This window comes from Pelodiscus sinensis, chromosome 19, assembly GCF_049634645.1.
Source record: "Pelodiscus sinensis isolate JC-2024 chromosome 19, ASM4963464v1, whole genome shotgun sequence".
NCBI classification, from domain to species: Eukaryota; Metazoa; Chordata; order Testudines; family Trionychidae; genus Pelodiscus; species Pelodiscus sinensis.
The window spans coordinates 21,075,959-21,196,277 of NC_134729.1; the positions used below are offsets into that span (position 1 = coordinate 21,075,959).

General features: G+C 50.7%; 3 protein-coding genes across 4 annotated transcripts; 2 read left to right on the forward strand and 1 right to left on the reverse strand.

The window, feature by feature from the left end:
• The first annotated feature begins 14,573 nt into the window (after positions 1 to 14,573).
• Positions 14,574 to 64,653, forward strand: LOC102456648 (excitatory amino acid transporter 1-like). Of its 2 annotated transcripts, none has more exons than XM_075902979.1 (12): positions 14,574 to 14,824; positions 30,958 to 31,123; positions 37,457 to 37,555; positions 44,097 to 44,357; positions 46,689 to 46,826; positions 47,726 to 47,930; positions 50,756 to 50,798; positions 52,088 to 52,431; positions 53,481 to 53,714; positions 55,422 to 55,616; positions 57,778 to 57,912; positions 60,115 to 64,653. In XM_075902979.1, the coding sequence occupies exons 4-12, from the start codon at positions 44,138 to 44,140 to the stop codon at positions 60,308 to 60,310; spliced, it is 1,710 nt and encodes a 569-aa protein (XP_075759094.1). In that variant the 5' UTR covers positions 14,574 to 14,824; positions 30,958 to 31,123; positions 37,457 to 37,555; positions 44,097 to 44,137; the 3' UTR covers positions 60,311 to 64,653. The 2 variants fall into 2 exon arrangements, with proteins under 2 accessions (XP_075759094.1, XP_075759095.1); XM_075902980.1 differs by lacking the exon at positions 14,574 to 14,824 and adding an exon at positions 14,843 to 15,098.
• Positions 64,654 to 74,432: 9,779 nt separating this feature from the next.
• LONP1 (lon peptidase 1, mitochondrial) lies at positions 74,433 to 109,077 on the forward strand. Its single transcript, XM_075902981.1, has 18 exons — positions 74,433 to 74,865; positions 78,311 to 78,399; positions 86,165 to 86,284; positions 88,253 to 88,487; positions 89,089 to 89,150; positions 89,924 to 90,053; positions 90,827 to 90,910; positions 92,128 to 92,348; positions 96,713 to 96,851; positions 97,825 to 98,003; positions 100,558 to 100,645; positions 101,644 to 101,766; positions 102,382 to 102,498; positions 102,822 to 102,962; positions 103,045 to 103,210; positions 104,892 to 105,100; positions 107,407 to 107,571; positions 108,682 to 109,077. Exons 1-18 carry the CDS (start codon positions 74,470 to 74,472, stop codon positions 108,844 to 108,846), a joined length of 2,829 nt encoding a protein of 942 aa, XP_075759096.1. The 5' UTR covers positions 74,433 to 74,469; the 3' UTR covers positions 108,847 to 109,077.
• Positions 109,078 to 112,556: 3,479 nt separating this feature from the next.
• On the reverse strand, positions 112,557 to 119,206 carry RPL36 (ribosomal protein L36). Its single transcript, XM_006126805.3, has 4 exons — positions 119,070 to 119,206; positions 117,572 to 117,666; positions 113,985 to 114,119; positions 112,557 to 112,688 (listed from the first exon to the last, which is right to left on the reverse strand). The coding sequence occupies exons 2-4, from the start codon at positions 117,662 to 117,664 to the stop codon at positions 112,599 to 112,601; spliced, it is 318 nt and encodes a 105-aa protein (XP_006126867.1). The 5' UTR covers positions 117,665 to 117,666; positions 119,070 to 119,206; the 3' UTR covers positions 112,557 to 112,598.
• Positions 119,207 to 120,319: the final 1,113 nt, after the last annotated feature.

The window sequence follows — 120,319 nt, forward strand, 5'->3', positions numbered from 1 at the left end:
CTCCACAGCCCCCTTCCCGCCCCCTCAGTCCTTCACCCCCACCCTCCTCCACAGCCCCCTTCCCGCCGCCTCAGCCCTTCACCGCCACCCTCCTCCACAGCCCCCTTCCCGCCGCCTCAGTCCTTCACCGCCACCCTCCTCCACAGCCCCCTTCCCGCCGCCTCAGTCCATCACCGACACCCTCCTCCACAGCCCCCTTCCCGCCGCCTCAGTCCATCACCGCCACCCTCCTCCACAGCCCCCTTCCCGCCGCCTCAGTCCATCACCGCCACCCTCCTCCACAGCCCCCTTTCCGCCGCCTCAGTCCTTGAATTCCTTGAAAGTAGGAATAAGGGATATCCCGGAAAAGGGCTTATTTTCCGGAAAATCGCGTCTACACTGGCGCTTTTCTCCGGCAAAAACCCCGCGGATTTGCAATTCCGAAGTGTCTCATTAGCATCCCTTTTCTGGAAAGGGATGCCAGTGTAGACACAGCCGTAGAGTCTGCCAAATGCTATTATTGTGCTTCATTAACAATAATCCTGGCCTATGTTCCAATTGTCTGTACAGAGCTGAGATGGCACACAGAGGGAACACACACACACATAGCCAAATATCTATCCCCCCCAAGGTTCACTGAACTCAGCAGTACGGGGATGAGATTTCAGGAGGTCACGTTTCAAGGAATTAAATATCCTTGGTACAAACTTTGATGTCCTTGTTGAAACAGTGCTTCTGTTACAGCTAGTGGAAGGTTTGAACTAGACAGAAGTTTGTCTTCTCCATAAAAGGGGTGAGCAACAGCCATAGAGACTGTTCCAACTCTTTGAATGAGTAACTACAAAGCTACTGGTCAGACCAGTGGCCTGAAAAGGAGGCTTTCTCTCCCATTTGTCCTCTGATCATCCCTATCCCACAACAGAGGTATCAGGTTAGGAGCTGGGAAGATTATTTGGTTCTAAATTCACACAAAATTTAACTACAGTAAAACTCCAGTGGTCCAGCATCCAATGGTCCCACACTCCTGATGGTCTGGCACCATCTGGAACCCAGAAGTGCTCAGGGCAGCCGGACAATTGGAGCTGCTCTGCCCCCGGCTTCCCTGATTCAGCCGCTGCTGAAATTGACCAGCGGCTGACTCCAGGAAGCCGGAGGCAGAGCAGCTCTACCCCAGGCTTCCCGGAGTCAGCTGCTGGTCAGTTTCAGCAGCATCTGACTTGGGGACGCCGGGGGCAGAGCAGCTGGGGTGCTGCCGGGTTGGTCCCCTAGCACCACCCCTCGGCGCTGCGGGACCAACCCGGCAGTACCCCAGCTGCTCTGCCCCGGGCTTCCTCGAGTCAGTCACTGGTCAGTTTCAGCAGCGGCTGACTTGGGGACACCTGGGGCAGAGCAGCTGGGGTGCTGCTGGGTTGGTCCTGCAGCGCCGAGGGGCACATCCCCCACACTCCGCCCCAGACCCCTTATGCCCCCCCCCCCTTCTGATAGTCCAGCATATTTGATAATCCGGCACCCCTTGGGTCCTAAAGGTGCCAGATTATTGGAAGTTTACTGTATTATAGGGGTTGGGGAAGCTGACACTTTCCATTATGAAGAATTTTTGTGATCTGTTCTTCACTTCCATTGTTTGCAGCAGGTATTTGGCAGGGAGAACAAATATCAGGTATTGCTGAGATACACAATGAAATCACCATTTTCTTTCCCTCCTGTTCCTCAGGGAAATTTGTCAGCCTGTCAAAATAGCAGCTAAGCACACATTCTAGGCCAGACTCACACCACTATTAGACTAATAGCAACAGGAGCCACTACAGTGGGAATACATGGGTACTCCCAGAGCAGTGGTAGGATGAACAGAAGGAGAATGGGCTTTCTGATGGGGCACACTAACCTCTTGTGAGCACCCCCTGTTGGATGGATGTGAACCCTCACTATTTCTGTGCTCAAAGTATCCTCTATTATAGGGCTCTTCATGTGGCCCACAGCCTGTGGCTACGTCTAGACTACATCCCTTTTTCGGAAAAGGGATGTAAATTAGACGTATTGCAATTGCTAATGAAGCGGGGATTTAACATGTGGCCCGCGGGTGGGAGCCAAAACAAGAAAGTAGGCAATATAATGGTCTTCTGTTGATATGTGTTTTAGTAGTTTAATGAGCAATGACAGTCCAGGAATTTAAAATACTGTCATTAGAGTTGCCAGGTGTCCGGTATTGATCCAGACAGTCTGGTATTTTCACCTCCTGTCCGGTAAAAAAATTCAGAAAATACCAAACACCTAAAAAAACATTTCCCTGCCAGGAGGCGAAAATACCGGACACCTGGCAACTCACTCAGCAATTGGGCCCAGCCCCCCGCCTCCCTTCTGCCAGGCTCCCCCACTTACCTGGTTCTGCAGGGGCTTGTCTTGTGCCTGGCAGAAAAACAAAATGGCCACCGGCAAAAAAGCCTCTTCTTAAATGGGCCATGCTGATTTTTATTTTTTAATAACTGCTGTCCTTTTATTTTCTCAACAGAATTTTTTTCCCGGTGTTTTTTTGGGGGAGAGCGGGGGTCTGTATTTTTGGTTAAACCATCTGGCAACCCTAGCTGTCATATGGATGGAAATCGGGTAAATATTGCATTTTATTAATATCAGCAGAACTGACTTAAATGGGGCCTGTGTTTTGTGCAATCTTGCCTTGACCTTTGTATTCATGCCTGTCAATGCGAAATATGCAACCACACTTAAGTTGCGGCCTTCGGCATGTTCTGTGAGTATCATTGTGACCCTTGGAGCTTCCAAAGTTGAGTAGCCCTGCTCTATCAGTTGTTGCCCTCATCAGGTGAATCTTCAGGGGCTCTTTCCTTTGGCTGACACACATAGTCTAAAATGGATGACTCCCTTCCAGAGTAGCAAAGGTTCAACAACGCCTATCATAATGCCCTTGTTGGAACTGTTATTCTACCCTGGGTTAGGTTCTTAGCCCCTTCTGGACTGGCTTTAAATCTATCCCTACCACATTATAAACCAGCACACTCAGGACTTCCTCCCTGGAGATCTTAGCCTTTAGCTGTTCTCTGGTGTCCCTTAAATACTTTCACTTGAGCCTCTAATCAAGCTTTATCTTCTCCTCAGGACATAGGCCACTTCACCACGCCTGTGAGGGAATCCAGACACACCCACTACTCCCAACCCAGGGACTCTACAAGTAGAAATCACATCTTGCTTCCTTTAATAGTTGCTTCTTGTTGCTATTCCCTGGGCCACATCCCATGTAGCCTCTTCCTCTTCACCCTCACTTCAGGGCTGACGTTCTCAACTTTTCTTCTTCCTCATGAAATGCCAGTGTCACTAGAGCCCGTCTCCTGGCTCTCCCCTGAGCATCAGCAAGGAGCACCCTTCCTTATACTTCTGGTCCGAGACAGAAAGTGACTAGCTCAATCATCTGATCACTTTTTAACTGAGTCTGCTGCACTTTGATTAGCTGGTTCCCTGCAGCCTTTCTCAGCAGACCTGGAAGACTCGCCTTTACTGCTCCTTTTCTGGTATGGCATGTGGTAGGTCTGCAAGGCCACCAGCAGAGGGTTTCAAGGGACCTGACATCCCTTATGCCAGGCTTCTTTGCTTCAGGCCTGGCACATGGATCCAGAGTAGTCCATGCTGAACAAATGGTCCATCTCACCCAACCTCACCCCTTTAGGAAACAGCATTTATCTGACAGCAGCTGAAGTAGTTGGCACTGTAGCTAGGGTTGCCAGGTGTCCAGTATTGGCCTGGACAGTGCAGTATTTGCAGCCTGTTTTTCTCAGACAGAAGGCCACTTTTTTGTGAAAGTATCTGGCAGCTCAAGTGGTATTTGCCTACCTGTAGCTCAAGTGGTATTTGCCTGTGCTGAACATTCAGATTTTAAATCCTGCTGATGGTACAGGGTATAGTGGTTAATATACAAAATAGGATTTTTCTCCTTTAAACTACATAGGAAATCACATTAAAATCCTACATTCAGAGAAAGTTATTTTGGTTACAAAGTCAAACACTTTAAAGTTAGAAAATGCCAGAATTATGACTGCCCATGAAATTTTAATTTGTTCTCCTTGCACCAGGATGAACCATGATGTACCATGATGAAATCTATAGTTATACAATCACATGCTTGCTATTTTTGACAGGACCCCTGCCTTTTTCAGGGTGGATGGCACTTAGAGAATGAATCAGATTTGTGGGGTGAAGAAGACGGGTGCAACCTCAACATTCTTTTAATGCAGTTTGTGACGCAATGTAATTTTTTTGGTTTTTGAAAAAGCAAACTGAAATCACATAAATTCTATCATTTGAAAACATACTGACATCAACAGGGCTGGAACTTTTAGATTCACAGCACTCCTCTGCCATTTGAGTAACTGATAGCAGTAGTAGTTTGTCATCCTCTACATGGAACAGAAAGAGAGATGAGGCACACACTTTGTCTGTGAGTTTCATAGCCCTGGTCTACACTAGAGAGTTATTTCAAAATAACCCTGCTTATGTTGAAAGAATATAATTATTTTGATATAATGGGCTGGTTATTTCAAAATCTGTACTCCTGCTTTCTTCAGGGAATAATGCTAATTTCAAAATAGTTATTTTGAAATAGTGTTATTGTGGATGCCCTGCTGCTGCTATTTTGAAATAACTATTCCCCAGAGTAAGTTGAAGTAATTGCTCCCCAGTGCTTCCTGGGGCTCTAAGTTGAGATAGCACGTCCACATTAATGGAGCCTGCCTCGGACTAATTTCAAGGCTTCCCCATAATGGGGACACGCTATTCAATGCTGTTATTTCAGGAGTTATTAAATCAATTTTTATTATTTCTAAATAGTTTCCTAGTGTAGACATGCCCATAGATATTTGCTGAATGTGAAGAAATGGTGATAGTTAGAAATCCCAGTGTATATTCCAGGTTCTTAGGGGAGTGTTTTCTAATAGTTACAAACCCTTTGACCCAGCCCCTCCAAACAGACACTTTCCAACTTTGGTCCATCTAGCCTACTCTTGTCCCCTGTTAATTTCAGGCCACTGCCAATTGTTCTTCTTAGGTCCTGTTTCCAGCCATTTTGGCACCTGAGGCAGGGAGCTCAAATGATGCCCTCATGCCACCTTTTCTCCTGCCTGCCTGTTATGTCTCTTGTGCCCTCCTTCCTCCAGCACAGCACTCCACCATCGCTGTGCACTAGAGCAGAGAGAATAGATATGCACCAGCAGCAGACACAATTTTCTACATTCTGGGTACGTCTAGACTACATGCCTCTGTCGCCAGAGGCATGTAGATTAGGCTACCCGACATAGTAAAATGAAGCGGCGATTTAAATAATCGCCACCTCATTTAAATTTACATGGCTGCCGCGCTGAGCCGACAAACAGCTGATTAGCTGTTTGTCGGCTCAGCGCGATAGTCTGGACGCGCAGGTGTCGACATCAAAGGATGAGGTTTACCTGGGTGGTTGACAAATACCTTTGATGTCGACACCCGCGCATCCAGACTATCGCGCTGAGCCGACAAACAGCTGATCAGCTGTTTGTCGGCTCAGCGCTGCAGCCATGTAAATTTAAATGAAGCGGCGATTATTTAAATCGCCGCTTCATTTTACTATGTCGGGTAGCCTAATCTACATGCCTCTGGCGACAGTCCTAGTGATGTCTCGTCCCCCCCAGTTTGGCACCTGAGGCGTCCGCCTCAGTTCACCTCATGGTAAGGCCAACCCTGCCTGTCTCCTCTGCTGTCCCGTTTGCTTATTGTCCAACTCTCCCTCACCCCTGCCCCTTTGTTCCAATCACCCACCAAATCTTGCTCCTTTCCCCCCACATTCTAATTAGGCTGCTTTATTCTTCTTCCTCCTTATTGCCTAGGTGCCAGCAGCAGGAACACTCAGGACACAGAGGAGACAGCTTCCTTGCTCTCTGTTTCTGGGTCCCTGTAGCCTTGGACAGGATCATGTTCAGTGCAAATAGAATCTTCAGAGAATTTAGTTGCCAAACTCTAACAAGGCTCTAATGGGCATGTGCTAAAAGATTTTCAGAGATATATATCATACCTTAGCCAAATGTGGTCAGATTTGCAGTGGAACAGTAAAAGGCACATCCTAGAAGTGGGCTGTGCCCAAGAAAGCTCATAATACCAGCTACCATTTTTATTAGGCTATGGCTACACTACAGGAGTTTTCTGGGATACCTCTGGTATCCCAGAAAAACTCTGCCATGTCCAGGGGATGAGTCTGCTCTTCCACTTTTTTTTTTTTGCGGAAGAGCAGACATGCTCTTTCGGAAGCCCTGTCTTCCTCCTCCCACAAGGAAGAAGGGCTCTTCCAAAAGAGGAAGGTTTTCCGAAATTTAGCCCAATGTAGACGGGCTGAATTATGGAAAAGCCTCTTCCAAAAAAACTATCAGAAAAAGGTACGCAAATTGTGTAGCGCAATTTGTGTACCTTTTTCTGATAGATCACTGTAGTGTAGACATAGCCTTAGTCTCTAAGGTGCTGCAGGACTAATCGCTGTTTTTTAATTTTTTTTCAGTTACAGACTAACACAGCTACCCCTCTGAAACACTCGAACAAATAGTCTGTCTGATTTTAAGGCCATGCTCCAGACCATAAAGGCTCTAGAGCTCCTCTACAGATGATTTGTAATTTTTTTAACTTGGGCAAAGCAACGTTTTCCTTGTTCCCATTCTCTGAAATGGCAGCACTCTTTTTGCTGACGTTTTCTAAGTAAACCCTCACAGTCAGAGGCTGACACACAGCATGGGAAAACTTCAGCACGAATGCTTACAGTTTGGCAAAATTATAAATATCTCAAAACAAGGTCTCCTCATGGAAAATGTATCACCTTAAGCACAGGCATTGATGTCTGTGCCACCTGTAATGTGTGAAAACATTCTAATGTATGATGTGACCTGATTAGGAATATAGCATTTGAATCATATTTTTCCCTTTTTATAATGAAAGAATAATTTGGGTTGCGCTTAACAGCTGCAAGGACACTATGCCAGGACATTGTTAGCTATAATTTGGAGATTGGGCCTGAGGAAAAGATTTACCTCTTAAAGTTTGCAATCACTAGGCTCTGAACCCAGCATGCTGGACTGTGTTATCTCATCTTGCTCTACTTATATCCTAAACTTCACTGACATCATTCAGATTAGAGGGATGTTTTCACTTTCTGTCCCAGCAAAGGTCTGAGGCCTGGTTCTGACCTAATTTACCCTGAGTAATTCCATGGATGTAAACTGAGTTATTCTTTTTAGAGCAGGGTAAATGGGTCCTGGAATTGTACAATTTCCATACAGAATGACCTCCCCCTATCTTCACAACAAGGCACCTTCCCTGTGACCTCCAGAAATTAATTACAAAAGACAGCTGTGTGCCACAAGAATGGTATGTCCCTGGTGTCAAAAGTCTATTTAGAGAACATGCTATTAAGATACTATTAATGCCCCACTTTCTGATTAGAAGTATTCTGTTAGGAGGTCAGCATTTCTAGGAGGATATAGCCTAGAAGTTATTGTGACTTTGACAAATTAAATCATTTCCCACAGGGAAGCTCTTAAGAAACCCTAATTTTTCAGACTTTTTACTGATCAAAGTTTGCAGTTCTGAGTTGATCAGTCCTTGAAAGCTTTTGTATAGTACGGTGCTTGTCATTGTGGTAGGCTATGTCTACACAGCAGCGTTATTTCAGAATAACTAACTTTATTCCAAAATAACATAGTCTGCGTCTACACACAAGCAGTTATTTCGACATAATGTTGAAATAACATCCAGCCAGAAGTCTTCTTACTCCGACTCCTGTAACTCTCATTTGACAAGGATTAAGGGAAGTGGGAGGAAGAGTGCTCTTTCTTGGACTGCCTGCTAGGCAGATAGCACCAAAAGTCAAAATAAGCTATTTCGACTTAAGCTACGCAATTGACGTAGCTCAAGTTTCGTAGCTTATTTCAGATTTAGCCCTGCTGTGTGGATGTGCCCATGGTAACAATAATAATACTTGTTTTCAGTATTGTTATAACTGTGTTGGTCCCATGATATTAAATGGACAAGCTGGGTGAGGTAATATCTTTTACTGAACCAACTTCTGTTGGTGGGAGTCAAGCTTTCCAGCTACACAGAACTCTTCAGCTGTGTCTAGACTGCATCCCTTTTTCGTAAAAGGGATGCAAATTAGACATATCGCAATTGCAAATGAAGCGGGGATTTAAATCTCCCCTGCTTCATTAGCATAAAAATGGCTGCTGCTTTTTACCGGCTTGGAGCTTTGCCGGAAAAAAGCGCCAGTCTAGACGCGGATCTTTCGGAAAATAAAGCCTTTTCCGAAAGATCCCTTATCCCTCTTATTTTGCAGACCTCTTAAAATAAGGGATAAAGGATATTCCGGAAAAGTCTTTATTCCAGAGAGTTTGTAGTCTCCATTCCAAAGAGTTTGTAGTCTCCATTTGAAGAGAGGAGCCAGGCTGTTGCTGAGTAGCCTTTTCCAGTCCAGGAGCTGTTGTGTTGCAGCTAGAGCCTGTTACTGAGAGCCTGCCAGGGCTTGGATCTAGCAAGCTGCTTCAGGGGCTGTTGATTGTCCCTAGAGACACTGGCTGTGCCTGTGGCAGAGAGGGGCCTACATAAACCTGCACAGGAGGTAACTTTTGGAAAGTGCTGCCTGGGACACAACACAAAGAAGAGACAGATTTTGGGTCCAAAGAGAGGCAGAGTGACCAGCCCACTAAACCAGAGCTACTGGCATTTGGTGGGGCCTGCTACAGTGGCAGAGGGATTTTGCAGCTGGTTGCCATGTATACAACCTGCCTGGTGCTGTCTCCACTCCAGCTGCAGACCTTCAAGCCCGCCCATGCAAGCATCTGGGACTGTGAATGCAGAGGAATGCACGCTCTGGGGTGGGATAAATGGTGGCAGTGTAAATGCCAGATAGATACGTTTCCTTTCTTTCTGTGTACTTTGTTAATTGATTTTATTCACTTTTTTAATCCTGTTAAACCCTGTTTCTTTAAGTGGTTATGTAAAGGTGTGTTCTAATTTAATCAATTAGATGTATATTATTTATAATTGTTGTTTTGGAGTTAGATCCAGACTATCACTGGAATAATTTTATTCCTGGTGGCTCCCAAGGCACACCATTAAGTGTGTACAGGGCTAGCTAGATGGAGGTACTGTATATTCTTTAAGCAGCAAGGGGGTGGTTAGCGAATCCCCAGCTACACAACATCACCACTGGGGTACTCGGGATCTCCTTCTATGTTAAAAACATCAGGTGCCCAAGCACACACGTGAGTGTGACCTGCTCCCAAGTAACCCAGGGAGGAAAAAGGGGTTATATATTATTTGTCAACTAGAAGGCTTATCCAGCATTGCTCAGATCCTTCAGGGTGGGGGGCTGGCAGTGTGGAGGTTGTAGGAGTCAGGGCAGAGGCTTCGGGATGTGGAAAGCTCAGGGCAGGGGGCTGGAGAGGTGGGGGTACAGGAGTCAGGGTAGGGGGGCAAGGAGGGGCTCAGGGCGGGAGGTGGAGGGTGCAGTACTCAGCGTGGGGGCCAGAAGTTAGAGCAGGGGTTGAGGAAGGGCTCAGGGCAGGGGGTCAGGGTAGAGAAGTCAGGGCAGGGAGGTGGCAGGAGAGAGGCTCAGGGGAAGGGGCTGGAGCTTGGGTGGAGAAAAATGAATCCAGTTTCCATAAACAGACTTTTATTCCAAACCCAGGCAAACAGACATATTTATAACTGAATGAAACTTTAGAAATACAGGGAAAAGAACCTCCTGCAGGGAAAAGAACCAAACGTACACCAACTGTGTCTCTCACAGGTCAGTCAGTATATGTATGGCTGCAGTTTCTGGGGGTGGAGCGGTCAAGTTGGTGTAACAAGCAAAAGCCCAGAAACGACATGGAATGAGGGGGGAGGGCGTAGGGAGGTCCTGGAATGCAGTTTTTATGGGCTGCAGAAGGAGATGAGCATTTCCTGCTACATGTCCCTCTCCTTCTCCAGTGCCTTCCTCCTCTCCCCCGTATCCTTCTCCGTTCTGTCTGTGATGATGATCTTCAAAGCACAGTGCTTGTTTTTTGAAGCACCACAGGCCTGTAGGCTCTCTTAGCATGTGTTGTCCCACATCCTCTTCCTTCTTTTCCTTATCCAGCCAACTTACTCTGAGGCTGTGGATGGACAGACCACCCAGGCCATTTCTCTAGCTGCAAAAGATGCAATAAATAGAAGTACTATGGTGCCTGCATTATTAAGATAAATGGAAAATGTGGTATACTGAACTTACTCCCCTTGATCCACACGAGCACTAGAGTCTCACTTTTACTTGGGACTCATAGAGCATGTCATCAGAGTTGGAACAAAAAGCCAGGGGTTGATCATGGGTATAGTATATGTGGCTAGGACAAATGAACTGAATACTGGACCTATTTTCCACAGGCGGTAGTGATTTTGATCAATAGTCCCGCTAATTTTTTATCTGTGTGTAATAAATTTTGTTATATGCACTGAGGCATGTGCACCACCACTATAAACACATGCTGGTGGCTGTGGGTGCACTGTTAATCAACAGGATGGCATTTGAATCTCTCCTGGGTGGCCCCCAAGTGCTCAGCTTTCAGGGAATGCTGAATATGACTGATATCTCACGTGTGAGGGTACAGATACTGATTGGGATCTGTATGCTGCAGCCTGTGTGCTGCAAAGGCACCATCTGTAGTCCTTGCTGAGTGACATGGGACAGCACCCCACATGGTGGAAGAAATAAGGTAGCCCTCCATAGAAACCTGCAGCAGCAGATTCCAGAGAATTTCGTCAAGATCTCTATATAGGGTTCATGCGACATCACAGTATTGCTCTGCGGGCCCATCTGCCAAGCTGTACCAGCAAAGGAGAAGCAGAGAGTGACTCCTACTGGTTATTTCATTAACTCTGCCAACATGATCGTAAATGGGCAAATGAATAGACGTGTCCCTGCAATATCAACGCAAAAAGCAGGCTTATTAGACGTTCCTTCCCCTGCATCAGGCTCACCCAAGCGGGACTCTAGGGCCTGGCTTGACTGTGTTGGAGTAAAAAACAGGCTTGCTGTGCCACTGGATCCCCTGGTTGCCTATCCCCTATACTCCTTTTCCTGCTCTTTCTCCTCCTCGCTGTTCATTCCACAGACCTGTGACTTGGACTCCTCCAAAGTATCCATGGGGCTCTTGCAGGTGGTGATGAGGTGATGATGGAGTCTCCACCAAGGATACCATGCAGCTCTTTGTAATAGCAGCATGTCTGCCCCATACCCTCGTTTCTGCCACACCTCCTGGGCTTGCCGACATCACTACTAAGGCACCCTCTTGTAGCCCTTCTCCCTCCTGCCCAGGTGTTCCACAGTTAGGTGTCTACATGTCTACCTGCATAACCTCTTCTCACCACAGAACCAAGGGATTCTGTGCCTCCTCTATACTCGAGGCAGAAGTGCATCTGCAGCATGTAGTATGGTCAAGATGGGCAGTTGCTGGGTCAGCTCTCCATGCACACTTAGCAACTGCCCAGGAAATGGCATTTAAAAATGTGCAGGGATTTAGAGAGGAAAGGTGTACATGTATACCTATGTACTGGGCTGCTAGGCAGCAGAGTTCAAAATGGTGATTAGTGCAGCCATAGAGGGTGGGACACCTCCTGAGGAATGTTCCCTCTAGTCTAATCTTTTCCATCCATGTGCAGATTTTTTCCATCCATGTGTGGACTAAGTTTTGCTATGTGCACCATGGCATGTGCAAATGTGCACCAGCAGGAGAAACACAAACCTAGCTATATCAGCTGGATGGCATTGGAATCTCTCCCGAGCGGCTGCACAAGCACACAGCTTACAGGAAACACTGCTCCTAAGGGCCACTAATGTTGGTATAAATAATGCAGTTGTCTATACTGGCATTGCATTGATCTATACTAGCATTGCATTGATCTGAGTACATTGACGTAAATGCTATGCCGCTCACAGAGGCGGAATTATTAACACTGGGTACATCTACACTGCAACACAATTTCGAAATAACTAGCGCTATTCTGAAATAACTTAGTCCACATCTACACGGCAGACTATTTCAAAATAGTGTCAAAATACTGTCAAGCTGGAGGACTTCTTACTCCGACTTTTGTAACCCTCATTGTACAAGGAATAAGGGAAGTTGGAAGAAGAGTGCTCTATTTCGAAATAAGTGCTGTGTAGACGCTCCCTATTTCGAAATAAGCTATTTCAAAATAAGACGTGCAATTGACGTAGCTCAATTTGTGTAGCTTATTTTGAGTGAAGCCCTGCAGTGTAGACACACCCATATTGTAACAGATGATGAACAACAGAGTGGGAATCATTAGTGACTAATCTTTTGTGACTATACCTTCTTTGTCCATTAACCCAAGCAATGTACTTCTGGTCTACATTACAAAGTTAGGCTGATGTAAGCCATCTTGTAGGTCAACCTAATTGTGCATGTGTCTATACTTACATTTCTTTCCCACTGAGGGAAGAGCCCTGATACACTAACATAGTAACACCAGCCCCCTGATTGATCTATGTAGTAGGACAATAAGTGCAACTGCAGATACTGTATTACCTATGCCAAACCTAACAGTTCTCTCACTGCTCTCCTACAATGCCCAATACTGATGGTTCTGATAACGCTGCTGACCAGGTGTCATGGAGATTGGAAACACCCTATCTCCTTTGAAATCCTCACAAATCTCTGAAATACCTTTTCCTGATTATCCGGTTAAGCGAGCACATTTAGTAGCTCTCCATTGCTGTGTGCAACCACCCAGCTGACCATGCCAGATCCACCCCATCTTCTCTAAGACAAACCAAACCAAACACAAAAGTCTCAGAGGGGTTGCCGTGTTAGTCTGTAACTTTAAAAACAAAAAATAGTTCTGTAGTACCTTAGAGACTAACAAAAATATAAAGTATTGTGAACTTTCATGAGTAAAACCCACTCTCCTGCACCCGACCTCTGTCCCAGACCTGCAACCCCTCCACAGAAAAGTGTGGCCCTCGACCACTTACCAAAATCTTGGTGTGCCCCCTCTTCAAAAATTATTTCCCACCCCGGTGTAATGTTTGCTGGACCAGGAAATTGTGTGGAGAATGCACTGCAGGCTTATTATGCCCTTGGCTTAAAAGTGCTGCTGTTTGATCTTGCATGGTACAGAGCACGAGAAGCAAAGTGTGTTAGTCAGACTCAGGCCTATGTATTTATTATTTAATGGAGTCAATGGTAGTTCTACAGCCAGTGCAGGAAGATGCTTTGGCTTAGCGGTAGCAGCACAGTGACCTTCTCTATAGATGGACATTTATAAACATGAGTAGAACCAGTTAAAAAGAGCTGCACCTGAAGATCAACTCACAGCTCCTTGCTGGAACACTGCCATCAAATAGCCCCAGGGGGTTTTGTCTAGGGAAAAAGAAACTTGCTGCCCAATTGTTACACCAAACCTTGCTGGACCAGGAAGCTGCAGTCACCATTACGGCCTTTGGAGCAAATGTTATCATTAGATATGGGCCCTTGCTTGAATCCCAAATGCAGACATTCCTGAGGACAGGAAGGCACAGGAATCTGGCCTGGAATCTGGGTCCAAATCTTGCAGCTCAGGCTCTTCTTGCATTGTTAAAAGCAACATGAACCAGCATGCCACCTCTCTCCAGCAGGAAGGCCTGGAAAGAGAGATGTGGCTGCGCTTCTGGGCAGGGATCCATCTAACGCTCTGGAAAATGCCAGATGGTGCCCTGAATACCAAGTTGAACTAAACCTGACTCTAGGGCAGGAGTGGGGACCTGTGGCCTTCAGTTTGCCTGAGGCTTGGGGCTCCTCCCTTCCCAGCACTGGGGAGCCTCTGCTGGCACTCCAGTCCCCCTGCTACTCCACTGTCGGGCTGGAGCACACAAAATGTACTTGCCTGGGGTCAGCGGTCCCTGACTCAAAAAAGATTCCCACCCCTGCTCAAGGGCCTGGTCTCGCTGAACCCAGAAGGGCTCTGAGAACTTGCAATAACCCTTCCCATGGATGGAAAGCGAAGGGCCCCAGTGGGAAGGGACAGATACACCGAGAAGAAACATGGTAATTTCTCTTAAGAACGGTCATACTGGGTCAGACCAGAGGTCCATCTAGCCCAGTATCCTGTCTGCCAACAGTGGCCGATGCCAGATGGCCCGGAGGGAATGAACAGAACAGGGAATCATCAAGTAATCCCTCCCCTGTCACCAATTCCCAGAGGCTAGGGACACCATTCCAACCCATCCTGGCGAATAGCCATTGATGGACCTGACCTCCATGAATGTATCTAGTTCTTTTTTGAACCCTGTTAAAGTCCTGGTCTTCACAACCTCCTGTGGCAAGGAGTTCCACAGGTGTGTTGTGTGAAGAAAATCTTCCTTTGGTTTGTTTTTAAAGCTGCTACCCACTAATTTCATTTGGTGACCCCTCCTTTTTGTGTTGTGGGACATTGCTCTTCCCACTCCTGCTGTAGGAGAGGGAGCTCCCCTGGGGCTTCCAGACACAGCCAGAAGATGCAAGGAACAAAACGAATGGCCCCCAGCGTCCAAGGAAGGGGCTTGGGCACCAGGGCTACTGACATGCCCGGACAAAGGCCGGGGGGAGGCAGCTCTACTTAGTGGGGGACAGCGAGGCTGCCCATTTCAGCAGTTTGTTCGCACCAGGCGGGTCCAGACAGCGGGGAGCAGCTCCCGCCAGGTTGCTGCCTGCAGCCAGCCAGGTCCCGCCGCGCAAGGGTTACGAGCAGCGGGGCCCAGCCAATGGAAGCGCGGGGCGGGCACCTGGTACCGCGATCGCTGAATGCCCGGGGCCACTGGAGCCCTCGCCGCTCAGTAAGTACCGCGGGGAGCTCGGCGTGCGGGGTTCGCACGTGCAGAGTCCGGGGCGCTGAGCGTGGCCAGCTCAGGCCCGGCTCGCGGCAGGCGCGTCGGGATCCGGGCTGGGACTCTGCAGGCTCGCTGCTCCAGCGGCAGAGCCGGGGTACGGGGCGCTGCAGCTCGCGGGCTGGAGCCCAGCACGGCACCGCTGCGCTTCGGGCCAGCCCCGGGCTCGGACTGTCCCGGGTACCGGCCAATCCGTGCTCGCCCCATGAAATGCACCAGCAAGGTGGGTGCAGGGGCGCGGGATTGGATCCTTTTTGGTGGTGCCCAGGACGGGTGCAAGGCCTGCCCCCACCCTCTCTGCCCGCACACCTGTCTAGGGCTCTGGGGGTGGAAGCAGGATTTGGAGTGCAGAGGACAGGATGCCCTGAGGACACCGCGCTCCCCATTCCTCTGCCCATCGGCACCAACGTGACTGAGTTACCATAGAGTCAGATGAGGGGTGGCTGCAGGCGTCAGCCTAAAATCATAAATTCTGAACAGCTGCAAAACTGGCTTCAGTGTGTACAGAGCAGGAAATACTCTGTAGGGGGAGTGTGTGGAGACCCAGGCTTGGTCACAAGGCAGCTCTGTGTGCATAGAACCAAAAATATGAGGACTGCATCCCAAGCTTTCCATGTGTTCTTTAGGGAAAAGATTGCCTTTAGGGGCCTCCAGCATTTTTCTCCTGAACTCTCACATTGTAAGGAAAGAGGCTGAATCTTTAACCAAGGTTTTCTTTTCCCCAAGGGTTCAGTAGGCACTGGAGTTAAATAGGCATTAACAAACCCAGCCAAAAGCAATCCCTATAAATAATGTGACAAAAACTCCCTCTGTTCTTAATTACTCAGCGTTCATTGGGGGCATGTCAGTGCACAACGTGGAGCTGAAACAACTCAGTCAAGGGTCCATCAGACCATTAGTTATTTTGGTGGATGTTTCTGTGTGAACAGTCTTATTTTGGATCCAGTTGCAATGTCACTTTTGTCAGGTTCAAGGTAAATCAACATAGGATGTGCTTAATCCAGCATTGAAGGGCAGTCACACAGATTTGCACCCCAATTGCTAACAGTGTGAATTGTGCTGATGTAGTTATTTCAGTTGCAAGTTGTGTGTTGCGAAGCCCCCCATTCTCCAAGGCTCAGGCAGAATTACATGGTGGAGAAGACCTGGATTCTTCATGTAAACTAAAGGTCCATCTAGCCCAGCATCTCACAAAATTGCATCTGATGAAGTGGTTTCCAGCCCACACAAGCTTATGCCCAAATGAATGGTTTAATCTTTAAGGTGCCAGAAGACTATTAACTGTTTTTGTTGAAACACAATAATACAGCAACTCCTCTGAAACTTGTCTGCAAATGGTGGTCAATGCTGGATGCTTCAGAGGGAATGAACAGAACAGGTAAACATGAAGTGATCCACTCCAGTTGCTCATTTCCAGCATCTGGCTAACAAAGGGTAAGGCACACCATCCCTGCTTAGTTGAATTAATATGCTCCATGAATTTATCTCGTTATTTTTTTGAACCTTGTTATAATCTTGGCTTTTACAACATCCTGTGGCAAGGAGTTCCACAGGTGGATTGTACATTGCGAAATCCTTTTGTTTGTTTTAAACCTACTGCCTATTAATTTCATTTGGTGATTCCTAGATCTTGTGTTATTAGAAGGATTAAATAACTCTTCCTTATTTGCTTTCTCCAAATCGGTCATGATTTCATAGACTTCCATCATATTCCCCCTTAGTCATCTCTTTTCCAAGCTGAGAAGTCCCAGTCTTCTTAATCTCTCCTCATACAAAAGCTGTTCCATACCCCTAATCATTTTTGTTGCCCTTTTCTTAACTTTTTCCAATTGTAATCTATCTTTTTTTGAGAGAGGGTGGCTGCATGCAGCATTCAAGATGTGGGCATGCTATAGATTTATATAGAGGCAATATGATATTTTCTGTTTTATTATGTATTCATTTCCTAGTGATTCGCCAACTTTTAATTATTTTGACTGCTGCTGAACACTGGGTGGATGTTTTCAGAAAACTATCCACAGTGACTCCAAGATCACGCTCTTGAGTGGTAACAGCTAATATGGACCTATCACGTTTCACGTAGCATTTGGATTATGTGCAGTTCTGCTGAGCAAAATGGTTTTGTGGGTTTTGTCTCAGTAGCCATGGCCATTTGATTTATAAATAAAAAGATGCTTTCTCGAGCTGCAAGCTGAGTTTGGGCTCGGACAGTCAAGCTCGGTTCGTGCCTGTTCTTGAGTCATCAGTAACTACAGGTGCATCTACCCTGCAGTGGGAGGTGTAATTGCCAACTCGTTGCTTACACACAAGCCCATCCAAGATGCTATGTATGTGCTTGGGCAGCTAGGCTGGGCAGCTAGCCTATTCAGCTGCCCTCACTGCCATGGCTACACTGCAATTTTAATGCACTAGCTTGATCAGACACGTGTCCATCTACTCAAGCTGCAAATTACACTTTCATCTTGTGGGTAGATGTACCATAAAGGGCTGGAAGTGTTATTGGGTCAGTACTGCAGTGCTTCTGATGAAGATGCTCAAGGCTGACAGGAAAGAGCTCTCCTATAGGCACAATAAAACCACCTCCACTAAAGAGTGTCTCCCACCAACATAACACTGTTCACACTAGGAGTGCAAAAGGGTAACCGGTAAGCCTCCCTCTTAAGGGGTGAGGCTTACCGGTTCCGGTTAACCGGTAGGGGCTGGAGCTGCCCACCCTGGGGAGGCGGCTGTTCCAGTCCTGAAAGGCCCACCACAGGCAGAGCCCAAAGAAGAGTCTACCCGGGAGTGAGGCCGGCAGAGGTTGGAGGCCCTGCTTCCGGGGGAGGCTTCGCTGCCGGCTGAGCTTTATACTGCAGAACCCACAGAGCGTGTGACCGTGAATCCACTAAGATATTTAGTGGGTACATGGCAACCTTTTTAATAAACTTTTTACATCCCTTGTCCACACCAGCGCTTAGGTCAGTGTAACTTAGGTCGCTTGGACAGCGGTTCATTCACATCCCTGAGTGATGTAAGTTACGCCCATATAAGCAGTACTGGAGACAGCCTAAATGCTGGCCAAATCCCATGCAATGAGGGTTACTGAGCCCGCTGTGCTGCCGGAATGTAGAGAGGGAGGCTATGAACGAGGATTAGATCAGGGGCCAGGAGGGTGGCCAAGACAAAAGACTTGCTTCCCAGAGCTTTGTTGCTGAGCTGAATGAGGTGAGCCCAGCTTAGCTTTCCACGCCCTGCTGAAGCTGTGGGCTGGAATGTTTCTAGAGTTGGAAGAGCTGCAGGATGTTGTAATATTCTCTGAAATTCGCTCCCTCCTTTACATACCTGATAAGACTTGTGCTCAGGGTTCTGTCTCTCTTAGGAGTGTTAATGGGTAACCAGTTAACCTGTACCTGGGGAGCAGCCCCCCACCCGTGGCCCACCTCTTTCTCTCTGCTCTGTGCTGGGTACGCAGCAGGGATCCCATGGAGTGAGCAGGATAGAAGGTGGGAGCTGACTTGGGCCAGAGCAGGGAACGGAGGACATTGACCCCTCCCTGGTTAGGCGTTGTCCCTGCCCTGACGAGTGGCCTGCCAGAGCTTCCTCTGTCCATGTCTGGCACTGCTAGGTCTGGGGCGTGGGGCTCGGGCTTGCTTGGCCCCCGTGGTAACCCCTGTGCACGCATCCTGGAGTATTGGAGAACCAGAGTTCACCGTGTGCCAGGTGCCACTCTGGTCCCCAAGTGCAGCTGCAGCAGGAGGGGAGCTGGGCACCAGGCCCCACCAGTCCTCGCATCAGTGCTGGACTCCGTGGGGTTCAGCCCCTTAGCTGGACAGAGCGAGCCGTGCCCCTTGTGCTTGCCTTTGCTGCTGCGCTGCGTGGGGGCCCCTCGGCTTGGCCTGGGGCCACAGTCTAGCACAGTGGGCAAATGCTTGGCCCAGCTGGTGTCCCAGAGTCAGCGCGCCTGGCCACAAAGCCTGCCTTGACTACCAGTGATGGCAATAGATGAAGTGCCCCCTGGGGCTTCCCTGCCCCCACCAGCCTGATGTGCCGCTGCCCAGCTCAGCTGCTGGCACCAGGGGTCGCCCACAGCACATGCTGGTGTGAAGTCAGCCCCGCTCCCTGGCTGCGCGCTTCTGCAGCCCCCGCTGTAAGGGACAGAAGTTGGGGGAAGACAGGACCCGATTCTGAGCCGTTCATTGCTGTGTGTAAATGTTTCCTTTGCACGGAGCAACTCCAAAGGGGCTAGCCTGCGTCAGTGCACCGTGGCCAGCGTTCTGAAATCCAGGGTCACCGAGTCCAGGCCGGCTCCAGCCCTAATGTCTCATCATGCTTAGGCCCCTGATGTTCTTTTGGTGCCAAAGCCCAACGACAGGGGAAAACCTCCATTGGTTCCTCTCTGTGAGCTTGCACTGCAGCCTTTCCTCCAAGGTGTTCAGCCAGGCAGAGCTCCCTGCGGGGCTGGTCTTCCCCTGCTCTGCTTTGGGTGTTGCTCCCTCAGATCCATTTCTTAGGAGCCCTGAGGCTGTGCAGCATTTCCTTCTTCTTGGTGTGCAGAAGGACCAAGCATTGCTTCTTGCAGCAATAACTTCCCCGGGGATGCACCAGTGGAAATCTGCCCAGTCCAACCAAGAATAGCTGCACATCCTCAGGCAGGACTGGCCTTACCATGAGGTGAACTGAGGCGGCTGCCTCAGGTGCCAGACTGTGAGGGGCACCACTAGGACCCAGAGTGTAGAAAATTGTCTGCTGCTGATGCAGATGTATTCTCTCTACTCTAGATGCACAGAGATGGAGGAGTGCTGTGCTGGAGGAAGGAGGGCACAAGAGACATGGCAGGCAGGAGAAAAGGTGGCAAGGGGGTATCATTTGAGCTCCCCGCCTCAGGTGCCAAAATGTTGTGGGCCAGCCCTGGCCTCAGGGCTCTTAAGAGAGAGATCTGGAGGAGCAACACCCAAAACAGAGCAGGGGAAGACCAGCCCCTGTCCCTCATCTGTGCAGCTCAAGCTTCTGTTGACGTGGAGAATATCTTTTAGAAACACCGCAAATGGCAAGTCTCTTAAAGAGTCAATAAGTTGAGTCCTTGGATACAAAGGTATAAGTCACTTCTATGGCACTTTCATTCTCTACTTTGCTCTTCAAGGCTTATGTGATTGCTCTCTAGCTGTAGGAATATCAGACTGTCCCTTTTAGAAAGAAACATCCAAACTTGATTTAAAGATTTCAAAGTTAGAGAGAATCCATCTCATCCTTAGGTAAGTCAGGTATCTTCACTGTTAAAATTTTGCCCCTTATTTATGGGTTGACTTTATCTAGCTTCAGCTGATACCCACCAAATCATGTTTTGCCTTTACAAGAGTAGGGATCCCTCCACTATCAGAAATCTTCTCCCCATATAGTTACTTCTCTATTATGATTGTTACCTCTAGTCTTTTCTTCAATAAATTGAATAGACTGGGCTTCTCCGTACGGCATTTTATTCCCGTCATTGATTATCTGTTGTAGCTTTTTTCTGAACCTTCACCAATTTTTCATTGTCCTGTTTGATTTGCATATACTAGACCTGAACAGTTAGGCTTGCGATCTTGCGCAAAAGCGGCTGCTCTTGCACAAAAACTTGCTGCCTGTCTACACTGGCAGCGTGTTCTTGTGCAAGTAAACTGACGTTCTAATGTATGAAATCAGGGCTTCTTGCACTAGAACTCTGGTGCTCCCACTCAGGAATAAGCCCTTTTGTGCATCTGTTCTTGTGCAAGAGGCCAGTGTAGACAGGCAACATGAATTTCTTGTGCAAGAAAGCCCTATGGTTAAAATGGCCATCAGAGCTTTCTTGCACAAGAGAGCGTCTACACTGGCATGGATGCTCTTGCGCAAAAGCACATCTCTTGCGCAAAAGCACATGCACATGCCAGTGTAAACGCTCTCTTCTGGAAGAGATTTTGCACAAGAACTCTTCCGCAAAAGAGTCCTTGCGCAAGAAGCTGTCAGTGTAGACATAGCCTTAGTGTCCAATTGATCTGCGCTAATCCTGGTCCAGTGTCACTTCAGACTCATCCTTCGTTTCACTAGGGGTAGGAGCTTTGCTATAAAGGCTCCCTACTGGGGCTTTGTTTCACACTCGGTGAGAGTTTTCTCAGTCTCATGATTATTTCTGAAGTCTAGGCAGTGTTTTGTACAATGGTTTGTGATCCATTTGTGCCTTCGCCATTTTCCTCCTGTCACAGATGTGCCTACTGTATCCTGTAGTCCACAGCAAAAGGCAAATGGCAAATCTCTTAGGCTACGTGTACACTGGCATGATTTTCCGGAAATGTTTTTAACGGAAAAGTTTTCCGTTAAAAGCATTTTCAGAAAAGCGTGTCTAGATTGGCAGAACGCTTTTCTGGAAAAGCACTTTTTCCAGAAAAGCATCCGTGGCCAATCTAGGCGCACTTTTCCACAAAAAAGCCCCGATCGTCATTTTCCCGATCGGGGCTTTTTTGCGGGAAACACTACTGTGCTGTCTACACTGGCCCTTTTCCGGAACAGTTTTCCAGAAAAAGACTTGCCCGAACGGGAGCAGCATAGTTTTTCTGGAAAAGCACTGATGATTTTACATTAGATTGTCAGTGCTTTTCTGGAAATTCATGCGGCCAGTGTAGACAGCTGGCAAGTTTTTCCGGAAAAGCGGCTGATTTTCCAGAATAACTTGCCAGTGTAGACACAGCCTTAGGGTACATCTACACTGCACAGCTATTTCGGGACAACGGAAGTATCCTGACATAGCTACCCCACATTTCCACAAGCCACCTAATATTTTGAAATATTTTTCAAAATAACAGGCGCGCTATTTTGCTATCCCGGTAAACCTCGTTGCATGAGGGTTAAGGGATGGCTTGAAATAGCACGTTATTTCGAAATCTGGTGCTGTGTAGACGTGCCAAACTTCAAAATAAGCTATTTTGAAATAGATTCAAAATAAGTTACGCAATTTGCATAGCACAAATTGCGTATCTTATTTCGAGTTTAGGGTGCTGTGTAGAAGCCTCCTTAAAGCGTAAATAAGTTGAGTCCTTATATATTTGTATCTGAGTCACTTGTATGGCACTTCCACACTGTGCATTGCTCTGTAAGGCTTATGTGATTACTCTCTAGCTGTAGGAATGTCAGCTACTGTTGCTTTGCTTCCCCTTTGGCATTATCCACAGTTTGATGTCGTCACCCCTAGCCAGACACCATAGCAATCCTTTCTGCAACTCTCCTGCCGAGCAATGCCCACTGATGCCGCAGCTGTCACCGCTCAATACCCAAAAGCCAATTAACTGTGGCTGGATTTTGCCAGCAAGCCGCTCGGACTGTGTCTGTATCCATTGGTAAATGGTCCAGTGTTTCGTGCTGTGCCAGGTCAGGATCAAAGTTGAAATTGCTGAGATCAGGTGGCTCACCAGCACAATACATGCTGGCCCTGCTGCGCTGCCCAGATTGAAAACCAGCATCTCCCACAAGAAGAGAAGGGTGGTGGATTAATGGTCCCCATGCCCAAGGCCAGCAAACAATTGCCAGCTCAAAAAGGAACAAGCAAGCCGTCTCGGTTCCAGTGATTTTTATGGGCTTGTTGGTTTTTGCAGCTTTACAAATAATCATTTTCATGTGAAAAAGTCTAGTTTCTGGCCTTTTTTGCACTGCTGTTTGTTTGTACCCTTTTTCGTGGTCCCTTCTGTACAATTCAGCTTCCCCCTAGCTTTGTCTGTGTAACTGATTTGGCCTGTCCCCTCTCTCACATCAGTGGAGCTGCTCTATGGACAAGTCCCTGGGGTATTCTCTTCCCCACCAAGGCACTGTGGGACAGCTGCTCGGCTTTGCCCAGTTGACACTGACACATTCAGGCACCCTAGTAGCTGCATAAATGTTGCTTTGTGGTTCACATATGGCCGGGTGGTGAAAAAAGTTTCTACATAGACACACCTCAATTGTATTTGCTGTTACTGGCAAGAGGAGCGTATTAGGAGCTGGCTTTCCTGGTAGCATAGATCCGAGCTCAGGACATAGCCAAACCCAGAACCATTGGCTGAAATGAAATCCTGATATGGACATGACGGAGCCTGGATCTTTCTTGGAAAATCTGGGGCTTCAGGGACAGGTTCCCAATTAGGTTTCCCTGTCCAGTGCCTCTTATGGAAGATGACAAAGCTGCCTTCTGATCTGTTGTACCATGAACTCCCAGGCAGATTCTGGTCCCCCTGGCCCTGTTGGTATCGAGGAGTGCATGTTGAGCCCAGCCTTGCCAACAAGGCCCCAAACAGGCACATGGCCGTAGAGCAACTCACAATGGCAGTGGCTGTGGGCTGTCAAGAGGGGCAGCTCACCCTGGCTCCTAGCTCATTCGAGAAAGTGAGCCAGAGGGGAGGTCTGTTGCCAGCATTAGTGCTATCAGGCCACCTCCGCTGTGAGCTCTCTGATCTACTTTCAGTGATTGCTCCTGACCTAGAAGCAGTTAGAAGCGGCCCCTAAGGAATCTCACAGCTCATGGCCTGGAGCTCTTGGAGCCCAGTAAGCAGCCGCGCTAGGGATCCAGGTGTGTGTCAGACTCAGAATCTGCCCAGGCAGCTGGAAAATTCCACTGCTCTTCTCAAGAGTGAGTTTGCATTGGGCCGGGAGCTCTTGAGAAGGGGACCTTGAAAGCTGCCCCAGCTCTGTAAACTGTCACATTTGCCCCCTGACCCTTCCTCCCAAGCAAGCTGCTCCCTTTGGTGTCTCCTGTCTCCCTTTGGTTTTGGCTGACCCGGAGGAAGGAGTCCTCTGCTAACAGTTCCTCTCAATGCCAGTCTAGCGTAAGGGTGAGGAACCTTTTTTGGGTGGGGTGGGGGGGAGGAAGGGGATGCTGACCCACAGAAAAATCAGTTGAGGGCTGCACAAAGGTCAGAAGGGGAAAAAAACCAAAACCCCAAAACTCACTGAAGTGGCCCTTAACTGAGAAGGAGAAAGACTCCTCACAGTCCACACCAGAGCCTACAAGGGCCCAAGCTCGTAGACTTTTGGGGGCCCTTTAGACTCTGGGGTGGGACCAAAAATGAGGGGTTCACTGTGTAGAAGGAGGTTGCTGGGAAGCAGCCTGAAGTGTGAGGTCTGAGCGGGAGAAGAGTGCAGGAACAGACTAGAAGGGGAGCCCCTAACCTTAGGGGCTGGATCCAGGCATGGTGGGGGGCCACATGCAGCCCCTGGGCCTTAGGTTCTTCATCCCTACTCTAGTGACTCAGGTGTGTTCAGGCACGATGGCAACTTTGCCCTCTCAGTTGAGCCGTTTGTGAGGTGGCCTCCGTCCCACTAGGAGCTGGGCTCAGACCCATAGATTCATTTTAAATTGGTCCCCAAAAAGCAGTGCTTAAGAACACGGAGCTGGATTCTGTGTCTTCATTCCAGACCCACGAGTTCTCACACCTCATCTCCGAGAACACAGCAGCCACGTGACAGTGGAGAAGGTGTTAAGGGAGGAGCAGTCACCCTAGCGAGGAGAGGAGCAGCTGCGTCAGCTGGAGCTGCGCAGCCCCAGGGTGGGGGAGGCTGCCAAGTTACAAAGTACATGAAGAGTTAAAGCTCCCCCAACCTGTCCCATCCCCTACCCAACCCTTGGATGGTTATGGGGTGAGTCCTGGAGCGTGCAGGGTACACACACGTTTCAATGGCTAAGCACAAGGATGATGTCTCGAATTCCAGGTTTCAGACATGCAGGTTCCCCCTGCACTGATGTTCAGGGCAGGGTCTGAGACTCCTCATGTCCCATCTTCAACCCACTGACCCCCTGCCAAGGTGGAGGAGCTAATGGAAGAGGATGCAGGTGCTGACTCCTGGGGGTGCATGAGGAAAGGGGGTTCCATTGCTGATCTGTGATTTGGTGCATGAGCCATGGAAATCCCAACTGTGCTGAGACCATGTGGCTAATGAGCCTTTGAGTGTAAAAAACCTAGCCAAATGGATGAAGTGTCACTGCTGACGCCACCTTGCCTCTGTGAGTTCATCCACCTTTCAGGTCTCTGGCCTCGAGCCAGCATCTGTCTGGAGCTGGGATCATGTGTTCTCCCCTCTGTTAGCTATGAGTTTCATAGCTGGCCTACCGTAGTTCAGCTCCTCTGGAGCAATGACAGTGATAGGCAGTGACAAGACAGCCACCTGAAAGGAAAATATTGCTTTACTCAGAACCAAAGTATTTTGGAGAAGACCGATCTTAACCCAGCCTGTCTATGTGTCTTTTTGTTTCTAAGGGATACCATTCCCTGGTTGCTGGAAGGCCAGCAAAGTCCTTCAAGCTGTCTTGTCTCTTCTCTACACTGGCACGTTTTGTCACCAAAAAACCCTGCCTTTTGGTGACAAAACTATGCTAGTATTTACGCTGCAATGTGACTTTTGTCGGGAAAAATGCACAGTTTTGGCAACAAAAAACTTCCACCCCTGCAAGAGATTTTTGTCTTTTCCCTTTATTGTCAATAAAGAGCTAGTGTGTACTCTGCTGTTTGTTTTGTCAAGAGAATTGGCTTCCTCCAGTATACTACAATGCCTGCCTCAGTGTTTTGCAATCTATGCTACCCTGCAGGCATGTGCCCGCCCCCTTCAAAGCTCAGGAAGTATCTGACAGCTGAGTGAGCTGCTCCCTTTGGGGAACAAAGAACAAATCATTGGATTGCTCCTTCCTGTTCTGCCCTGAGCTAGGAACACAGCGGCAGGCAGGCTGCTGCTGCAAGGGAGAGCTGGGAGAGACAGCTGTGCTGCTTTAAACTCATCAGCATGGAGAGTTCATAGAGCAGTTCTGCCTTCCCACAACACCTCCTTGTGGGATGTTCACTCACATTGCTTTGCTCTATCTGCCAACAGGATGTTAGCCATGTGGCCATGAAATGTTAACAGTGGGAGGCAGAAAAACGGCTTTGACCGGTTTTCACTTTTGGCGACTTTTGCATGTCTACAGCACTTTTGTCACCAACCTTTCCCGGTGTAAACGTAGCCTCTGTCTCTTCTACAGGGAGCAGCTCACTCACACTCCACCACAAGAGTCTTTTTAACTGGTCAGTGTCCCTTTCATCTCTAGGTTCCCAGCTTTGGCAAACAGTTGAATGGCTGGAGCATGGAAGTACCATCTTCATGGCTAATAGCTCAGCCATTGTCTTGGAATTGCCCCAAAGTGTGTGTTGATAAGTTGCTTATCTAGGGTCAATTGCATTGCTTTTCTGCTTGGTTTTTCCCTACAGGCCAGACACGCTTCCCTGAATGAATCTAATAGCCAGGGCTCGCCGAACCGCGGCGAGCCCCGCTACCAGCCCCGCTACCAGCATGCGCAGAATGCCCGAACCCAGCTCTTCCGGGTTGCAATCTACTCGCCACGGGAGAGTAGATTGCGTTATTTGTCGAGCCCTGCTAATAGCCAAATATAACTATGCAGTAATCTGTACCTTTCTGATCAATTCATATCCAATATTCATACAGTAACCCATTTAAAGATTTTATTAAAGCTAATGTTTGAAATCAGTTTCACACTACACACGTTAAAAAGGAAGGCATTGTATGTCTGTGGTCGAGCTTGTGTCATGAGAAATTACAGGTGTCGGTTACAACGTTCACAAGACCCATTGAGTACATAACCAGCATTGACCCAGATTGAGGGTATGAGAGTTTTCAAAGGAGCAGAGAATAAATTCTGGGGGGCACCACCTATAAAGTGTACAGAGGCAGAGGCAGTGGTGGTAAAGTGGTGTCCCTCGGTCCATTGGTGTCTGGTAGATATCAATGTCTCGTGTTGTGATTCTAACGTGAACTAATGTCACTGTAAATTCCATTTCCTTAGAATCAAGAATCAGAGGGGTAGCCGTGTTAGTTTGAATCTGCATAAACAACGAGAAGTCCTGTGGCACCTTATAGACTAACAGATTTATTGGGGGATTAGCTTTCATGGGAAAAGACCCACTTCGTCAGATGCATGTAGTAGAAATTCCAGAGGCAGGTATAAATAAACAGGCACATGAAAAGAAAGGAGTACCAATCAAGAGGAAGGCCAGAGATAATGAGGTCAATTCAGTCAGGGAGGATGTGGCCCACTTTTAGCAGTTGATGTAGAGGTGTGAACACCAAGAGAGGGGAAATTGCTTTTGTAGTTTGTGAATGGTTAGCAGATTCTGACCTCCCGAATCCTCCCCTCTGGTTACTGGTATTTTTTTTTAAACCATCTGGCAACCCTACGGGCGAGCCTGGCGGTTGCCCAGGGCCGCCAATTGGTTAGGACTGGCCCTGGGTACTACACAAAGCTTTGAAAACAAATCAGTGCAGATATAGCTGAATGGCATATTATATGCTATTGTCATCATCTTGATGACGCCTGTGCTTTTCTCTTGGTCTTGTGTAGGCTTCTTTAGCTATATTTGTGTGTCTGCTGCTATTAGCTTCCTTAGTCTGACAGTTACTGTCTTTCTGCTCATATTCTGCTTTTTCCTGTACATTCTTATCTGACATGAGAACTACTGTTTGTTGCTGTGGCTCTCAGGACTTGGTTTTCTCTATTGGTTTGAATGATTCCTGGCCAATTTCTTCGTTATAGCTACAAGCTTTTGCTTGTTTTGTAAGGTGTTGCCAGGTTTTCTGTGGGTGAAGATCTTCCTACGGTTTAGATGATAAAATGTTAGATAAATCCTTGGTGTTTTTATATTGCATAATGGCAACACCTTTTTTAATCTCTGTGGCTCTTAAAAGAATCTTCCGTGATTCCATGTCAGTTCTGTGTAAGGATCCTCCACATCACATAACATACATGTGTTTTTAGACCTTTGCGTTGTTCGTGGATGCCTTTTTTGAATTGGTTTCTATTGTTCATTGAGGAATCACAATCTCATCCCAGTGAAATCAGAAGCCAGCTGAGGGGGAAAAAATTCGTAAGAACCTTATTGTATACAACAACAACCTGAAAGCTGATTTTTAAATTGAAAAATAGCTATTTTAATCCCTGCAGAATCAAAATATTTTTTCATGGGAGGCATGACCCTCTGTTGTTGGTTGCCATGGCAACAGTTATGCAAATGAGACTGTTTAATTTGACTAAAAATCATTATTTTTATGAGAAAGTAATCATCTAAAATTGGGTGAAGATGTTTAGTCAAAGTATGGTTTAACGCGTTGCCTACCTTCACATGTATGGTTTCCATGGAAACAGGCCTAACTCTACTATGCAGAATGGGACACCACATATTTTTGTAATGTGTATTCATGGACCTAAAATATTGTCTGGCTGATGGTTTATCTGTCTCTTTCTTCACCACCCTCCTCCAGAAAGTCTATCCTAGATCTATGAGAAACTTCCTTGATACCTGTTTTGCCAAAACCAATGCATTCTCAGGAAAAGTTTCAGCAAATTCTCCTGCAGCACACTGCAGATGTGAAACACTGCAAACTGCTGGCCAGGGTGGATAAAAATATAAGTTTTGTTTTTTTTTTAAATTGGATTTTTTTTAAATTTAAATTGGATTTTTTTAATTTAAAAAAATTACCAATAAAGTATTATATTTCTCATTTAAAAATAATAGCGACAATGACATTTCATCACAAACATGCTAAACGTACACTCACCAGCTCATAAAAACGAATTAATGGCTCTAGTTTACAATTTCTGTTTCTCAGCAGACTAAAACGTAATTTGTGCAAATACAGACACAGGTTGGAGAGGATTGTTTGTGTTAGGTGCTTCTGTGGTGGTGTACCTGGGCCAAGCATGGCGGAGGAGTTAGTTAAGACATTGTCTTGAAGACAGAGACACAATCTAGAGGAAAAGGTGGAGGCAGCATAGAAAGGAACAATGGAACAGACTGGGAAAAAAAAGGGGAGACATTATTCAGTGCACACATGGATTTCTATATTCTCCCACACTTTTGCCACAGAAAAACTCCTGGCTTCTGGGTATAAAAGAGACCCAATCTGGAAATATTTTGAAGAAATTTGTTCCCTGGGTACAAAAGGAAAATGTGTCAAGTGTAGGCAGTGCAAGAAGATGATGCAGGGCCTTGTTGCAAGAATGAAACATCATAAAGAAAACTGCTTGTTAGGAGCAAATGATGTGAATTAAGATATGGATCTGGTTGAGTGGCTCCACTTAAATAATTCACTTTGCAATGTGTCATTGTTCAAGACTCTGCCTTTTTCTAGAAGGGTGATTTGACAAGTAAATTCTCAAGCTGTTCACTGTGTAGGGTTGCTAGATGGTTTCAACAAAAATACCGGACACGCCTTGACATTACATCACAATTGACATTACATCTTATTTAGAAAATACTGGACATTTATATTTTCTCATTTATATCTTCTCAATTTGTTTCCTGAACAAAAAGCTCAAATACTGGACTGTCCGGTTCAAAACCGGACACCTGGAAACTCTATCACTGTGTTGGATGTGGCTAAAAAAAAAAAAAAGTTAAGCTGAGCTAATCCTTATGGCTTGTTTAATTGGTTAACTAGCTTTAGAATGTGTCACTCAAGTATACAATACAGAAAGCTGCAGTACAAGAAATCTAGAGGTGCCAATTGCCATTGAGTATCATTTTCTTACTGTATACAGCCGGTCCCCGAGTTGCGAACGGTCGACTTACAACCGTTCGCAGTTAGGACCAAAACTGTTGTAAATGGCGGATCCTGAGTTATCAACGCGATCCGCGCTTACGAAAAGCACAGTTGCGTGTAAATCTATGGGGTCCGACTTACAAACAAACTGAGTTACGACCAATTGCTTGGTCCGTAACTGGTTCATAAGTCGGAGAGAGGCTGTATTGCGTAATAAACGTCCCTTATTTTGTAACATCTTGGCCACAGACCATAATGGTGATGACACAAGTCTAGACCCTATTTTACTTCAGCATAACTCAGCTTTTCCAAGGGAACCCCATTCTCAAAAACCAGAAGTGCCTGTAAGTTCAGTGGGGCTTACTCCACAATTAAGTGTACTCTCAGCAGAGCCAGAGTGCACTCTCAGCAGAGCCAGGCTTAGCTTTTGTATCTTGATTTAAATCAGTTATTTAAATCAATCCACTCTGCTGCTGGCAACGGCCTTCCAACCCCTGGGAGATATGGTTCACCCTGTGCCCCTTTGCAGGAGCTGAGAGTGGTTAGATCGTGCTTCCTCTTGTCCCCTACACTGTATACTTGAGGTAGTGTTTAGAGCAGTGTTTCTGAACCTTTTTTATAAAGTACCCCTTTTTCAAAAAAACAAACAAAAAAAAGCACCCCCAGTACCTACAGTTTTCAGACACACCATTTTTTCCCACCATTACATCACATTTGTTTAAACAACTTAATCGTAGCCGGCCGGGCGATGAAATTTTTGGGCGTAAAAAATACAAAAATAATACAGCGCTGTAAAACTTAAAACAAAAATTCAGTTTTCTCTAAGTTTCAGTTGTGTTGAAATGTACGCGTATCACTGGTTGAGAAACACTGGTTTGGAGTGCCCAGCTGCCATGGGAAAGGGAGTTCTAGGAATCGGTATTGAATAAAGCCCTGATGAAAGCCAGTGGGAGCTATGCCTGTTTCCCTGCAGGTGGTTTTGGCCCACTGCTGACATGTATTTGTATGGCATCTGGCTAGACATAGCGGATGCACGCTATTGCAGATCCCACATGTGTGGACGCGGGGAGAGCAGTCACATTTTCAGTTCCCTGGGCTAAGCTGTGCAGGCAGCCCTTGGAGGTCCTGTTTGCATAGATCAGGCTGATGGGAGAAGAAAATCGGGGGATTCTGACCCGGTTACTCCCCAGCTGTGGGATCCAAGTGGCTTTCTGAATTGCAAGGCAGCCTTCAGGAAAGCAGCAGCATGAAGAAATGGGCTGGGAGGGAAGCTGGAGTCTCCTGGGGATGCCTTGCATTGTTCTTGCCCAGCTCTCGTCACTGTCACTAACTCTGTTCTGTGGCGTGTGCGGGAAGGCAGAGGAGCTCGGCCAAGCCTTGTCAGTGTTAATTGCAGGGTGGCATCGACGGAGCATCTTGGTGACAGGTGCCTGGAGTCCCCAGCTCCCCCACAATCCGTTCAGATCTTCGCAGTCTCCTCCTCCCTGCTACCTCCACCCCCACGGCCGGCGGAATAATACAGCCATCCTTTCTCCTTTCAGAGTAGGCTGCTGAGAGCTCCGTGCTCGCTCTGGACCTTCCCAAGACCATTTCGCCGCCTTCCGTGGGGCGGGAGGAGCAAAGAAGAAAAGAACAAACGGACTCAGAATAATCCCCCAAGAGCACAGACACGTTTTCAGACCATAGTCCTGCTGATTCCTGCTTCAGGTGAGTTGGCTTGCCAGGGAAGCTGTGATTTCCCCCACGTGCTTGGGGGGACCAGGCAGATGTCTGTGGGGATGTGTGGACGCAATAAGGGAGGGTGAGGGCTTCCCCAGGCATGTGGGTGAGGGAACTCTGCTGTCTTGTGCTTTCTAAAGGGGGCTACCCAGAGGGGGTGACTGGGAAAAGCACTCTGCCCCAGCTGTGGAGCGATTGTGTTATGGGGCTATGTTTTGTGGGGCCAGAGACTGGTGTGAAGCAGATTGCATTGGGGTACCAGTCTGCAGCGGGGAGATTATTTCTTGCCTTCTGGGAACTGGACAGACTTTGGATCAGAGCGGTGCAGTGCCCTACACAGTCATCTGGAGTGGAACCTAACTCCCTAATCCATCCAGTCCCCTGGGGAATTTGTTCCTGGCTCTGCCACTGCCTTGCATGGCCTTGGGCAGGTCCCTTAGCCTCTCTCTGCCCCAGCTTCCCTGCTTGCAGGGGACCAGAGCTACTCAGGCCGTGTGTGCTGGGGAAGGCCTGGGGAGAGTGACTGCACAGTATTGGCAAACAGAAGGGGTGATTTTTGATGAAGAGAAGAAAGAATAAACAGGGGAAAGGAGGTTTTTTCCTAGAGCTTCGCAGGCAGCCCAGCATGCCCAGTCCAGAGCCAGCTCAGCTCCCCCACCATTGTGCATGCAAAGGGGCTGCTCCATTCATCCCACACAAAGGACACTGCTCTTCCCAGTGACCCTTGAACCTGACCCCGGGGAGCCCTCAGGACAAGAGTGGGCAGGCACTGGCTCCGGCATGGCCCAGCCATGCCTTTCTGCCTCTTTCCTGGCACTCCCATGAAGGGCAGTTAGGGCCACAGGGTAGGAATTGCTTGTTGCTCACACCAGTTTCCAGGCAACTGAGGAGAGCTCCAAGGCTAGCTATCTAGCCAGGGCTGGAGCCCGGTCCAACCAGCGTCTCCCTGGAGGGACCTCAACACTCCTTCCCTTCTGCCTTCCCAGCAGCTCTGGAGAACTCCCCACCTTCTGTCCTGGCCCTGGAGAACTCCCCTTCTACCCTCTGCCCCCAGCTCTGGAGAACTCCCCTCTGCCCATGGTACTGGAGAACTTCCCCCTTTTGCCCTCTGACCCCAGCCTTGGAGAACTCCCCTGTGCCCTCTGCCCATGGTGCTGGAGAACCCCCCTCTCCTCTGAACCTAGCCCCGGAGAACTCCCCTCTGCTCTGTCCAGAGCGCTGGAGAACTCCCATCTCCCCAAAGGAGCTGACTCCCCTCCCCAGGGAGCAGCCAACACACCACCTCTCTGTAACCGCCTGCTCCATGCTGGGGAGTCTCTCTCTCGTTCCCCTTACTGGTCATTATCTGCCTAACATCTGCCACCTCCATTAGCCTCCTGGGTCCTGTGTTGCTCCTCTTCCACTCCTGCAGGGTGCCTCATTGGTGCGACCTGCGAGGGGTTTCCTGGCTGCCCCCACGGAATACACTGTTCTTGCATGGGGCACAATAACAGCATTCCCAGGAGATGGGAGAAGGGGGCTCAAATGTGTTGATTGGTCCCAAGGCCTCTGGCTTCTTCCGAGCTGCGAGGAAAGCCTGAGGAGTGGGGAGGAGACTGGGAGGCGCTGTCTGTTGGTGAGGTGAGGTGGGGTCAGGGCCACCCTTGCAATGCTGGGCTCTGTACAGCCCAGCACCGGCACCTTCCCCTGTCGGGGGAGCGGTTGCTCCATGGGAGGAAGAAGCTGAGGGATGGAGGTAGAAGTCTGTCAACTCTCCCTAGCCAGCTGGAGCAGTCTGGGAGAGATGGCAACCCTGGAGCAGAGCAGGGAAGGAGGCTCACCTGCCGGGCCAGGAGAGCAGGTGGGAGGCGTGAGTGCGGGTCCGAGGACTCGGGAGGAGCAGAGGGCGGCTGTGCAGCCGGCCAGAGGGAAGCGGCACTTTCAAGGGGGAACAGCTGCCTCGCTCCAGCCGCCAATTGTGCAGCCTCCCCCTGCTCCTCCAGAGTTCTCCGATCCACACTTGCACTGCTCGCTGCCACCTGGCCAGCTGGGGCTGGACGCATAGATGCTGGAACTAAGAGTGCCTTCCTGTTTTGAAGTGGTTTCCATTCTATACAGGATTTACACTTGTGCTCACTGGTTCACAGACAGGCTGGGGGGTGCCGGGGCCCCATGCACAGCACACGGCTGCCTAGGGCACCATGGAATTTGGGGCAATTTGGTGCCCCACGTTTGTGCTGCTCCATGTGGCTGCATGTTTTGTGTGTGGGTAGGAACAGCCCAGGGTGGGATTGGTGGCCCCACTGGGTGCTGGAATCTCTTCCCAGGGGCAGACCAGGCAGAGAGCGGGAGAGGGGATTCCTTTCAGTAGAGAGCACTGGTTTCCCTGCGAGACTTACACGGATTCGATTAAAGGATGCTGAGCCATTTCCTTTCATTGAATCCACCTGCTCTGATTATTATGAATGAGCCTTTGCAATGGGCATTGCTAACTGGGCTGGCTCTGGTAAGTCTTGGGAAGAGCCTGAGTGGTCTGCTAATATGAGTGATGCCCAACACTCAGGATTCTCCCCTTGGTGCTAGTCAGTGTTCCCTCTCATTTGTTTCCATTGGTGTGCGGAATACATTTTGTTACGTGCGCTGAGGCAGGTGTAGATGTGCACCGTGAGTAGAAACACACGCTGCCCTTGTGGGCAACTGTGGGCACTCTGCCAATCAGCTGGGCGGCACCCGAAACTCTCCTGGGCAGCCGCCTAAGCGCTCAGGTTACAGGGAATACAGGTGCTAGTAGGAATAGGAGGGCAAGGATATATCAGCCACCGGGATTTTCGCCACCGTAGAGCCAGGAGCAGGGGCTGCTTTGCACTAGCATTCCCACCCTGGTGCTAAAGCTCACCAGTGAAAAGGTCCAGAACACACAGGGTGCCCACCCTGGATTCCTGGGTTCTAATTTTGGCATTACTACAGACTCCGTGGAGACCATGCTCAAGACAACTTCCTCCCTTGGTGCCTCCGCCTCCCCTCCCCCCCCCCCCCCGTGAAATGGAAATGGTGCACGCCTGCCCTTGTACAGCGCTTGGAGATGTAAATGCAACGTGGCATTGATCCGTACAAGCCCATCTCACTAATTCTGCCATGTTGGTGAAGGGAAAGTCTCTGCCCTAGGAGCCAGTCCAGCACTTAGTTCAGTGCGTCATACGGAGTCCGAAGCTCTCAGTAATCCCCTCGCCCTGGTCAAAATGATGAGGTGGGCCAGTTGGGCCCCTGTCCTTGGCTTCCATTTGGATGAGGCCATGGACAGGGATTTCTTGCGGGAGTCTGTTGCTGGCTTCCTTTAGGGCCCTGTTTGTTTCAGATAGTTGATCCCAGAGCGGCTTTCTGGGCTGAATCCCATTCTGATTGATTGATTGAATTACTGCCGTTTGCTCAAGTTGTTTGGCAGCAGGTCCCTTCTCGGAGGTGCAGGGGAGTGGGTCTGTGTTTGTACCTGTGCCACAGCCTTGCTTTGGGCTTGGCATGCAGCCTTGCTGCTGAGATGGGTGTTGGTGATTGTGCAGCGCAAAGCCCTCTCCAGTAAGTGCCTCACTGGGTGAGTTACGAGCAAATGAAGTGTGATTCAGCGAGTTACCCCAATGAGCGTACTGTGGGGGGGGGGGCAGGGAGAGAAACAGATCCTTCACATTTGCATTTCATGGCCCCTTAAAAGGGGAAATGCCCCCCCTGGGATTGCGGTGCTCTCCCAGGGCACCGAGAACTGTAAATTACTGGATTACCTCTCTGCCTCAGCAAGAGAAAGCTTTGCTGGAGTGCACAGTTGTCTGCGTCACCAGCAAACTCCTTGAGAATCTGCCAGTCTAAACCTTCCCTTGCAAGCAACATTCAGGGAGTCTCGGGGCCACATCTGCTCCCTCTCGCTGGACGCACAGAAATGACCAAGTGCACTGCCTCTTAAGTGCACTGCATCCAAAGAGGCAGTGCACACTCCCGCCTGTTAGCTTGGCACTTTGCTAGATAGCACTGAGACAGATAATAGTCAACCTAAGCATCAGTTTATTAATAAAGAGCGTGGATTTCAGTGACACAAAGCTAGCGTCATAGAGGTAGAAATGGTTGCAGATAAAACAGAAGTAGAAGCAAGCCCCGTAGAGTCTAAAATGTAACCGATGACAATCCTATAGTTAGTTCTCACTGTCTTCAACCCACATGGCTGAAGGATCTGCCTTTCACAGATTCCAAAAGCGCTGGTTCCTTTTGTCCCTTAAGGGAGGGATAACCAACGGGTTCTCACCCCTTCTTTTTATAGTCCAGTAAACCTCTGATAGGGATTCTTTTTAAGGGTGTTCCCAGATCGGGGTTTCTGCCCATGCTGCTTGTGCTCAAGGAAGCTGACGCAGTGCTGTCTTCCTCGTCCTTTGGACAATCTGCTTTGTCAGTTGGTTTAATCGCTGTGTTTACCTTGGGTGTCAATGTATTTTCATTCTCCGTGGCATCCCCTTGCTCAGTTTACAACAGAGATGGAGGCAAATGGACAAAACAATATTCCTCTGTCTAGGACAGACTTGTTTATCAGCTCTTCTTGGATTGTGCTTGGTCTGAACCAGCGGTGGGCAGTAACTGGCCAATGGCTGGACACTGTTTGCCTGGGTTAGCCCCTGGCAGGTCACTGCTGCCGTATTTACCTGCTTCTCGGCAGGTATGGGCACTCTAGCTCCCATTGGCCATGGATCGTCATTCCCAGCAGCTGCAGGAAGTGGTGTGCACTGGGACACCATTTCCCGCAGCTCCTATTAGCTGGGAATGGCAGTCCCCTTGCCGATGGGAGTTGCAAGGGCCTGTACCTGTGAAGGCCTAGGCAAATGATGTGGTGGTGGCCCTCCAGGGGCTCACCCTGGCAAACAGCTGCTGTTGCCCACCCCTGATCCAAACACATTTTAGTAACTTATTTTCCTCCTTCGTACATAGTTCTTTATGCACAATTGTACATACATCATGCGATGATATTCATGGCCTGCGTGTTAGTATCTTGCAGGGTAGCCTATAAGAACTATTTGGATGAATATTAGAACAGCAACATGTTACATGTAGTGAGTGTGTTAGGCCTGCTGTAGTTACAGTCCGTGAACTCTTTGCCAAAGGGCAGTGAGACTTCCTGTTGTGTTGGTCGGTCTGGGATTATGCTCACCCATGAGCAGTCTCTCTCTTTTTTTAAGGCGAAGCAACTTGGGCCACAGGGATTTGCTTTTCTGGCTGCCCCTTCACCACCAGGACTAGTTTTTAAGCCGCAATGCCCTGCACCCCAGGGACTGCTTTCTAGACTTTGGCTATTAGATCACGCTGTCCTGTAATCCAGGGGCTACTCTATAAACTATAGCCATTAGGTGCCACAGCCTGTTCCATAGACTGCGACCATTAGGCCGTGCTGCCCAGTAATCCAGGGGCCACTTTGGCCATTAGATTGTGCAGCCCTGTTACGTAGGGGCTATTTCATAGACTTTGGCCATTAGGCCGTGCTGTCCTTCATCCAAGGGATTGCTGTAGGGACTCTGGCCATTAGGCCATGCTGCCCTGCAAGCAAGGGCTGCTCCATAGACTTTAGCCATTAGGCTGTGCTTCCCTGCAGTGACAGACTGCCTTGGGTCAATGACAGATGGGGAGCAGAAATAGCGGTGTCCAAACACCCCTGTGATCCCCACCTCCTTGGGACAGAGAGTGCATACACTGCCCCACCCATGAAAGCTTATGCCCAAATAAGGGTGTTAGTCTTTAAGGTGCCAGAGGACGACTCCTCGTTTTTGTAGATACAGACTAACCTGGCTTCAGAAGCATGCTCGTTCCTCCAGCAGGGACTCGCCCACCTTGCTGCTGCGTCAGATATAATTGGCTTGCTCTGGGTGTTGCTGGATTTGGATCTCAGCTAATACAGAAACTTGCTCAGTCCTTTTTTTTAAAGAATCAGATCTCTGTAAGCTCCCCTCTGACGATTTGGTTCCTGAGATTGTGCTCCTGAAACTACAAGAGCGTTCGAGAGGCTGCCCAGCGAGATGTTATCTGTTTAGCTTTTACCACAGAGCTCGAAGGCTGCCCGAGACGCTGAACTGGAAGTGTAGGTGTCACTCAGAACTGTTCTCAGTCAGTCGCGCGTTATAACTGGAGTCATTTTGAGACCAATGGGAAACAGGCCAGCTCAGCGAAATGAAACCCCCGTTTGTGAAATGGGTTTCGTAACAGGCCTGTCTCCTTGCATCATCTGTATAGCACTTGGCCCTTCAGCTCCTTCTAGGTTTGGGAGCATGTTCATGCTGCTCAGGGTGTTTATAGTGTTATGCTTGGCTTGCATTTCAGCTCCCAACCTGGTCTGCGGGGAACCCAGGCCACGTCACAGCCTGTACATTGCAGCTGCCGTATTCTGAGAGGAATTGCTGGCCCCTTTCATTACAACAGGTATGTTGGAGACATGAGAGGCATTTCAGTGCTAGCAACTGGACTTATTTCTGAGGGAGACGCTGTGTCTGTGTGGGGTGACTTCTGGAACAGGCTCCTCGCCAGTGGGGATGGCAAAGCTTTAGAGATTTCCTCACTGTATAGACCACTGTAAATTGTGCCTCCAAAGTCATTCATGCTTTGGTGTGGATTTTTTCCTTTTGGCCGAATAGATCTACCCTAGGAATGAACCTGGAGAAGTAATGTGGCTGGTGCACTACGTGGGCTTCGCAGAGTTCCGTTTGCTTCTGATTTTGACCATGAAGATAGATGGTTACAATGAAAAACTTTAAGAAGGAAATTGAATAAGGAAAAGTTATTTACTTGTTCCCCTAACAAAAGAACTAGGGGTCACCAAATGAAGTGAATAGGTTGCAGGTTTAAAACAAACAAAAGGAAGTTTTTCTTCATGCAGTCAACCTGTGGAACTCCTTGCCAGTGGATGTTGTGAAGACCAGGACTTTAACAGTGTTCAAAAAAGAACAAGCTAAATTCATGGAGGAAAAGGTCCATCAATATTTATTAGCCAGGATGGGTAGGAATGGTGTCCCTAGCCTCTGTCAGGGACTAGAAATGGATGACAGGAGAGGGATCACTTGATGATTACCTGTTTCTGTTCACTTCCTCTGGGGCATTTGGCATTGGCCACTGTCAGAAGACAGGATACTGAGCTAGATGGACCTTTGGTCTGACCCAGTGTGGCCGTTCTTATGTTCTTAAGATAACAGTTTTTATTGTACAGTGGCTGGAAATTAGGGAGTAGGGATGTAAAATCTCATTTAATTGATTAACCAGTTACATTTTATGTTTAACTGGTTAACTGATTAAAAAGAGGTGGGCAGGGGAAACCTCCCCCCTGCCATGGCTGTTCCAACTGGTCCTGTCTTTGGGTAGCCATGTTAATGTGTACCCATGCCCAGGCTCATTGGTTAACCCGCATGGTTACTCGGACTCCACTTCCCACGCTGCTGCCTCTGATCAGAGGCAGCAGCGCGGAGGGTGGGGCAGGTGGCACCCTGCACATACTGGCTCCTGTGCAGCTGACTTCCCCTTCCCGGCCCCTGTGCTGCTGCCTCTGCTGTAGGCCCGAGAAGCTGTTACCCATCTCACTGATGGGGTAGAGGTTTGTGCTTGTAACAGGTTGGGACTCGCTGCCATGGCACCTCAGTCAGTGTCTCGCCCACTGTTATCTGTGTTTTCCCTCTTCACTACCACATTGTCAGGCCCCACATCCCTCCAGCACATGGTGCCCCTTCCCTTGGGTACTGCCCCATGGCAGTGCCCATGGTCTGGGGTCCTCTCCTTTTGGGCACCCCATTACTCCTAAGCCACCACTTGCTTCGCTCTCTAGCCCCTTACTTCAGGGACAAACTGCAGTCTGAACTGGCCCCTTTATCATTGGCAAGGAGGGTCGGACCAGCTGCCTATTCCTGACCTGACGGCTCTGCAGCCCTTGTACCTCCCTGGGCCCCTATTGCTGGGCCTCAGCCTGGAGTATATTTAGGCCTCAGCTCCCCTGGCTCCACCCTGCCTAACCCCAGCATTGCTCTGTCCAAGGCACCTCTGCTAGACGGCAGCTAGGTCCTTCTCCCTCCTTTCACGAGGAGTAACGGTAGTTCGGAATAGGAAGCCTAGTTCGAACTACCTAGTTCGTGCCCCGTGTAGCCGCGCTGCACGGGGTTCGAACCAGCGGGGTTTTAAAAATGGCGGCTCCCCGCTTGTGCAAATGAAGCCTGGGAAATTCAAATCCCGGGCTTCATTTGCAAGTGCGGTATGCCTACATTACCCTCCTAGTTCGAACTAGGAGGGTAGTGTAGACATACCCTCTGAGTGCTACTGTTACATTTGGGTAGATGGGAAGCGCAGCATAGCCAGCAGTCCCTCTTGTGACCGTACAGTCTAACCCAGGAGTTCTCTGCTTGGTGTCCCCTTCCGCTTCCCTTGTTTGAAACCTTTGACCTGCACCCCGTCCCCTGTTTTTCATCATTTGTCCCCCATATTCAGTTGAATTCTGGGTCTAGTCCCTCCTGCAAGTCTGGGGGAGAGGCCTTTAGATTGCGTCCGTCCATCCCCCCCACCCATAATCAGGGCCTGCCCGAGCCCTTTTGGGCTTTTTGTATCCAATTTCAGGTGAGGTGGGGAGGGTCTTCTCATTGCTTATCTGGATACAATTTGGTAGTATAAATAGGCCTCTCCATTCACCCCAAATTTCCCTTTGCTCCATGTCACAAGGCTGTCGTCCACTAGCATCCCCCTAGGCCAACCAGTCTCAAATCTGACCCACGGCCCTTTCCTTGGTGGCTGTTAGAATGATCATGTGAGAAAGCACATTTGATCATTTGCCAGTGGGAAGGGGTAATATGAAGTTGTCCACTTAACAAAAGAGCTTGAAAAACCACTGCTGTAAATACCTGGTCAGGGACAAACTGCAGCTACTTCAGAAGCTCAGTTCAGCAATTGATCCAAATCTCTGTTCTGCAGAATCCTACTAGAAATTTCGTAACGAGATTCGTGATGCTTCCTCTCTAGTCAGAAATAGTGCAAGAACAGTTTGTCTCCCACTATTGTGTCATTTCTGGTACTAGTTGCAGGCACTGCCTGGAGCTCAGAGGAAAAGAAATATGCAAAACAAACAGAAAAGTGTCATTTTTAAACATCAGCGGAGATCGGTAGCAGTAGAGATGGGCAAAAGAGTGATTTTTTTGTGGGGAGGGTTTGTGGCCAAAACCAAAACAATTTCAATACAGGCCCAGTGCAAGGAAACTATTTATTGTTGTTTTGGGTGTTTTGTTTTATTTATTTATTTTTAAATCTCACTAAATTTCTCATCAGAACATCATTTTAGAATAAAAACCCCTGAGGGTCCCTTTCCACGTCCGAATGCTGCCTCCCACCCTTGCTGCTTGTCTCCGTCCCATTCTAGTCACCACTTTCCACTCCTCAGGCTTCTCATCCCAGTCCCAGTGTCCTTCCTGTCCCAGTTTCTGCCTCCTCTGACCTGCCTCTTTCCGTCTCCTGGCCTGAAGTCACTTCCCATCTTGCCATATTTCCCATCCCCACTGACTCCGAGTCCCACGCTCCCTAGCCAGTCTCAGCTTCGTCCCTCCCGCCATTCTGTGCCCCTGTCTCTTTGCTCAGCTGGTCCCAGTTCTGATTCATCATCAGATCCGTCTCCCTTCCCTCTGTTTGCTTCCACCACCGACTACAGCAGGGTGCTTCCACCACCCACTTTGGCAGTCCCGGGGGCTACATTGATCCTCACAGCCCATGCTGAGGGCCGCAACTTAAATGCAAATATATAGCAAAGAGCTTATTTCACACTGACGGGCAGGAATACGAAGATTAAGGCAAGACGACACAACACACAGGCCCCATTTAAGTCATTTCTGCTGATGTTAATCAAATGCAATGTTTACCCGATTTCCACCTATATGACAGTACTTTTAATAAGCAATGACAGTCCAGGAATTATCAACAGAAGACCATTCTATTGACTTGCCGTTGTGGAGCATGTTCCCAGTGGAGGCCATATTCAAAGGATCCCACCTGCAGGCCGCATGTTGAGCCCTGTGTAAACCCAAACCCCACTGTGCACCACAAACAAACGGGCCCCGGGCCGCATGTGGCCCATCGGCCGCGTGTTGAGTAGCCATGCACTGGATCCTAGTCCCAGTCCTCTTCTCCAGCCAATCCCAGTCTCCCCTCACCTCCCAGGCTAAGTTTTCTCTCCCTCTCCAGCAGCCTCCAGGTCCACTCTACCCTTCTCACAAACTCCTGGCCTCAGTCCACTCCATTCACTACCCCTTGTCCTCAGAGGTCCAGCTCTTATCCCTGCTGCATTTGAATCAGGTCGCTTCCTCGTCCATGTGGCCTGGGTCCAGCAAGGATGTCACAGAGCGCACAGGAGAAATAAGTCCCCTGCTCTCCGTTCCTGCGCATAGGCCTGAACCCAGCCCCAGCCCACAGCTGCCAAGAGCTGCAATTGCAGGAAAAGTCCAGGTCAGCCTCAGTCTAGAGCAGGGCTGGGCAATAATGTTTGTGGGGTCAGAACTGGTCAAGGGGTTGCACTCTTCTATGTTAAAGGAGGAAGTGTGGGATCTGAGATGGAGGTGGGCTGCAGAAGGGAGCTCGGGGCAGGGGATTGGGGTGCAGGAAAGGGTGTGGGGTATGGGGGGAGTTTGTGACCTGGGGAAGGCGTGTAGGGCCTGGGAGGAGTTGTGACCTGGGAAGGAATGTAGCAGGGGGTGCAGGGTAGAGGGGGGAGTTGTGACCTGTGGAAGGCGTGTGGGAGGGGGTGCAGGACCTGGGAGGAGTTGTGACCTGGGGAAGAAGTGTAGCAGAGGGTGCAGAGTTGAGGAGAGAGTTGTGACCTGGGGAAGGAGTGTAAGAGGGGGTGCAGGGTCTGGGAGGGGGTTATGACCAGGGGATTGCGACCAGAGTTTGGTTGTGACTTAGGGCAGAGAGTTTGCGGGGAGGGAAAGAGTGGGGTGCCAGGCTCTGCTGGGAGGCACTGACTGTAGGCAGCTCCCAACCATCAAGCCAGGGGAACCATCAGGCTGACTCCTTGCCTGCAGCACCCCCCCCACACACACCGCTCAAAGCGCCCAGCTGCGGGAGCCCAGCTGCGTCTCTGCGCTGCACGTGCCACGGGGGAAGGGACTTTGTGTGCTGCACATGCCTGCAAGCACAGCCTAGGCAGCTCTCATTGGCTTAAAACCAGCCAGCGGGAGCTGCGAGATTGTGCGGGAAGTGGGGGCAGCATGTGGAGACCCTCCTCCCCATGGGGCATGCCACACAGAGAGACATGCTGGCCCCAGCAGATGGCCGCTTTGAGCCGTGTGGGGGGTGCAGCAGGCAGGGAACCTGCCTGAGGGTCCCAGGCCCCTCGCTAGTCCTCCTGGCCAGCTCTGCATGTCAGCTGCTGGCCCCTTGCCCTTTTCCCCATGTGACCCTTCATCCCCCCGCCCCCCTCCCATCCCCCACCACACACATGTTGCTCCTGGTGAGCTTCAGGGTGGCTCAGAGTTGGGTTGGCCCTGTGTGCTGGGAGTAGGGGACTTCAGGATGGCTCCACCCAGGAGGCAGGGAAGGCTCAGGCCAGCACCATATGTAGATGGGTGAGGGGGGCTGGGGGCCATGGGCCGGCCTTGTGGCATGTCCCTTTGGGGCAACGTTGTCACCCTAGGAAGAAGCAATGAAGATGGTTCTGACGTGCTCCTTTAAAGCTGTGCAATGGAAGGAAAATGTACAGCTCCCAGAGGAAAAAACCCCACAGCTTCCCCACTCTGTGACAGTCACCGAGGGGGTTTGCTGCTCAGGGCCGGTCTTAACCAATTGGTGGCCCTGAGTGACCACCCGGCTCGCCCGTAGGGTTGCCACATGGTTTCAAAAAAAATACCAGACAAAATTTTGTCAAAAAAAAAACCTGGGGAAAATTTCTCCCCAGGTCACAACCCAAACCCTTTACCATCTCCTGCACTCCTGCCCCTTGTCACAACTCCCTCCCAGACCCTAAGACCAGCTCTGTTGCTGCTTTCCTCTGTGTCCATGAAAATAACAGGGGCTGTTTTTCTTTCTGTGGAACTGTGCTTGGGAAGTTTGGCTGGGGCTTCCCTGGAGCCATTGGATGGTACGTTTAAGAACAGTGTCATCTGGATGGAGAAGGAGAACTCTCCTTGCTGTTCAGCCTGCAAATTCTCTTGCAAACCAGGGAGAATGGCACTCCAGGCCCATCCATGCCCGGGCCTGCGTTCCCCTCCGAGGGGCTGCCCTTCCGCTGCTTGGGAGAAATGATAGCACTGTCGCTTTGAAACTACCCCCTGGCAGCCCCCGAAGGGCAACAGCCTGTTTCTGATTAGGCCTGGGGCTTTCCAGGCCGGCTTCCCGAGCAGCCTGAGCAAGTCTCTCTGGAGGGCCGCTGTCGAGGTTAGGGCGGTGGCTTTCAAACTACGGGTTGCGACCCAGGACTGGGGGGGTAGAACGTCAGGTGCTGGCTCTCGTTGCTGCAGGGGGATCAGTGGGAGGGGCTAAGGCAGCTCCCTGCCTGTCTTGGCACCGCAGGCTGCGCTGCACCCCAGAAGCAGCCGACAACAGGCCTGGCTCCTAGGTTAGGAGGGGGAGCGCGCAGGTCGCCGCGCACTGCCTCTACCGTGAGCGCTAGCTTTGCACTCCCATTGGCTGGGGACCTGCTGCTGGCTGCTTCTGGGGCAGCCTGGTCTGCGGTGCTAGGAGAGGCAGAAGCTGCTGCACCGCTGACTGGGATCTGCTCATGGTAAGCCCCTCCTGCCCCAGCCCGGTCCACCCACAAAGCCAATGCCCCTCCCTATGCCCCAAAGCTTCCATCCTCAGCCCCACCCCGGAGCCCACACACTAGTCACGTTATGTTGGGTCGCGGCTCAACAATTTTCTTTAAGTGGGTTGTGAGAAAAAAAGCTTGCAAACCAGTGGGCTCGGGCGAGGACAGGCTGCCTTCTCTTTCTCCGCTCTGCGTCTCCCCTGCTAGGTTCCCACGGGCCGTGTCTCCAGGACCGGGGGCTCGATCTGATGATGAGTGAGCAGCAGGGCCACGTGAACAGCCTCTTCCTGAAGCAGGGGTCAACCAAGCGGTTCAGCTCCAACAGCCGCCTGCAGCGCTTCCGACTGGCCCTGCAGGTGCGGGCGGCCCGGGCCAAGAAGCAGATGTACAGCATCACCAAAGACAGCGTCAAGGGGTTCCTCCGGAGAAATGCCTTTGTGCTCTTCACCATCACGGCTGTGCTGCTGGGTAGGGAGCCTGGGGCTTGCAGGGCGGGGCTGTGCACAAAGGAGGATTAAGGAAGCGTGCTGGGAGGAGGGGTGGGGAAATCAGGGTTCTGCCACAAGCACACTCTGTGCCCTTGGGCATGTCCCTTCATCTCTCAATGCCTCCATTACCAGTTACATTGCGAAAGCCTCTACAGACCCCTGTGAGGAATCAGGGCCCACCTGGAAGGGAAAGCCAGGCTTTGCCTCCCAGAGCTGGTGTTCTCCGCCAGCTCTGCTCTAGGCATGTTTGCAGGGGTGCGCACGTTGGGCAGGCGTGATTCTCTGCCCCGGGGTGGGGAGCCTAGGGCTTGGGAGCTAGATGCAGTCCCCAGCTTGCCTGGATCCAGCCCTTGAAGCTCAGGGATCCCCCTCCCAGCATTCCATCCTTCCCACAATGACGCTTCAGCCTCCCTCCCCCCCCCCCCCCCCCCCCGATGCTTCCCCAAGTAGGACTGGAGCACCCAAAATCTACCAATCTGGGCCACATGGTGTGTGGGAGGGTCTGTCTCCTCAGGCGGGGGCCATGTCAGTGAGGATTTGTGGGCTCTTCCCCCCCACACACACACACACTTCTCACTTGTGTGCAGCCCCTGGCTGATTTTTCTGAGTCCACCACCCCCGATCCCAAAAAGATCCACCCCCCCCACACACACCCCCTGCTCGATGTTGTTATGTAGAGGCCAAAAATGCTCTGTTCGATCCAGCTGTTCCTGCAAAGAAGGCCTTTTGTGGGCACTGATCATTTTGCTGGGGAAATGTTCAACTTTACCAGCTGTGCTGCTCTATGCCTCCTCTCTGCTAAGTGGGCTTTGCTGTCCCTCGGAAGGTGAGGGTGAAGTTCGCATCGCAGGTGCAAGGCCAAGCAGCCAGGTTTCAGCTTGTAACAGCCAGCTCAGACGGGAACCCGAACCCTTCTCTTCTATGTATCCCCATTGTCCAAAGAGGAAACTGAGGCAGGGAGAGGTCTGGTAACTCACTGTAGGCCAGCCACTTGCATTCCTTGACTCAAGACTGAACATCTTTTTCTAAAAGACTTGGCTCCAGCTCAGCCACTGTAATGCTGGCGCTTAGACGGCCCTGTCTAGCTTTTGAAGTGCTTGGATGGGTGAGCTGCATGGCTGGACACACAATCCAGGCGTGCAGTGGGGGAGTTTGGAGCAGGGCTGTTTCCCCCTTGCTGAGGGCTGGCTCCTGCTCCCTCGTGATGTGGGTACTGTTGCCCAGGGAGGGTCCCAGGAATCCTTATTGCTGGGAAAGAGCCATTGTCCAGGCCTGGCCCAGGCCTTCTTCCTGAGGCCTCTCGAGAGGCTGTGTTTACCCCTGTGTGCACAGGTTCACCCTCTCCTCAGTCAGCGTCTCACCTCAGCCTTCAATTTAGATGGGGTGGCTCCCCAGAATCTGACCCCCATCCCGGTGGCTCGGCGCTCCCAGCACCGGCCCCAGAGGAAGAGCTGTGCCTGCCCACAAGCTAGAGGACGGGGAGAGGGAGGTGCCTCCTGTTGCCATAGCACGGCCCCGGGGCCTGCTGTCAGAAGGTGCACCCCCATGCTGACAGGCAGCACCGCTGAGGAAACAGGCTGCCACCGGGGATGAGGGGGGAGGGAATAATGGAGGAAATTGGGCTGAAGGGGGAGCCTGTTGTTTATTCTGAACTCTCCTGGGGAAGGCTCCTTGGGTTGGGCACCCCAGCACAACCAGGATGCAGGGCCCATCGTGCTGAGGGACACGGTTGCGTTGCCACGTCTCCAGAGGGCGCTCAGCGCTCGTGACACTAAGGACCAAATGACCTTTTTGTGCATTGCACTGGGTGGGGGGGGTGTAGCCGGGTGGGGGAAGATCCTAAGCTCTGTGTGCACGATGGGGGGTGGGCGCAGGAGGGAGGATGAGTAGCCTGCTCCTGGCCTCCTACACAGGGGAGGGGGCAGCCGTGAGCAGGGGAGGGCCTGTCGTAGGTCCGTGCACGTTGCGTGTCTGCGAGGGCAGGGGCAGCACAGGGACGCCCGCCCTGCCCTATGATCCGGGGTCTCCAGGAATCAGAGTTCAATCTTCCATTAAAAACTAGGTCATGTGGTGTCACCTTAGTCCCGGAATAGGTCCAACCAAAGTTGGCAGCCCTGGGGCAGCAAGGAAGGGCCCTGTGCCTGCCACGGGGCTTCGGTGCAGTGTGTGGGTGAGCAGCAGGGTTGGGTGGGTCGGCGTGCACGGGCAAGACAGTGGGGTAGGATCCAGGCCCCACACTATAGGCGCCGTTGCTCTAGGTAGGATTTGGAGGTATGGCTGGAGCAAACCTTCCTTGTCCCTTGTTTCTCAGGGGTCATTTTGGGCTTTGCCCTCCGTCCCTACAAGATGACCTATCGCCAGATCAAGTATTTCTCCTTCCCGGGAGAGCTGCTGATGCGGATGCTGCAGATGCTGGTTCTTCCCCTCATTGTCTCCAGCTTGGTCACGGGTGAGGAACCTTCCTAGCACATGCAGCTGTCTGCATCCCCTCCCCCCCTCCACCCCCAGCCATGGCAGCACCCTGCCAAGGTGCTGCTAGCCACTGACCCAGCTCTTGCTGTAGGCCCCCACTGACCGTGTCCAGACTGGGGCTGTGGCCAGCGGGACTGGCTCGCCTATTCCTTGGCTGCCTTGGGGTGGAGGTCAGGGAAGCAGGAGGTCTCATGCCTTGCTGGGAAGGGTGAAGAGGAAGCATGATGGCCCTGGTACTCTTGTACCATGATCCAGGCCTTAAAGATACACGGGGGGGGGGGGGGGGGGGCAAGGCTGGGGGTATTAATTTGCCTTCAGGTGCTTTGTGGAAGAAGTGCCCACCCCCAAAATGTGTGAGAGCAGTGCAGGGCCACAGTGCATCTGAGATAACTGGGCAAACTATGGGTTGTTGAGGGGCTGCTTAGAGGGGCTCACTTTCCTGTTACTAACCCAGCAGCCTTTCCAGCCCCTTCCAGGCTCCCCATCTTCCTGTACCCCAAACCCTCCCTGTACCCCAGTACCCGTCTCCCCCATGTCTCCCTTCACCCCCAAAGCCTGCCTCCCATCCCAACATCTCCCTACACCCCAAACTCTGTCGTATCCCCATATTCTCTACACCCCAAACTCTGTGTCGTATCCCCATATCTCCCTGCTTCTCAGAATCTGCCTTCCCCTCTCCCCCCGCACATCTCCACAGTCAACTACTTCCGGCTTCCGGCAGTATTCCTCTGTGCTCCCACAGCCTTCGTCCTCATCCCCCATCCCCGTAGAGCCCCCAAAGTCTGCTTCCTGCATCCCACATTCCTTTGCACCTTCCTTCAGCTCCCCCCTCCCCAGTTTAAGAGCTCTAACCTTGTGCTGTATGCGCCTGCCCAGGCATGGCCTCGCTGGATGGCAAAGCCTCTGGGAAGATGGGGATGCGGGCCGTAGTCTACTACATGGTGACCACCATCATCGCGGTCTTCATCGGCATCCTCATGGTGATCATCATCCATCCGGGCAAAGGGTCCAAGGACAAACTGCACCGGGAGGGCAAGATAGAGCAGGTGCAGACAACGGATGCCTTCATGGACCTGGTCAGGTGAGCGAACTTAGTTCGTGTGCAGTAAGAACGTGCCCCTGTAATCAGGCGACCCTTGTGTGCATTAATTACACTGGTTATTTAAGAATTCGTGATTTACACGTTTAGCCTTCTAGAACACACTCAGCCTTCTAGAACACACTCTAGTGTTCTAGAGTCTATGAAACAAACTTTATGGGACCACAGGAAACTTGACCACTGAAATCATGCTGGACCATGGAGGTGGCCCGACCAGAGGTTCAACCTGTATGGCGAATTCAAAATGCCTTTCCTGAATGTCAGCGTTGGAACCATGGCAGGGTTCCCAACTTCCCAGTAATTTTAATGGAAGCTTCAGGGGGCAGCCAAGTTAGTCTGTACAGGATAAACTTAAAAAACAATAAATGGTCTGGTAGCACTTTATAGACTAACAAAACATGTAGATGGTATCACAAGCTTTCGTGGGCACAGCCTACTTCTTCTGATGACCAGGGTTTTTCTTCAGTTCATCAGTCTGAGACAGTCCTTTTCCCTCCCAGAGACACAGGGACACCTGGGAAGCATAAGCTGCTGAGAAGAACTAGTTCTTACTCTCCCCCGCTCTGCACCTTGGGCAAGGTAGAATCATAGGATTCAAAGGGATCTCGAAGTCATTTATTCCAGTCCCCTGCACTCTCAGTAACACTAAGTACACTAATTCCTCATTTCACATGATAGATGCATTTCTGAAAATGTTCATGCTCAGCAAAAATGTGCTATGTGGGGTCAATTTTCCCATTAAAAATGATGGAAAAGGTGGGGGTTGCATTTCAGGTGGTGGTAGCGAAGTCAATTTTTTTGTTAGGGCTGGGTCGTCAACATCAGCACAAGATATCTAGCAACACAAGTTGCCGCAGTTTGTTAAAACACGAAGATAAACACGTGAGTGAGTGGAGGAGCATTGTGACCACATGTATTCATCCGCTCATGCGTATTACCACTGTTTTCACCAACTTATATCGCCGCCGCACAAAGTAATGCGCCACTTGATTGTGTTTGTGTTATTTCGGGGATGGTTGTGTTATTCAAAAAACGTTCCCCCCCAAAAAATCGTGCTATTGCAAAAACATGTTAAACGAATAATTACTGTATCATCTAGACCATCCCTGACAGGTCTAACCTGCTCTTAACTATCTCCAATGATGGGGATTCTACAACTTCCCTAGGCAATTTATTCCAGTGCTTAAACACCCTGGCTATGTCTACACTGCACCCCTTTTCCGGAAAAGGGATGCAGATTAGACACTTTGGAATAGCAAAATCCGCGGGGGATTTAAATATACCAGCAGTCTAGACGTGATTCTCCGGAAAATAAACCCTTTTCCTACTTGAACCCTACTTGAAAGTAGGAATAAAAGATCCTCCGGAAAAGGGTTTATTTTCCGGAGAATCACATCTAGACTGCCACTTTTCTCCGGCTTATCCCCAAGCTGGAAAAAAGCGGCAGCCATGTTAATGCAAATACCGCGGGGGATATTTAAATCCCCCGCGGATTTTGCTATTCCAAAGTGTCTAATCTGCATCCCTTTTCCGGAAAAGGGGTGCAGTGTAGACACAGCCCCTGAGAGTTAGGAAGTTTTTCCTAATGGCCAACCTAAACTTTCCTTGCTTCAATTAAAGCCCCTTGCTTCTTACCCTAGCCTCAGAAGTTCAGCAGAACAATTTTTAGTAGGTCTAAAGTCCTGCTATTCAGATGTGGTAGTAATTTACACCCACTTCACACTCACTCTGCCCTAGTGAGAGCTGAATGGCTATCCAAGGTGCAGGCCTCTCAAGAAACCAGGTAAGAGGGCTCAAGGCAGACAGTGAATTAGACATGAATTTGCACTAAGACATGGCTGTGGAAAGCCCAGGGCATTTTGATGCTATTACATCTAGGGGCATGGTGTCTCTGCTGGGAAATCCTAGTGCCTTTCTTGATAGCTTTGTGGTGGTGCACCTGAAATTTTGCTATTAACTCTGTACACCCTGCTCCCAGATGGGCAGGGATGAAATGGACAGGAGTTCGAGTGAGATGGTCAGAACTCCAAATTCCCATTCTGCAGGAAATTCCAACATTTTTGAAAAGCGTGTTCCCCATTGGTACAAAAACTCACAATTCGGACCTTTTCCACGGAGCAGGAGGAACCCAGAATTTTTGCTTTTAAAAAAGTTGAAATGACGTTCTGTGCCAACTTTCTTTTTTTCTCCCCCCTCCCGCCCCTATTCAAAATGAATGGGACTTTTTAAATTGCCCGGAGCTCTGGCTGCCTGCTGGGGAGGAGGACGAGAAGCCTGGAGCTTGCAAGCACTCATAGCCCTGGAAGAGTGATGGATATGGGAGAGAGGCCCCATTTGGACTGAACACTGGAGCAGGACAGTGAGATGTAACAGGCAGGGGAATGCCTCTTGCAGGAAGTTGCTTGGCTCGGAGCACTTAAAATTGGACTGTGCCAGAGAACAGGCCTTGGGGAATAATCCTGCTCTGGCCGCAGGGAGATGAAGGGGATGGTCTAATAGGTCTCCCTTTCTCTTACTGGGATGCATAAAACCTCACTCTCACAGACCAGTCTCCCAAGGCCACATGCTGCCCCCTGGGAGCATGGCCACGTTTACCTGTATCAAGCCAAGAGGGGAGGGCAATCTCTCACTGGGAGGTGTCTGGAAAGCTGCTGAATAACCTGAAAGGAGACTCAGTGCTCTCGGCATTGAGCTTTCACAAAACTTGACTCGAGCCAGCGCTTAACCACAAGCATCAGGCTGTGGGCCTGCTGGCCTGGCTCTCAGGCAGAGGGCAGCGTAACCTTCTCCTGTTTTATCTGCTGCAGGAACATGTTCCCGCCGAACCTCGTGGAAGCCTGCTTCAAACAGGTAGGGACACCAGTTCCCTTGGCCTGCTCCTTTCTGCCCAATGCTCTGTGTTGTATTTTAGGCCTCTGCAGAAGAGGTTGCTCTCTGAACTGCTCCCTTTCCCCCTCGGAGATGCAGCCCAGGGGATGGCGTGAAGCCATCTTTGCACCTCCCAGAATGCACTGCTCCAGTGACCACTGCAGCCACCAATATAAATTAGAGCAGCTCTCAGGCAGCCGTATCTATGGATTGGTCGGCAGCCCGGAATTGCTAGAGTACAGACTTCTCTGGCTACTATCCCTCCTGCTGGGGGCAGTGTGGGGCCTTGTATGCCAGCCCTGTGCTGCCTGTGAGGTAGGGGTAGGGTTGCCAGGTATCCGGTATTTTCTCCTCCTGTCTGGTTAAAAAAAAAAAAAAAAAAAAAATCAGAAAATACTGACACCTAAAATGTCTGATCTTTCCCCCCCCCCCCCCCCCCCCCGGTCAGGAGGCGAAAATCCCAGGCTGTCCAGATCAATACGGAGGCAGCCTGGAAACCCTCGTGCTTACGGGGTTCCACAGGGGAGCTGTCTGGCCTGGTGCAGGGAGGCAAGATGGTGGTGGTGTTTTTTTGTTGTTGGGTATTTTTTTCTCAGTGACTCAGACAAGCACTTAGGAATCTAAGTGGGCAAGCAACAGAACGCAACCTGGTGCGATGCTGTGACAGGGAAGACTAATGCAACTCTTGGATGGATAAAGAGGGGTGCAGTCGATAGAAGCAGGGGGATGTTTCTACCTGTGTTCCCAGGAGTGGGGAGACAGCCCCGGAACAGGACGCAGCCTTCCAGGTCCCCGCATTTTAAAAAAGGATGTTTTAAAAATTAAGAGGGTGCAGAAAACCCCCCCACACCAATCATTTCAGGTCCAGAGAAAATGCCTGACCGTGAGAGACTTAAAGTTTGAGCAACTATCTGGAGGGGGTGGATTCTCCTTTTTGAGGTTTTCATATCCAGAGAAGATGCTTTCTGGAAAGTCTATGTTGGGTAAATCCAAGTTTTTGGGCTTAACACAGGGGAAACTGGGTGAATGTAAGGGCCTGTGCTAGACAATGATCTCAGGGTCCCTTCTAGCTTTACGGTCTAGATTCTAGACATCTGAATCCGTGCACTGAGCCAGGGAATTAGACAGGCCCAAACAATTGTCAGCCTGGGGGTTCAGGTGTCTTTGCCTCTTTCTAGCTCTGGCTTTTGATGCTTCTCAGCAGCTGTGAATCATAGAACAGTAGAACTGGAAGGGACCTGGAGACAGCAGATAATTGTATATCGTTTCAGTACAAGACCCAGTACGGCACCCGGGTCTTCACCAGAACCATCCTCCGCAGCAGCAACGTCACAGCAGGGACCCTGGCCAACTGGCAGGCTTCCGGTCCCGAGAACGTCACTGATACCCCGGAGAACGTCACAGGCAGTCTTGGAAGCCTTCAGGAAGTGCTGAGCTTTGAGGAAACCATTCCCATCCCCGGCTCGGCCAATGGGGTGAACGCACTGGGCCTGGTGGTTTTCTCCGTGTGCTTTGGCCTGGTAGTTGGCAGCATGAAGCAGAAGGGCCGGGCCTTGCAGGAGTTCTTCAACAGCCTCAACGAAGCCATCATGAGGCTGGTGGCCATTATCATCTGGTGAGGAGCAGGGTGGGTGGGGTAAGGTTCTCAGGAGAGATGGGGGGCGTTTGAAAGGTGACACGCACAGGGGAGACGAATGGGTATGGGCCTCGGTTTGCTCCTTAGTGCTGGGGGGGAGAAGCCTGGATGAGATTGTTACTCCCAAGTGTGTATTGGCTCTGTCAGGGAGGTCAGGACATGCTTGTCTTGATGCTGCTTGAAGTATCCTTGGAGGACCAGAGAGCTGGAGTGGGGGGAAGGTGGGGTCACTTAGCTGCTGCAGGTGTGGAACACACACAGCTTTCCCCGCACCACTCTTCCAGGCGCTTCAGTTAGTGTTGAATGGTGTTGGGCCAAGTACCTGTGGAACCCCTCTAGAAACATCCCCATGTCATGAATCCCCGCTGACAGCTACTCTTTGAGATTGCTCATTAGCCATTTTTTAATCTGTTGAACATGTGCTCTGTTGTTATTTTATGGAGCAGCAGGCCTCAAAGCAGGAAGAGGATGTAAGGGCTGAGGCAAAGAGAGTTCAGACAAAATGTTTCCTGACCAGCGCCTCCTCTTGCCTCTGCTCGGCCCCGTGTGCAGCGTCTGTAGCCCCACTGGCACCGCTGGGTCCCATGGATCTTTCAAGCAGCGTTTACATACAAATGTCTGTGCAGCCAGTGCTTGCTCAGTTCTTTTGCCAGGGCCTCACCTGAGCTCCTGCTGCCCTCAGGGGGGCGGGCCCAGGCCCTAGTAGGCCTGGCTGGGGACAAAGAGGGGGAGCCCACGCTGCTGAAATTAGTGCCCCCACAGAGGGTGGATTTCAGTTGAGGGAGAACCTCACTCCGGGCTCCTCCCTGTGTAGTCACATGGGAACTGAGGCCACTGGCCGACAAACAGACCTTGCTGGATCATTTGAAGCCCCTTCCAGGAAGGCGCAGCCATAGTCGCATCAGGTGACCCCACGAGTGGCCGGTGTCGTCGGATGTCCCGGGCTCGTGTGACTTTGTCCAGCGAAGGGGAGCGCCGGGGGCATTCCGAAGCCAGTTCTAAGCCCCTGTCCCTGTGTCCTGTGCCAGGTACGCGCCCGTCGGGATCCTGTTCTTAATCGCCGGCAAGATCCTGGAGATGGACGACCTCGCCGTGATGGGAGGCCAGCTGGGGATGTACACGCTCACCGTCATTGTGGGGCTGCTCATCCACTCCCTGTGTGTCCTGCCACTGCTGTACTTCATCGTCACCCACAAGAACCCGTGGGTGTTCATCGGAGGCCTTCTGCAGGCCCTCATCACTGCGCTGGGCACCTCCTCCAGGTACGCCCGGCTGCCCTGGGCGGGGCATGGCAGCCGTGGGAGCGGGCTGGGGAGCTAATGAGACATCATGGGCCTCATGCTCCAGTTCCCTTGAGTCTCAGTGGGGTGCTGGTCTCTTACCACCACTAGGCCTCGGTGTGGGAGTCCCGGCTCCTTGCCCTGCAATCCAGCCCTGAGCCCAGCAAAGTCCCATGGCCTTCCTTGGGCTGTGGCTTGGGCACCACGGCCAACAGCCACACAAGCCCAGGGGCAAGGTGTGTGTGTGTGGGGGGGGGGGGTTGGTCCTGCTTTGGGCCGGGTGGTTGAACTCAATGACCTCCTGGGGTCTCTTCTAATGCTATGATTTGAAGAAGGGGTGGAGCCTCGGGTGGAAGGGGCGGGGCCAAGGACAGTCAGTCCTTAGCATCTCTTGGAGCGTGGTGCTGGGCCCTCCCCTCATAGCTATCGGAGCCATGCGGAGCGATGGTCCCCTGGTAATTCAAAGGGGCCTGGTGCTCTGGCCACCATAGCTGCTGCGGTAGCCGCATCGGAGGCCAAGAGCTCTGGGCCCCTTTGAAATGCTGGGCCCCTGTTCAATTCCGCCCTACACCCCCGTCGGCAGCCCTAGACCTGGGGCTGCGATCATGAGGGCAGGATGCTTCCCTCTGCGAGGGTTAGTTGTACCAGCCGTCCAAGGGGCCTTACATACCTGGCTGGGAAGGAGAGTGGTGGGGACTCCGCCACCAGCCCTGGATGGCGCACCTGAGCTCAGGGCCCAAACTCATACCACTGGCCTGGCCTGGGGGAGCCTGCCACCCCCCACAAATGCGCTCTCTCGCTCACTCACTCACACATACCCCCTCTGCTCTTGCGTCTCTGCCCTCACACACCCCTGCTGTCATACGCATACTCTCCAACACAAGCTCTCGTGCATTTACACGCTCACGTGAACACACATGCTCTCACACGCCCACACCCCTGTGTTCTCTCTTTCCCTCGCTCACACATGAATTCACAGAAGCACCACGTGCGCTCACATGCATACCCGCGCTCACACACGAACCCACACAGACGCACCCTGACATGTTTTCACACGTGCTGTCCCACAGGCATGTACACACACTCACACATGGGCCCTCAAGCATGCTCTCACATGCCTTCCCACGCTGTGCTCATGCACTCTTTCATACCTCCTCACACAGTCACGTATGAACACCCTGGGTAGGTCTAGACTACAGGCTTTTGTCAACAGAAGTTTTGTCGACAGATACTGTGGACAAAGCTGTCGACAAAGAGCGTCCAAACTACATCCAGTTCTGTCGACAAAGCAAGCCGCTTTGTCGACATGGCAGTGTAGACATAAAGGACAGTGTAGATGCAATAACACCTTCTGTCGACAGAACTCTGTCCACAAAAGGCGTTATTCCTCCTAGGATGAGGTTTACAGCCGTCGACAAAACTGCTGAGTTCTGTCCATGTTATGTCAACAGAACTCAGCAGCAGTGTAGACGCAGGTATAGTTTTGTTGACAAAACCCTGTAGTCTAGACACACCCACTGGCGCGAGCTCACACTCATACACACTCTGTTGTGCTCACCCCGATGCTCATGGCGCTCATCTCTGCCCCACTCACCTGTCTAGTCTCAGAGCCCTCTGGGCCTTGTGCTGAGGAGAAATGCTCTTGTACAGAGGCTGGCCTCTTTCATAGTGTTTGGGGTTTCCTTCCAGCTCAGCCACGCTCCCCATTACATTCCGGTGCTTGGAAGGGAACATCGGGGTGGACCGGCGCATCACCCGGTTCGTTCTGCCCGTGGGTGCGACCATTAACATGGACGGCACGGCTCTGTACGAGGCCCTGGCGGCCATCTTCATCGCACAAGTCAACAACTATGAGCTCGATTTCGGGCAAATCATCACAATCAGGTAGGTGGGCCCGAAAACCTGTGCTACGGAGAGGGAGTCCAGCCTTGAGGCGACTGGGAGGGCTTGAAGGCCTGGCTCCAAAGGGATCTGGTGCCTGTTCTGCTTGGGAAAGGGATTGAGAAAAGCGGGGAAATGACAAATTCAGTCCAGAGGGGGCCCCATTTGTGCCAGCCATGTGCTGGCGGGGAGTTCTGCTCCAGGCCGGAGGTCAGGCTGGGCTTCTCAGACTGGGGAACAGGAAGGTTCTCCTTGGGGTGAGCAGAATGAGTCCTTCTGAGAGCCAAGTGGCAGCGGCTGGGGGGTGGGACTGATTTCCAGGGCTCCCTGACAGTGACCTGCAGAAAGAATGTTTGAGCGGTGGTGGAGCCATACTGGTCCCTGGCTAGTTGATGGACAAAGTAGGGTGGGAAGATCTTTCCCTGAACCAACTACTGTTGGAGAATCATAGAACTGGAAGGGACCTCAAGAGGTCAAGTCCAGTCCCCTGCCCTCACGGCAGGACCAGGCACCATCTAGATCATCCCTGAGAGATGTCTATCTAACCTGCTCTTAAATGTCTCCAGTGATGGAGATTCCTCAATCTCCCCGGGCAATTTATTTCAATGTTTAACCACCCTGACAGGCAGGAAGCTTTTCCTAATGTCCAGCCTAAACCTCCCTTGCTGCAATTTAAGCCACTTGCTTCTTGTTCTATCACCAGAGGTCAAGGAGAACAGTTTTTCTCCCTCCTCCTTGTAACAAACACCCTTTTAGGTACTTGAAAGCTGCTGTCATGTCCCCCCTCGGTCTTCTGTTTTCTAAACTAAACAAGCCCAGTTCCTCCAGTCTTCCCTCATAGCTCATGTTTCCTAGACCTTTCATCATTTTTGTCGTTCTTCTCTGGACCCTCTCCAATTTGTCCACATCTTTCCTGAAAGGTGATACCCAGAACTGGACATGATACTCCAGTTAAGCTGGACGCCTGCTAACTCAAGTGACAGAGAATCTCCCCCACAGAGATCACACCCACCTTGCCCTTTTCCCCATTCTGTCCTCAGCAGACAGACAGTGCAGGGCTTGGATGGCGGCAGTAAATGAGGCAGAGGCTACATGCTGTGTGAGGAATAGTGACCCAGGTGCCTCCGTCCCTGAGGCATCATCCATCTCTGGCACTGGATGAGGTGCGGTCCTGGGGAAGACCTCGCATATGGCTGTTAGGGATGTAATAGTGTAGTCCAGCGGTGCACAATCCCCCAAGGCTGTCTTCCGGGGGTGGGGAGCAACATTTAAAGGGGTCGCACTCTTTTTTTTTTTCCTTTAAAAAAAAAAAAAAAAAGCAAAAGCTTATTGGTTAATGCTATAGACTACACATATTCCCCCTCCCAGTACATTTTTTTTTAGCAGGCTTGGCTCAGTCCTGCTGCGGCTCTGCATTTAAAATGTATTAGGAGCTAGACAGGCAGGCAGCCTGGCTCAGTCCTGGCTCGTGCCGAGTCTGGGAACTCAGACCACGCCTGGATACGTGCTGCTGCCACCCCGCACTGCTGCCTCTGTATTAGAGGCAGCAGTGCGGGGCAACAGGCAGCTAGTCTATGAAGGGAGCTGGCTTTTAAATCGTCTCCCCTCGCAGACCAGCTCCCACCTGGCCCCCTGCACTGCTGCCTTTGTATCGGAGGCAGCAGTGCAGAGTGGCAAGGGGCTCTTTGGGAGTGGGGTCGGAGTGCACTGGCTGCCGGCCCCACCCCCGGGGACTATAGAATAGTTGAGCAACCGATAAGAATTCATGAGGTTACTTGACTATTCAGTTAACCGATATTTAACATCCCTGGGCTATGTAATTGAAGAATGCCTCATGATGCCTCGACACAAAGGGGCAGAGCTAAGGTTGAATGGGCCGCCCGAGATCTGGCATTTCCTGCCTTTTCAGCGTATCCCTTTCCAACCTTAATGTCTGAATGTAGGGGTTTTTTTTATGCAATTCAAACAGAAAATAAAAGTAACCGTGGAACCAAGTTTGGGGCTTGAGCCTGCTCCGTTGACACCAAAGGCAGTGAGCTTGCTGGGCTGAGGGCGGCAGGCAGGGGTACTGATTCAATGCAGACCTGCCACTGAGTCAGGGCATGGCCCACGCCTTTCTTTTTCCTACTGCTAACTCTGCTTTCCTGCCCCCCTTCCTTCCCAGCATCACTGCCACTGCAGCCAGCATTGGCGCGGCGGGCATCCCCCAGGCGGGCCTGGTGACCATGATGATCGTGCTGACGTCAGTGGGGCTGCCGACCGAGGATATCACGCTCATCATTGCGGTGGACTGGTTTCTGTAAGTTCCCTATTCAAGGGTGTGCCAGTGTCTTCTGTACTCAGCTTTCATTCTAGGAAGCTCAGTGAAGGCTCTAGAGCAGGAGTGGGCAAGATAAGGCTCACAGGTTGGCCACCACGCCATTGGATCCAGCCTGCAGGCCACCTGATCCAGCCCGCGGGCCTCCCTACCGTGACCGTTAGACACAGAGCAGCCCCATGCTGCTTTAAGCAGCTGGCTGCTCCCTGTGGCTCTCTGCTCCAGGCGCCTAGGAAAGGAGGAGGCTTCATGGGCTGTACCCGCCCTCCAGAAAAATCTCTCAGCTCCCATTGGCTAGATGGGAGGCAGAGGCAGCATGTGGAGCCTCGCCTTCTCCCCAGAGCAGAGAGCCACAGAAAGAAGCCAGGCATTTTGAGCAGCCTGGGGCTGCAGCAAGTAGGGAGCCTGCTTCAGGTTCCTGCAAGACTGTTGGCTGGAAGCCGCCTAGGTAAGAGCCTTCTGGCCATAGCCTGCCTCTGGCCCCTCCCACCCCCCAACTCCCTTCCTCAGTTCACCACCCCCTCCTGCCCTAGGTCATCACCCAAACCCTTTGCACCCTCCCACCCCAGGTCACAGCTCCCTCCCAGACCCTGCACCCCTTCCTAGGGTGTGTCTAGACTACAGGGTTTTGTTGACAAAAGTGGACTTTTGTCGACAAAACTATACCTGCATCTACACTACCGCCAAGTTCTGTCGACGTAATGTCGACAGAACTCGGCAGTTTTGTCGACGGCAGTAAACCTCATTCTACGAGGAATAACGCCTTTTGTGGACAGAGTTCTGTCAACAGAAGGCGTTATTGCATCTACACTGTCATGTCGACAAAGCGGCTTGCTTTGTCGACAGAACTGGATGTAGTCTAGACGCTCTTTGTCGACAGAGGCCTTAAGTAACCAGAAACCTACCATAAATTGGATTACATGACATACTAAAAGGACCTAATGTAAATAATATGGGTTAACATACCAAAGGCATGATACAGAGCTTAACATAAATTGTAACTAAGGATATGTCTACACTACCCTCCTAATTCGAAATAGGAGGATAATGTAGTCATACCGCAATTGAAAATGAAGCCCGGGATTTGAATTTCCCGGGCTTCATTTGCATAAAGCCGGCCGGCGCCATTTTTAAATGCCGGCAGTTCGAACCCCGTGCCGCGTGGCTACACGCGGCACGGAGTAGCTAGTTCGGATTGTACTTCCACGAGGAGTACAGCTAGTTCGGATTAGAAGCCTAATCCGAACTAGCTACTCCGTGCCGCGTGTAGCCGCGCGGCACGGGGTTCGAACTGCCGGCATTTAAAAATGGTGCCGGCCGGCTTTATGCAAATGAAGCCCGGGAAATTCAAATCCCGGGCTTCATTTGCAATTGCGGTATGACTACATTACCCTCCTATTTCGAATTAGGAGGGTAGTGTAGACATACCCTAAGAGAGGTGGGGTCAAGGGGAAAGGGGAAAGCAGAGGAGTATGTCCAGTCAGCTGGACGCCAGTAGAGGGGGGGGGGGTCGTGTCCGACTGGTTACAACAGAGAGCCTGATTTCCCTCTCACGCCAGTCGTAAACTGAGAGTGCCTCTTTTGAAGTGAGGGGAGTTCTACCGATGTAAGTCAAAGGAAGGAGCAGGGTAATTGAGTGAAAAGAAACCCAGTGGCGTAGCGGGGAAGAGGGGGGAGTTGCTCCTGGGCGCTACGCTAGGGGGGCGCCAATTTAGCCCTCTCCATTCCCCCTGTCATCCCTCGGCTTGCCTGCTCCTCTGCCTGCTGCCGCTGGCTGGATCCTCCTCCCCACCTCTATGCCCCCAGCCCGACCTTCAACCATCTCCGCCGGCAGGTTAGTGCGTGTGGGGGCCCGGCCCCAAACTGGAGGGGGTGGGGGAAGATGCGGTACAAGCTCCCCCGCCCTCCTCCCAAGGTCGGGCTCAGCTGTGCAGCAGTGGCGGAGGGGGGGGCACAAATTGGGCCTTTGTCCCCAGGTGCATAACACTCTCGCTACGCCTCTGAAGAAACTATTTAAAAATCACGTCTCTGAGCCAAACTGAACTTCAGGTGTCCCAAGTCAGAGACATGTTTGTCCTTGGTGCAAAGCACTAGGCCTGCCCCCTGATGTTTTTCAGCCTGCCTTGGTCCCCAAAAGGCATTTCCCTCCAAGTTTCATGGTCACTCTCCTCTGCCTTTTTCCAGGGACCGTCTGAGAACCACCACCAACGTGCTGGGGGACTCCCTGGGAGCTGGGATAGTGGAGCACCTGTCCCGGCATGAGCTGGAGGCACAAGACTGCGAGCTTGGGAATTCGGTGATTGAGGAGAACGAGAAGCCCTACCACCTCATCTACCAGGCAAACGAGGCTCACAAGCACCGCAGCGAGACAATCATGTGACGCCAAGGAGCAGGGTTCAGACTGAGCCTCTGAAAAGGTCAAGGCTGGAAATCAAACCTCTCAGAAGTGGGGGATGGAGGAAGAGCAACACAGAAGCAAACTCTCCTTCCCTCCCTCCCCATGCAGCCTTCCTGCCCTGTCCCTTTAAACCCAAGCTAAAGAGAAAATGACTTAACCCTTTCCTTGCCTAGAGAGTTGGATATTCTTTGTGACCCCCTTTCACCCCCATTAGAGAAACAAGACTGAGAGATCCTGGCTTTGTGGCCCACTGCCCCACCCTGGACTAGCATAGGAGCGGGCAGAGGATCACGTTTAGATTAGTAACTGTTCCTCCTCCACACTTTGAGGCAGAAAGCTGGCGCCGCACCTGTCTCACGTTTCTAAACATTGCCCGAGACACTGTGTGTTTCATTAGCATCTGTCTTCAGATTTGTATCTGCCTTTGTTGCATGCTTGGCATGTGAAGGGTTAAGGACTGAGACGATAGGCAGCTCCCTAGAATTGGTATTTTGCAGGTGCTGGTTGTTTCCGTGATATGTCCCTGTTTCTTGTGAAGGGCTGGCTTTCCAGTGTTTATTGGGATCCAGGAATCAGGCCTGAGTATGTTCCATTGAAAGGCAGAGAGGGCCTAGAAACTCCCCTGATTCTTAGCTAATGCGAAACCAATAACTGGGGCTAGATCAGTGATTTGATTCTCACTGTGGCTACATAGAAGCCTTGTAACAATACTTGTAATGGCTTGTCCTCCTGCAGAGATGCAGAGCCAAACGTGGTCCAGGCTTTACAGGTCAGAGGATCACTACTGGGGAGCTGGTTTATGTTTGCAAGGGGCACATAAGGAATCAGCGGGGAGCCCCCAGAAGAACTCCCTGAGTTCTCAAGTGGCAATTATGTTTATATTCTAATAGCCACTGTGACATCATCACAGCCCCTGGTTCCTGAGGGTCTGTCTCGTTGTAACAGGCGGTTCTTGAGGTTACAGGGGCTGGGAGACTGGGGAGAATATGGACAGCCTGGCTTCTCTTTTATTCTTTAGTTGGGAACAAAAATAGCATCACATGGCACTGCAAATATGGGCAGAACCTGGAAAGGGATCCAATGACTTCTATTTATGTGAGAAGCTGCTAGAGGGGGGCGCACGAGCACAGACAAAGAACTGATTGGAGCCTTCGTTCCAGACTCCCCCTGCCCTCCACACGCTTTCCCCTTCACTGAGCTTTGCCAAATATTGAGGAATTTTTCATGCCTGTCTTCACTAGTTGAAACTTGAAATGGGAGAAGCGAGAGAGAAGCTATTCCAGCCGCAGTCCCGACGCATCAAAAATCTGGGAGTTGTTTTGCAGTTCTGAGAGAGCTTGTTCTTCTTAGATTTTCATTGGTTGCAGACTGAAAGGGTTCAGAAGGGCTCAGGTGCTAAACTGCTGGATGCTTTATCGGAAGTGAAGGAAACTTTGTAACCCATTGAGATTTGACCATCCGTAGAAGCAGCCATTTTGCCCAATGGCATCCTGGCCCTGGAGGGATAGAATTAAAGATCATCCAAGATTTCTTTGAACTTTTCAGTGGATTATTACTGAAGAACAGACTGACAAAGGTAAAACGCAGGAGCTCAGGAAATTGGTGGTGGGAGGGAAGTTGGGGTATTGACTCAGCAAAAATGAATTACAGAGGCAATCTATGATGGTTTTCCCCGAAGAATGCTGGTTATTACAGGAGAACAAAGTGACAGCAGAAAACTTGTCCAGCTTGCAGCCCTGGGTGTAGAGCACCCCCACCCAAGGGCATGTTCCCCCCCATACAGACACTGGGGAGCCCTTGCCTCAAGTGTCTGTGAGGGGAGGGGGAAGCTGACCTGGAGTTAGCCCCTGGTTCAGCGGGGACTAAATCGGATTAAGAGGAGTCTACGTGATTACATGCGTTGGGAATGTCAGTCTGGGCTTTTACACATCTTAAAGTCACATATTTAAAAAAATAGTTTTTCAGTTGTGGGGGAAAGGGGATCTTTGTCCTGAACTTGAAAAATAGGTTTGTTTGTTTGAAAGAAGGATGACCAGTTATTTGTCCTAAAGTTTTCCAGCCACTGCATTGGTAGCTACGATAATTCTATCAACTGTCCAGTTCACCAAGCCCCTAGGGAGCCAATGACATGTCAGGAGAATTGCAACTTTGAGGCAAGCACAGTGGATGCTTCTGCAACTAGCCTGGTGGGCATTAGCCCTGGTGGGTGTGAGCAACTGGGATGTGGCAGTCGTGCCTAGTGGATGGAGCAGGATTCAAGTCTAGTGGTTAGGACAGGAATCAGTAGTCAGCACTTACAGTCCAGGGTCAGAGCCGGAGGCAGAAGCCAGATGCCAGAGCACGGATCAGAGCTGAAGTGACACATTAGGAACTAGAACCAAGGGTCAGGACAGGTTGCTTGGAGTGAGGCAAGGCAGGAACAGGGTTGGAGCAGGCCTGAGAACAGCCGGTGCAGCAGCTATTGCAGCTGTAGGCAAATGCCTTGGGCAGCCACTGAACTGCTGCTGCTGGACTTAAGAGCCACTTAGCTGAATCTTCCAACCAGTCAGGTGGTGCAGCCCATTAGGTGGCCAACTACAGGCCAACTGCACTCATTAGGTTGCCTGGAGACGGGTTCAATTGCAGGCCCTGCTTCCTGTATCCTCTTAAAGGCACTTCCTTGGCTTGGTTTCTCGCAGGAGGGCTGGGGTGTGGGTGTTCTTACTGCATCCCAAGACCTTACCTAATCCTTGATGTAAATTCATGGGCGTGGCTATCGCAGGTTCCTCAAGACCAGATTCCAAGTGTTGACTTGATCAGAGTGGCCTGCAAGCGCTGGATGGTGCATCTGGAACATCAATACCTTTGACCAGAAGAGGCCATTTAGTGGCTGAAATTCAGAGTCGGCTTGGGGGGCACATGGGCACAGTATGTGGGCAGAAGATGTCCGACTCCTGCCTATAGACAAAGATAGGGACATCTAGAGGATGCTGACAATTGACTCTTCGCCAGATTCGAGATACTTCTCTTGGCTTGTTCATGAGAGGTCCCATCAAAAATCAGTGAGGGAAGAAGAAGGACCAGTAGCTCTGGCATTGGTTAAGGCCTTTAGCCGTCTGTCGGTACTCCAGGTTCCTGTGGTTCATTAGGACTTGGATGGGAACTCAGGCTCTCTGGAGGGCAGGGGTGGGAAGCCTTTTTTGGGTTGGGGGCTACACACAAGAGAAAAGTAAAGCAAAGAGCTCCTGACTGAGGAGGAGAAAGATGCTCTCCCCTTCCCTTTGCACACAAGAACCGGGGGGGCAGGCTAGTAGATTTTTGTATGTTTCAGCCCTGCAGGTTTGGTAGCGGGGGGCTGGAGCACTAGCACAGTTTCCCCAATGCTGAGCCTCAGGGACCAGATCCAGGAAAACCAGGGGCCACATCTGGCCTCGGGCCTGAGGTTCCCCACCCTTGCTGTAGGGGATGGTGACACTCCTTGAAATTTTCCTGGAGAGCCAGTAGCAACTTGTCTTGAATATCATCGTTTTTGCCAGCCAGGGTTCGCATCTGAGAATAAAAGGCACAAGGGTAGAGTAGGGATGGGGAGGCGTGTTGAGATAATACAGCAGACTTCCGATAATCCGGCACCTTTGGGACCCAGGGGGTGCTGGATTATCGGATATGCCGGAGTATCAGGACGTACTCCGGCAGGGGAACTGTGAGGGGTCGGGTGGGGAACGGCGTGGTGTGGGGCGAACCAGGTGCTGGTGAGGGGCAGCACTGTGGGACCAACCCGGCAGCACCCCAGCTGCTCTGCTCCAGGGCTTCCCCAAGTCCGCTGCTGGTTGTTTCAGCAGTGGTGGACTTGCGGAAGCCGTGGGGCAGAACAGAACAGACTGCTGCCGGGCACCGAGCAGGGGGGTGAGGGGCGGCGCTGAGGGACCAACCTGGCAGCACCCCAGCTGCTCTGCTCCTCACCGCTTCCATAGTTCCGCAGCTGGTCAGTTTCAGCAGCGGCAGCAGCAGACTTGAGGAAGCGGCGCAGAGCAGTTCCAATTGTCCGGCTGGCCGGAGCACTTCCGGGTTCCAGTTGGTGCCGGACTATTGGGAGTGCCGGACCACTGGATGCCAGACAATTGGAATTTTACTGTACTGAACATATGGCAAAGTTTGAGGTGTGGGTCTTGATTGTAAGTGGTTTAATAGGTGCTGGCTGGATCAGGATGAGTGCTGAGGTGAACTCCTTGTGACCAACGGCTGACTGAGCCTCTGTGGAGCAGACAAAGTAGGATCCAGTTTGCAGGACCACCATTAGCCATGCAGCCAGGCTAGAGAATCCTTTAATAAATTGCCCGTGAGCCGCAGGATTTGCTGCACGTTGCTACCTCCTTGGGCACTGCCCAGTTGGATGAGACTGCCACCTGACACAGGTCCATGCTGAGTTCCTCGGGCCAGATGATACAGCCCAAGAATTCCATTGTGTCTTTATGGAACTCGATTGTTCTCCGCGTTGGAGAGGAGGGCCAGACCCAATCAGCTGGCATGGGTTTGGGCAATGGAGGAAGGACAAGTGAATGGGGCTGGAGCAAGCCAGGCTGGGAAGCCCACCCTTTTTCTTGGCAGCACTTAATCATGCAGTCATAGTCCATAGATCGACTAACACATCCAGATAGGACAGGGATCCTACCCAGGCCTGCTCGTCTTTAATACCTTCATGCAGGCTGGGCTGGAAATAACACTGGGCAACCTCATCCCACTCAGGGTATGTCTAGACTGCATCCCTCTGTCGGCAGAGGGATGCAGATTAGGCAGGTTGACGTTGCAAATGAGGCAGGGATTTAAATATCCCGCGCCTAATTTGCATCAAAATGGCTGTCACGTTTTGCCGACTCAGCATTTTGTCGGCAGAAAGCAGCCGTCTAGAGGGGGATCTGTCGACAAAGAAAGCCTTTTTCGACAGATCCTGTAAACCTCCTTGCAGGAGGCATAAGGGATCTGTCGAAAAAGGCTTTCTTTGTCGACAGATCCCCCTCTAGACTGCTGCTTTTTGCTGACAAAGTGCTGAGTCGGCAAAACGCGGTGGCCATTTTTATGCAAATTAGGCGTGGGATATTTAAATCCCTGCCTCCATTTGCAATGTTGACCTGTTTAATCTGCATCCCTCTGCCGACAGAGGGATGCAGTCTAGACATACCCTCAGGGACTCCAGCAACTGGCCGGCAGTCCTGTTAGCACCCGAACTGCAGCTTCGGCCACACGTGGCTTGAACGCAGCCCGGAGTGGCTCCAGGAATGGAAGCGCCGAGCCAGGACCTCGCCAGCAAGCAGGCTGGATACTCAGGCTCACTCAGGATTAGTGAGCTTTCAGCAGCTTGGGATCAGAACCGGGTTCCCTGGAGTGAGATAAGGCCGGGGCCAAGTCAGGAGCAGGACAGGAAACAGAGCTATGGAAGGCAAATGTTTTGAGCAGCCTGCTGCTACTGGGTGCAAGAATCCGCCTATTACCTTCCCCGCCAATCCAGTGCCGCAGACAGACTGGCAACCCACTACAGGCCACCTGCCCAGAGATTGAGGGCGCCATTTCAGGAGAGCAGAGGGGCAGCAGCTTGCTTTTCTTCTCCTCCCTGGACAATCAGGGAGCGAGGGGAAAGTACTTGGATTCTGTGAATTACTCCTCTGCCTCCTCCCTTCACCAGCCAGAAGTGAGAGGCAGGCACAGAATCCAAGTACTTTCCCCTTGCTCCCTGACGGAGCCATGTAGATGGCATAGGAAATATTTAAATAATCGCCGCTTCATTTACATCAAAATGGCTGCCGCGCTGTGCCGATCAGCTGTTTGGTAGCACAGCGCGGTAGCATGGACGCGCAGTGCTGCTTTCACGAGGCATAACGGAGATGCTGTTTTGAAATGGCTGCGCTGTGCCATTTCACGAGGTATAACGGAGCGGTCGACAAGGGCTTCCCTTGTCGACCGCGGCGTGTCCAGACTACCGCGCTGTGCTGCCAAACAGCTGATCGGCACAGCGTGGCGGCCATTTTGATGTAAATGAAGCGGCGATTATTTAAATCGCCGCTTCATTTTCCTATGTCTAGTAAACTCATCTACATGGCTCCGTCGACGGAGCCATGTAGTCTAGACATACCCTGATTGTCCATGGAATGGGAAGAAGAGCAAGCTGCGTCCTGATATGCATGGCAGCTGCCCCGTAGAACATTTTAAAATGGGCAGGAAGGAGTAATGCACTCTGGTGAGGATGGCTTTCAGGTGGTATTGAGGGTGACTAAGGCAGTGCATGTGCTTTCTTCATTAGAGGTACCCCAATGGGTCCTTTAATCCAGAGCATATAAAATATTCTTCTCATTTTCCCAAAGATAGTTTTGCTTGAGAGGCAAAAGCCACTGTGGCTCTCATTTGCCCAATTGTTTTTACAGGTACTTAAATGTATGGAGTGGTAGCTAACTGGCTGCCTACCTGTGTAAACCTGACTCGCAAGGGGAATTTCAAAAATCATGCTGACAAAAGAGCCTTTTTGCTACCACATTCACATTTTTTTTCAGGTTGCCTGCTAATTAAATGGTTAAGATTCATGGTCTTTAGGTTTACAAAGGGTAAAAGATTGTCAGATATGCGTGTATATTTGTCTCTTACACAAGCACACTCTCATGTTTTCTTGCTGTTTCTTGCAGAAGGAAGGGAGGTATAGATTCGCAAAGATACAGGCAGTCCCCGGGTTACGTACAAGATAGGGACTGTAGGTTTGTTCTTAAGTTGAATTTGTATGTAAGTCGGAACTGGTACATATTGTAGGGGAAACTCTAGCCAAACATTTCTCCAGAGCTCAGTTTTATTCTCCCACACCTCACTTCCCTCAGTCCTTTATTTTCAAGCTGAGGTGTCTGCTGAGAAAAGCCGCTCCTCATCTCCCTGGTCTGCTGGGCGGGGGGGAGGGCGCTAGCTTCGCGTCTCCCTGGTCTACTGGGGGGAAGCAGCTAGTGCGGGGTTGTCTCACCCCATTTGTAAGTAGGGATCCGATGTAAGTTGGATCCATGTAACCCAGGGACTGCCTGTACTTAAGTGTTTGATGTTGATCGGATCGGGTCCCACGTTTAAGTAATGTGTCTGAGGATTAGGCAGTAGGTAGGCACCTGAGCACCTAGAAGGAGGTAGCAATGCACAATACTCTGAGGCACAAACACAGGCACCAATGGAACTTTTCACTGCAAAACTCAGGTGCCAAGTGAATTTGGGCATCCATGGAGTTCAGCGGGAGTTTTGCAAATTGCAGTGAAGCCTGAGAATGGAATAGAGGCACCTAAATCCAGCCTTAGCCACTTAAGGGCCTTTGAGAATTTAGGCTGGAAATACAGAGTTCCCTCTTTGTAAGCCTGCACACTCCATTCGGATGCTCAACTCAGTTAACCAGCTAACTGCCTCCTTAAAAATATGTAATTCTGACACTGGGACTCACAAACCAGCCTTGCTAGGAAGGAGCACCGCACCTAAATTCAATCTGTGTCATGTCAGCTGGTGGCATCACTTGACTTTTGCAATGTATGGAGAGGATGGAGCATAGTTCGTTACTGGGAGTTGGCTTGCCCATGTATATCCCACACTCCTGTTTTGCTTGTCTTTGTTACATGGAATGGGATAGATCTCCAGCCAAGAAAACAAAGGACTCAACTCCCTCCAACCTTAAAGATCTAACTTTGCCCCAATCCTTGAAAATTTGGTATTAACTGTGTAAATGCCTATTGTCAATAGGTACTGGAGGGTATTCTGACTGGTTTGTCTCTCTGTTGCCTATGTGATGCTTCTTTCTATAGAGGCCTTCCAGTTATTTTTGTACTTTAAACAAGTCACATGACTGTATCCATGTGATTGAACTGCAGTATTGTTTCACTGTTGGGTGTGGGACTGAACAAGGGGCTGCTTTAAATATATAAAGAACTGGTTGGCCAACACACATCTTGTTAAAATGGAGAGACATGGAATTTCCGGGACACAGGCAATATTTTTGCAGCATGAAAGCAAATTTACACACAGGAGCAAATACGTGAAATAGGCAGTTTGTTCCAGGAGCCAACATTTTGCCCAGTGGATCCACTTCTGGAACAATGGCCTGTCCGCCCATGGCTGCACACAGAGACAGAGGAAATTGGCAACTGGAAACCATTGCTTGATCGTACATTCATAGTGTGCTCACAAGTTGGCTGTGTATATGTTTGAGAGCTGCTGCTTCTTCATGCTTTGAGTTTGAGATTTTAATAGTGAAGAGTTTATGTATTTGAAAAATAAAAGGAAACATTTTCCATGAGTCCCGACTTGGAAGCATGACTTGACAAGGTTCAGTGCCTGAGATGAGAGGGAATGCCTCTGGCATCATTCATTACAGCTCCTAATGTTCACTGGCCCGTGTCTGGGGACCAGCACCGGAAGTAAATTCTCACCAGCAATCCTCTTCCCTGAAGCTTTCACCTGAACTCTGGCCCTTACCACGTTCCTCATTGCAAGCAGTCACAAATTGTCTTTCTTGCAGCCAGGTGTCAATTCTATTCTTTATATCTCTGCAAACCTTGTCCTATATATATATTTGTTAGTCTCTGAGGCTATGTTTACACTGCATACTTATTTCAAAATAATTGAAGCTTGTCAAAATAATTTTGAAATAACAGGCTTCTTACTCCGACTTCCTCATTTCACAAGGGCTGTGTCTAGACTGGCAAGTTTTTCTGCAAAATCAGATGATTTTGCGGAAAAACTTGCCAGCTGTCTACACTGGCTGCTTGAATTTCCGGAAAAGCACCGACGATCTAATGTAAAATCATCAGTGCTTTTCCAGAAAAACTATGCTGCTCCCGTTCGGGCAAAAGTCTTTTTCCGAAAGACTTTTGCGCAAAAGGGTCAGTGTAGAGAGCATAGTACTGTTTTCCGCAAAAAAGCCCCGATTGCGAAAAAGGCGATCGGGGCTTTTTTGCGGAAAACCGCGTCTAGATTGGCCATGGACGCTTTTCCACAAAAAGTGCTTTTGCGGAAAAGCATCCTGGCAATCTACACGTGCTTTTCCGAAAATGCTTTTAACGGAAAACTTTTCCGTTAAAAGCATTTCCGGAAAATCATGCCAGTGTAGATGTAGCCAAGGAGTAAAGGAAGTCGAAGGAAGAGTGTTCTTCCTTTGACTTTCTGCTGTATAGACGGCACCTAAAGCCGACTTAAGTTACTTCAACTTCAGCTACGCAATTAACATAGCTGAAGTTTGGAAGCTTCAGGGAGTAGTCGAGTTAATCTGTACAGGACAAACTTAAACAACAAATAGTTTGGTAGCACTTTATAGACTGACAAAATGCGTAGATGGTATCATGAGCTTTCGTGGGCACAGCCCACTTCTTCAGACAACCGGTCATCTGAAGAAGGAAGCTGAAGTTGCGTATCCTAATTCGACTTTAGCCTGCAGTGTAGACATACCCTGAGATGCTGCAGCACTGCTCGTCTTTAAAGTTACAGACTAAGACGGCTACCCCTCTGACACTTGTCCAAGTGGTAACAGCTCGTGTTTAGCTCTGCTTACTGGCTGGAGGATGAAAGTGTTTGGAGGGAAGATCTGTTTAGTGTTCACCTACTATGAAAAGACACATCTCATATAGAGTAATACACAAGGCTGGATTTATAATGCCTATGCACAGATTCCCCCGCCCCCCCCCCCCTCGGTGGCCAGATGATACCATCCCTATTACACTAGGACAGCCCTTCAAGTTATGCTGCATTATCATGACTGCTGCCAGCTTGTTACAAATCCTCTGGCAAGAAAAGTCGATTCTGCTTCTCTGCTTGCCCGACCTCCATAGCTGAGTGCAGAAAGGAGGGTCCCCATATCACATGGGGAGCTGGGGCAACTTACCGTAAGCAAGCTCCACAAGTCAACAGAGGTACCCTAACACGGTGCAGATAGCTGGAGGGTGCAGAGCTGAATGAGAGAATGCAATTCTGTGGGACACGTCACAGCACATACTGTCATTCTTCACATCTGCTCATTTTGCAGCAGCTCTCTCAACCATATTTACAGGATATTGACTGCTCCAGGGCCACAGTTAAAATGGTGGCACAGAGAAGGTGTGTACCTTAGAGCTGGAGTTCCCGATTTCCAGTTGTTTGTCATTTTTAGAGGTTTATATATGTGCTGGTGCTGCTCTAGAAGGGCAGGAGGCAGTGCCATGCAAACTCAATCCTGCATTAATGAAGTTTTTTGAGCAGTGACTAGCCAGCTAATACTAGAAGGCCAATACTTGGGGATTTGGGTGTCCAGAGTGTGGTTCATCTTGCTGCAGAATGGGACTGTGTTCTATCTTTAGGTGCATGTCCGAATTGTGGCCCATCCTCACACCAGCTCCAACCCCGATCATCTTCCCCTCTTCCCTCAGCTCAACCCTCCTCATCTTCAAGAGAAAGGCTAGGGAGAGAAGATTGGGTTGCACCAAATGCAGTGAAATGAGAAACTGCTGAAAGAGATGATATGGGTACACTGAACACACATGCAAACACTGTGTTCCCTTAAGTGAGCTGATGCAAGATATAGGAATAGAAATGCGTCTGTTTCACTGCAAAACAACATTGTTAGTGCAGAGTAGCACCCCATCCTGTGACCACTTATGCTGGGTCAGGCGAGGCCTGAGAGCACTATGGAGTGGGGCACCATTTCAGATTGGTGGGGAGCAACTTTAACCATGATGGGTTTTGTCCACAAAAGCTCATGATCCTCACTCTATATATTTGTTTTTAATCTCTAAGGGGCCACGAGACTACTCGTGATTCCATAGGCTATTTAGAAATTAGCTGACAGGATTCCTATATAGGTTGAACCTCTCTAGTCTGGCGCACACTGGTTCTAGCAACATCTATGGTGCAGCATGATTATTGTTATCCGGATGTCCACTTATCATGGGTGTGGCCAAGTTTCCCACAGTCCCATAAAGTTTGTTTACAGCCACCAGTCCTGGCTCTCAGTGTTCTTTGCTGTTATTTAGCTCTAATTTACCCCTCAGTGTCTTCTAAGTGCCCAGTAAGCCGTGGAAGTGTTTAGTGTTGCTAGACAATATTGATCTCCTGTGGTTTGGCAAATTCTCTGGTTCGGTACCTGTCATGTCTCAAGGATGCTGGACTAGAGAGGTTCAACCTGTGTTAAAAAAGAGAAATAAATATTACACCCACTAAGCTTTAACATTCCTATATCTTGCGTCAGCTCACTTAAGGGACGCTGGTTAGGTTTAAAATGTTAGCGTATATTCGGACTTTGTTACTAACTCTTGAATGCAACAATTGAAACAACTGTAGAAAAATCTAGATGACTTTTAACCCTTTTTGTGGTTCACCAAGTGTGGAACAGATCATTTAACTTTGGGAAACATTCTACTAGGGCAAGGCCCTGTGGATTTATACTACACCTGCCTCAGGCTGTAACACAGTTATCCCATTGTAAATAATCAACCAGAAACTGACCTTAAAATGGAGTGAAACTGACACTTTTAAGTCACTTCAATATTGCCAGCCCCAAATGTTCAAAAACCATGAATCAGGCCCAACAAAAATGATGAGATTATGGAAAAATAATGTATTTTATGGGGGTTTTTTTTGCCTTCTGCTTTTTGTGCCTTTACAGTGCATAGGGGTCTCATTTTGAAGCTTTCTCCACAGCCACAAGGACTAGAAACTTCATTTTTGTTTAAAAATAAAGGCTGATCGACTTCATTACATAGCCACTTGACTCCAGGAGTTGGGGCTTTAAGGAAAACAATGATGGTATAATAATGATATAATCAGATTCATGATAAAACCATGAGAGATGGTAAGTTACTTTCCAGAAGGCACTTAAAAACTTCAGTGACTGAGATGCAGTTCTCAGGGGAGAATATTTAAAACCAAACACCATTTGAAAGTTGAGGGGAAAAAATTGAGACTTCTGAGGTATCTCAAGGTACTGTAAGCAGGAAAGGAAAATAAATAGGCGTGGAGCTCTGGGCAGCTCTTTGTCTTGAAAGAAAGTTGGAGGGTCAATTTCTAGTTCTTAATCAAGTAAAACTTCTATAGCCATTGGCACCTCCACTTGTGTGCTCAATAACTATACATTTCATACTTAAATATTGAGAAGTAGGCTAGATATTGTGAGACACTCAGACACTATCGTGATGGGCAGGACTTGACAAGTGGCGGCGAGCCCTGCTCGCCAGCTGTGCCATTTGGCACGCTGCGCATGTGCAGACCACGCTGCACATGCGCTGATTGCGCTGCGGCGCTGTCGTGCCAGGCTAAAATCTACTCGCCACTGGTGAGTAGATTGCCCTAATTGTCGAGCCCTGGCGATGGGACCACGTAAGTACCCTAGGTAGAGTAGGAACCTCTCTCCACCATAGCTAGCCCTTTCCTGGGTTATGGCCCCTTCTTTTCACCTATGCTCCCAAATATCCCTCTTTTCTGAATGTAACTTGGGGCTTTTCTACACTGCCACTTTACTATGCTATAACTTTCTTGCTTAGACAAAAAACAGGACTATGTAGCACTTTAAAGACTAACAAGATGGTATATTGCTAAGGAGTGTGACCCCTCCTCCCGCCTCCCAGTGCAGCAAGGTACAGCCTGTAAAGTGCCAGTGTAAACAGTCCCTTCTGGATGTGGTTTACCTGTATCACTAGGAGGGCTCTCTCCCATGGGTAGTGTTGTGACCACAAAGCCACATTAAAACACTGTGCTTTAAATTTACAAGAATAGACAAAGCTCTAGTTGGCTGAGAGGGAGGGCGTGGCTGTATTCTGACTCCCCTGCATTCTCTTTTCAACACCTCATCATCCCCTGTAGAGGAATCCCTGTTTTACATCTGATTACCAGCCCTTTCTTAAGCACCCTGCCTCCATTTGTAAACAAAATACCTGCCCCAGGAGTACCTCTCCTCTGGCAGACTCATATGCCCAAGCTAACCCCCAGGCTGCAGTTACAAGCTTTGCTTGGGAGCAGGGCAGTTCCTACCAATAGGCAAAATATGCAGCCATGCAGGGCACCATGAAATGTGGGGAACCAAATCGCCCCACACTCTGTGGTACCCTAGGCAGCTGGGTATGACAGGCTTCAGTGGGTAGCCCTGGCTACCATCTACCTCCAGTGGGGTGCACTCAGCAGGGCTGTTCCTTGGGAGGGTGCAGGACCGAGGACCCTCTCCCAATTCCACCCTTTCCCCAGGGCACTTGCAGGGAGTGGGGTTGGGTTGGTGCCTTCAACAGGGGTCACCTCCTCCCCCTATACTCACCAGAAATGGTGTGGGGGAGGAGGGGAGGAGTGACTTAGCTCCAGCCCACTCTGCTCCACCAGTTCTCAGCTGTGGCTGCTCCACTTCCTACCACCAGTGAATGTGGGGGACATTCCACTCCATACCCCAAACCTCTTCCCCACAAGGGACACTACACTGCTGAGAGCCAGAGGAGGGGGGAGAGAACAGTGGGCTGGGGTGTCACTCCACTTTGGGGGGCATCTCTGCTACCTCCCTGCTCCTGTCTCTCACAGCCCTGAGCAGCCCTTCCCCTTGCAGGGCTCCATAGGAAAGTGGTTCCCAACTGCTGGTCCACGGACCAGTGCAGGGCCACACACCGCTGGTCCACTGCCAGGCCACACCCATGGTGCTGGGCTATACCCTGGGCACCTGGTGGGCGGTTGCGGCAGCTGAAGCCAGCTCTTGGTATTGGCTCTGGGGGCCAGGGCTGAGGTACATATTTAGGCAGGCTGGCACTGTTTATATGAATATTTGCATAGTCATTATTTACATAATGACTATGCATCTATGCAAATATAGTGTTACAGTTTGTGAATGGGTTTGCCGGCCCATGGTAAAAGGAGGTTGGGAACCGAACCACTGACACAGGGCACCAAAGTTTCCAGGGGTGGCCCTGCCTGGCAGCGCATCTCCCAGCTCTGTATGACAATGGGGAGCGCGCCGGGGGGCGGAGCCATGCCGGGGGGCGGGGCCGAGGCCTCTCCCCGCAGGGAGCAGTGACGTTGTCCGAGCCCCACGCGGAGGCTCTGACACAGCACGCGCACGCTGCCGCCTTGCCTCCCTGCGCCTGCGCACTGGGCGTGCCGTCGCCGGGACTGCCAGCGTCACGTGTGCGCCACCGAGGTCAGAGGTCAGGGCGCGTGCCGGCGGGATGGCGGCGGCCCGTTACCTCAGGCTGTGGCGCTGCTGGCGGCCGGCGCTCGCCGGAGGCCTCTCGCCGCTGGGCCCGACGCGCCGCCCGGCGTACGCGGCCTGCTCCGCCGCCCGGTGGGCTCCGGACGCCCCGCGGGGCCCAGCCCTGGTGCCGCTCACCGGCTTCAGCGCCGTCCCCCGGCGGCTCCTGCGCGGCCCGGGCAGCCTGGGCGGCGGGGACGGGCTGGAGGGCGGCGGGGCCGAGGACGGGGAGGGCGGCGGGGGTGATCCCGCCGGGGCCCCGCCGGTTATGACGGCGCTCACGCCGCTGCTCATCCCCGAGCACTTCCCCAACGTGCCGCTCATCGCCGTGACGCGCAACCCGGTCTTCCCGCGCTTCATCAAGATCATCGAGGTAACGGCCCCCCCCCCCCCCCGGGCGAGAGCCGCCCCTCCCCCCGCCGCCCGCTTCTCTCTCGGGGCTGCGTCCCCCCCTCCCCCGCCCGCTCACCCCTCCCCCATCCTCTTCTCTGCCCCCCCCCCCCTCGTGACCGCTAAATCGGCCCTAGCTCCTCGCTGACCCTTCGCCTGACGCGTGGAGAACGTGCTGCCAGGCTCAGCCCCTCCCACCCGCTTTGCTCCCTGCCAGCTGTGGGGAGACTCTCTGGGATCCCGCAAATCCTCTTGGACGCCTATCCCTGATGAGTGCGCAGATGAGACATTTGGCCGGTTCTGGCAAGGAGCACTCCCTGGCAGGGGCTGCCCTGAATCCTGTGCTAGAGCTTCTGAGAGAGAGGTGCTCTCTGCTGGCCTGGAATGGAGGGAGGGGGGTAAAGAGTTGACTGGCCCACTGTGGCCGGGATCCCACCAGAATTGGAGTCCCGCAGGCCGGCCACAGGGGCTAACTGTTACGGTCTGGTTAACAGTAAGCGTAATGCTTGCCGGTTAACCTTTTGCATCCCTACTTGCTTACAAATTCAGACGTAAAAATATAAAAGTCATAGTACCTATTACAGAAATATAGCTGGGTTTCTCATTTTTATTATAATTATAAAACCAATTGGAATATAAATGTACATCTGTCACACAGCGTAATATATCGAACAGTATAATCAGTCATTGACTTGTGAAATTTTAGTTTGTACTGGCTTCACTAGTGTTTTTTATGTTGCCTGTTGTAAAATTAGGTATATATTTAGATGAGTTAATGTACCCCCTGAAAGACCTCTGAGTACCCCCAGGGTACCTGAACCCCTGGTTCAGAACCACTAATATAACACGTTGTGACTGTTGGAAGAAAGCTGTTTGCATTGCAAATTCAAGTACCTAAAAGTTAGAAAATGCCAATATTTAGGTGGTTTATGCACTATTCTTTCTGTCCCTAGTACTTGGCTTCAGTCCACATTGTCCATTGAAAAGCACCTGATGGTCTGGATTTTGCCTACAGTCTGCCTGTTGGCTACACTTACTGTACACTGTAGCTTCAGGGGTGTAGCCGTGTTAGTCTGTAACAGAAAAAACTTAAAAAACAACGAATAGTGTAGTAGCACCTTAAAGACTAACAAAACATGTAGATGGTATCATGAGCTTTCTTGGGCAAAACCCACTTCAGATGACTGGAGTATTAGAGGAGTCCAGGTTTGCCAACTTGAATAGATTTGGTTGGAGTGGAATAGCATGTCATGTAATTGAAACTGCTTCTCTTCACTATAGTTTGCTTTAACAGCGCAATATTCTTTACAGTCAAGGATGGGATTTTGGCCTTAATCTGTCGGAAGCTCAAGGTCTCTGAAGATTTCTATTTTTCTTGTTGGTTTTGTAACCTTGTAGTCCCATAGACTTCCTACACTGACATCAATAGCAAGACAGTATGCCAAGTGTTGATTAACAGAAATAGCAGTATCAAGGCCAATCAGGGACTGCATTAAATCAACCAGGAGTCTATTGCTCAAAGTAGCATTTACACAACACTTCAGATTCAGAGCTCACAGTGTGAGAGTTGTTGTGATTTGTTTTTTAGCTGCACTTGCTTTGCAATGAACTTTTGCATAGAAAAGGCAAACAGAAGTTGACATTTTTGTATGTACTGTTTTCATTTATGAAGCACTCTCATGGCTAGAGATGGCTTGGTCACGGAACCATAAAGGACCAGAATAGGAGCATTTGCTTGGAGCAGTATGCCTTACACATCTGGGGGGAAAATATTTGAAGAGGAAGTTTGTGGTTTTTTTTTTAAATGTAGTAAGGCAAAACTGCAATGTGATTTTAAAAAAATGAATTATTGTTCATATTTCATAGTTCCCTGTCTAGGGAAATTTTAATCTTTACTTAAATACTCATATTCCTTTCAGTATTTTCTTTTACTTCCTTATTATTTGTACCTAGTTTGAATCTGAGTTAACTCCCCTACAGAAATTCCCTGCCTTGCTGTAGTTCTCAATATTCATCAGTACTCTCCGTTCTCAGTGTCTGGCTAGAAAGGACAAATATGTTCAAAATAGCCCAAGTGATCAAATTTGCTTTTAAGATGTCTGTTCTTCTTGTCTTTTTAGATTGTGGCAGTGCATGAGTGTCCATGATGTAACTAGCTTTTAGTATAGAGGCTTCCCTGCTTTTCTTGCTTATATACAGTTAAACTAGTTTTTCTTGCCTGTACAGGCAGTCCCTGAGTTACGCGGATCCGACTTATGTCGGATCCGCAGATACAAACGGGGATTTTCTCGCCCCGGAGGACTGGAGCGGCGGGACGCCTGGTCCCGCCGCCCGCCTCCTCCGGGGCGAGAAAAGCTGCTCCCCGTCTGCTGCGGGAGCCAGCAGACCAGGGAGACGGGGAGCAAAGCGGCCCAGGACCCGGGGCCGGACCCGCGGCCGCTTCCAGATCAGCTGGAAGCGCCGCAGGTCCGGCCCCGGGTCCTGCGCCGCTTTGCTCCGCGTCTCTCTGGTGTGCAGACCAGGGAGACGCTGAACAAAGCCGCGCAGGACCCGGGGCCGGACCCCCGGCGCTTCCAGCTGATCTGGAAGTGCAGCGGGTCCGGCCCGGATCCTCCGCCGCTTTGCTCCGCGTCTCTCTGGTCTGCTGGGGGGGACGCAGCTAGTGCCCCCCTCAGCAGACCAGGGAGATGTGGAGCAAAGCCCGGGGCCTGTGGTAGAGCAGGTGGGGCGCTGCTGGTTGGTCCCACAGCACCGCTCCTTGGTGCTACTGGACCAACCCGGCAGCACCCCAGCTACTCTGCCCCAGGAGTCATGATTTAGCCGCTGCTGATCAGTTTCAGCAGTGGCTGAATCAGGACGCCTGGGGCAGAGTAGCTGGGGTGCTGCTGGGTTGGTCCAGTAGCGCCGAGGAGCAGCCGTGCTACTGGACCAACCCAGCAGCACCCAAGCTGCTCTGCCCCAGGTGTCCCCAAGTTGCTCTGCCCCGGGCTTCCTGGAATCAGCTGCTGATCAGTTTCAGCAGCAGCTGACTTGGGGACGCCTGGGGTTCTTAAGTTGAATCTGTATGTAAGTCAGAACTGGTGTCCAGATTCAGCGGCTGAATCTGGATGCCAGTACCGACTTACATACAGATTCAACTTAAGAACAAACCTTCAGTCCCTATCTTGTACGTAACCCGCGGACTGCCTGTATTATCGTGGTGTTACTCAACAGCCACACTTCACAGTTATGTGTGTGATGCTGATGGTTCAGAAAGGACTGGAGTAGCTTGCTGAAGGTCACGGGGGATCTGGAGCAGAGTTGAGAAGGAAGCACAGATTAGATTTCCTAACTTGTAACCACAAGCACATCCTTCCTTTGTGACAGGAGTGGAAAGCTTCTGGGAAGTCTGCCTCTGAATTCTTACCTACAATTCACTGTCATCCTAGGTGAAAAATAAGAAGCTGGTTGAGCTGCTGAGGAGAAAAGTTCGCCTGGCCCAGCCTTATGCTGGTGTCTTTTTGAAGAAAGATGACAAGTAAGTGGTATCTTTCTGTATCTCTATACTAGCGACATTGCATGATTATACTGAGAGCAGAGGAGAGCTTAGTCCCTTTAACTCTCTCAGCAATGACAATGGTGGGAGATGTAGAATAGTGATAAAAAGGGCTGAACCCTGTCTCTTCCCTTTTTGCCTCTGTGCTACATCTTCCACCATTGCTGCTACTGGTAGAGAATCATGGGAGCTGGCTTTCCTTCTGTAGAAAAGGCCTCAATTGTTGATCAAAGGTAAGTAAGGGGTTTTGAGTAGTCATCAGAATGTTGAGTGGAGACCACATACTAGTTGTTTTGCTCACACTGCTATTCATCAGACTTTAGGGACCCAAGGAGTTTAAGCAGCCACTGTTGATCCAGCATATGGCTCTTTCACCACATTCTCTAGACTGAGTATCTCCGAGCCAGATTCTAAATGTCATAGGCAATGTCTACATTGGTGACTGGATGGGGTCATTGCACATGGTTATGTCAGCGCCTGCTACCAACCACATCTAAGCCAAAGAAACGCTGGTTTTGGAGTGTGCATGGGATGAGAACATGAATATGCCTGAGGGATTTACCCATGCTGGGCATGGTGTGTGTACCAGATCCTAGCCATCCAGCGCTATTCCCACAATGCACTGATCCTTTCTTGCTTGCCTCTTATTCAGCTCTATAAAGGTCCTGGTTTCACCTCCTCTGCACCTTTCTCCCCAGTAGTGAACTGTGCTGAGCATGTCAGAAGAGTTTTTCACAGAACTCTTTTCACCACTATAAGCAAACATGGATGCTCCACGAGTGGCCATGTGGTGAGCTGAGCACACTTGCTCGGCAATGTGCGGCCAGCATTCACTGTCTGCAACTTCTCCCACAGCACCAAGAACATCCATCTCTGCCAGGACGACTCAGAGAGGCATTCTCTGGTCTCTGGCTCAGTGCCAGGAATGGGATAAAACACGTCAGGCTCTGGAGCTGAAAGGCAAAAGACCAGAACAGTCACTCTGGAAGGAATTCTCTAACGTGTCCCCTCAAGGAGCTGGACCGGATGCTTTCTAGGGCCCCCAGTACAGAGCCTGAGGTGACTTACAACCCTCTCTGCGACCCCATGGGTTTCATTATCTGACAGCCACATCTGCACTGGCACCTGGAGGCAGGCCCATGGATATGCACATCTAAAGGAGACTGTGGGGCCAGCAATTCAGTAGACCTAGAGGAAGAAGAGCAAATTATCCTGCAGTTCTGCGTGAGGAACCAGCTCAGCAAACCCCTCCAAATGAGCCAGAGGAGGACTCCGAGATGCAGCAGGAACCAAACCCAAGGCTGGTAAGTTAAATCATCTCCTCCCCACAAATATCCCCTCCCTCTTTCTGCAGGGCTGTCGGCCCTTTCCTCTCCAACGGGCCCTAACTGAAACATTCAACGTTTTATTGAATTGCTACGACCCACCATAAAGCTTATGGTGAACAGATTACCAGTAAGCAATTGCATTACCTCTGGCCTGTGAGTTTGTCAGCCAACTGGCTGGCAGTGAGGACAGGCATCAAAAGGTTGAGGAGTAGGACGGGACATTTGTACAAGACAAAATTGCAACTGTTTTCTACTCTTTCAAGATCTCAAATTTTACCACAATAACACCTCTCCCCCTGCAAAAGGAGTCAAGCTGTAAGCACAGAGGTTTAGTATCAAGGTTGTTTAGTTATGTACAGGAAGGAGAAGGAAGGGGAACTGTTCCTTCTCTGAAGAATGCAACAGCAGTTATCTGTTGTAGTACAGATGTGTTCAAGCATTCCTGATGTTTAGGGTCTCCCTGCTTGGAGCTGTGCTTCCTAGATCAGAAGGAAGAGTGGGAGGGGATCTGCACTGGTGTCTGTACAGTGTGGTCTGTCTCTTTGCAGTGGCGAAGCACATGGCTTGTTTGAAAAGTTCATAGAACAAAGTACAAGCTCTGTGTGGCTTTCTTTCCCTATTCCTTTCTCTGCTCTTCTGAACCTGTTTTGCTGGGGCTCACTTAGTGATGAGAGAGCATTTGCAGTGTTTTTGTGGGTGTTTTTTCTCCCCCTCCGCACAGACTTCATCACCTATCTCCAAATGCAAGTCTGTTTCTGTTCAGATTGCTTTCTTGTCCCTTAAGCATACACCTGCATGTTTCTGATGCTGCAGAACCTTCAGAACCAGCTGGAGTTTCAATGGCAATGCAAATGTGCTTGATCAACCTTTCTAGCTCACCATCCCTTCCATTCAGCAACATGTATAGCAGTGACCATCAGCACTCACGCCACTTTGGCACAGATGGCTTTCCAGCCCCACGGTGGGGATCTAGCATCCTCCTGTTTTCAGCCTCGAAAGCAGACACTGCCGTGGTTAGCACTGCCCCTGAAATAAATCACTCATTGAAAGAGTAATTTTTAAAAATGATTATTTCCGGCTACATACCACTTTGAGAAGGTGCTCCTATTTTGCGGGCTGCAAAAGTTGTCTGAGAAAGAAGGGTAATGAAACAATCAAATGCTGGATAGTATCTGTATTGCAACCTTCAACAGCAAAGCTGTGTTGTGTGGAGGGGATTTCTTATCCACTTGGAAAGGAAAGAAAAAAATATAATGCTGGTCTTGTGATTGACTTGGCAGGACCTTCCGCTGAGGAGCATGAACCCATTCACTTGGAAGCCAAGAGCAGCAGCCCAGGGATAGTAAGAGTAGGTGGAGAAGGATCAACAGAAGGAGCCAGGAGCAGTTTAACAGAGGGAAAAGGAGGACCAAATGGGGTGTTGAGCAGGAGGGACATGCTTTCTGGATGTAAGAATACAAGGAATGTCCCACTGCAATCGTTGGTTTAAGTGGCATAGAAAGGATTTGAATCTTACCGGCTGCAGTAGCCATTGTCAAGATCTGATGTCTCCTTCATCGTCCAGCTGCTACTTCTGCAAGCCAGAGGATCCAAACTGGGCCCTACCCCCCATGTGGAGGGGGAGGCTAAAAGACTTCAGGGCTGCAAGCTGCACCAAAACCTCTCTCGGGGAATCCTGTGACCATGCAGGAGGCAAACAATAAGCCCAAGACTGTGCCTGAAGGCAAGCATATGTTGGCTGGAACCTTGCGCAGTAGTCATCCCCATTTGTCCCGCTTTTCGGAGGGGGTGTTCCAATGACACAAGACCATAGACGTTAAAATGTTAATGGTTTTGATCCATTCATCTGTCTTGCACCGTTCCTTTTTTAAAAACCTGTTCCGAGTTACGCATGTACCCTTTTCAATAAATGTTGTTTTCTTTATTTGTGTGGACCTTTCAGTCAGGCTGTGAGAGAGGGTAAAATCATTTTCTCTCCCATGCTCCCATTTGGCTTAGGACCTACCAGTTGGCACTTTGAGTTGTGTATTTCCCCAGGTGAGAGCACAGACAGTCCTCTCTCCCATCTAACCTGCCCCCGCCATCAAAGTGTCAACTTGTAATGGACTACACATATTTCCCTGCCTCCCCCCCCACTGCCTGTGTGCTGAACTGGTCCCTGTGAGCATTTGGATCCCCCCACCCCTTCACCCCTGCGCTGCTGGGTGTGAGGCAGTAATGCGGAGGATTAAGGGGACAGGCTGGAGCTGATATGCACAGGAAACTGGCTTTCAAGCAGCCTCACTGCATGGACCTGCCTCTCCCCCGATCCCTGCTGCCTCCTAAAGCTGGTTCCCCCCAGCACCAGCTCTGTGGTGCTGACTGTTCCCCCCCCCCCCAATTCTGCTGCTGAAGAGCGCAGGCAGGGGAGGCTCTGCAAAGTAACCTCTATTTGCAGTGGCCTGGGCCCACCGTGAACAGAAGTTTGGTCCACAGCAGCAGCCCCGTCTGTTGGGAGCTCGAACCCTCTGTGGACACTAGCTGCTCCCACGTGCCCTGCTGTCTCTGAGATACAGGGGCAGCAGCATGGGATGGCAGGGGGCTCCTCGGGAGTGGGGCTGGGAGCACACTGGCTGCTGGCCCTGCCTCTGGGGACTATTGAATAGTTGTGTAATCGCTAAGATTTCACATGGTTGTTCAGTTACATGGTATCTAACATTCCTAGTGGATATAATTTAGTAAGCCAGAGACCGGTGGAAAGTGCATATAGACAGAAACAGTGTGACTGTAACCGGGGCCGGAGGAAAGCGTGGATCAGGTACCCTGTGGATTTGACAAAATAGAACAGGAAAACAAAGTTGAGGGCCTGTGTCACCAGATACTGAACAGTCCTAAAATGGGGCCTTCTCAACCCTCATCTCCCACAACGTAACCAGTCTGAACCGTGGGATTGCTGATAGCAGGCTGTAAGTGCCCTTATCTCAGCATGCCATCCAGAGCCCCTTCTACCCTAGGCTCTGGGTCCTACAAGCATTGAGTGACCCTTCCCCCCCCCCCCCCCCCAAAAACTGTGTTGTGACTAACAGTTATGAACATTCACACAATGAAAGAGCAATAAGTGTGATTTATCTGGTCAGACACCCTCCAAAAAACAGTCACAAAGCAGATGGTGTTATACTAGTGGGGTGCCCTGCCTCAACTACCTATAACAAGACATTACCTAAGTGACAGGCTAATGACCGTCAACTGCTCACTGAAACACAAATGAGTGGGAATGTTCCCTGTTTTTCTACAGCATCTGCATGGGGTGTGATGCTTAGTTTAGGACCAGGCCGAGGTGACTCACCCTTTATCTGCTTGCTGTTCCAAGAAATAGGCATGAATTGCATCCTGGATTTCCTTGGCCTTCTATCAGCCAACACCACCATGAACGATAACTGGATCGTGCTGTGTAGAGAGGCATTGCATGCCAGTCCTCTCCCGTGCATTCCATCCTAAAGTACTCTCCTGCATTCTCGCAGATGTTATGAAGCACATAGCAGGCCACATAACGTTAGCTGGCAGTGGCCTCCAATCAGTGTAGGCATAACTAACCATTCTTCAGCCATCCAGAGGTGCACTCTGATATCCTGCAGTGCTTAGATTGAAGTTGAATTTGTTTTGCTGGATTGTTTAGTTTAGGGCATGAATTTGTTGGCTGAGGCAGGTGCAGTTCCCCAGAGTAACTGAAAGCTGTCCTGCGCTGACTGTTACCTTCTGGAAACAGGCTCTTGCTTCCGCATTGGTATGGGTCACTGGAACAGAATGTTCTGCCACAATAGGATTGGGGCCAGCTCTCATGGGAACCCATGAGCATCTGCTTTCTCAGTTTGAAGTTCTGCAGCCATTGGACATAATCCCAAGTTTTCAGGATAGCATTATCTCACCACACTTTGATGGTGGTTCTAGTCCACCCATGGACATACAGTCATGACACGATTCCCTGCTTCTTTGTCCTGTGGGGTGGCAGAGCATCAGTGACCATCTCGGTCACCCATTTTTGGTTTGGGTGAGAAGTCTGAGTATGTTCTCTTAAGATTCTTGTCACTTGCCACACACGTTTGCCCTGAAAAAAGGACCAGGAACAGAAACGAATCACTGGTCACTTGCTCCATGTCTTCCAAGTGGGACGGAAGAGAAGGGCTAAGAGGCACTGACCTCGATAAATGTGTGAAAGTCGCAGACAGGACCACTAACACACTGCAGGTGTGGGTTTCCCATGATGCTCGTAACCCTGGGATATCACCCCTAAAAATCTAACGCGAAAGGTGTGTAGCAAAAAAGGGGCGGGTGACACAAGTATACATGTGTAATAGCCTGTACCTGTGCCCAGCAAAGCATATGTGTGTGAGCATATAAATGGGTAATTACACAGTTGTGTGCACCAGTGTAAACCTACCACTAGAGGGTAAGTCTGGAAAGGGCAACCAGATCCTCTAGTCCTGTAGTTCTCAACTGGTGGTCCATGGTGATTTTTTCGGTGGTTCACAGGAACATTGTCCAAAGTCACACGCTGTGAGCAGGCACCACCGTTAGGCTGGTTTACGCCGTGTTCACAAGCATGTGGCGTGTCATCCATAGTGTCACCTAGGACACAACGGTGTTGTGTTGCCAGTAACTTCCGTCTGAGGCTCTGAGCATTAGTGTAGCTGCTGCCATTGTGCTGAGCGGTTGCTATGTCGTTCGTCCTGTGTTACTTGTGTTGGAGGTGGTCCACGAAAATTTTTTGATTGGCCTGGTGGTCCGTGGACTGAAACGAGATGAGAACCACTGCTCTAGTCTGACCTCATGCACAGCCTAGGCCATAAGAACATAAGAACGGCTGTACTGGACCAAAGGTCCTTCTAGCCCAGTATCCTGTCTGCTGACAGTGGCCAGCACCAGGTGCCCCAGAGAGGGTGGACCGAAGGCAATGATCAAGTGATTTGTCTCCTGCCATCTCTCTCCAGCCTCTGACAAACAGAGGCCAAGGACACCATTTTATCCCCTGGCTAATAGCCTTTTATGGACCTAACCTCCATGAAATTATCTAGCTTCTCTTTAAACTCTATTATAGTCCTAGCCTTCACAGCCTCCTCTGGCAAGGAGTCCCACAGGCTGGCTACACGCTGTGTGAAGAACTTTCTTTTATTAGTTTTAAACCTGCTACCCATTAATTTCATTTGGTGTCCTGTAGTTCTTCTATTTAGGGAACTAATAAATAACTTTTCTTTATCTGCCCTCTCCACACCACTCATGATTATATAGACCTCTATCATATCCCCTCTCAGTCTCCTCTTTTCTAAACTGAAAAGTCCCAGTCGCTTTAACCTCTCCTCATATGGGACCCGTTCCAAACCCCTAATCATTTTAGTTGCCCTTTTATTTTAGTTGCCATGAGCATCCCCTTACTAAAATTAGATGCAAGTGTTACACCCCACTGAAGATTATAATGTGCCACTGACAAATAGGAAAGACCAAGGTACATCAGTGCCCAAGGCCTTTGCAATGACAGGGCATAAGTGAGATATGCCTAGATCAGTGGAGGTTGCTGGGTGCCAGGGGCATGGCCCTCCCCCCGCCAAGCGCTGCGCGCCCGGGGCCGGCGCTCCCCCACCCTCCCCCAAGCGCTGCGCACCCAGAGTGTGGGCGGCCAATCCGCGGCACTCCCGGGGCCGGCGCTCACCGTGCGCCACGTGCCCGGTGCCAGGCCATCCCTGAGCAATTGGTGGGCACACACAAATACCCCCGCGGGCGCCATGGCAACCTCAGAGGAAGGTGAAAAACTGCCTGTTGGATCTGGGGCATTTGGCAGTCAGTAAAACCTGAGCAAGAACCAGCCAGCTAGCATCTGAGACTGCTCAGTGCTAGCTCAGAATCCGGGCTTGCCCCTCCTAGTGTCCCAGCTCCAGCTGTGGCCGTCACTAATTTTTCATAAGGACCTACCCCCCAAAATGAAAGCAAACCAGAATATATGGGGACTAGGCACTGGGGTTCAGGGAGGGAAACACTATCACCTGTGGGTAAATGCTGTTCACAAAGATGCTCCACATCTGAACTTTGAAAACTTTGCCTCAAGGAGCACCTGTACAACACCTTCAAAAGGAGAGCCTGGGAACTTCCATTCATAATTCTCTTAGGACCAAAAGGCATGGCCTTAATGGGATTTTATGGCTCGCTACAACCATTTGTAACACAACACACTGCCTGCTAACCTTCATTGCCCATTCAGTTGCCTTTGTGCATATTGTGACTACTTGCCCAGTGTGTATTTAGCTCAGACACACTGGTTTCTTTCCTGCACCCGATGAGCTCATTATTGCTCGAAACCTCGTACCTTCCACCCACGAAAGTTAGACCAAAAATATTCCCTCACCTTCCTGTCTCATATTTATATAATGTTTACCTTTTAATCTTCTCAGCAATGAATCTGACGTGGTGGAAAACCTGAATGAAGTCTACCAGACTGGAACTTTTGTTCAGATCCATGAAATGCAGGACCTTGGAGACAAGCTGCGCATGATTGTCATGGGGCACCGAAGGTAACTGCGTCTGCTACAGAGCCCGGGCACACGTCTGTCATTCTCCATGGGCAGGCACATCCTTCAGCTCTTGCCATTGCTCATTTCTTGCTGCACTTGTCAGGAGGAAAAGAGGGCCATGGGGCGTCTGAGGTCTGTTAGGGGAGCTTGCTATTGTCAGCTGCGTGTGTGCTCAAAACTGAAATCTGTTATTTACAAGCTGTGCTGCACTTTGCCCCCCTCTCTTCCTGATGGAAGGGGGGTACATGTCCCCAGCAGATTTCCTAATCCTGGGATTGGAAGTTTCTGATCTGGGGTTAGTATCTGAAGAAGCACAGTATGGCAAATGTAATGGACCGCTTAGTGTGAGCACCAAACCCATTGGTGTTATAGGTATTATTTCTGTTGTGCTAGAAGTATGGGTGGCACTTGAAATGAGGGGTGTAAATAGGGATGTTAGATATCCATTAACTCAATAATCATGTAACTGCACAAAATTGTGCCAGTTACATGATTATTCTACAGTCCTGGGGGCGGGGCCAGCAGCCAGTGTACTCCCGGCCCTGCTCCCTGGGGAGACCCCTGCCGCCCGCGCAGTCCAGCTCCCGCCTGCCATTCCATGCTGCTGCCTCTGGTACAGAGGCAACAGCACATGGTGGCAGCAGCCTGTCTATAGGAGGCCCAAGCTCTCCACCATCAGAGGCTGCTCCACGGCAGCAGCCCGTCTGAGGGGGGTCTGAGCTCCCTGCAGACAGGGGCGGTGCCAGCATCCTGCCTGCCCCTCCCCACTAGAGGCAGCAACATGCGGGGGTGGGGAGACAGCTCCACAAAGCCAGTGCTTGTGGAGAGCTGGCTCCTGCCTGCACCCCCATTTGCATCCTCTGATATAGCAGCAGCAAGGGGGGGAGGGGAGTGTGTGTAGCTGATAGGATTGACCAATAAGCCCAGGCTTATCGGTTAATCGTTTCCTCGCCTATACGCTAACATCCCTAGGCATAAAAAATGATGTAAAGTGTAACGCTAAAAATCCTAGCGGTTATATGTGCGGTGGGCTCTGTAATGTGACAGACAGCCCCTCGGGAGCAGATCTGGCAGCCAGCGAGTAACCATAATGGATACTAATAAGGTGATGCTTATCAGTTAACTGTGTAAACGGTTACACTTTTACATCCCGACTTGAGATGAATACTAGATACACAGTTGCTTTGTGAGGCTCACAACTAGATTGTAAAAGCTTTGGGGGCTTTCAAATCTAAAGTTACTTGTTTACTGATTTGCATTGTGGTGGCAGTTGCTCCGCTGTGCTGAGCACTGCAACGACATACAGCAGAGATGGTTCCTCAGATGAAGAGATTTCTAAGCGCATCCCTCCTTATACTTGCGATGGGGAGCCAAAGGTCACAGATTCAAATCCAGATGTTTTGCTTGCAAATAAAGCACGTGCTGCTTTAAGAGTTTGGTTCTTGCCTAGGGAGGTTGTGGAATCTCCATCACTGGAGATATTTAGAGCAGGTTTGATAGACCTCTTATCCAGGATGATCTAGATGGTGCTTGGTCCTGCCGTGAGGGCAGGGGACTGGACTTGAGGACCTCTCAAAGTCCCTTCTAGTTCTAGTATTCTACGATTCTATGACAACAAAATGTTAAAATCTAATTCCAGTTTGATGTAGGGCAGAAATACAAAGGAGTTAATTCAGCAGCCAGCTTACCTCTTTCATGCTTCAGTTTATACTTTTTAGCGTTGTCTTGGCAAATCCCACGGATGTTTTGCAGGGACCTGGTTCTTAGTTATGCTAACTCAGTGCTCCTGATAGAGACTTTACAAAGAGAGAGGCACCTAAGCGTCATGTATTACCCAGTGGCTGTTTGTGTCACCGCTTGATGACCGTCAGAGGGTGACTACAAGTAACCCTGCCCCTGGCAGGGGAATTGCATACGCCAGCATTAGACTCGCAGTGCTGGCTACAGCTCTCTGCTCTTGGTCTTCAGAATTCGTATAAACAAGAAGCTAGAGGTTGAGCCTGAGGAGGCAGAGCTGGAGAACAAACAGAAAGCCAGAAGGAAGCAGAAGCGCTCCAAGAGGGAGGCTGAAGAGGAGCAGGGACCAAAGGACCAAACTGTGGAGCTGGTGCTGGAGCCTGTGGCTGCCTCGCCAGAAGAAGTGCTCATGGTAGAAGTGGACAACGTTGTCCATGAAGATTTTCAGGTCACAGAAGAAGTTAAAGTAAGTGAAGAAGTCAGGCAGGTCTCGTGCTGCAAGGGTGCGTGTCCAGATCTGTCCCTGAGCTATTGCGGGTGTCCCGCATGTGCAGTTCACAGGTCTCTAACACTGACCATTTAATCTCCCCCCATGGAAGGTGCCTGGCTCTCCTCGTCCTGAGATCTGTATCTGCATGTTGATCGCGTTCTAGTGGCCCTTCTCCTTGCAACAGCTCTATTGCTCAGAATGCCTGGTCCCTCATTAACATCACTGTAAGGATGGATTGTGTTGTGTGCGTGTGTCCCTGGCGGGCTGGATGTTTGTTTGCACTAGCTTGACTAAAGAATGACTCGACTTCTTTCTGAAGGGCCAGCCTGAGGCGAGGGGAGAGTTCGCTCTATACAAGAGCCCAGACTCCCTGCCCTCTCTCCTGCGTCCCAGACTGACGGGAAATGGAAGAGGACGAGCTTCCTTAACAACAATTGAGGGACATGGGCACCCGCAGCAGGACTCCTGCCCAGCTTACTGGTGTTTCTGGGCCCCACCATGGGAGGAGGGACCAATGTTGTGCTTGCGTTTTGACTCAGGACTTGTGGGTTTCAGACTCTGTTGTTTTGTTTCCTAGGCACTTACTGCAGAAATTGTCAAAACCATCCGGGACATCATTGCCTTGAACCCTCTCTACAGGTGCGTGCGTCTCCGCCTTTCAGCAGTTCTCAGGCATGTCCGGCACTTTGAAGCCTTTCCTTCTAGACTCAGTAAATATCTGCCTGCTGTAGCTTATCCAGTGGGCAGCAGTAACTGGAGAATTTCCCACACAGGATTTAGCCTCAGGAGGAAAGTTGATTTACTGGACAAGACAACAGTGAAGGGCAGCCTTGCAAACATGATATAAAACATAAACATCTAGGCAGGTGGGCTCGGAAGTGCGTGGGCTAGAAACACTAACCTTAACTGGGGACCTGGGTTGAAATGTAGCTTGGTCCCCTGACTTGTCACAACAAAAGCTACAGATGTCAAGCTAGGCTTAGATTCCTGACATGTGGAAGTGCTACAGAGCTGGGTAGGGAACACTTTTGGAGATCCTGCCTTTGTTAAGGCTGGGGTTAGCCACTGCGAATTCCTCACTGAAGCTAGTTGAGCTGGATTGAAAAATGAAGCCATTTCACACTGCTGAACTGCTGACTCGTCTCTCCTCTCTTGTTGGCTGTGTTGAGGAATTTCTGATACAACATAATGCCAAAATCCTAGTTCTCTGAATCCACAGTGTCCCCTGTTGCATCTAAAGCATTAAAAATAACATGCCTGTTTTGCCGAAGGCCCAATTATCCAAAAGTTTCAGCTGCCTCCTAAGACCACGTGGGAAAATGGGAGAATGCTGTATTTGTAGCCTATTAACTCAAGGAAACCATTTGCTTTTTATTCGACATTTCAGTTCTTGTTCCTAATTGACCTTTCAGGGAGTCGGTGCTTCAGATGATGCAGGCCGGCCAACGGGTGGTAGATAATCCCATCTATCTGAGTGACATGGGCGCAGCATTAACGGGGGCAGAGTCGCATGAGTTGCAGGACATCCTGGAAGAAACTAACGTAAGATGAAGAAACTTTTAACTGGTGATAATATAAGATGCAGATATGTCATTATTTGCCATGACTTCTCTAGTGTTCTCTGTCCTGAGGCTATGTTAGCTCTGCATTTGTGATGGGTTGATTTTGGTGTATGATGAATTCTGTGTGTAACACACACAGATGGTCTCTGTTGTGGGCTAAATGGGAATGGTAATGAGTCTGGGCACCTCATGACACTTACATTAGCCAAAAGAAACATAAAATGAATCATAGAAGGTAAGAATCCAGTGGTCTCACAAAATGGAGCTCCCCTGCTAAGTTTTAAGGACTTAAGGAATTTGTCCTGTTCATCAAATCGAATCCTTACAGGAGGAGTTGAGCACTGCAGGAAGGCATGAGTTCTGTCTCTTCTTTGAACATCCCTTGTCATCAGCCTGAGTTATCCTCTGAGTGGTAAAACAAAGCTTTCTCCTCTTTCATGTATTTAAATGACAGTAGAATCAGTGCCCACTTGTGTAGGAGAGAGATCCTGCGTCTGGTATGATGGCAGACAGCTCGGTTTTCCCATCAGTTCCAGATTGCTAGATGTTGGCTGTCCAGGCTGATTTTGCCACATTCTCCCATATGCGCTGAAGTCATTGGATGTGCTTCTGTGCCTGCTTATCTCCAGCTGGGGAGTAGAGAAGCTATTTTGCTGTGGATATTGGAGAGATGTAGGGTCATGGAAATTGGACAATAGCTTTTCTCGCCAAGTGCTGATGGGTTTGTTGCTGTTTTTTTTTTTTTTCTTCCAGATTCCCAAACGGCTCTATAAAGCTCTCTCACTCCTGAAGAAAGAGTATGAATTGAGTAAACTCCAGCAGCGTCTTGGACGGGAGGTAAGACTCTAAAGGAACAGAGCACATGCGCACATACCATCTCTTACAAGTTCTTACACTGCACTCAGCACTGCAAGATAGATGGACCCTAAGGAATAGCAATTATGTGGTGGTGTCTCGTGTTTCCCCCCGAACATTGTCATCTATATTTTGTCTTGTGAAATAGAAACCTCCTTAATTTGTATTAATTAATTTAAGCATGTGTTCTAAATTTAGAGAAAGTGGACAGAAATTGGAGAAACTAAGGATGTTAAGTAGTGTTTAATTAGCTAATCGAGTAGTCGATGCTGCAGAGGGGTTAGCTCCCAGGGGTAAGAGCCGCCTCTTACTACATTTGAAAAGCAGAGATGCAGCGGTTGGGGACATGGCACCTCCCCTGCATCCCCCAGACAGTGCTGTGGAGAACCAAAACCAGCTCTCCCTAACAGCGTCTCCTGCCCCCCCCCCTTTTGCTGCCTCTGATACTGATGCAGCAGGTGGGGGAGGAGCGAGTAGTTGAGTAGCGACTTGACTAGTTGCTTACGTCCTTAGAAGAAACTGCGGTACTTTTGACAAGAATACTTCACCTTTCATTTAGAAAAACTTCATATTGCACATGCAAATGTTCTATGGCTTTAATTGCAGTGAAGAATTGAAAAGAATAAAACAGACTGAAAACAAAAAATTGTTTCTCAAATACATGCTGAAGGGAGGATTCCTATAGAGATTACTAATGTTCTTTTTAAAGGCTACAAATAATAAAATTAAAGAATCTGGCTCATTTGTTGATAAAATCTTACCTTTAAACACCTGAGCTGCAGAGCTAATATTTGTGTCATTTCGTGTTAAAGTGAGTGACATGTGACTGACTTTTACAAAACACGTACGTAAGGTTAGGGCTGGATGTTAGAGCTTTGAATTTGCCTCAGTTCTACTTCCAAGGGCTGGGCAGTAAATGATACCATGTGAAGTTGCTGGAGCCAGCTTTGCTTGAAAACTGAGTGCCTTTGACAAAGAAATAACCAAAATACAATAAATGTGAGACTCCCCTTCTTAGAGTCTTAAAATAGAACCACACTGCAAATAAGTTCCAAGAGGCGTTGGTCTCTTCTCTTGCTGGGGAACTCCTCATTCATTCAGGTCTCTTTGGAGAGTGGCTGGAGTCATACGGTGTTGAGTCGGAGGAATGGGGGCCGTGTTAGGTGGAAGCGGTTCAAGTTACTACACATTGTGTCTAGGTTGAGGAGAAGATCAAGCAGACTCATCGCAAGTATCTTCTCCAAGAGCAACTGAAGATTATCAAGAAGGAGCTAGGCCTGGAGAAGGAGGACAAAGATGCCATCGAGGAGAAGTTCCGAGAGCGGCTAAAGGACCTGGTGGTGCCAAAGCACGTCATGGAGGTGATTGATGAAGAGCTGAACAAACTTGGTTTGCTGGACAACCACTCCTCGGAATTCAAGTGAGTGCCTGCCAGTGCGCAGCGCGATGAGGATGGGTGAGAGCAGGGTGTGACATGTGAGCAGCTGTCCCCAGTGATCTGTCAACAGGCTTCTCCTACTAACCCGCCAATGCACTGAAGCTATTTCAGGGGCGGCGGGGACACCTTTGTGTGGGAACCCTGGAACCACGTAAGCCCCAGAAGCTCTTCAGCTATGTGTTAGATTTTAACCGTCCAAAAATTCATTTCAGGAGAATTTGTTGTGATTGTCGGTAGAGCGTCAGACTTTTAATCTGAGGGCCCAGGGTTCAAGTCCCTGATCAAGCAAAGCTGCCGCCTTCTCCCCTCTAACTTCTCCTAGACAGACAAATTTCCTCTGCCACCCAGTAGTGCCCCCAGATCTCCTGGCAGCAGCTTGCACGTCCACCCTCACCTGGCAGCTGCCTCTCCTGTCAGTCACACTCTGCTCCATGTTTCAGTGAGTTTCCTCCTGTGCGGCCTGGGGCTGTGAAGGGGTCTGACTCTTTTGGCCCCACTTGAAGTCCCAGCCCCTAAGAGGCAGGCAGGCAGAGCAGCAGCTGCTTCTGGGCTCTGTGGCTCTCCATGGCTGCTTCCTGCAGAGACCTGGTGGCATATGGATTCCCCCACGGGAGGAGGAGAGGTCACATCTCACCCCCTTCAGTGCCCTGCTCACCTGGATTGGCACTCCCTGCCTCACGCACATTGGGAAACCCCCTCCGACCCAGAGCTGTGGTGACTGACAGCTGTGGCCAAGGCATTTTGGAGGGAAGGGGGGAGGCTACAGCCAGGATGCTCCCTCAATCAGGGGACGAGAGGAAAATACACTTGCATCACATTCTCTTCTGTTCCCTCTCCTCACTAGCTGGGAGAGGAATGCACACAAGCTGTGTGCAAGAGGGGAAGGGAAAGAAAGGCAAGCAGCCCCCCAGCGCACACACCTGTAGCCCTTTCCCCCCACCCTCCCAAAATGGCACCCTTGGTACAGGCCAGTCAGAGCTCCCCAGAGAAGGCGGGCTCTGTGAAGCAACTGGGCGGGAGGGGGCGGTCTCCTCACAGCGTGATGCTCAGGTCAACTTCCTAGATAATTTCTGGGCCACATGTGGGGCAGGGAGTGATGGTGGACTCTTCCCAGCCTCCTTTGAGAGGTTAGGACCCACCACGGAGGTTAATAGTCCCTTTGGTTTCGGTTCCCAGGGAGCTGGTTTCCTTTCTGCTGTTTTCCTTAGGTATTCTAGAAATCATTTCTTACAAGCTAATGGGGTGAGCAAAGTCCCATCCCGTGCTCCTCCGCGCAAGGCTCATGCACCATTCACTCAGGGTGTTAATGGGTAATTCTTACCAGGTAATGGTTAACTGCTGCCTGGGGAGCAGCCCCCCCCCCCCACTCTGCTTGGCCCCTGCGCGGGGCTGCTGGCTCCCAGCCTGCTGCCACTTCTGGAAGCCACTTCTGCCCAAGGCTGCCAGCCCTGTGTGGTTTCTGCCGGCTCTGCCAGCCCTGTGTGGGTTGGGAGCTGGCAGTCCTGCAGGAGGCCAGAAGCAGCCAGGCAGGAACAGCCCTTGCCCATGGTAGGGGACCACTCCAGACTCCTCCACCTATGCCCATTTCATCAGTTAACTGGTTAAATGTTACATTTAACCGGTTAACTAAACAGGATTTTACATCCCTACTGCTCACACGCTCACTGCCTAATCAGCTAAGCTTTGGCTCTCAAAAGAGGGCACTGGATTTCATGTGAAGCAAGGAACAAGAAGCTAATCTGTCACATGACAAGGGCTCAGCAGCATACAAAATGCTTGGGCAGGATGGGCATTGCAAAAGGGTGAATCATGCTTGCAGTATAATCAGTTACTCATTGATGTGGGCTCTCAGGAGTGTAGAACACTGCTTCCGCACTCAGGGGACCCACCAAGTGCATTTGATCTTGTTTGAGACCGACCATTGTGTATACACCTGCTCCCTGCAGTGCCATTCCAGATTTCAGAGTGGAGGAACTTTCAGCAGCGTTTCTGGGGCCACCTAGGAGGATCAGGAGCCGTCATTTGGAAAACATTGGCCAAACGTTTAGGATTTCAGTGTGAACAGGAGTCCATCAAGGCAAAGCAGCATTCTGAGTTGTCTTACAGTGAATGCCATTGCATCCCATTGCATCTCAAATATACCAAATCTTTTTGCTGGCATAGAAAGAATTCTGTGCCTAGCTATGCTAGAAACCAGCTTAGATTTCCAACCCCAGAGTCTTGGTATCTTCTCTGTTAAGTGCTGTGCCTGACTTTGCAACACTAATATTGTTCTTTATAAACTGGAAAAACAAATTCCATCTTAGGGCATCCTATTGACACCCATGTGGATCCTCAGCCACCTTGGAACCATTAGATCTCCCACAAGGACCTCTTCCACTTGTGCTGATGGAGCAGCTGATTATAGTAATAGTAGGCTGGTATCCTCCATCTGGACCAGCTCTTGAGGGAGGCGCGAGACACTGAGTGTTAGTCTCTCAGATGTTTGCTGATAGCAGTGGAATGAGGAGACACGGAAACCTTGCATTCTATGCCACGCTCAAGCAGTGTGTGCCCTAGGGCGCTTAGACTTTACTGCTGCCAGTTCTCTCTCTTCCCCACTCCTGTCTTCCCATCCTAGTTCCAGTCCCCGTGCCTAGCAAGACCTAGTCTTTCCACCCTGACTCTGTATCCTTGTCTGACCTGTCCCAATCCCCAGCTTCTCTGCTGGTCCCTCTCCCTCACCCTGACCTCCAATCACCTGTTCTCCATTAGATCCTAGTATCGTTCCCAGGTGCCTCTTCTGATTTCAGTTTCTCCTCTCTTCTCCCTTGGACCCTCCAGATGGTTCTCCCAGTCTCTTGGCCCCAGCTAGTCCTAGTTCTACTCTCAGACTCCAGTTCCTCCTTAGTTCTCTCTCCCTTAACACTCTCTCCACATCTTTCTTCCTTCAGCTCACTGGCTCAGTCTAGGGATGTGATCGGGTAACTGGTTACTGGTGCCCAGGAGCAGGCCATGGGCGGAGGGCTGGTTAACTGATTAATCTGGATTTTACATTCCCAGTTCAGTCCTAATCTCCTTTCCTGGCTAGTCCCAATTCTCCCTTCCCCATCCTGGCTCCTCAATCCACTCTTACCTCCACTCCCTATGTAGGCTCCCAGTCCCAGTTTCCCGCTTCCCACCCTCCTGCCAGTGCAAAGAAAAGGCACTTCCCCGTCCCAGGCTTGTACCTGCCAGACATCAAAGGCTTTCTGCAAATGGAGCTGTTTGTGTCTTCAGAACAGCATTGCAGCAATCAGCTAGTCGAGGGGTAATTGTTCATTCATCCTTGAGTGTTTGCTCACGTGCATTCCAATTAGGTGTCTATGCGCGCACATGCACGTTAGTGGAAGGTTTTTCCCTTAGCTGATTGCTGTCTTCCAAGATACAAGGCTTGAAGGGCCTACAGATGAGGCAACAGCTTTTCTGATCCCCTTCTCCCACACACTTTAAACAAGAAGTGTGAGGGTCACTTTTGGGCATATGCTTGCCGCAAGATCCACAGTCTTTAAAACAGGGCTGGGGAACCTTTTTTGGGTCAGGGGCCACTGAGCCACAGAAAAATCATTCGGGGGCCACCCACAAGTGAGAAGCAGGGGGAAAACCCCGCACTGTAGCCTTCAACTGAGAAGGAGAAAAACATTCCCCATGTTCCCCTTGCTCACCAGAACATAGGGAGGGCCCAGGCTAGTAGATTTTGTGTGCTCCAGACCCTGGGGGGGACAGTGGAGTGGAGGGCTGGAGCACCAGTGCGGGCTCCCCAATGTTGGGGGGGGGCATAGTCTTGGGGGCCAGATCCAGGCAAGCTGAGGGCTGCATCTGGCCCCCGAGCCTAAGGTTCCCCACCCCTTCTTTAAAGTCTGGGGATCCAGACATGCCCTGGTGCAGTAGCTATAGAACTGAAGAGAACAAACAAGCTGCTGCACTTGCTAACAAGAACAACGGGGAGTTCCAGCTAACCATCCCTGGTGGGGGAAAAAGGAACTGAAAGGGAAAGGGAACGGCAAGGCTCTATGTTGGGCGCCATTTTAGCGCCACTCCAGGGGCACCTAGACCGACTATGGCTAGCTGCTAGGGGAAATCTTCCGGCTAACATGAACATGGGCACACAGACACCTTATTGGAATGGCCAGGGGTGACGCATCTTGAAGAACAAAAGTTACGAGAAGGGATGTAGCTGTTTTTCCCCCCATGACAAAGCTGGTCTGACATTCTGGCTGGTTTCCCCATGAGTCCCGTTTCTATCCCACTCTTCTCAGTGAAGTTTTCTCTTTCGCCCATGTGTTGGGCTTTTGCAGTGATGCCTGTTTTGCTTGTGTCTCTGCCAGTGTTACCCGGAACTATTTGGACTGGCTGACGTCCATCCCCTGGGGCAAATGCAGCGAGGAGAACCTGGAGCTGAGCAGAGCCCAGGCTGTCCTGGAGGAGGATCACTATGGAATGGAGGATGTCAAGAATCGAATCCTGGTAAGGCAGCATTGTGCGGCCAGGCGAAACGTCTGGCTCATGGCTTGCCGCAGTTTGTCTCGCTGGGTGTTCATAGGGAGATGCATGAGCCTTTTGATGGTGCGAGGGTGGGTTTAGTGGCTCTGTCTGTATACGTGTAGCCCTCCTCCTTGTGTAACAAGGCTGTGCCTGTTAGTGGGCTGCACACGAGTGGTTTGCAGAGCTTGGGGAAGCATAGAGAAAAGGGCTCTATCGCATATGTCCAGGAACTCAGGGCCTAGGCTGCCCAGCATCCAGCTTCGGAGCCGATGCAGCATTTTGCAGCCGAGGCATGGCGTGTTGTGTGTGTGTGTGTGTTTTTGGGGGAGGGGTTCTCTCAGTAGTTCAGGAACACTCAGCAGTAGGGGAGGTGTGCAGACTGGCTGGGAGAGGCAGGGACCAACATGCCAAGGTAGGAGAGAGGCACAGAATCCTGCATCCATTGGGGAAAGGCGGCTCCATCCCCGTCAGCAGTGGAATGGTGGTGATCCAGATATCACTTTGTTGCCCCAGGGGAGCCTGGTGTGCCCCAGCCAGCAGAGGATGTTCCCTAGAGTCTTTAGCAGCCCTCTCTTAGGCTCTTCTGAGGAGGTATTTCTTACCTCACTGAGTGTAATTGGTGTCAGGTACAGTCCTGCATTACTGCAAACCTTCCTCAGTGTAACGGTGACACTGGGCACAGCGCTGCACGCCTGTAATCCCAGCCAATTGGATCACTTGGGTTCTGGGCTGCGGTGTGCTGTGCCCATCAGGTGTCTGTTGTTACTGACAGCCTGGCCAGCGGGCGGCTGGCGGACTGGGTAGAACAACGTGAAGGGACGTGTTGTGATCCGTGCTCTTTCTGTGAGGGCTGCCGGACCAGTCGATCGGGGTGACGTAACTGCAGTGTTCCTTTTCTCCTGGTTGAAAGTATGGCTGTGCTGTACTTGCCTGTGTTGCATCTTTTGTTTGGCAGGAATTCATAGCAGTCAGCCAGCTGCGAGGATCTACCCAAGGGAAGATTCTTTGTTTTTATGGCCCTCCAGGGGTTGGCAAAACCAGTATTGCCCGTTCCATCGCTAGAGCCTTAAATCGAGAGTATTTCCGCTTCAGTGTTGGAGGAATGACCGATGTTGCAGAAATCAAAGGACACAGGTCAGTGTAACGCAAGCATTTCCCACCCCAGCTAGCTTTTATCAACCTTTGACCTAGCTGATGATGAAACGTGCATGTCATTTAAATTCTTATAGTCCAGAGAGGGATTCTTTGCATGCAGCAGCAGATTTGTCTTTGGGACAATTAAAGAGATGCCCTGGCCAGGATTTTAAAATACATCAATTAAAAATGCTTCTCTGCTGCTGTTCCTCTCTGTCTGTTCTCTACCTTTGCCCCAAAGACCTTTTCAGTGACTAGATAAAGTACTGTTGACTAAAGGGTGTAGCTGATTGTTTGACTGCATTTGCAGGTCACATCTAAAAATGTTCAAGACTAAGTAACTAAACACAGCCAAATGTATTGCATTAAGACTGAGTGGTACAATATGAAATGGAGACATTTGGGAAGCAAATTCTTGCAGTGTGTTCACCTTACAAAAAGGTGTGCTTCATAGATAAAGCTTGAATCTCTCACCAATAGAAGTTGGACCAATAAAATGTTTTCTCAGCCTCCCTTCCTCATAGATAGGAATTTCAGTTAGTAATATTTATAGCAATGAGTTTATCAGCCAGTAAAATCCAACCCACCCGATCATAATAGTTCCTTACTTTGTTTTGCACTTTTTTTAATCTCGATTTTGGACGCTACCCTCCAAACCACTTGAGTGTGGAAGTTTAGTCCAACCTGTACTGGGACACAACATTCATGCATCATGGCTCTTACAGGCTCCCTGTCTAATGCCAAAGCTGACTTCCACTTTGCAAAGTGTTGTGGGGTACATGACATGGGTGAACAGAATTGTGGGAGGAGCATAATACACTCACTTAACATAACTTCCCAACACCTGTGATATACATAATACATGTAAGATATTACTGTGGTGTATATTATGCCTAATACATGGTATTAAAAACATACATACGTATCTTCAATTCTGTTTATTAGTAAGTGACATTGAACGTGCCATAGAAAGTCAACATCATTTCACAAATGTATCCAAATCCAGGACTTTAAATTTTTAAACATGCTCACTCATTTTGAAAAACATCCAAGATGACACCTCAAAGACCTCGGCCCCAAATGCTTGTTTGCAGAGGAGCTAGCAGACTCCCCAGTGTAAATGCTGATGCCACTGACTGATGCTGTTTGGATGTGTTGGGATGTGGTTGCATGTTGGTTTTGGGCTCCTGTCTAAGGAAAGATTTCAAGATGTGGATGAGTCAACTTGGGAAGATCAAGAGCAAAGGATTCCAACTAAGCTAATAAGTGAGCGCACCGGCCAGATATGTGTGCGGTACTACGGAAACCGGAAGCACTCCGTGAAATGAAGACATCATTTTTAGAATAGCAAAAGGAAGGGCATGTCTGGCAGGATACGATTAACTTGTGAAACTCCCTGCTGCAAGATACAGAGGGAGACAGACGTAAACATGTGTCAAAGGTTCTCAGTCCTGTGCTGCAAGAATGGCTTCTCCCATTCTGCTCTAGTGCCTCAGTTACTCCTCATCTGAGGTTTCATGGATACCAGCTCCTCCTTGCTGAGCGTGCCTGTTGTTCTAATGAGTTAGCCCTCTAGTCCTTTGGGAATTACAGAAAACGCCCAGCTAATCAAAATGATCTCCCATCTCCTCCCTCCTGTGCTCTCCGGCCTCTCCTGGACCAGAGTGTGTTGCTGAGCTCCATAAACAGTAGTTCTTCCCTTTGTTGCAGGGGTTTCTGCCCCACCTCGCTCAGTGGGCCTGCAAGAGGAATTTGTACTCCCCTCTCCACTATAAACTCCTGGCTTTGGACCCTCACCTGTGAATAAGGGTACAGTTTGTCACAGAGGTCATGGAGCGTCCACACTGAGTGGGACCCTGAACCGAAGTTAAGGCTGGCCAGAACCAGTGCCGGTAGGGCATCAGGTTAGGACTTAGTGTGTGGAGCTCCTGTCTGCCTCGGGGCCACCAGAGGAGAGACCCCGGGACGAAGGGGTTGGTCGGTGGGCTTAGAGCAGTGACAGCTCTTGCCACAGGCACAGCAGCAGGGCTGGAGCAGCTACGGGGGTCAGCCCTTGGTAGAGTATTGGCTGTTAGTGTCCTCCCTGCCACCCCTGCTGTATTTAGTAGGTCAGGGACAGGGATCCGTGAACTTTTGTTTATTGCCTGCAGCCTGTTTCCACTAAGAATACCAATGACCAGAATCTTAACCTTGGTGTCTTGGTGTGGGTGGATCACCAACGGAGGGCAATAAAGAAATTCACTGCTCTGCCTCCCCCACCCCCAGTAGAAAAAACACATTCAGGTTCTCCACTAAATACGAGGGCATAAAAACCACTTGTCCCAAAATACAAAACAAACTTAAAATAGGAAATAAAACTGCAATCCAGGCAGCGTCTCCAAGCGTGCGTCTGTCAGATGGCTGGTGGAACCAGGCGAGATGGGTCTTCAATGGGGATGCTTTTCAGCAATCCTTGAGAATATGCACTTGGGTAAAAAGGAAGAGCTTCCTCTTAAGCACATTATTCCCTCCCCTGTATGGTGTATTGTCTGATAAGTGGTCTCTCATAAAACAGGAGGACGTACGTTGGAGCAATGCCAGGGAAAATCATTCAGTGCCTAAAAAAGACCAAGACCGAAAACCCTCTGATCCTGATTGATGAGGTGAGACATCTGATCATTCTCCAGGCTCTTCCACTGAAAACCATTAGATATCAACCCCAGGCGACAAGAAAACCGCAAGGGTAACTTTTCCAAAGCTCCCAAGTCCCAGTGACTTTCAATGAGGTTTGGGCTCCTAAGCCACTTAGGCACTGATAACTAGTCTCCTAAACCACTTAGGCACTGTGATAGTCTCCTGTTGTACACATATCCGTTTAGATTGCTGCATTAAGGGCCTTTCAGATCAAAGTCTGGCCTGTTACTGCTCTCTGGGCTTTATATACCCAGTGTCATCAGCCAGCACAAAGGCACCCATGTCACACACTCACTGGCAGACTCGGTATAGGCGGCGAGGGAGGTGAATGGGCACAAAACCCCAATTTTCCTTCTGGCCCAGGAGGAATCCCTCTAGATTGGATTAAAGGCAGTGTGAAGGGTAAGAACCTTACCTTGCCACCATCTGTGACACCAGAAGCAGTTATAGGATGCCGGGCCATCAACCCAACACTTTCCATTAGCATGAAAAAATATCGCAAGCAAGCAAGGTGTGTTAAGTTGCATTATTATAAAATCAAGATAAACCCCTCGCTGCCCCGCCCCCGTTTCAGGTGGTGTTTGTGCGTTTGGCAGTGACACAGCTGATGGGCTAATGCAACCAGACACTTCGCTGTCAAAGAAAGAAACTGATGTGCTCTTGATGTGCTGCTGCCTCGCATTTTTGTCCCTCCCTGTTCCCGTAGAATCCCACCCATGTCCCCTCTGTAGAGCTTTTTTCCTGTGAGTACCAACCACCACCCTATGTCTTGCCAAGCATGCTTGTTCCTAAAGGCCAGGGGTTTGGCGGTGCTGCTGGGAGGTACTTAAGTAATGTGTTCGCGAAGAAGTGCGCGCTGGAATGAAACTGCTGCTCGTCGGGAATGAATGCAGCCAAACTGGTGCAGTAAAAGTGAATCCTGGTAAGAATGCTACCACGTTTCCTTCAAGTCTTCTGTCTCCTGTAGGTGGATAAAATCGGGCGAGGCTATCAAGGTGACCCATCCTCGGCCCTTCTGGAGCTGCTGGACCCAGAACAGAACTCGAACTTCTTGGACCATTACCTTGATGTTCCTGTAGATTTATCAAAGGTATAGTTCCACTGGGTGCTGCCACGTCTGTTCAGATGCCCTAGCCATTAGAGCCGAGGTTGTAGGGTAGAATGCACTCCCTGTGCCAAGGGAGGTGTAAAGGAGGCACCTGGGAGTACTCTCTGTAACTGGCAATGATCGTGGGGCCAGACCGATACTGTCCTGAAAACGTTCCATCTGGCTAGATACCTCCCATCCCTGTGGACACCTGGTCTGGGAGCCAGCTGCTGTCATGACATCTGCCAGCTAACGAGCACACGGCCTCCTTTTTCACTTCTGAGTGGCCAAAATGGGGCTTGCTCTCAGCGACCGGATGCCGGCACCCGGCTACGTAATCACTTTTAGAATTGCTGCAAGGCAGACTTTCAGGCTGGACAGTCATTGTGGTCTCTTACACGCTGTTGCTGGGATCCGGGGTCCATAGTTAGTGGCAAATGCAGCCATCGGACCCTGCTGGCTTCCCACTGTGTGCTGCGGGACTACTCCATTTGGGGCCCCAGCACAGCTTGCTCTGGGATCGGACCTCCCTACAGGAGGGGGATAGAACCTGACAGAGTCAAGTGAAGCTGCCTGCCCATGGGAAGTACCTAACCTGGGCTGTCTTGTCATATTCAGGTGCTTTTTATTTGTACTGCTAATGTGACGGACACCATCCCAGAGCCGCTGCGGGACAGAATGGAAATGATCAATGTGTCGGGATACGTTGCACAAGAGAAACTTGCAATTGCAGAGGTGAGAAGCTCTCTCGCTAACGAACCCATTAGGAATTCTGTATCCAGTGAAAGACAATGCTCTTCTAGCAGAGTTAACTGGAGCATCTGCGCTCTGCATCTCCAGTCACCTTGGGCACAGTGTTCAAGGGAACACTGCCACATAAAACAAGCTGACAGCAGCTGTACGCCCCACCGGATAATACTGGATTTCCACTAGAAACAAGCCCCAGGCCTCTGCCGAAAGCATTCATTGAGCTAACGGCAGAGTGAAGTTGGCTGAAATAGGATGATTCAGTTGAGGACTAACAGGGGCACGTGGTGGTTGATTCTTTTTCCCCCCAGAGGTACTTGGTCCCTCAGGCACGTGTCCTGTGTGGTTTGGATGAAACCAAGACCAAGATCTCCTCCGACGTGCTGACTCTTCTCATCAAGAAGTACTGCAGGGAGAGTGGAGTGAGGAACCTGCAGAAGCAAGTGGAGAAGGTGAGGGTGCTTGAATGTCAAGCCCTCTATGTGCTTTATGCTGTGACTGTGTCCTGCAGGGACTAATCATTGTCTTGCACAGGTGTTACGGAAATCGGCCTATAAGATTGTCCGTGGAGAAGCCGAGACAGTTGAGGTCACCTCAGAAAACTTGCAGGACTTCGTTGGCAAGCCAATCTTCACTGTGGATCGGATGTATGACCTCACGCCTCCTGGAGTGGTGATGGGCCTCGCCTGGACCGCTATGGGTAAGATGCAGCTGCAGCAGAGCCAGTGTGGGATTGGCAAGGGGGGGCCTTTTTCACTCCTCTTTCCAGGAGAAACTTACCTCCTTTGCCCCAGTTGGGCAGTACTACAGGTGCTGAATGGGGAGTGGCCGCTGGGAAGCTGAATTACTGCTCTGATGGTTCCATGGCTTTTTTCTGAAAGCAGCTGCACAGGAGAGGAGTTAAAATGCTCCTTACTGGTCCAATGGGAGAATCTTATGAGCATTAGTGAAACACCCTACGTTAGCTCCTGAATGTTTCTGCGTCTGTCCTAGTGGCAGAGAGCCAGGGCGCTGAATCTCCTAGAAGGGCTAAGCAGGAAAAAGCAGGAGGATTGTGGGGGTGGTACAGCAACGCTTAGATGTCTCTGGGATTGATAAACAGGCTATCTAGACTAGGGATGTAAAATCCTGTTTCATCAGTTAACCCAGGGGTTTGCAAACTTGCTGGTACCACGATCTCCTGAAATGCTAAATGAATTTGTATGACACACACCCCTCCCCCCCACTGCTCTGGGTCGCTTCCTCCCCCCTTCTCACCAGATTCCTTGCCCTGCTGGGATTCCTTCAAGGCGTTTGCGGTCCTCAACGCCCTTCCCCCTGCAGGCTCCTTCCCCTGTCTCTTTCTCCTCTGTGCCTCTTTTCTGCTCCTTGTCCCTTTGGTGTTTTCTTTCTCTCTCCTCTCCTCTCCTCTCCCCCCCCCCATGTGCCCTTATTTACCTCTGGGCATCCCCGACCCAATCCCCCAGCTGCTAGCTAAGGGACCCCACCCTGTCCCAGGTGGGGAAGTATTCGGTCGCCCGGCAACTGTGCCCTGGCTGGCCCCTCGCACATCTGCTCCTGGGCCGGTGCGGCCTCACTCTGCCACCACCTTGCCTCCTCCTGCAGCTGAGCTGCGCTACTGGAGTCCCGTGGCCCCAGCCACACTACACGGCTTGCCAGCAGCTGCCTTCCGCCGCTGCTGCATCCTGCTTCAAAAACCTTTTCACACCAGACTTAGAGAATCCTCTGAACTGTCATTCATGCTTAAATTCGACACTTTACGCCTCGGTCTAAACAAAGACACTAACTATCTTACCTGTTACAAAGATAGCTTCCCCAATTATCAGTTCTAATATCATTAGCTCACAGACATTTACCTCCTCCCCCCCCATCCTTCTTCTGTTCTGAAATTTGATTTGTCCTTTTCATGTGTGTTCATTTTTTTAATTGTATCCTTTGGTATATATGGTTGTGCCAATTTTCTTCCACTATTTGATCTGAGGAAGTGGGTCTGGCCCACGAAAGCTCATCATCTAATAAACCATCTTGTTAGTCTTTAAAGTGCTACATAGTCCTGTTTTTTGTTTCAGCTACACCAGACTAACACAGCTACATTTCTATCACTATTTTAAAATAAAGCACTTTGGGATTGTAAGGCAAAGAATCTGTAGCCATCCGATCTTGTTCCTGTTGGTGCCACAGTACTGGAGAGCAACCCTAGCGATGCTCTACGCCCTGGCTCGGCGGTACCAGTGTTCTAATGGCTTTACTGGGTCCTCCCCAGCCGCTAGCTGGAGACTGTCAATAAAGCATCCGTCTGACTTTTAAGCTAAGCAATTAACAGCTGTCTAGTCTTGTTCTTGTTGGACTCTTTAAAAGGTTCCTGGTTTCCTTTTCCTTAGGAGGTTCCACTCTATTTATTGAAACCTCCCTCCGGCGCCCCAAAGACAAGGATAATAAGGACGGGTCCCTTGAAGTAACAGGCCAGCTGGGAGATGTGATGAAGGAGAGTGCCAAAATCGCTTACACCTTTGCTCGAGCTTTCCTGATGCAGAAGGATCCCACCCTTGACTTTCTGGTGACCTCCCACATCCATTTGCATGTTCCAGAGGTAAAGAGACCTGGGGTCCCTGGGGGCTGTAGTCCAGGGTAGAGCTGGCATGTTCTCCTTAGAGCCAGTAGGCTGAAGAAACCTCTTAGCCTAGTCGCACGCACTCTGTGGAAAACCTGCTTTCAGCACGTGACAATTTCCCAGACAGTTCCTGACAACATTCCCTTGAGCTTTGCTGCCAGCTCCTTTCCGGCGAGCACATGCTGAGGTGATGCTATGCACGCTGGGGGCTGGGATAGACTTTGCCCTGCTGGGTATATGGCCAAACCCAGGCACAGAGGTGATATAATTTCCCCTTCAGATAACTGGCAGAGAACTAGGAAGCCTGGGTTCAGTTCCCGACTTCAGCAGGTCACACTCAGCAGTGACACAGGCCTCTGACTTCTCCTGGGTGTATCTGCATCACCCACCTGGGTGACTCAGGCTTACGGGACTTACCCTGGCCGTCTAGAACTAGCTGTGTAGACACTGCCGCATAGCCTGGCGTGTCGACTCTGAAGCCTGAAGTAGGGGAGCCAGAGCTTCAAAGCACTGCATACACGGTGGGTTTTAGAGCACAGCTTGACCTGGGCTTGGAGGCGTGTAGATGGGTCCTTCGTGTTCTCCTGGGTCTCTGTGCCATTAAACACAGATTGAAAACCACTGAGGGTATGTCTACACTACAGCACTATTTTGAATTAAGCTAATTCGAAATAACGCATCTATACACAAAAACTATTTCAAAATAGCGTTTTGCTATTTCGAAATAGCACGTCCACACTGAGTGGGATCTTGAACCGAAGTTAAGGCTGGCCGGAACCAGTGCCGGCAGGGCATCAGGTTAGGACTTAGCGTGTGGGGCTGCTGCCTGAGGCTGATTGAGCTTCGTGCTTAAAAGGACCCTACTCCCACCCTGGACAGACAGTTCTCAGGGTTCTCTGCTTGTCCACCTCAATGAGGGACAGCAAAGCAGTCCTGTCTTTGAGTGCCCTGAGTGCCCGCACTCGGGACACCACAGCACTTGGCCAAATGGAGCCAGAGCTGCTCCAGGGCACCCCGGTGCGTCTCCTGGGGTCGTTGCTATCAGCCCAGCTGCACTTGCTGCAGGCTGCCATCGGGGGGCTGTCAGGATCCAGGAGGCCCTGAGGGAGAGCGTCCGCCCTGAGGAGCCTTCGGAGCCATCCCGGTCCTCTCCACCAGGGGCTAGTGCCCCATTCCTCCTTCATGTCCTTCCACTTACCCCTCCCTAGCCCCCCTTCTTGACACGTATGTTCAAAAATAGAAACTGGGTTTATTGAACAAAACTGGGCCAGGGGAGGGGGATAAGCCTCTGGGGAGACTGGGAAAAGGAGGTGGGAGAGGGGAAGAGAGGGGTGGGGGAAACCTGGGAGGAGGGAGCTGGAAGGGGGGAAGCGAGGGGGAGGGGAAGCTCAGGGATCAGAGTTGGGGGGTCTCGCCGGACCAACCTGACTTTCATGAAGACCTGCTCCTGGGTTCGCATGTGGCCTTTGGTGGCCAGGCTGGCAGCTATCCTGCCGTAGACGGCCGTATTCCTCCATCTAGGGCTGAGATCATGGAAGTTGGGGGCATCCCCCCCAAACCTGAATAAGGTCCATGATTTCCACCCTGGATCTGGAGGGCGCCCACCTTCTCCTGCCCCTGTCAGGCTCCTGGGAGCTGGCTGACTGCTCCTGGGGAGTGGTGGAGGGCTGGCTGCCAGTGGCTTGCTGGCTCATGTTTTGGGGCCACTGGGTCAGGGGCCTCGGTGGCCACTGCTGGCTCTGGGTTGGCACAGGCACTGTGGCCAGAGTCTACCCCTTTAATGGCTCCGGGGCTGGGGGAGAGGAGAGTAGGTTTTCCTGGTTGTGCCCAGAGTGGCCACCAGGGCTCCCTGGGAAGGGCTGGAGGCCCCCTATTTCGAATTAGCTATTTTGAATCTGGTGTTACTCTTCATAGAATGAGGTTTACCAAATTTGAAATAAGTGCTCCACTATTTCAAATTTATTTTGAAATAGCGGTTTGGCTGTATAGACGCTATTAAAGTTATTTCGACTTAACTTTGTAGTGTAGACATACCCTGAGAGAAGTGAAGCTAATATTAGAGCCACATGGCAGTTGTGATGTTTGAGCGGGTTCAGGATTCCACCAGTAACACCCATGAAGTAAATCGAATGCTGCAGCATCAGCCAGCAAAGCTGGAGACCTGCTGACGTCTGGTCGTGGGCTTTGCTGCCGATCTGTGCACCGCCGTGCCAGTAAGAGGTGCCCCCACACAGCCTCGGACGTGGTTTGAATGGTTGCCAGCGTGTGGCTTTTTCTCCCCCCAGGGAGCCACTCCCAAGGACGGACCAAGCGCCGGGTGCACAATAGTAACGGCCTTACTGTCCCTGGCCATTAATCGTCCTGTGAGGCAAAACGTGGCCATGACTGGAGAGGTGTCGTTAACGGGAAAAATTCTTCCTGTGGGTGGAATCAAGGAGAAGACGATTGCAGTAAGTGCTTGTTCCCATTGCCCACGCTCATCCGCTGGTGCACTGCAATGGAGAGGCCCCTCAGGGAGCTTGCTGTGATTGGCCGCACTGTGCGACCAGACTCCTGCTGTCGGGGGATTAGCAGCAGGTTGTGGAGACGGGGGGCTGAGGTAATATCTCATTGGACCGACTGCCCTTGGGGAAGGAGAGGAGCTTTTGAGCTACACCGAGCTCTTCTTCAGGCCTGACCCAGCTTGTCTCTTTCCCCAACAGAAATGGGTCCACTAAATGTGATTTACCTCAGCCACTTTGTCTAATAGCCTGGGGCCAACATGGCGCCAACAGTCCTGCAGACAGTCGGTTGTAGTGTGGCCTGTATGCATGGCCACAAGGCCAGCTCTTTTTGGCACCATCGCGCTGGCCTTGTGCTGCACCTGAGACGCAGCTAGTGCAGCGGTTCTCAACCTGCAGCCCCCATCGGCTCACAGCTGTAGCCCACGTCACATCCTCAGGGCCATACAGGTAGTATTGGATGTGGCCCACAATGCCCCGGGGTGGAGAACCACTTATCTAGCATGTTAGAAAACCTTGCAGGAGGGTGGAGTTTGAACCAGAGGGTAGGGAGGGGCTGGTAACTGAAGATTATCTAGCTTGAATAGCTTCTGGAAGAGTGAGGGGTCTATTGGAGGGGGGGAGAGTTAAGGATAGTGGTAGGTTTGCTTCTCTGAAGGAAGCATTGATAACCTCTATTGGTGGTGGGCAAAGGCTTAGCCCTTTACAACCATTCATTGACTCTAAATTATCCAACCCAACCTGGGTTAGACCAGGGGTTTAAAAGCCTTCCCGTTGGGTACCCAAGTATCCACATTTAAAAAAAAGAACCAGGCCTATTAAAGTGATTCATGGCTCAGACCAACCATGGCAGCATTTCTATTTCCCGTGTTCTGGGCATGTCATAGTGTGGAGGAAAATGTTTAGACACTGACAAATTGAGAGAGAGACAGTATTATGCAAAATGCAGGACCGTGCTAAATGGAGGGGGTGTATTTTTCGCAAAGCAATGTTACAGATTTTCCTTTGCTAAACTGACTTCCTACCACGGTCCATGTAAACGTGTCCTTTCCTCTCCAGGCCAAGCGAGCTGGTGTTACCTGCATCATTCTCCCATCCGAGAACAAGAAGGATTTCTATGACCTCGCTGAATTCATTACAGAAGGACTGGAAGTGCATTTTGTTGAGCACTACAGCCAGATATTTGACATAGCGTTTCCAGACCTGGCTACTCCTGCAGGATGACTTTTGTGCGCTGGTTGTACTGACAAGGTGTCGGGCCCTGGCTGCTCTCACCACCCCAAAAGCAAGCTGGTCTGGGGCAGTTAAACATCTGGAGCATAACTATTGCTGCTGCGCAGCCACTGCAATTTGATCATGGCTTCATTTACTATTGCCTTGGGCAGTGAGAGGCATTTCCCACTTCTGTTTACAAAGTGATTTAATTATGACCAGATTAAAATATTTCTATTAAGATGCGCTGGCCCCAAGCTGTGGAGCTCGTCCCTTGTGCCTCAGCTGCTGAAAATGGGATTCAGACGGGTGTATAAGTTAGGGATGTAATAGTGTAGTTGATTAACCGATAAGCAAAAGCTCCTAGGTAAATGCTATAGACCAGTGGTCCCCAACCTTTTGTGGCTGCCGGGTGCCATAGGGCGGGGCTGCTCACGTGCTGGGTGTCCGGGGGTGGGGCCACACATGTGCCGCATGCTGGGGGTAGGGACTGCCCATGCACGCTGAGCCCAGGGCTGGCACCATGCATGTGCCGCGCGCCGCCCACACGCCCAGGGCTGGCACCACGCATGTGCCGGGGGCGAGGCCAGTCCAGATGATTCGGCAGGCGCACAGAAATACCCCGGTGGGTGCCATGGCGCCTGCAGGCACCGCGTTGGGGACCACTGCTATAGACTAACCCTCTCCGGCAGCCAGGTTCAGGACCTACCCCTGCTGCAGCTCTGCATTTAAAGTGTATTAAGGTAGGCGGGACAGGCAGCCCCGCTCAGCTCCTGGACCCAACACAAGTTGGAACTCAACCCCCCCCTCCCGGACAGTAACTGCTGCCTCTGTGTCTGCAAGGGGAGCTGGTTTTTAAACTGGCTCCCTTTGTGGACCAGCTCCTGCCTGGCCCCCTGATACAGAGGCAGGAACATGGAGTGGCAGGGGTCTCCTGGAGAGTAGGGCCAGAGCGCACTGGAGCCTATAGAATAGTCGAGTAGCTGATAAGAATTCAGGAGGTTAATTCACCGTTCAGTTACCAATATTTAACAGCCCCCGTAAGTGACTAAAACCCTAGTTTTTCTATGAAGCTAGGACTAGTGGTAGCCTTTGTGTAAGGCAGGGTGAGGAACCTAAGGCCCAGGGGCTGAATGCGGCCCCTAGCTTGCTTGGATCTGCCACTTAGCCTAGGGTTCCTCCTCAGCATTGGAGAGCCTGGACTGGTGCTCTAGCCTCACTGCTGCTATGTGCTGTGGGGCTGAAGTACACAAAATCTACTAGCCTGGGCCCATCTCGGCTCTGATGCTGGAGAGGAATGTGGGAAGTGTCTTTTCGGTCAGGGGACATGTCAGTGGAGGTGTTTTGGGGTTTGTGCTTCTTGCTTGTGGGAGGTTCCTACTCAAAAAGGGTTTTGCCAGCCATCAGGCCTCTCCCCGCTTCCCCCACAAGGGGTCAGCTGTTACAGCACCTGAAATAAATTGTCGGTACCCACAACCCACCATAACTTTTGCCAAGAGCACTCTGGGGGGCTGATGGCTGGCAGATTCCAGGGTGCAGTGTGGTTGGGGGGACTGGCATGGATAGGAAGCCTGGTTTAGCCCAAACAAAATACAGGACTATGTAGCACTTTAAAGACTAACAAGATGGTTTATTAGATGATGAGCTTTCATGGGCCAGACTGAGGAAGTGGGTCTGGCCCACGAAAGCTCATCATCTAATAAACCATCTTGTTAGTCTTTAAAGTGCTACATTGTCCTGTATTTTGTTTCAGCTACACCAGCCTAACACAGCTACATCTCTATGGCTTAGCCCAGTAGTTCTTGTAAGCAACATGGTCATGCGGGGCTCCCCACTTCCATTGTAGTGGCTAAGTGGGGGAGAGGGCCTGAACCAGGCATTTCTCCCAACCGGAAGGCAACCAGGGCTTAGCCCCTGCTGCAGCTAGTGTGGCCTGTTCCAGGATCTCCCAGACCCAAAGCTTCCCAACCATGTCTGGCGTGGCCTTGTTCCCAGACTTCCCATGGTCAGGGCAGACTGGACCCTCCCTCACCTTTTCCCCTGCTGTAGCCTGGCCTGACCCCCCCACCACCGAGCCTCCATTCCCAGCACCCATTCTTATCTTTCTGCACCTCAACCTGCCACACTCAGAACCCCTTGGCTCCACCCCCAGCTCACAATTTCTTGTTAATGCACCAATATGATGATGTGCTGCACATAAACTTCATTCTAGTGTGGGGCAGGAAGATTTGGGGGAACCATCTGGCAACTCTGCTGCTTCTCTCACAGCCTGGCCTTCCTTGGTGGTGCAGTACTGGCTCGCAGTTCCTGCTGGGCAAACCCCTCCACTATAAATATATTCCTTGGGAACAGCTATATTCACCACTTCCCTGTAGCTGGTAATGCTGGCCAGTGGCTGCTGATACAGGCACGTACATGATCAGGTGTAAGGCAGTTCAGAGAAAAATCTGTAAAAAGGAACAAAGCTAAATCCTGGCATTTCACTTCGGCCTCAAAGGTAGCTGCAGCCTTTCTCCTCCTCTCCCTCCCCCAGGTGGGTGCAGCTGAATTGTCTAGTTCAAAAAACCCCACACTCCTGAGATGTTTCCTTGGGGGCAGCTAGCGCTAGCTGCAGCTGTCATTAAGAGACGATGCTCCCCTCAAGAGCTGCTTTAACTTAAGGGCTAGTTCAGGCCTGGGCAAAATACAGCCTGTGGGCTGGATCCGGCCCATGGAAGCAGTGGGGAGCCCCAGGCAGGCTCCCCCGCTTGCCCCATGCAGAAACACAGCTGCAGGGCTCAGGTTCTGTTTTAAAACTAGAGGGGAAGGTGGCAGATTCAGGGGCTGCCCCAGCCCCAGAAACCAGCCAATGGGAGCTGCTTGTTGGAATAACAGGCAACCATGAATACCCAGGGTCCCTCTTCACTGAAGCACATGGCCGGGCAAGCAGGTAGGCTGGCTGGGAAACCTTTTAAGCTCTGCCAGCAGTCTAGTTTGGCCACTGGCTGGTAAGTCTCCTGGCCACAGCCTGCTTCTGGCACCCCAGCCCTTCCCTGCCCCTCCCCCAACTCAACATACTCAAACCCACTGTCCCTCTCATACCATCTCCCAGATCTGGCACCCCAATCTCCTGCCCAAGATCCCAATATCCAACTACCCTAGGTCACATCCCAAACCCCAGCACTCCAGTCCCCTACCCTAGGTCACCCAAACTCCAGTCTCCCTTCTGCAGCCAAGTCCCTTACCCCGAGCTCCCTTCACCCAACCTCCAACCCAGACCCCGCATCTCCTCCATTAGTATCATGAAAGAGTGCAGCCCTCAACCTCTTTCTTGGAGTGCCCCACCCCTGGGCTAGTGAATATAGGTCCCAGTTTGCCCTGATCTTTAAGGCAAGGAGTTCCTTCATGGATAGGCCCCTGCATTCCTGTCTCTGCTGCTGTGTCCAAGCCTGGGATTGGGGAAAGGACTCAGACACCTACTTCTTCAGGAGACTTTCCCAGCAGAGGACAGACCCAGATTTGGTTCTTGCTAGTGAAATGAATAATCCCAACCCACCACTTCAGCCCTCTCCAGAAGGGGCAGCGTCAACATTCCCCTTCCTTTCACGCAGCTGCGCGAGCTAATGACATGCTGGTTCTTCACCCAGACACAGTGTCCTGCTGCAGAAGGGAGACAAGTTTAGCCCTTTAACCCCGCCCCCCCGCCAAGCTTTCTCCGGTTGCTAATAACGATACCACGCTGCTGTGGTCTGAGCACTTTAATGAGTTATAGGAGTTGGTGCCGCTTAATCCTTCTTGGCAGCGGCCTTCCTCATGGCTGCCAGAACATTGCTGAGCTCTTCCCGTTTCCGCTTGGCTCGAATGTGAGTGCCAACCTGTACACGAAAGAAAGCACCAGCATGAGCCATTACCCACTACAGCACCTGCATGAAATCCCGTGTCTGGCCCTTATTTCTGCCTTTCATTGCTCAGGCTGCTTGGGGAGACAAAGCAAATATATGTGCATGGGCAAAAGCCTGTACAGTAGAGTCCCGATTATCCGACCTAAATGGGACCCACAGGTGGGCAGATTACCAAAAATGTCAGATAATACGGAGTACAGAACATTACTGTACAGTAGTTGATTCGGGTGCTCCGGGCGAAGGGCAGCAGCACTTGGGGGATGTTCTGCTTGGAGGCCACTGAGAAGGGCGGCAGCAGAAGCAGCATCAGCAGCACCCAGAGTGCCGGGACAGCAAGCGGGGCCATTCTCCCGGCCTGCGCCCAGGGGCTGCAGGGAGGGAAGGGGCCAGGCAGGGATGGGGACCAAGCGGCGCCGGCAGGAGGCGCCAACCCACGGGCTGGACTCTCAATCGCCCGCCACACGCTGCAATTCAAGGGACGTCAATGGCTGAGGCAGGGGAAACGGGCCCGGTCACATGGCAGGTCACATGGCGGGCGGGCGGCCAGCCGGTGGCAGCACAGGGTTTTAGTTTTGCTTTCAGGGCTGCTGCTGGAGCCTCTTCAGCCGGCATGGCAGTGCGGGGTGGCTGGCCTTGGGGGCCGCATACTCGCGCTGTGCTAGGCTGGATGGGGATGTCTCGCGGAACCCCAGGGTTTATCCGGCTATGTCGGAGAAAGCGGAATGTCGGATTACCAAAGGTTGGATAATATGGACTCTACTGTACTAAGATTACAAAGCAAACAGGCTTGAAGAAGTGAGAGAGAGAGAGAGAGAGAGTGTGTGTGTTGGGGGGGTCCTTCCCTTTGATGGCACTCCAATCAGCTCCCCCCCCCCCCATCGTTCTCTTGCATGCAGAGCTCACATCTCCCCTTGTTTTCAGAGCAGTTTTATTTCCATCTGGTCCAAGTCGCTGGGTTAGCAGCATCAATCCAGCTGCAGCTTTGCAATATAAGAGAAGCAATTTCTGGATCTCCCTTCGGGGTTTCCCTCAAGGGAGCTTCTCTACATTCTCTCCACCCCGAGCTCAACTTAGGTTAGACACAACTGTAGGCTACTCTTGTACATGAGACTTCCCTCAGGCTCCTGAGGGCTCATGGGAAGCAGAACCAAGCTGGCTGTAGGGTGGATTCTCTGATGGGGGAAAAGGAGGGAGAAGAATGGAAGGGGAGGGGCTCGCAAAGCTACCTAGGACACTCATCCTCTGCAGGATGAGGCTCAATTCACTTACCCTTTTCTTTATGAACTTCAAAGCACGTTTGTCCTTAGAAACTTTCAGCAATTCCATAGCACGTTTCTCATAGGGGGCAAAGCCACACACCTCTCGGATCATGTCTCGCACAAACTTTGTGTGTTTGGTCAGGCGCTGCAGAGAGACCATGGTTCAGTGTAAGAAAACATCACTTCCCTAAAGCCTTGCTAAATCAGTAGTTGGGCTATATGCTGCAGGCAACTGGAAGTTGTTGAAGAGCCAGAACTGCTGTGATTCTGGTATCAGTTGCGCACCTGAAGAATACTTCAAGGAGACCCCAGCTTCTAAAGGAAAACAGGGTCTCCTTGGGAAATTGTTCATTCCTCATTTGTTACAGCTGCGACAAGATGACATTTCAGATGCAGTAACAAACCTTGTGCAAGCAGCAAGGTTTGAGAAGAATGCCATGTACAGAAGCAAAGACTATACAGACGCTGTAGGTCTGTGTAAATAGGCAGCCTTCCGCATGCACGGTACCTCATGCACAGCTGGCACAAGAACACAAAAAATAAAGCATAGGTGAACCCAGATCAACTCAGGATCCGAGTGTAAATTGTGAATGCCACCGCCCGCAGATGTACATAGTAGGGGTGGCTAAGAGAGGCAGGACAAAGGTGGTTACTAAGGAAGGAGAATGAAGCATGTAAGAGGAGTCATACAGGTCAGACCAAGGGTCCATCTAGCCCAGTACTGTCTTCCAGCTGTGATCACTGCCAAGTGCTTCAGAGGGAATGAAGAGAACAAGGAGTCAAGTGATCCGTTCTGTCTCCCTTTCCAGCTTCTCCCCTAGCAAAACCTAGAGTGTGGGGCTGCATCTCTGCCCATCCAATGATGGCCTTCCCCTCACAAATTTATCAAGCTCTTTTTTGAACTCTAAATGTTATAGTCTTGGCCTTAACAACATTGTCTGGCAAAAATCTAAGGCTGACCCTGTGTTATGTGAAGAAATAATTCCTTTAGTTTGCTTTTAAACCTGCTGCCAATTAAGTTCATCAGGTGACCCCTGTTCTTGTGTTACAGGAAGGAGTAACTAACACACACTTCTTTGGCCACTATCTCCACACCAGTCATGATCTTATAAGATCTTCATCATATCCTTCCTTAGCTGTCTCTTTTCCCAGCTGAGAAGTCCCCGTTTTATTAATCTCTCCTCATATGGAAGCCATTGCATACCTTAAATGTTTGGTGGCCCATGGATATAGAAAACTGACCATACTCAGAAAACATTACAGGCTCATACTGAGGAAGAGCACTGATGGTTCTATTTCTCAGTGCCTCAGTTCTGCAGGCCAGATCCCATCTGCCCCCAACATTAGCCAGTTAGAGGGGCAAACTCTTCTTTTCCTGGCCAAATGACTGGGAGTGGGAAAGACAGCACTGAGCTCAGCTAGTTCTCATTCACTCCCTCCACTAACTCTGCCTTGGTCACTCTCTTTGACAGTGCCCATTCGAACACAAGAATTTCAAAATGCCAACAACTGAAATTAGCAAATCAAATACTGAGTTTGTTTGGGTTCACTATCTTGGTATAAAACTAAATGCTGCAATTCATGCCTATGAGACTGGTACTAAAAATCCTAAGAATCCCACCAGCAATTGATAATCACCGGCTCTGCCAGAGTTTCCTCTAATTTTTCCCCACACATGTGCAGCATGATTTTAGTTTTGTGCACTGATAGGGAGGTGACGTGTCACATGTCAAAATTCATGTGGTGGTGATGCGGTTGGGGTGCTTGGCTCAGGGCTGGGGTATGAGCTGGGGCTGGGTGAAGGGGTTAGGATTCAAGCTGCTCTGTGTTTACAATGGGGAGAGAGAAACCCGCACCCCTAGCTCGCTGCCTCTCCCCTGGCCACAGCAGATCTGGCTGGGCAGGTTCCCGTAGCACCGGTACAGTGCTTAATAGGTTGCTAAGCGTCTACACAGCTTACAGGAATGTAGCCTTGTGTGGGAAGAGCCCTGCTGAGTAGCAGCAGCACCTGGAAAAGCTTGAGTACACTGACAACTTTCCGAATCCTCACACTCTGGAATGTACCACCACCATAACACTATTCTGCCACTATTTCTCTCACTACTGCCAAGTCAAGGCCATGCCTCTTACTGCTCATGCATCCTCAAATAAGGAAAAAGTTACAACCTGGTATCACACATAAATATATGCAATGGTCTTAAACTGCAGCAAGGGCATTTTAGGTGGGATATTAGGAAAAGTTTCTCAACAAGCAGCTGGAATAAACTGCCCAGGGATGTGGTGGAATCTCCATCACTGAAGAATTTTTAAAAGCTAGTTAGACATGAACCTCTCAGGGGTTCTCAAACTTCACTGCACTATAACCCCCTTCTGACAATAAAAATTACCAGGAGGGCACACCAGAGCCAAGCCCACATAACCCCTGTTGCCCAGGGGGGCAGAGGGATGGGTTAAAGCTGAAGCACAAGGCTGCTCCTCTGGGTGGGAGGCATGTAACCTTAGCCTTGGGTGGTGGGACGTGGCCACCAGCCTTGGTGAATCCATTAAATGTCTCTGACAATTCCTCATCTAGAGCAGGGTTTTCAATTTTTTTCTCACAACCTCGTTGAAAAAATTGTTGATGCCCATGACCAATTATACCTTTTGACTAGTGGGCAGGCTCTGGGGTGGGAGATGGGGGAACAGGCTTACATCCTGTGGCTCCCAGTCAGCAATACAGTAGGGATGCAAAGGCAGGCTTCCTGCCAGTCCTAGCACTGAGGGATGCTCTGTGTCCAAAAGCAGCCAACAGCAAGTCCAGCTCCTAGGCAGAAATGCACAAGCAGCTCTGTACCCTGCTCTTTTCCGCAGACACCCCTCCTGAGATGTGGCCAACGGGAGTACAGAGCTGGGGCTTGGGGTGGGGCAGTGAGCAGAGCTCAGTGGCTCCCCACCTAGGAGCCAGACCTACTAGGGGCCACTTTCCGGCAAAGCACGATCCACGGGGCCAGAACAGGCAGGTGACCCAGCCTCTGAAAACCAATCTAGATAATACTTCGCCCTGCCATGAGTGCAGGAAATTGGACGAGATGTCCTTCTGAGGGCCCTTCCAGTCCTCCTCACTCCACACCACACACTTCAGATCTTTATATGTACCCTAATACACCAAAACCCTCCCAAGTGAGGGAGGCTCTGCTACCAGGACAATAAAAAGCAGAACTGACCAGGAATTAGAAAGAAAAGCTCTGCACTGCCCAGAGTCAAACCTTGCCTGTATTAAGCACCCATGGGTTCCTGCACTGTGCTGCTCTGGGCAGACAGTAACTTCCCAACTGCTTCAACAGCTGCAAGTCACTGAGCATTGTAGGTCCCGTCACAGCCCCCCACCAAGCATCAGCTTTTAAGCCAGCCTTCCCTCTCTCGGTGCCGAGGTCTCAGCCCTCGCTCTTCCACAAGAATGGGAGACACCCCAGCCAGCTACCTCCAGAGGATTCAGCACCGTCCTGCTCAGCTCTAGGAGCCAGGCATGTGGCTGGCAGTGGGTCCAGCATCACCAAGTGGCACAGCAGTTCCAGGTCAGGTTATGGGCTCTGGACACCCAGCCCGACATTCACTCACCCCTCTGCGGCGACACTGCCGGGGCTTTGACACGTTCTTCGTCACCTTGTGACCCTTGCTAAGGCCAACGGCCATGGGGTAGCGGATCGCCATGTCTGCGGGGAGAGCGGCAGTGGGTCAGCCGTGGCCCTGCTTGGCCCCCACCCCACGTCACTAACGCCCCACCCTGAGAAAGCACCTGCCATGCCCCGGCCCAGCTGCCCACCCCCATGGTACTGTCCAGCCCAGCACCAGCCACCCCTCCCCGGCCCCACTGCCCACCCCCATGGTACTGTCCAGCCCAGCACCAGCCACCCCTCCCCGGCCCCCCTGCCCACCCCCCATGTTACCGTCCAGCCCAGCACCTGCCACCCCTCCCCGGCCCCACTGCCCACCCCCATGTTACCGTCCAGCCCAGCACCAGCCACCCCTCCCCAGCCCCACTGCCCACCCCCACGTTACCGTCCAGCCCAGCACCAGCCGCCCCTCCCCGGCCCCCCTGCCCACCCGCACGTTACCGTCCAGCCCAGCACCAGCCGCCCCTCCCCGGCCCCACTGCCCACCCCCATGTTACCGTCCAGCCCAGCACCTGCCACCCCTCCCCGGCCCCACTGCCCACCCCCATGTTACCGTCCAGCCCAGCACCAGCCGCCCCTCCCCGGCCCCACTGCCCACCCCCATGTTACCGTCCAGCCCAGCACCTGCCACCCCTCCCCGGCCCCACTGCCCACCCCCATGTTACCGTCCAGCCCAGCACCAGCCGCCCCTCCCCGGCCCCACTGCCCACCCCCATGTTACCGTCCAGCCCAGCACCAGCCACCCCTCCCCGGCCCCACTGCCCACCCCCATGGTACTGTCCAGCCCAGCACCAGCCGCCCCTCCCCGGCCCCCCTGCCCACCCCCACGTTACCGTCCAGCCCAGCACCAGCCGCCCCTCCCCGGCCCCACTGCCCACCCCCATGTTACCGTCCAGCCCAGCACCTGCCACCCCTCCCCGGCCCCACTGCCCACCCCCATGTTACCGTCCAGCCCAGCACCTGCCACCCCTCCCCGGCCCCACTGCCCACCCCCATGTTACCGTCCAGCCCAGCACCAGCCACCCCTCCCCAGCCCCACTGCCCACCCCCATGTTACCGTCCAGCCCAGCACCTGCCACCCCTCCCCGGCCCCACTGCCCACCCCCACGTTACCGTCCAGCCCAGCACCAGCCGCCCCTCCCCGGCCCCCCTGCCCACCCCCATGTTACCGTCCAGCCCAGCACCAGCCACCCCTCCCCGGCCCCCCTGCCCACCCTCATGGTACTGTCCAGTCCAGCACCAGCCGCCCCCCCCCCCGGCCGGAATCCACGGCCCGGACGCCACCCCCATGTAAACCCCCCAGCACCAGCCGCCCCCCCAGCCCGGCCTCAGCCCACGCCCCCGGCCCCCCCACATCTCGGATCTTCCCCCACCGGGAGCCCCCAGCCCCTCCCGCCAAAGGATGGACGCGGATTCTCCCGACCGGCCAGGCTCGGCCTCACCTGCCCCAGGCCGCACGGCGCCGCACCGGAAGGAGAAAGAACGAGACCGCGCGCGGAGCTCTGGGATAGCCAACACTCCTTCCGGTCCTCCTATGCTGAGGAGAGGGAGCGCGCCCGCATGAGAGAGGGGAACTCCTAAAGGGGCGCTCTAACCATAGAGGGGCGCTGTGCGTCAGAGAGAGGCTGATTCAGGCTGCGTGAGAGCTGGGGCGGGGCGTGTGTGAGCTCAGCCCCGCCCCCCACGTGTCTTGAGCACAGCAGGGCTTGCTAGAGTCCAGGCGCCCATGTGCCTGCAGGAGGCCTTAGCTGGTGCGCTTGCCCTGCCAATGCACCCAGCGCTGGGTCTGGCTGCTGCCTCTGCCCAGTGGCACTCTGGCCTCTGTGCCCAGGCCCACCTATTGGTGTGGGACCGTCTGGCATCAGTGCCTGGCACCATGTGTACTGGGGGCCTTGTCTGCCAACAGTCCCCTGTATGGTGGTGGCCTGCCATGGCTAGTGTTCTTGTCGTGTCATTGGCACCTAGTGCTGTCTGCTGGTGGCGGCCAGTGTCCCATCTGCCAGCAGGAGCCTCTAGGGCATCAGTGCCTGGCCCTGTGTCTACCAAAAACACTATGTGCCAGTTGGCTCCTTACCAGCAGCCCCCAGGACTGGTGGTGCCCTGGCTGCCTGCGGCTTTGTGCCCCATCTGCCAGCAGCACCATGTCTGGTGGCTGGTGCTGACACAGTCCTCGCTGCAGGGCAGCACTAGAAGACAGGTTCTAGCTGCAGCCTGTACACTGGGACCCTCCTGCAAATTCTAGAGCCCAGGGTCTTGACCAGCCTTGGCTTTTACACAGCAATTACCTAGTCCCTTAGCCTGCATCAGTGAGCACAAGCAAAAAGGTGTGCATTAATTAGTGCTGACATAGGGCTCACTGGATGGATAAGTTCTCCCACTCGTCTATTAAATCTTCAGTTCTGTAGTCCTTTGGACTTGCTCTGTTTCTACCACCAAGGAAGTAAGAACTATAGGGCCTGATGAGTTTACACTAGTCAGTGCTGCTTGCTGTGGTCTCTCCTCCACAGGAGGAGGGATTGTTAGCTTTGCGTTTAAGTTAAGCCTAATGTTGAAAAGGGGCTCCATGTTTCTCAAGAAGTTATGCAAGTTTTTCCCAAGATTTTTCAGAGGATGTCATACTATCGATCCTCATAGACTTTAAGGTCAGAAGGGACCATTATGATGATCTAGTCTGACCCCCTGCACAGTGCAG

Coding starts and splice junctions, on each gene's coding strand:
- LOC102456648 (XM_075902979.1), top strand. CDS start 44,138: ATGATGAGTGAGCAGCAGGGCCACGTGAACAGCCTCTTCCTGAAGCAG. Junction 44,358..46,688: donor CATCACGGCTGTGCTGCTGG/GTAGGGAGCCTG, acceptor CTTGTTTCTCAG/GGGTCATTTTGGGCTTTGCC. Junction 52,432..53,480: donor CTGGTGGCCATTATCATCTG/GTGAGGAGCAGG, acceptor GTCCTGTGCCAG/GTACGCGCCCGTCGGGATCC.
- LONP1 (XM_075902981.1), top strand. CDS start 74,470: ATGGCGGCGGCCCGTTACCTCAGGCTGTGGCGCTGCTGGCGGCCGGCG. Junction 86,285..88,252: donor ATTGTCATGGGGCACCGAAG/GTAACTGCGTCT, acceptor CTTGGTCTTCAG/AATTCGTATAAACAAGAAGC. Junction 88,488..89,088: donor AGGTCACAGAAGAAGTTAAA/GTAAGTGAAGAA, acceptor TTTGTTTCCTAG/GCACTTACTGCAGAAATTGT.
- RPL36 (XM_006126805.3), bottom strand. CDS start 117,664: ATGGCGATCCGCTACCCCATGGCCGTTGGCCTTAGCAAGGGTCACAAG. Junction 114,120..117,571: donor GGCAGTGTCGCCGCAGAGGG/GTGAGTGAATGT, acceptor GTCTCTCTGCAG/CGCCTGACCAAACACACAAA. Junction 112,689..113,984: donor TGAAGTTCATAAAGAAAAGG/GTAAGTGAATTG, acceptor TTTCGTGTACAG/GTTGGCACTCACATTCGAGC.